The sequence below is a fragment of the Phyllostomus discolor genome, chromosome 6 (assembly GCF_004126475.2).
Source record: "Phyllostomus discolor isolate MPI-MPIP mPhyDis1 chromosome 6, mPhyDis1.pri.v3, whole genome shotgun sequence".
Lineage (NCBI taxonomy): Eukaryota > Metazoa > Chordata > Mammalia > Chiroptera > Phyllostomidae > Phyllostomus > Phyllostomus discolor.
The window spans coordinates 112,566,790-112,687,493 of NC_040908.2; the positions used below are offsets into that span (position 1 = coordinate 112,566,790).

Consider the following 120,704-nt stretch of genomic DNA (forward strand, 5'->3'; position numbering starts at 1 on the left):
TCTATTACCCCTTGTCCTTAGTTAGTTGCCTCACATACAACAACTTCCCTTCAATACTGTATATATATCACCTTAGAAATGTTTTAATACTTTATATATATATATACACATACACATACATATACATAGTATTTATGTATGTAAATACATATTTAAAGTATAGACATAAATATCTTCTTAAAGTGTGTACAGATAATAGCATCCTACAAGTACTTCTCTGCACTTTGTTTTTATTTTGAAAAATTTTCTATATCAGTGCTCATAGATTGCATCATTCTTTTTATTGGTTCTGTAGAATTACATTTTATGTATATATAACAATTTATATAACCATCATCCTATTGATAGATATTTTGGTTATTCTTCATCTTTGCTCTTACAATGCTGCAGTGAATAGTCTCACTTGCATCTGTGTGTGTATATTTCTGTAGCATAAATGAAATGCTAGATCAAAGTTATGGTCATTTTTTATAGATATTGTCAAAAAGATAGTACCAATTTACACGTCCGTGAATAATGTGTGAGAATGTTTTCCCACACCCTAGCCAAAATAATGTAATGTCAACCTTTTTGATCTTTATCAAACTGATAAAAATATCTTCGTTTTATTTGTCAGATCTGTTATTTCAGTCAAGTTGAACATCTTTATCACATGTTTAAAAGTCACTTTTAGATCTTTTTGTTCAGAAAGTTTGCCATAACCTAATTGAATCATAGAAAATTAAAGAAGCTAATAGAAGGGTGGTTAACATAGAATACTCTGTTAGACATTAGAGATGAACAATGAATGAGACATATCTGTGCAATAATAATAGCCATTAAAAGGATTTAGGCAAGAGAAGTTGACTCCATAATCAGAACTGTGTTTTGAGAAACACTGGACAGGGTGGAGAATGGCTTGGAAGTGGCACAACTGGAGGGAGGGAAATAAATTAATTAAGTTATTACAATAATCTGGGAAAGAGACAATTGTATTCTGAACTAAGACATTGACAGAAAAAATGGAGATGATGACACCAATTTAGAAAGCATTTCAGAAGCAGAATCAAAAGAACTTGATGACCCAAATAAATTTCAGATATGAAAGAAAGAAAGAAGTAGTTTAGGCAAGTTAATAGATTAAAAAGAAAGGGAACACATGGTAGATAATTTGGCCTCTAACATTACTAAACATGTGCTAAGAAAAAGTTTTTGTTAGTTATATATACATTTACATATATATGAAAATTGAGCAAAAGAAAACAATACATGCACATTGCATTTATTCAATTTCACAGTAATCTTATTAGGAAAATATTATAATCCACTTAAATATTTTAAAAACAAATTAGAAAAGTAACATATGCAAAATAAAGAACCATTAGGTTGTCCCAATTTATATCAGAATTCAAAGTCAGATGTATCTGTCTGCAAACTAATGTTCTTTGCACTGTTCCAAGTTATCTAGGGTTAAAGAAATGACTTAGGGAAAAAATATTATCTTACATCATGCAAGGAAGCAAACTGCCCACAACATTTGCAAAGTACCAGGAATTATTTCCTGAGCTACTATATTATCAGTTTAGTTAAAATATGACAATTCTCAGAGGAACCCATTATAATTCACGGCTGTCTCCATTCTGAATTGACCAGGGTCACCCTAAAAAAAGCCTCTTCCCTTCCCCCTCTGTCATTTCTCTGCAATGCATTTGGGGGAACATGTCAAATTGTATTAAGATTTGTGACACTGTAAATATAGTCATATTCAAATGTTACACAAAAGGGCCTCCTCCAAATGATACCATCTTCATTAAATATATGGACTGTTAAATTGGATTGGGATTGTGAACACATAATTAACATAACTACTTTGGAAGAGTAATGGGCTGTTGGGAAAAAAACAACCCTTGATTATTTAGAACTGGATCTTATAGAGTATCTGCCAAAACAGACTCTATATCATTGCCTATCTTGGAGAAATCATGTATTTACATTTTACTCAACTCTAATCAACTTGCTAGCTCCCTTCCATATAAGTCATTATTTTATTCTAGTCTTTTCATTGGATAAATGCTTTAACCATTGTAACCAGATAGTGTTTGCTGAGCCTCGCAAGATAACTGATTGCATGGCTGTTTAGACTTTTGTTTCCAAAGCTAATTATGTACTTCATTATACTAAGTCTTTAATGAAGGCAGTTAAAATAAAACACTAAGCCAAACCAAAAATATGAACAGTAATATTTAACAATAAATAAATGAACATTAACCCCCAAGGTATTGAATTATGAAGTAAAGGTAGAGAAATAACATAACTCTTCAGAAAAATAACAACCTAAGTTTCAAGTTTCTCAAATTTGGATAAGGATCAAGAGGGAACTTGGTCTCAGATCAGGTAAAAAAAAAAAGAGAGGGGGGATTATAAACCCCCAAAGGCTATGATCAGCTTTGCAAACATCTAGTAATGTACAAGGAGAGGAAACAGACCAATGGAACAGAAAAGACAAACCCCAGAAACGGTACCACATGAACACCTGATTTATAACAAAGGTGGCACTTCAAAACAGTGGGGAAAAGATAGTGGTGCTGGGTCATTAGATGTTCATATGCTTATAAAAGGAAAGATAATATACAAAACTCAACCTCAGGTAGATTATAGCCCTAAATATGAAAATCAGAACAATGCAACTTCTACAAGATTACATAGGAGAGTAGCTACCAAGAAGTAGATGAAAAGTTCCTAAACAGAGCCCCAAAAAGCACAATACAGGAAAAGACTGAATGGTTGACTACCTTAAAATTAAGAACTTCTATTTATCCAGAGATAGCATTAAGAAAATGAAAACACAAAGCACAAATTGAGAGAAGACATGTTCAATATATGAAGTACTATAATTTATGTCTAGTACACAAGAAAAACACCTACAACTCAATAACAGAAAGATAAACAAGCCAATTTTATAAATGGGCAAAAACTTTCCACAGGCTTCTTCACAAAAGGAGATATTTAATTGGCCAATAAACATTAATATTCAGGAAAATGCTAATTAAAACCACAATGATACACTACAACAGACGCACTGAAATGGTAAATATTAAGAAAGAAAAGGAAGGAAAAGGATGTGGAGCAACAGTACTCATTCGTTGGTTATGAGAATATAAATTGGTTCAACCAAAGAGGAAAACTTTTGTAATAGCTGCGGAAGTAAATTGCATACACAAATGAACTCTGCTCCTAGGAATATGCCTAATGGAATGCATGCACAGGTGCATCAAGAGACATACACAAGCACGTTCCTGTGTATGTCTTCTGTATAAAAAAGTCAGGTTGGTGGTTACTGTTTGATAGGAGGAAGGGGGTGCCAGCAGTGTTCTATTTGTTTTTATTTATTTATTATTTATTTTTACTTTTAAAGTATTTGTTGATATTAGAGAAAGAGGAAGGGAGAGAGAGAGAGAGAAACATTGTTGTGAGAGAGAAACATCGATTGGTTGCCTCCCATAAGTGCCCTGCTCAGGGATTCAACCCACAACCCAGCAGTGTGCCTGACAGGGAATCAGACCACCAGCTTTCGTTGTACAGGGTGATGCGCCAACAAACTGAGCCAGACCGACAAGCGCAGAGTCCTGTTTCTTGATGGTGGTTGTTATATGGGTGTTTGCTTTGTAATAATTTCATTGAGTTAACATTTTGTTTTATGAACTTTCCTGTATATGCATTATATTTCATAGTTTGAAAAATATTTTTTAAAAAACCCTCTCTATAGAGAGAAAGCAAATGTGGCAAAATGTCAACAATTGCTGCAACTAGATGAAGGATATATGGCTAATGTACTGTTATTTCTACTTTTCTGTAAGTTTGAACATTTTTAAAAATTTGGAGGAAAAACCCCCTTTTGATCATTCCCTTACTTTATGACAAAACTTCTTGAAAGTGTCTATGTTTGGAGTCTCCAGCTCCCTTCCTCCAACAATCTCTTGAACATATTCCTACCAGGGTTTTGCTGCCACTACAGCAGGGAAACGGTTCTTCTCAAGGTTACCAATGATCTCCACATTGCAAAATCCTATGATTGTGTCTCAGTTCTCATCTTTATTTAATTTCTGTAGCACTTTATACTGTTGAGATCTCTCCACCTTAAAATATTTTCCAGCTTCCAGGACACTAGTCTGATTTTTCTCTTACTATTTCAGATGTTTCTTGCTATTCTCCTCTCCTGGTGCTCTTAACTTCTCTGACCTCTAAATATCGGAGTGAGTGGTTTAGGAATCTGCCCCTGGAAAGCACAGGGACACTTCAAATCTTTACTTAAATGTAGCTTTTTCAATGAGGCCTTATCTGGCCACTCTTATCTAAAATTGTAACCCGATACTTCTTAGCTCCTTTTAGTTTGTTAAAATAGTCTCCTTAGCACTATCTAAAAATGTTGTTTTAGTTATTTTGATTATTGCCTGTCTTCCCTGATAGAACATAACTTTTAATACCCAGAACCTAGAACAGTGCCTGGCATTCACTAGGCACTCACTCAGTGCTTGTTGAATACTTAATGAATTGCACTTAAAGTAAATTCCATAGTCCAAGCTTACAAAACCCTGCTTAATTTGTCTTCTGCCAGCCTTTCCACTCAGCTACCTGAGCTGAGGTTCCACTAAACCTACCAAGCCCTTCCCCCACTCAGAGGCCTTAGCACTTACTTTTCCCTCTGCTGAGATTTTTCCTGGCTCTTCACATAATTGGCACCTCAGAGCTCAATTTAAATATTTTCTCCTCAGAAGGCTCACTCTGTTTGCCTCCCATCCTACCCAATTACTATTTCATGTATTTCCTTGGTGTTCTCTCTCTCTCTCCCTCCCTCTCTCGCCTTTTATCTATCTACCCTGGTAGGATGTAAATTCCATGAGGCTAGGGGTCTAGTCTGTCTGTGTTTCTCATTGCTATTTCCTCAAGATCCGGCACATAGCTAGTGGTGAAAGTGTCTACTGAGTGAAGAAATGAATAATTAAATAAATTAAAAACAAAACAAAACAAAACAACTTTCCCAGTGTTTAGAGCAGGATTCAAATAGACACAAAGAAGCACTACCATCACTCTCCAGATGAGGACAAAGGACATTTGTCTTTATGTATCAAGAGCCCAAAGTGACATACTCAGCATTCCTTTGGAGTCGACTTTTTTACAAGATCTTCCCTCTGCATAGTCTGACCAGCGCAGAGGGATAAAGAGCCAGTGTGGAAATAGCCCACCTGCACCAAATGGACTGCTTTTGATGTACTAAGCAGAGATGGCCTGAAGTACCTGGTCACGGACAATTAAGGACGACTGACCTTTGCAGTCTGTGCTGGAAACAATGATGGCTGTGTGGGAAGAGGAATTGGGAGAGTGGCTTCCTGGTTGGGGGCAAAGTACACTGTGTGTCCCACCCACTTCTCCATTTTATCGTTATATGTTTGAGAACAGGTTTTACAGCAAAGTAAGCTCGGGTTTAAAGGGAAAATGACTAAAAAGACAAAAAAATGTAACTTGGTATGAAGAAGTTGGAGGGGCAGAGGGCCAAATCATTTTCATGAGAAGGGTCAAGAATGTTCTATAAACAATACCATTGAATCTTCATAATTATTCTTCATGGTAAATATATCATTCCCATTTAAAAGATAAAGAAAAGGTTTTGATATATGAAAGATTTGTTCAAGTGTACACAGATTAAAACTTCAATCCCTCTGATGCCAAAGTTCATACTTTTCCTATCATACTTGGTAGCCTGCCCCACCTTCCTCCAAATGAACAGTCTTGGACCCTCTCAAACTGTGATGCCTGGAATGATCACCAGAGAGCTCCCTGTGCAATGCTACCTTATGATGTATTTCTCTATGTTCTCAGTGACCACCATAGTGCTCTTCAGTAAATGTCTATTGAATAAAAAATAAAAGAATTAACAAAGGAAATACCTTAGACAATATAGCTTCCCTTATGAATTACATGATGAGAATCAAAAACACTTAGACAGCTTCCAAGGATCTTCCTCCCCACTGTAGTTCTCCAGGGAAAGAGAGGCTGCAGTCAGCCTGGTGTTGTGTCCTCTGCCCTGACCTTGGTGATACCCTGGTTGTAAAGCCTGCAGGGTTATCTTCTTGTGGTGTGCAGTAGTTGTTGCCAATAACAATAGTTAGCATATTCATACTCTGTGCTAGGCACTGTGCTGAGCCCTTTTCATGTTTTATTTTATTTAATACTTAAAAGCCTGAGAGATAAATCACAGGTGAGGGAAAGGAGATTTTGGCTTGTCTACAAAAATCAGCTGCCAATTTGTGAGGCAAATACTGTAAGGGCCCTTCTTTTCTCTCTCCTTTCCTCTTTCCAACTCTTCTCTTCTTAAGATGTGAAAATATGCCTATAGAAACTCAGTTGTTTGAGAATAGAAGCATCAGGAAAAGATTTACCTAGTCAAAAGACTCAAGAATACATAAGACATTGCATTTGTCCTGATAAATGTGGTAGGACAGGGCTGCTCTCAAAAATCTATTGTTTTTAGCCCTGGCCAGTGTGGCATAGTTGGTTGGGCATCATCCCACAAACAAAAAGGTCACAGGTTCAATTCAGTCAGAGCACATGCCTGAGTTGTGGATTCAGTCCCCAGTCAGGGTGCTGCAAGAGGCAACTGATTGATATTTCTTTCCCCCTCTTTCTCACTCTCTTTCCTTCTCTCTAGAGGCAATAAAAGAAAAAAAAATATTATCCTCTATAAGAGAATACGTTACATTTAATGTCAAAAGCGCTGGGTTTGAGTCCTCATCCATGACTGACTGGATCTTTGAGAAGCTTCAATTTTCTCACATATGAAGTAGGAATAATACAAATCCTTTCCTGATAGGCTTGTCCTAATGGTCAAATAAGGAATGCTATTTGAATGGAGTGAGTCTGTCTATAAAGGTTGACTATTCTCCTTCTGTTTGTTGAAGAGCTGTGCTCCCCCAGAACTCTCAAAGATCCGGGTCTACCATGCAGTCCCAGCAGAGTGTTCCTTGCCATTAGGGCAGGCAACAGTGAGCTTGTGTCCAGGGTTTCATACAACAGTGCAAGGAAGGTTTCTGAGGCACAGGGTTTGGGGTACAGCTGGAATACTTTACCCAGAAGTAAGAAGCAGGGTGAAGAAGACAGTCTGAACATGATGTATATTTCTCCATTGATTTGTCTTCTTTGATGTGTCTGAACAAAGTTTTAATCTTGTCCCTAGAAATAGCATCATCTTTTGTTACATTAGTCCTAAGTCTCGGTATTTTTAATGCTGTTGTAAGTTGTCTATTTCAGATACTTATAAAAACAATTTGTGGCTGGTGTATAAAAATGCAACTAATTTTTTATATATTAGTCTTATATTTGGTAACTTTCTAAGCCCTTATTAAGTCTAATAATTTATATGTAGTTATTTTTAGATTTTCTTTCTTTTTTCCAATCCTTAATACCTTTTATTTATATATATATTTTTGCTTTCCTGAGCTGGCTATGACCTCCAGGACAATGGTGAATAAAAGAAGTCTCATTCTTGATTTCAAAGAGAAACTTTTCATCATTTAACCATTTAGTATGATATACTTTCAAAAGTTATCATTTATCAACTTAAAAAAGCTTTTGCTTCCTTAAGTATAAGGCTTTTAAATAGATATCATATATCAGTTTACAAAGGTCTGTTCACAATTTGCCAAGAGTTTTGTTTTCATGGGTGCATGCTAAATTTTATAAAAATGTTTTCTGCACCTTTGAAATGACTATGTTTATCCCATCAATCAGTTAAGATACAAATCACATCTTTAATTTTTAAAAACACTAAACCAAACTTACATTCCTGATATGGATACATAGTTATGATAGCTGTTTTAGATTTGTTCACTAGTATTTTATTAAGGTTTTTGTATCCATATTCAGGAGTAAAATCAGCCTAAACATCCCATTTAACTTTGCAAGGTGGGTTCTCTCATCACTCATCAAGGTGGGTTCTCTCCCACAAAGTAGGTTTACCATCTGCATCTTACTCATCACTCCTAAGAAGTTGACTAACTGACCAAGGTCACACAGAGCTAGGTGGTGGCAGTTCCAGGACTGGAAATCAGGTCTGTCTGAACACAAAGCCTGTTTGTCTCCTCTAAGCAACATAGCGTCTGTGAACATTCACCAAGGCTTCAAAACCTACTACTTAGCTCCTGAATGTTTTGGAACCATAAGGTTGAGGGAACATGCATGATAAGGATAATGGCTGCAAGTAGTCTTTGAGGGGCTGTGCTAATGTTCTGATTCACCAAAGTCAAGAAGAAATAATTCACCTTTATCTCATATTTGAGGAGAAAATGTGAAGTCAAGAGCCTAAGTAGCTATTCATGCAATTCTATAAGAATCAGTTTTACCAACAAGCATGAAAGTGAAAGTGAGGAAAACATAGCAATAGTTGCTAGACCAAAAATATGGCGTGAGATCATTCAGAGACCAAGGGTAATCCAAATTATACGAATTTAAAACCTCAAGGTAGAAATACAGCTCCAGCTAAGTACTGTAATGTCCAGAAAATGTGTTAGAATGAAGGAAAACTACTTATTATATACAAGCTAACTTGAGAGATCAAGATGGAAGAAACATTTATTACCAATACAGATAAAAAATATACTCATACTTGTGAATTTTTATAAAACCTAGAGAAATGTGTTGAACTGAGGTATTCCCAATAGTGTCTATGAAAAGTTTGGAAACCAGAGTGTTAATCGAGGATTCCTGACATTTTTTCACACTTTACCCAAAGGACTTTTACAGATAGACGCACATAAACTATCTTATAAAAGTAATCTTTATCTTTCCTAAGTCAATGAAGTTAATTACCCTTTTTATTATACATTATGTGCTAGACACTGTAAATACTCTTATCTTTCTCTTCTCTGGGTTCTTGTCAAACTTTGTTGTATTAGGGTACACTAAGTTCTGTAACAACCCCATGTCTCAATAACTTAATAAGAGTTTAATTCTGCCTCACATCACAATCCAATGCAGGTTGGAGCTGGGGGAGGAAGAGAGAGGCCCTTGCACCCACTAATTCTGCTGGTCCCTCTGAAAGATGACAGATGAGAACAGAGAGAATTTCAAAGGAAAGGTTCATGGGTCAGGCCTGGATGTGGTGTTCAACACTTCTGTCCATATCTCATTGGCCAGACCCCAATTATGTGGCTGCAAGGGAGGTCAGGAAATGTAGTCTTTTTTTGTGCCCAGAAGGAAATGAAAATGTTTTGGTGAACAACTAGTTACCCTCTACCACACTAGTATATTGTGAGGATTAAGTGAATTCCTCGTAAAGAGTTTAGTTCAGCATCTCTGTACACGTTGTGAAGGTTTAATAGTACCACATTAAACTCTTCTTCTCAGTGAGATAGATGCTGGTATTGATCATCCTCATGTCAGAGACGAGAAAGATCCCAGGAGGTTGTTGCCTTCCCAAAACTGAATGGCTAGTAAATTGCAGAGCTGGGATTAAATCTAAGTAGGTCTGACAAGGTCCATTTTCTTAAAAACTAGAATGTCTTTGTTTGAAGCACTCGCCAAATTAGGTTATACCTTTTTAGGGACAGGCCACACTCTCAAAAGTTCAGCTATGCTCAGCTCATCTGATTTCCTGGGATATCATGTTGTACCCTTCTCATTTGCCATTCATAAATGAATTTTGACCAATCATTGCTAAAGATGATTGGTTAAAGAGGAGTGGTTATTCTCACCTTATTGCTGCAGGTTTTGTTCCTCAGACCACTGATCTCCAAAGTGGAGTGTGCTCACTCGAGAGCAGTGATTTTCCATAGGTATGCCACAAGAATTTCTTAAACATGCAATACCTGACTATTTAATCAAGGGCACTGATCTCTTTCCCCTTAGATTGTCAAATAAAAAAATTACAACAGCCAATACAACAATAGCTGTCTAGTGTGAATGAATCAAAATTATACCTATTTTTTGTCAGATCAGCAAAAAAATATATTTTTTGATGTGCTGCAGAATTTTAGTAATTAGCTTATGTGTGCCATGAAATGAAAAACATTGAAAATTGCTGCTCTGGAGGTACTTAAGACAATCCACTAAAGTGTGATAAAAATTCTGTAACTTTAATGTATGTTTGTAATTCATTAAAAAAAATTAACCTCTATTAATATGGATTGAATTTGGCTGCCCACACCGTCCCTATATTTGACGCTCACATGTCACATGATGTATGAATGGAGGCTATTTCACTTTCAGCATTCAGTGATGTGGCAGTTCAAAAAAAGATTTATAAATTTTTTTTAATCTACTTTTCACTAAACTAAATCTCACAAAATGAACAACTGGTTTAAAAAGATTGCTAGAAAAAAACTGTTAATTGAAGGATTAAAAAAAGGCAGAATCTACTATCAGTCACATTATGAGATTAAATACAATGATAATCTAATCCAGGGGTGTCAAACTCATTTTCACCAGGGGCCACATCAGCCTCCAGGTTGCCTTCAAAGGGCCAAATATAATTTTAGGACTGTATAAATGTAACTACTCCATAACTAGGGGCAAGGAACTCAATGCTGCCACTGGGTAGAAACAAGGTTCCAGGCCTGACAAAAGAAGGTGGAGGGCTGGATTTGGCCCATGGGACTTGTGTTTGCCACCTGTGATGTAATCAAATCTGATAAATTGACAAAAAAATCCTAAACAATTGTGTAGCCTATTTGAAACATTAATTTATGTTCACTATTAAAAACAAGTACAGAATCCTAAGTTTATCTTTTGATCTGAGATGAATTAGTTTATTTCAACTTCATTTCCTTTCTTAAAATTCTTGATTTTATCTACATCTCATAATAGGCATCATACACCTGTAATCTATATATATTGAGGATATGTGCCCAAATTAAGTGCACTTAACTTGAGACATAGTAGTTCCCCCTTATGTGCACAGAATATATTCTGAGACTCCCAGTACATGACAGAAACTGAAGATAGTACTGAACCTTACATATACTATGTTGTTTCCCATGCATACATAGTTTAATTTATAAATTAGGCACAGTAAGAGATTAACAACAATAACCAATAATAAAATAGAACAATTATAACAATATACTGTAATAGTTATGTGAATGTGGTCTCTCTCAAAATATCTTATTGTATTGTACTCAACCTTCTTCTTGTGACAATATGTGATGATACAGTGCCTCTGTGATGACTGGAAGTGAGGTGAATGGTGTAGGCATCATGGTCACCTAGAGTTAGGTTATTACAAGGGTTATTTGAACACAAACACTTCGATACTGTGCCAGTAGATCTGTTAACCAAACCTGCTATTAACCTACTAATGGGATGGGTATTATGCAGGCATATCCATACTTTTGGCTTCTCTGGGCCACACTGGAAGAAGAGTTGTCTTGGGCCACACATTAAATACACCAACACTAATGAAAACTGATGAACAAAAAAATGGTTTAGTAAATTTTGATTTCATTTTGGGCCCATTCATAGCCATGCTGGGCCACATGAGGGTCGTGGGCCATGGTTTGGACACCCCTGGATGCAGTATGGACATGCTGGACAAAGGAATGATTCACATTCAGAAGGAATGGAGTGGGAAGGAACAAGATATCATCATAGTACTCAGAATAATGTGCAATGTAAAACTTATGAATTGTTTTTATCTGGAATTTTCCATTTAATATTTTTAGACTATGGTTGACAGCAGGTAGCTGAAGCCTTAGAACATGAAACCACAAATAAGGGAGGGACCACTGTATGGACTCAGACAAAAACCTTTCCACCTCTCTCCAGTCAAGGGTTCTGGCCTATGAACACAGTAGTGACTAGTACCTGATGATCATGCAACGAGAGTTTGTTTCAGGAGAGGGTTGTATGGAGGTGGAAGAAGGTATAGGGGGATAAATGGTAATGCAAAAAAATACAATACAAAATCAGTAAGAAAAAAAGTTAGTTGCCATTATTCACATTAGATTCAGTCCAAAAGCCCAAGGAGGTACAGATAATTCTGAGGTAGAGAGATATTGTTTATATAGTAACCCCCACCATTTTACCTCAGGTAAACAACATAAACTGGTGTCTCTGGAGACAAGTGTTTTGCAACCATAACATTTGCTACAACTACAATACTGGATCTAAAAGGCAGTCATATTCAGAATTCTTCTAACCCCTCTTTCATTGTGACTTGAGGAAACTGAGAAAGATCTCTTTTATCTCTTCTATCAGCAAAAGCTCCTGTCTCATTCCCACATGAAGTCTTACTATCAGCATTTATTCCTGTGAAGGGGACCATCTTGACTACCCACCTCCTGCCTCGAGTTTGCCTTCCCCCCTCTTTGCTCCCAAGCACCTACTACAAACATCAATAACAGCACTTTGAATGTACATAGTTGTTTCTGTGTCTGGCTGCTTGCTGAATAACATGTTCCGGGATGGATAAAGGCTATCTTATTCACAGGCTTTGGAGTTAGTGTTGATTATATGATCTTAGACATGTAACTATGCCTATCTCAATCTAGGGTCTCATCTATAAAGTGGGAATATACTTCATAGGATTTCTGTGAGCCTTAAAAATATTTGGTTCACTGCTCTGGTGCTCCAATGCCAAACCTGCACTCCTTAGCTTGAGCCAATTCTCTGCTAGTGCTTAGGAATGACATTGCAAAATGCTATTCACAGAGATGTCTTCCTCTGAGTCCTTGGATTTAAGTTTGGAGTCTGAAGAATAAAAGTCAATTTCCTGAAAGAACTTAGTGAAAACAAAGAGGATATTATATTTATATATATATATATATATATTTATATACATATGGCTCATTTTAAGTGTTAAACAAAGCAACTGTTTTCTCTACCCCTCCCACCCAACAAAATTATAAATACCTTGAGTGTATATTAAGTGAAAGAATGATGAAGGGTTAATTTATTTTAAGTTCTTATAAAATATGAGTTTTCTTTAAATAATAATGAATAATATTTCAAGAGTGTTTGTTTAATTTTCACAACAACCACATGAAGTAGCTATTACCTTAATCCTTACTTCACACATGAAAAATCTGAGGCCTAAATATTCATCCACAGTTGAATGGGAGCCAAGATTAGAATCTGACTCTCAGGCCCATATTCTTAACCACTATATTTACTGTAGAGAAATACTTATGGTTTAAATACCCAATTTTCAGCCATGCTCAGGGCTAGAACAAAGTTGTGTATAGTTGAATTTAGAGCAAACACTGCCTTGGCCTTCAGCAAACACTTCATGGAACCCATCCTGTTCCCTCACCCGTAAGACTGTCCCCTCTGAAAAACAGTGTGCATAGCAGTGCCAGGAATCAGGTCCTTTGAAGTACACAGCCCATGAAATCAACCTGTCTGGGCTTTGGCCAATCAGCCAGCTCTGAGTCAGCTGGCAGGCAAAAGGGACAGCGGCTCAGATGTAATCAGTTCCTGAACGGGCTCAACCACACCACCTCCACCTTCCTCAGCCTTAATTTTATTCTTTCAACCTAATTTCACAAGAAACTTATTTGCAGGGGAAGGCACCACATCTCAGACATGGCCCAGTAACTTCCCCTTAATCCCTCCCTTACTAACTGCCCCCACCTCAGGGACAAAAACGATTAACAGTAATGCTTGGAAGCCTATTGGAATGGAGTCAAGACTTTGCAGCCAAATCAGCCAGAGCTCAACATCTCCGCTTTTTAATATTGTTAGAAAAAAATTGTCTTAATTCCTTAAATTTCTACTTTCTTCCTTTTTATAAAAATCCTCACCCGAGGATTTGTTCATTGATTTTAGAGAGAGAGAGAAATATTGATTGTTTGCCTCCCACATGGGCCCAGACTGGGGATCAAACCCATAACCTAGGTATTGTGCCCTGACAAGGGATCAAACCCACAAACTTTTGATGTATGGGATGGCACTCCAACTGAGCCACATGGCCAGAGCAAATTTCAATTTTCTCATTGATAAATTAGAGATGGAAATATTGACAGTATTTTACAGGGTTTTTCTAAATATTGAGAAACTTCTGAATAAAACTTTGCTTACAGGAAGAAATCAAATGTTAGCTATAACTATGTAGCCTTGGGTAAGTGTACAATGGAGACACTCTCATTCTCACCCAGAAAGCTTTTGTGTAACTTAAAAAGCCCCTGGCACAGAGTAAATGCTCAAAACATTAATTTGTTTGATCAAAAACTCCCTGGTTTCCAGTTTAATAATAATAATAAACAACTCTAGTTTTTTCCATTACAAGCCTGGTGCATGCAGTCTTGCTGTCATATGTACAAAAGACAACACTTTTAAAAATATATATTTTATTTATTTATTTTTAAAGAGGGGAAGGGAGGGAGAAAGAGAGGGAGAGAAACAGCAATGTGTGGTTGCCTCTCACACACCCTGTACTGGGGACCTGGCCTGCAATGCAGGCATGTCCACTGACTGGGAATCAAACCGGCAACACTTTGGTTCGTAGGCCAGCACTCAATCCACTGAGCCACACCAGCCAGGGCAAAGGAACTACACTCTTGGAGTCTAGTTAAGCATCTTGTTGGACTGTATTAGTTTCTGAGGATTTTGTGTCAAGGTAAAAGTCATTACTTTAACTAGTCTGATCCTCACAACTAACTGTATGGGGTAGTGCTCATATCATAATTGGAATTATTTAGAATACAATTGACCCTTGAACATGGGTCCACTTTATATGTAATTTTTTTAATAAAAAATTTCTTTTACATCCATACAGAGAATCACTGTGTGTGAATGGCTATCTGTGGATATACCTGAATTTTCCACTGCACAGGAGGTTGTTGGCCCTAATCCTGGTATTTCTTTTACATGTCATTCTCCTCTGCTATGAGACAAGGCAGATTTTTTCATCACCCTTCTCTATCCAGATAAAATTTTACTGATAAGGGCACTACCCTAACCGTGTTTTAAGTGGGTATTTATTTCAATGGGGAGGGGTAAAAATAGAAAGCCAGAGACATGTTACTCACATAAGGTAATGCTGGTCCTTTGGCTGTAGCACATATTAATCAACCTAAGAGCAAGTTGAATACAATCTTTGCTCATAAAAAGAAAAATTAACATGACCATTAGTTAATGCTCAGGAGGTATGGTGTAATTTTCCCTCATCTATAAGGACCAAGAAAGGATGGTAGCATGGTAAGTTAATGAAGCTATGCTTCTAGGCTGCCTGGATACCCAGAAATATTTCCTACACAGAGTTCTTAACCTGGGGCTCAAGAAGGGAGTGTAAAAGAGACTAAAAACATTCCAAATGCAGATGTGAAGGTGGTTAGGATGAGACAGAGTTGTTTCTTTTTGTGTGTATGGAGGAGGTGACATCCAAGAAGGGTCCATAGTTTTTCTAAAATTCTTAAGAGGTTCATGGACCCTAAAAACTACTACTCTAAAGTATGAGAAAAATCCCAATCTATTCAACAAACATCCACCAAACTCTGCACACAGGCACTATGCTGTCTGTGCCCTCATAGTGGAGAATAACATGAAAAACAACTATTCTGAATAATTCCAATGATTTATGGTATGAAATAGTTTTTCTCATTTTTGTCATCAAAACAAGCAGGCTCACTCTGGCTGGTGTGTCTCGGTTGGAGCATTGTCCTGTAACCAAAAGGTTGCAGGTTTGAATCCTGGTCAGGGCACATACTTAGGTTTGGGTTCCATCCTCAGTCCAGGCATGTACAGGAGGCAACCAATCAATGTTTCTCTCTCTCCCTTCCTGTCTCTCTAAAGCAATGAAAAAAAAAAATGTCCTTGGGTGAGGGGAAAAAGCAGGCTCTTTTGTGATGCCTCCACCTGTTTACCTCAACCACCTGAAAAAGATAGACACATATAAAGTGCCTAGCACATAGTTAGCCCTCAACCATTAGTTCATTTCTCTTCACTTTATCAATTTAAAGCCATATACATCTTTCCCCTTCTTCCCTTCTTTAGTGCTAGTTTTAATATTCATTGAAAGGAGATCTTGCTGTAGGAATATGTTATCTAGGATGGGAGTAGGAAGCCGTGATGTGATTTCCCCATATCTGTATGTCTATTAAGGATGGCAGCAGTATAAACGTCCTTAAATAATGTAGGTCAAATGCCTTAGAGTAAAAGTTCTGGCACATAGATGGTACTAAATGAATAGTGGCTAATACAAATAAACCAAAAAATTCAAAATTAGAACAACAGGTGCAAACCTGGGGGAAGTGAGAAGTAATACTGGTAAGATTTAACAGGTTTCATAGTCATAACCTGCGAGAACTACAAGGAACAGTGGAGTATATTCAGTCATTCTGTACATGAGAAGGCTCAGTATTACAGAGCTATTCCACTGGAGCCCAGTTCAGATCAGCCTTAACTTTGCCACTTCTGACATCAACTTACATGAAATTTTGAGATCATAATGCTTGCTGAGTTTGGTTATTGTTATACACATATGTGTCTCTCCAGTTAAAATTGGAGAACAGAAACCGAGGACACAGTCATGCATACACACAAAGGGTGTTAGTTGTAGCTAGAGAACACTGAACTGGACTTCGGAATATACTTAATCCAACCTTAGTTTTTTTTTTTAAACATTGTTCTTTTTTTTTAAAGATTGTATTTATTTATTTTTGGAGAGGGAAGGGAGGGAGATAGAGAGAGAGAGAAACATCAATGTGTGGTTGCTGGGGGTTATGGCCTGCAACCCAGGCATGTACCCTGGCTGGGAATCGAACCTGCGACACTTTGGTTCACAGCCTGCACTCAATCCACTGAGCTACGCCAGCTAGGGCTCCAACCTTAGTTTTTATACATGATGAAATTGAGGCCCAGAAAGGGGAAGTGACTTTTCAAGACAAGTTATTGGAAGAGTCAGTATTGGAATCCCAGCTCTGCAGCTTCAAATACAGACAGATCAAATGTTACATGAAGGCCACACCTCTTCAGGGCTCATCTCCTCTTTCTTTGGTGCCCCCTATCTTTAAGAACACAGGGCCCTTAATGCTACTCAAAACACAAAACACACTACTCATATCTATCATTGCATGCACATTGTTCAGAACACATTGTCAGGCCCTAATCTCCAACTCTAGCCACTGACCCCATACTCTTTCTAGTCTAACACACACACTACATACACCACATGCACCCTTTACCTTTTCTGAGTCTTATTTTCAACAGCTTGATCTACAAACTAAGGTGTAGATGACTATCAATGGTGTAATAATTTAGCACCTCCTTGGATATCTATATTTCTAAAGAGGCTTATCAGAAAAGGTACTGTCCCAAGTACTTTTTTGAACAAGTTGTACATGTAACATTCAAACATTACTTTTTGAAAAATATTTTTTACCACAAAAAATTATAAAAGTGACAGCACAAGAAAAATTTTTTGGGGGGTGGGAGGGTATAATGGAACTGTTCTCTATCTTTGTTGTGGTGGTGATTATATAACTGTGCATTTGTTAAAACTCATAGAATCATACATCAAAAGAGTCTTAGTGTATTAAACATTTTAAACAAAAAAAATTTAAAAAGGGGGGAATAAAGCAACTTCAAAGCCCATTAATGCCCCTTAGTTTTCCTACCCAGAGGCAATAGTGGTCCTATAAAAAATTACATTATATTCATGAAAACTTAGTCATGGAGACAGACTTATTGGGGAGATATTTTTGGAAATGATGGTTGTTCATGACCTTAAACTCTCCTACTCTATTAGAATATACGAGACTGTAACTTTTTGGCTTTTCTCACCTTCCCCCCACAAGGCTGTTAGCCTAAAGGCGTGTCTGTAGTTATCTTGGTGTCTCAGAATCTACCTAGTATATCTGACACCTAGTGGATACTCAATGAATATCTGCTGAAGAAACAAAAGTCCTGTTTTAAGCACAGGAAATGTGAACTTAGTGGCCATTTTGCAATGTAGTTAATAGTATACAAACTTAAGTGGGAAATAAAAAGGCAGAAAATAGGGAGAGATTGAGTGTAGACTGATCATGGAAACCTTCAACCTATCCTAATGTTCTATTATAGTCTGCAACAGGAGACCTTTTAATGTCGTCCCTTCACAGAACTATGGCTGCTGATGAAAAACATTACTGGGTGAAAGAAAAATAGACCAGGTGGAGGTAATCTAATAATGCTTTACCTAGTTAGAGAACAACAACAAAAAATATATGTGTGGCCAAAAAGTTCATTTGGTTTCTTCTGTAAGATTTCTAGTAGTGCTTAGTTGTTCTTAACTTCATTTGAAACAATTTTGTTAGACTGTGACAGCTGTCATACCAGCGTGCATTTTTAAAAAATCTTGTCAAAATTGGAGTATTTTTGTGTAGTCATTTAAATATTAAAGATGGAAGAAAATAAGCAAGATTTTTGGCATATTACACTTTATTTCAGGAAAGGTAAAAACACAATGGAAACACAAAGATTTGTGCAGTGTACAAAGGTGCTGTGACTGATGTAATGTCACAGTGGTTTGTGAAGTTTTGTGTTGGAAATTTCTCACTGGATGATACTCCACAGTCACATAGACCAGCTGAAGTTGAGACACAGAATAATCAGTTTTTCTATGTGGGAGATAGATTTTTGTGCAGTCCACACACTTACAATTTGAAAATAATTGTGGGTATACAGCACTGCTTAGTACGTGACCTGTAAAAGGTAGAACCAGTGGCTAATTGATAAACACATATTCGATTGAGTCAAGACAGAGATCCACTGAGTAAACAACATACTCAAAATATCCAAATCAATAAAGTTACTGGTGAAAATGAAAAATGTGTCTTTTATGAAAAAACTAAATGGACTTTTTGACCAAATATATATAAATTGAGGAAGGAAACATCTTTGACAGATCTGTATCATCTTGAAACCTCTTATGTAAAAAATCAGATCCCAGAGGAAAACAGTAATTATTGTCACCTTAGTCATTTTGGAGTAATTTTGCAGGCTTCCTTTAGAAGATAAACTTGTGTTACAGTAATGCCCTTATGGTCATGGCATTAATGGATAATGGCCTAAAGCCCAGTTATCAAGTTATTTTATTCTTACATATCATGGTCTTCTCTGTACTAGGAATCAAATATTCCAATTGAGTTTCCTATCCAAGCCTTGAAGAACTTCATCAAGCAATGTTCTATTTCCTTCACTTTCTGACAGTCTACTTCACTAGCACAAAATCTGTCCTAAGAGTCAAGTTATAAGGAGTGATGTAAGTCAATTACTACTTAAAGGACTAAGCAATAAACTATTAATTTTATAAACCTAACTATTTATCTATTAAACAATTGCTGCATGTCTACTGTGTATATGCCAGGCAGAAGTGTATTACCTATAGGAAGCAATAATCTGGCCTATGAGCCAGTCATTTTGTAACTTTGTGCTACAAGGGAGTTAGACGGTGGAATCAAGTGTTTCCCAGACATCCTAGTTAGCTTTTAGGGTGTGCTGTAAATTTTAAAGGTGGTTTTCTAATTCTCTTCATTGAAACACAATTAGCCACTGGTTCTACCTTTTACAGGTCAAGTACTAAATGATGCTGTATACCCATAATTATTTTCAAAATATGTCATGTGGACTGCACAAAAACTATTTAAAAAATACTGAAAATAAAAATTGTTCTGTAAAGTATGGGACACATTGTCACCATGTTTGTGTTTCTAAGTACCAAATCCCTAGATGACCATTGTGGAAAGGAAGTAACTGCAGGTCAACAATCCTTTACCTGAAACCGTTGAGACCAGATGTGATGCACGGTTCAGAATGTCATCCTTGACATTTAGAATGGCAATAAGGTGCATATACTATGTATTATGAAACATCCCCAGCAGGGTCTAGGTCAGCACACCGGTATCAAACATTTCTACAGTGAAGTGAATGAATGCTCACACGTAGCAACAAAGGCAAAACCTATAAAGTTACGTATCACCACAGATCAAGCCAGGCTGTTCTTGCCAGCTGCCCAATTTCCTCACCTGTAAAATGAAGTTCTATTTCTTTAAGAATGGACCAGCGTTGCTGCTTCTGAATCAGCATTGTAATAATATGTACCTGTATTATGCACTAATTTAGAGACATCAGTCTAATGAACCCCCACATGGATCAAAAAAGCTTGAAAACCACTCTCCACTTGAACATTTTTTTTCCAGTCCAGTGTTTTTGTGTAAGCTGCTTTACAACCTTCTGCTGTGTGAAAACATACCCATTGATACTGATGAGTGGTGGAGGGGGAGAAGGAAGGGGCATTATATCCTTTTAGCTGTAAATTACCAACACAAACTCCAGAAACTTTGAAATGTTTTTCCTGGGAGGACAGACAAGATACTAAATACATTGTGAAGGCAAAACAAACAAAAAACCCCAGAAAAATGCAGCGTTAAATTTCAGCTTATCTGTTTTAAAAAACATGTTTTAAATAGTTCTGGAACATTTGTTTTTAATTGTTGTTCAAGTATGTTTGTTTTACCACATGGTCTGTTTCACGTTTTCTCTTTGAAAAATGTGGGGAAAGGATCGGACTTACAGTCGTCACCAAATGGGAGATATTTAAACCTGTGATATTTACTTGTTTCCCCTGTAATGGGTCCTCAACCCTCTGGGCCAAGGCCTCTTGAGAACCGGTTGCACAGCAGGTTGAGTAGCAGACAAGACAGCGAAGCTTCCCCGGCATTACAGCCTGAACTTCACCTCCTGTCCCCACCCCACTCAGCGCCAAATGGGTCTCTGGTGCCAAGATTGGGGGTAGTGGCTCCTGCGTGGATTTTAAGTAAACAACCTGGGTTGTATTTTTAATTCCCCTACTTGTTAATGGGTGACCTCGAGCACATTTGTGCCTTAATTTAAAAATGGAAGCTGAAAATATACTTAGTAGTTACTAGCTTTCTGTTGCAGAAAAAGTACCTTCATTCACTTATCGAACATCTAAGGAAGGAATTTTACTTTCCAGGGGTGGAGGTAAGTTAATGCTGAAATGTCTGAGCAGTGTCTAGAGAAAGAGGTACCACAGATTTGAGGCTGATTAGGTGAGAATAAACTTGGTGGTGGAGCCACATACTTGCCTAGGCTTTTAAAATACATTAGCTGCAAAACAAAACACACAAATAAATCTTATCTCATGGAGCTTACACACCAGTGGGACCACTTGAGAATATTAGCCTAACTTTTAATTCTACTTAGGACTAAGATACAAACAGCCCCCCTCCAATCAGCAAATAAAGCATTCAATCCCTCCTATAGTATTCCATTTTTCTTGTACCTTGATGAATTTAATGGTCTCAAATTGTGAACCCCTTGTGGAAAAAGCCCATTCATTCACTCTACTGTTATTGAGCTCTCACTATGTTCCATGTATAGTGGATATAGACAAGCTTGGATAATAACCACTTTCAGACAACACCAAAGCAGCCTCTCTCCCTGCTTGCCTCTAACTGAAACAAAAGCAGATAATTTAGTACTTTCTAAAAAGTGCATCCTCACCATGAGAAATATGAGAACTTCCTTAAATCCACTTTATGGTATAATCTGATTTTGAATTGTATGAGGTAAGGCACTGTAAATTTTTCAGTGTGTAGGTCTCTGAAATTTTTTTTAAACCTTGATGACACAACCAGTGTCTCATATAATTTTTTTTTAATGTATTTTTTAAAGATTTTATTTATTTATTTTTAGAGAGAGAAGGGAGGGAGAAAGAGAGAGAGAGAAACATCAATGTGCGGTTGCTGGGGGCCATGGCCTGCAACCCAGGCATGTGCCCTGACTGGGAATTGAACCTGCAATGCTTTGGTTCGCAGCCTGCACTCAATCCACTGAGCTACGCCAGCCAGGGTTGGTCTCTGAAATTCTTAATCAGGCCTTAGGTGAAAAAAAAAATTACATCTCTATTTTCAGTAACTTCTAATGAAATCTGAATGCAGGCAACAGACCACAGTGTTATTGGTAAACGTAGACAACCTGAAATATTTGTTCACCATTAGTATTACATAATTACATCCAGTGCCAGATCTTGTTAATAAAGCATGTTTCTGTATTAAAAACTTAATTTTTGATAATTATTTCAATACTGGCTCCTTGTATAATCCAATATTCTGTATTTTTTTTTTAAAATGACACTAAAAAGGTTGAGTTTAATGGTCTGATGGATCATAATTGCCATGTACCTCTAGAGCTTTGTACTTATTTGGTAATTATTCCATACTTACAGAATGAAATAGATTTAGAATTGGTTGAAACTGCACATACCAAATATTGATACTTGATGTCTGTAATAGAGTACTGTAGGGTTTCTTATTCAAAAATATCTTAAATGCATTTGGATGAAGGTATAAATCATACAACTTTTTCATTTCCCTAAGAAAACTATTACATATCTTCATTATGCAATACTTGCTCACATGGTTAGATTATATTCTTCACTGAATATATGTACACAGAAACATTAAAAGAATTAGCATCCACGTCTTGTAATTTCATCAAGAATAAAAGGTACTGAGCAAAACGGAAAGACTAAATTAGGAACATAAAAAAGGGGTATTACACTTAGAGGTCTGAATTTGGTAAATTATTTAATCTTAGTGTTTTTAAATGAAATTAGGTGGAGGAATCACCTGGTGATGTTATTAAATGGCTATATTCATGAACATATATTTAAGTTCATTTTCACATACTTATCATGCAAATAAGTGTTTTGTCCTTGCATGTATATGCGCACACACCTTAATTACCCAAACCTATAAAAACTGAGAAAGAGGGCAGATTTTTCTGGTTAATAATTAAATATGCACATTTGGACTTAAATCTTAACTTTGGGGTATTTACTGCATTTACCTTTATTGGCATTTTCAAGCCAGAAGCTAAAACTGTAGCAATTTGCTACAAACACAACTAAACAGGACTAGAAAATGTTTTCCATTCCTGAATATTAACTCAAAGTAAAATGTGAAATGTTAAAAAGTTATTACATGAGTTAAAATCTTTCTTGGGAAACTCCAACTGCTGAACCCCATATGGCATGCTCACATGTCCACTTATAGAAATGTACATTGTAGACGACTTTTAACTTCATCGAAGGTGGGGCCTGAAAAGATCTTCTGGTAAAATGTATTTTCCCCCCCTTAAGCTTGCTAGTCTCAACTCTGTGATCAGGATAGAGTAATTTTAATGTAACTGCTGGGTCTACATCACTTTTGGGTTGCTGGCATTTCAATTCTGAAACAAGTAAGAAAATTGATTCTATTTTGGAAGAGAGATATAGAAAGGCAGACAACAGAGAGCTGTTCTCTCAAATTTCATGGCTTGGAATATACAAGTATTACTTTAGAACTGTGTAAAGCATGAAATAACTCTTAACATTTTTCATAATTTAGAAGATTATCTTTTAGGGAACTACAGTGATGCTCAATTGAGATAGGGCCCGTCTTAATCAACTGTCTTTTTCAAGCTACAGAGGTACACAAGCAAAATCTGTTATCACAATTTTTTAACTTCAGCCACCTCAGGCACTACAATAATCTTAATGACACAACTCAGTAATGGGAATTCTACATTCCTTATGGTAAGGGCTGAAAAGAATTGTTATTGCCCTCTATCATAGCAAGTGAAGCTATACTTTGGTAATATAGCTTACAGCTTAGCCATGCAAGTTTCACTTATCATTCAATTCTTTAAAGAGTAAATCTGAGGTAATAATACCTATCCTTGGGGTCCTATGTACTGGGGACCTACTTTCTAACCACACACACTTACACACAAAAGCCGTAGCTAAATGCGTTACATAGATTATTTTGTTTAATCCTCTCCCATACCCTTGAGCCTACAATCACTGAGGTTTAGAATGTTGCTAGATTTCACAGCCCTGACTGGTGTAGCTCAGTGGGTTGGGTGGCATCTTGAAGACAGGGTTCCATACCCCATCAGGTTCCCTGGGGGACTGAGAGAGGCAACTGATGAATGTTTCTTTCCCTCTCTTTCTCCCTCCCTTCTCTCTCTAAAAATAAAAATAAATAAAGTCTTAAAAAGAAAAAGATTTCAAACAAAAACAGTAGGAATCCAGAGGTCACTGATATTACCCTCCAAGACACTACAGTGAGTTTTCACTTACCATCTCTAAAGGGACCTTCCTCCTTCGAAAGATAGATCCCTTACCTGTTTGAATCTGGGGGCTGCTTTAGAAATTTCAAATGCTTGTTCTCTGGAGTCTTGTCTTTATTCTTTAGCAGATATGGTTAAAAGAATGCTACAGGATTTTGAGTGTAAAAAGCCCAAATTTAGTATTTGGGTCAAATTTGGAGCTAAAGATACAGTATCACATATCATGTATCCAAATAATAACATAAAAATTTTTTAAAATTAGGTTTCAGGGAAAGGAGTTACTTAAAAAATTACTTTCAGAAAATTCTAATATCTGTTTGCTTCCACTTAGAGGCTTGTTTACCATAATTTTGTCATACAATTAAGCTCTTATTGGATGTGTCTCTTATTACCTCCTTAGAATTAGATTAGCCCTTACTCTAAAAAATATATAGGTAAGTCAAGATATTTTGGTACATATTCTCGAGGCTAAAATTGATCTTTTCTTCCTTCCCTCCCCAACTACCAAGTATAAATTAATCCCTAGGTAATTTATCTATACATTTTCATAATTAATTTATGGGTTAATTAGTTATAAACCTAAAGTCTTCGCCAAAACTTATTACTAGTGTGACATATTGCTGAGAACACAAATATGGGATATGAAGGACTACTCTACCTTACCCCTGCATAGTCAGTCACCTGTAGTTTTAAAAAATACACAATAGCTGGTTCTAGCCCTGGACAATTTGGCAGGAATGTATGAGCAATAATAATGTATTTTAGAGTTCTATAGATCACAGGTGGCAAACACAAGGTCCGCAGGCCACCTCTTTTCTACCTGGTGGCAGCGCTGAGCTCCTTGCCCTAGTTAAGGAGTAGTTACATTTATAGTCCTAAAATTACATTGGGTCCTTTGAAGGCAACTGTGAGGCTGACGTGCTGACGTGGCTGATGGTGAAAGTGAGTTTGACACCCCTGACCCCTGCTAATAGAAGATCCTGATACTTAACCTTTGTTCTAACAGCAACTGAACTGACTCAATACAATACTCTTTAATGAGTTACCTATAAATATAATAGAAAACAAGGTCCTAATTCTCTTCAGGCAGATGAAAAAAAAGGTTTCTGCATCTACCTAAAGCATTCCTAATTCCACTTTTCAAAGTTTCCCTAACCCAGTGTTTTTGCTGGGACATCGAGGTTATTATTGCAGAAGCTGATATGACCAACTCCTCAAAAATTAATAAAATTTCTAAAATAACAGTATAGATTCCCCCCCCCCTAAAAATTAAGGGTTAAACCATAGAGTCTTTTGTAGATATTAGCTAGATCTGTTTCTTTATTGTTAGATGTCCACTGACTATAAGACTGGAAAAACTTCAAACTACCCAAACACATGACACATTACAGAAATCAGTGCATTACACAGGTCTCACTTCTCAAACATGAGATTTCTGAGAAATCTGTTGGGGTTTCTTCCCCCACAAATATGTCCTCCACAGTAACTCAAATTGAGGAAGTTATTGCTTATATAAAGAAATATCTTATAAAATGAACAAAATTCACTATAATTTTGTACAGGACACAAAAACAGCCTGAATGAAAATAATTTAAGAGCTTGAAAATAAGCCTAAATGTGAACCTCTCTAGTCTATTAAGTTTAAAACACTTCTTTAGTTATATTGAAGATTAGAAAGAAACTAGTAAACATTTTTTCCTTTTCCTATACTTACCACCATTACTTGCAAAGGTATTTTTGAATGACAGAATTATTTGCATGAGTCTTTCCCACTGTTGTATTCATGAATAAATGAGACCAATACATATTACCTTTGTTTTAAAATAAAACAAACCCACTCATCTTGGGACTTGTTCCCAGAAACATGACATATACGATGATTGTTCATAAAACTATTTTTGTAGTTATCTGTGTACATTTAAGAGACTATTCCTACCATGTTTTTAGCATTTGTAATCATTGTGCCTAGCCTTTTTTGGTAAGAGAATTTATCTATCAGCTACAGTTGTATCAACTCCTTACAGGTTGAAGTGCATACCTTACTGACCCAAAGTAACTAATTAATTTTGTTTTCGGAATAAAGTGCAAAAGAGAGGAAGAAAAAGAGCACAAAGTATAGCAGCATTTTTAACCCTTCAGACACACTCAGGAGGAGAGATCTCCCATCTTTCCATAGTGTAGACAGACTCTGAAAAATAAACAAGAGCATTGTTTTAGTAACACAATTGATTTAAAAAAAACCTACAACAGTTCGAGATACTAGACAAAATAAAGACCAGTGATTTTGGTTTGTTATTAGTTTAAAAAAGTTGTTAAAGTAGTTGTAAATATGGAGTATTACAAATTTAAGTAAGCATGGATGTTCATCCATGCTAATGAACATCTCAACTCTGCAGTATTTTAGCGTGTACTCTAGGTTGACCCAAGAACGCGTGCCACTCGGGAACCGATCGCCAAACGTCAATAATATCCCCCTTCAACATTTCCCTCCTTTTGCTGGTAGGTATACTCTTTTAGGTTGCTCCTTATCTTTTCTCAATTGCAGCTGCAAAGCACCGTCAGTCCCAAAGCACTTGTTTACCTTTCCAACATCGATTTCTTTGGACCCTTTTGTAAATCATTCTGTATGAAAAACCAACGAGAGTCATAAACCTTGTAGAGGGATAAGGAAAAATGGAAAATAAATTAAGAAATTAAAAATAAATTTGGCAGGGATCGCCCAAATCAGTGGGTGGAAGCCTTTCCAACCACAGACGCGAAGGTCGCTGTCCGGGGTCCCAGAGTCCGAACAAAGGCACCAACCACCCCGACTGTTCAGTTACCTGATCTAAATAATGCTCAGAGCCGAGAAATCAGCTGACTCCTTCAGTACCTTAATTAGAAAATGGAGCAAGAGGCGTAAGGGAGCCTACGCCACCCTTGCAGGACCGTGAGGACGAGGCCCACTCGACCTGGGCTGCCGCCTCCAGCCAGACCCGCCCTACATCTGTCCCCAAGTGAAGCCTCCCCTCTCCGGTTCCCCGGTTCGGGCCCCTGGATTTTCAGTAGGCTTGTCCGCTACCTCACCGTCCCCAACACACTACCACTCTGCTTGCGCGCTCCCCAAAACCTCAGCCCGGCTCCGCAGAAACGTCCCGGTACTCCTGTCATGGCGGCAGAGTTTCCTTCACTCGCTGGGTCCGCTCTGGATGCGTCCGACCTTGGCGCATTTTGGGCATTGTAGTTCCGGCAATAGCCTCAGGGTCCCAACAGGCCGTCAGAAGACTACAATTCCCAGTATGCAGCGCTCCTGAGCATGGCTATTGGGGCCTTTTGGACAGAGAGATGATGTCATTGCAAAAACCCCACTGCATTCATTGTGCTACGGTCTATCCACCCCCCGCTCCCCCCCCACCGCTGCTGCTGGGCTTGTGATTGCCGCTCGCTCCAGCTGAGCTAAGAGTAGCAGCGGCATCAGGGCAGGGACTCACTCCAGCCCTTGGACTTAAGACATCTTACCATCTTACGTTGCGTGCGTGACTCATTCGCACTCATTTCTGTTTATGCCTGGGGTGGGGAGAAAAATCCCAAACCAGGTGAGTTGAAGTGATTTATTCAAACGGTTATACCAAGTTATTCCTCCCGCTTAATTCTCAAGGCTTTCTTTTGGGAAGATGGTGGGGGAGGGAGGATTGGGGAGGTGCTCGCAAGCGATGCTAAGCGAAAAGCTCTGTGTAATTTGGGTCACTGCAAAGACCAACTCCAGCAACCTTCCCCCGCGAGAGGACAGGTTCCTGCCAATTCTCTAGTCGCAACTCCCCTCAACCTTTTTGAAGCTGAGAGAGGGGGCTGGGCTGGGGAGGATGTTGGAAAGTGCTCTTGGAAAATCAGAAAAAGGCAGAGGTGGGAGACTGCAGTCCTGTCACAAACGGCCCGAGTCTGAGGTTTGGGTATGAAGGGGTGATGCGTGGGGAATGGAGACACTGATTTAATGTGGTCGCACTACTTTAGAACATTTCTGTGTCGCTTGGGCGAGCACACACTATTCGTTTTTAAGATGAGAGTGCTTCTTCTGAGTAGGTTAAGTTTTGTGGAGCTCTAATTTATATGTGTGTCTATATCGTTTACCTCGCCTTTCCTGCTGATTTGAGGTGACAGTGTCCTTTAATGGTGCACTCCGTGCCAGTTAGAAATATTTCACGTATCTCGGAAAGCTTCTCTTAGGCTGCTGGAAGCAGCATTTTTGTTAAATGTTTTCCCGACTGCAGGATTTCAGGATTGTTTGGAAGTGGAGCCGACAGATTTGTGCTTGTGTGAGTGTTTTAAATTACATTGCAATAGGCTCTTTGCCACTGGCAGTGGTATGTACCATAATGAGCTGCCGTTTCCTGAGGCGCAGTCACCAGTTACAAATAACGGTTTGGAGAAGGGATCATTAATGAAACCTGGGTTAATTTAAAGGCATTTGGGGAAAGGGAAAGTTAGAAGCAGTGTTAACCTTCACGTGGCATTACTGAAAGGTACACATGAAAGAGTGGTCCTGGTCAAGGAAACCAAGGAGCATAGTAGTGGTTTTTAGTTTTTCTTTTTAAAGGAACTGACACATTTAACAGGACAGAAAGCATTCTTGACTTGTACGATGTTGACTGTCTTGTAAGTTATTAGGATGATTAGTGCAATAAGTATTTTACTTTGAGATAAACAGCTGGCTGACTCAAGAGCAGATGGGGCAAGTCTTAGCTGAGAGATCTACAACCTTGGAAATGAATGGTCCTGGGGTCAACCACACCCCCCTCTTGCAATGTCAGAAGAAGGAGAAATGCCAGTACTTTAAGCTTAACTCTGAAATGCCAAGCCTTTTTAGAAAAACAAAGACACACACACAAAAGAAAAAAGAATAAAATGCCAAACGTTTTTATAGTCAAGCCAGGCATTGGAGGAAAGTATTTACTGGTTGTCTTCTGCTGCTGAACTGATTTTGTCTGTTTTTAATTCAGACCATTGGATCTCCAAAGTTACAGCTGGGTGATGCTTCTTTTAATGCTTCTTGTTACTGAATGCAAAGGTCAAACCGTTGTATGAGCTTAGTAGTAGAGTGATTTATTGGAATGCAATGAGCAGCTTTTGGATTTGGGGAAAGATGGACTGCCTGGCTTTGCCTCTCTCTCTGTCTGTTGCTTACTATCTGCTTTTTAGGGTGCACTTTACCCTTTTCCCCTGTACCTTCCTTTCTGCACCCTTCTACATCCTTTGAAGTTCTTTCAGTTTCTTTCCCTGTTTCTGTATTTGCAGTTCTCATTTTTTCCTCTGTGTTTCAGAACCTCCCTCTTATCACCAGTATATCACATTTACTTATTTAAGTCTCTTCCCAATCTCTGAATACCCTTCCCACCCCTGCTCTACCCCACCCAGAAACTCCAGGCTATGTGTGTAGACAGGGTGAATATTTATTCCACAGAATTCCACAGGAGGCTTTATCTTTTCTTTTTTTTTGGAGTTGGTGCTTGGTAGCATGAGCAACAATGAGCCTGACTCCTTGGCCTGGTTTGTGGCTCTGGTGACAGACATAACTTGGCCCCAGGCAGCATGAGCAATGAAATGTTGCAGTAGAGCTCGTGCCAACTGTATTGCTACTTGTGTTAAGAACTGACAATTGGTTAGCAAGGTTTTTTAAATGCTTTACATGAAATGTTCTCTTTTTATTTTTTATTTCTATCACTGCTCCAGTAAGTGGTGGGAAGGTGGTCTTTTCCCCTTCTCTTCTCTTTTGGTTGCTGAGGAGCACTATCCAGGTGGCAAAACTGCCTTTTTGGGGGGTAGAGAGAGGGAGACATTTGAATAAAAAATCTTTCTTTCCTGTGGTTTCTTCTCCTTTGTGGGTAAAAGAAATTTGTTATTTTATACCCCCTGTTAAGAAGAAGGGTGCGGTGGTAGTTATATTTGTTAACATCAGTGCTTTTCTAGGCATGGAAAGTCTGTCTGGTGGTTAGACTTTCATGCCCAGAGACAACTAGTGTGACAAGCAGATTCAGAAGCTGTCATCCTAGACCTCCTTATCATCACCTTCTCATTTCTGTATTCCTTTTTCAGGATGCTCCCTCTCCCAGCCATACTTTTTAGCATTTTAGGGAGGAGATGCTACCTCTCTGACCTTAAATAACTATGCAATTCAAGGATGTCTCTGTTTACATATTTGCAAAGGGATAATGATCCTTCCTCTTCGTTTATTTGGCCTCATGTCATAGCCTGCTACACTCTGGCCCCAGCCTGTTATTCTGAGAACAAATATTATTTGAGCAACTACTGTGTTCTAAGGACTATGGGTACATCAGTGAAATGAGAAGCTTCTCTTGCCCTCATGGAGTTTATATTCTAATAGGATAGACAATCGTTGGACAAGTTTTTGCAGTTGTGTTGAATGTTACTGACACAGGCGTTTGTATTACAAGGTGGACTAGGAGTGCCTGACTGTTCCTCTCCCTTTGTCTGGGGAGTCAGGGAAAGTTTCCTGTAGGAGTGACGTTTTAAGAGACTTGAGTGAGTGTAATTACTTTAGAATGTCAATGGGAAGCTCTTGGAGGGGCACAAAGAGGGTTTCTGACAGAGGGAACTACATGTTCAAAGTATAAAGGAAAAGGTGGTGAATATGAGGATTTGAAAGGAGAGCAGTCAGTATGCGGGAGAAGTGACCAGAATGAAAAAGAATGAGGCTAGAGAGGTGGGCAGTGTTCTGAGCCACAGGAAATTTTGGCCTTTATCCTAAGAGATCAGGAATTTAGTAAAGGCCTGTAATTAGTGAGATAAATTACATATGTAGAAAGATATTTAAAACATCACCATGGCTCTTAAATGGAGAAGAGATTGGAGAGAACTGGCCAAACTGAATGTGTGAAGACTAAGTAGTAAGTCATTTTTTTGTTTCTTTGTTTGTTTCTGTAAGGGATGATGGTGACTGGGATCTAGGGTGATGGCAGAGGGCTTGAAGAGAAGGGAAGAGATTAGAAAGACACTATTTGATAAGACTGTTGATTGATTGGATGTGGGGATAGGGAGAAGAGAGAATCAAGATGACTTGAGTTTTGCCTTGAGCTACTGGGGGTGCCACTTATGGAGAATGAGAACACTGGATGGGGACCAGATTTTTGTTGGCTTTTTTCAAGAAGGAGTGACTTGCAGTGACTTTTGGACATCCTGAGTTTGAAGTTCCAGGAAGACATCTAAGACCTTTCTCTCATTCTGTGTGCATGTATAATGCAGCACAGTGAAATAGTAGAGAGCTCTGGTGAGAGCTCATTCTAAGACCAGGTACTACTTATTTATTAGCTGTATGATGTTGGATGTATCATATTTTCCCCCTGACCTTTAATTTCCTCATCTGTAAACTATATCTATTCCACAAATTTATCTTGATCACAAGCTATATCTGTACTGTTCCAGGAAGATAGCATTGAATAAGGTAGTATTTGCTTTGGAAGAATTTTCTCAGGTGAGAGAGAAAGACAAATAATCACATACAGAAAGGTGTTTAGGTCTTGGTAGGAGAACATAGCCCCAAGGGAGGTTTTTAGTCTTTCCTGGGGAAAGGGATAGGATCCACAAAGAGGCTGGTGACCTTTGACCTGAGACTGGAGGCAAGAAAGAACTCTCCAGACTGTCCCCAGGCACCTAATAGAGTACCTTGCATAAATTAGGGACTCTGTGAATATTTGTTGATTGAGTGAACTAATCTAGGTCACTAAAGGCCCATTTGAAAGCTGGAAATATCCACATATTGGAAGAGGGTAATTAGTAATGCAGATGTCAACTGTGAAATGCCTTTAACAAATCAATTAACATGTATTCCTGAGACCTGACACCTTTGAAATGTTTTGTGGATGACTTTTGGGGAAATTAAGAAATATTTCAGGTCTGTTTTCCTTTTGATCTGTACTTCCTTTATTCAGGTTAGTTTCTTAAAAAATAATTTAGTTCCTGAAATCAATGGGTCTTAGCCTTTTGAATTTTATAGATAAGTAAAGTTACAAAAAATAGGATAAAATTGTGGGGGGGGGGCGCGAGCTGATGACAAAATTTTTCTATAGCAAAGATTTTTGAAAATGTTATTGATTGATGAGATATACATATTTGTTGTTCCACTCATGTATGCATTCTAGTATGTGTATACCCCGGATCAAACCTGAACCCTTGGCATATTGGGAGGGCAGTGTAACCAAATGAGCTAACCAGCCAAGTCATAATGATATTATTTAGTAATGGGAAAACTACAGTAAAAAAAAGGAAAAAAAGATATATTTTTTAAATGTCCCCTTTTACTTTTAACCCATAAAGGACATTTAATAACAATAGCTGTAGGAAGAGCATAATTTTAAAATAAAAAATATTTAGCTTTATGAAAAATTCTTTACACTTTCCCATTTTGTTGAATAATAGTTAAAAGATGACAAACATAAAAGTACTTAATATTATAATAATTTATGGGATCATTGCCCTGTGTTCTTGGCTGTGATGAAAATGTGCCCCATCTCCAAATAAGAACATTTCCAAGAATGGAAGAATTTTATATGTACCATAGATATTTTAGTTTCAGTTCCTTCCCCATCAGAATCCAGCCTTTAAAATCTAGATAGGCCTTCTCAAGATTAGTTTAAGGTAGGGGTTCTTAATTTGTCCCTGGAGGATCCATGGAGGGAGACCATGAACCCCTGAGATCATATGTTTATGGGTGTGTGTGAGTTCCCGTGTGCATACACGTCTATCACTATGTGTGTACCCTTGGGCAAGTTACTTAACTTCTTTGAACCTCTATTTCTTTGCAAGATTGTCGCCAGGTTTAAATGAGATAATAAGTTTTGAAAGTCTGGTACTATGCCTAGCATAGATGGTACTCATGGTAGCTGTTCTTAACATTAAATGTATTTATTGTTTTTTTTAAAGATATTATTTATTTATTTTTAGAGAGGGAAGGGAGGGAGAGAGAGAGAGAGAGAAACGTCAGTGTGCGGTTGCTGGGGGCTGTGGCCTGCAAACCAGGCATGTACCCTGACTGGGAATCGAACCTGTGACACTTTGGTTCACAGCCCAAGCTCAATCCACTGAGCTACGCCAGCCAGGGCTATTTATTGTTTTAAATATTTTATTTATTGGCTGATGCTTGTTTAGTGCCCACAGTGGCAAAATGAATAGAAGATAACTTAGTGTAACTAGAAAACCTGATGCAATGGAAAGAACACAACATCACTGATGTAGAGTTCTTGCCAGAAATGCTTAACCTAAATCAAATCATGAGGAAATAATCAGGCAAGTCCAGATTGTGGGACATACTGCAAAACAGCTGGCCTGTGATCTTTGAAAATGCCAATGCCATGAAAGACAAACAAAATGAAATACAACAAAATATATGGGTGACTGATCTGATAAATTAAAGGAGACCAAAGAGTTGTGACAACCAAATGCAACATGCAACCTTTGACTGGATCATGGGCTTAAAAAAAAGAAGCTATAAGCGACATTTTGGAGACAACCGGGGAAATTTTAATGGGAGCAGCTTGTTGGATAATCAGTAACAATGTAAGTTTCTTTGAATGTGATAATGGTACTGTCTGCTTAGCCTGACAGGTTGTCTTTAGGGATGTTACAGCAAAGCTAGAGGACCTCCAGGGCTGCTTCAGAAGGTAGTGATTGTCTTGATCACTGCAAGTATTTAACAGTCTGTGTGCTGGAATACCATTTGTTGAGGATATTGTAAGTGATCTCTGTGTCCTTTCTAAGCAGGATCCTATCTGTTCTATAAGAATGCAAACATGTACAGTGGGTACTCTATCTTTGATGTGACTAGAGGTGCAGGTGGAGCTGCAAATTAGCTGTTTCCAAAGTGAAAAGGAAAGCTCAAGAAGGGGCACATAAATATCTACCTTAAGTTCGTTTTTTTATTCTAGACAAAAGGTTAATCAACGCTTATTACAGATATACATAATGAACTACTTAGGAAAAGTTCCCCTCAACTCTATCCCACAGTGATAATCAACTGTTGAAATTTCGATGTGTATCCCTCTGTCATCCCCCCACATAAAATAATGATATTAATATACAATACATATTACTTTGCTTTCTTTCATTAACTTAATATACTTTGGGAATTTGTTCCACATATTTGCATTTGGCTCTAACTTACCCATTGTAGTGGTTGCTGGGCACTGCTGCAATGAGCAGTTGAATACACATCCTTTTGTGATGAATACTAGGTAGAAATTCTAGGCCAAATGACCTGAACAGTTCCCTTTAAGTGTCCTCTGATTTAAATTCTTACGAACAGTCTTTGACAGTGCCATTTCTACATATCTTTGCCTAGTCTATTAGCCACTTGAGCTAAACTCTCTTGCCAAAGGAAGGAAGTTGCCATGGGTGGACAGAAAGTGGCCACAAATGGAATTTTAGTGTTCCTGCTGTTTTTTGTGATGGTTGTAATAAAGATTGATATGTAAATAACACAGAGACCTCCGGACGTGAGAAGTAAAATACATTATCCCTACATGCAGCATGGCATAATGTTTAAAAGTGAACTGAAAGAATAAAGCCTCCAAGAGTTTTCCCCAGAAAATTCTGCAGGAAATTTTATTTTTGAGTTATGGTTAAGTTCACTAAAATGTGGACACCATGAAAATAAACCTCTTCCGTCTACTTCCTCTTCATCTCAGTCACTTCAACACTAAAAAGGGGAATTTAAGCTTCACTTTTAAAATATCTGAAGCAGGTGGTTGAAGGCCTGACTGCTCACCTTTCTGGATATCAATAGAAGCCAATCCTGGGGTAGATTTTTGACATTATTCTGTAGAAAAGGTATGAGTTTAGGAGTAGCCACCAGTGGCTCTTACTCTGCCCTAGCAGAGACCCTGAGGAAGAGACAGTAAGAATCATGAGCTGTGAATTATTTCCATTCTTTTGTGGCTGAGTGGAGCAAACCCAAATTTGAGTTGTGTGCACACTGGGTAATTCATCTTTTCAAGCTGCAGTTGCTTCATCTATGAAATGGGGATTATTGTGAGGTTCAGATGAGATAACGTGTACAAAAGATTTTGGCAAGTTTATGTGCACGTAAATACGAGCTGTTGTGAAGGGCTGCTGCCTCTGACCGGGCCAGCTCATATTCATCGCTCCTTTAACAGAAGTTGTAGCCCAAGAGACCTCTGTCTCGTGTTGTCTCTTGTTCCTTCTTTTAGCTAATATTGGCGAGCATAAGCTAAATGCAAGGTCCTGTGCTGGGTGTTCTGATAGGGAAGCAAAGCTGGTGCCATCCAGGAGTTTTCCTTCTTCCCCACTTTTATTCTAGGAGACTACTATTTTTTAAAGAGAGTCTTCAATAAAAGATGTTTTACAAGGGTGTATTATGTATGCTGTCTTATTTCCTCAGTCCTAGGCATAGAGTTGAGCTCAATTTTTCCATATAAATGAGGAAACAACTCTTAGTGAGGTTAAGTAACTTTTTTTTTAAGTTACCTAGCTTAAAAAATTTTGCAGATGTAGGCCCTAGGTAGATTTTCTGGAACCAAAACTGGTGCTTCTGCAGCTGCTTCCTGTTCTTGCCTTGCCTTCTGATCAAAATATGAATTTCATAAAGGCAGGACAGCCTGGTGTCCTTTATTTTAATGTGGTTCATTTTACCTACAGGCATAGGGATAGGAGCTTTCTACCCCTATTGAGTTAGCTGAAACCGCAATGAGACCTGTCATAGCATCTTCTGGGTGCCAGATGGTTTATATATTTTATTTATTTTTCCCCCAACTTATTTTGAGAAATTTCAAACATAGAAAAATTGCAAAAATATTACAGTGAACACCCCATACACCCTTCATATAGATTCATTTGCTTTCTTTATCTACACACACACACACACACACACACACTTCTTTTTCTAAACCACTTAAAACTGAGTTGCAGACATCACAACACTTTTATCTCTAAGCACTGGAGCACGTATCTCTTAGGAACAAGGACATTCTCCTGTGTAACCATAATACTTTACATTAAAACAATAATATTTTCAAATTTTCCCAGTTCCAATGTTGTTTATAACCTTTTTTTGAACCCAAGACATTGTCAAGGATTACACAAGGTAGTTGTGTCTCTTTAGTTTCCTCTAACACATCTTTTATGGCATTGCAATTTTATTTTTTAAATCCTCACCTGAGGATATGTTTACTGATTTTATTTTTTAGAGAGAGAAGAAGGGGGAAGAAGGGAAGGGAGGGAGGGAAGGAGGGAATGAGAGAGAATGAGAGAGAGAGGGAGTGTGTTGGAGAGAAACTTCCATGTGAGAGAGAAGCATCAATAGGTTGCCGCCTATACTCACCCTGACCAGAGATCAAACCTGCAACCTAGGCATGGGCCCTGACCAGGGACTGAACCTGCAACCTTTTGGTGTACAGGACCCCAATCCAACCAACTGAGCCATCCGGCCAGAGAGACATTGAAATCTTGAAGATTCCAAGTCTGTTGCCTTGCCGTAGACTAAAAGTTAGATTTGTCTGATTGTTTTCTCACTATTAGTCTCAGGTTAAACATTTGTGGTAAGAATTCCCCATAGGGAATGTTGCATCTTTCCCCTTGCATCACAGTAGGTGACACATAATATAAGTTGTAACATCACTGGTGATGTGAGGTTTGATCATTTGGGTGAGGTGGTATTGCCAGATCTCTGTATTGTAAAGGTACCCTTTTCTATTTGTAATTAATAACACTACTTATGGGGTGATCCTTTGAGATTGTTTAAATATCCAGTTCCTCAATAACCTTCCTCCAATGATAAGGATTATCATCTATTGATAATCTTTGCCTAGGTCAATTGGTATCTATGGAATTGATATTTATGGGTGTTTTTCTGTTTGATTAGCTTTCAGATACCTTCTTCTTCCTTTTTTTGTATCATTTGGCCTCTTTTATCCACCCAATGTATTGTAATCCATTACCAACCTTATGTCTTCATTTTTTCAACCTTATTGCATTTTGATACACAAATTGTCTCAAATTTGGCCACAGGGTATATATTTGTCTAATTTTAACCCTAAAAGCAACCTAAATAAGTAGGTGAGATTTTGTCCACTTTATAAGTGAGGAAATTAAGGCTCAGAAAGTGCAGGTAATCTTCCCAGAGTCACATAGGTAGTAGATGAGACCAGACACAAACCTAGTTCTGACTAACTTTGAAGTTGTTCCTGCTGTTCATCCTGCTTCCTGGCAGTCCAGGAGCAGAAGGTCATCTGATGAAACCTAGTTAAAAGCATTGCATCATTGTTGGTAATAGCAAAGGACTGGAAACAACCTAAGTGTAAATCAGTGGGAAACCAGTTAAATAGGTACATTCACACAAGGGAAAACTATTAAACTACAAACAAGAATTAGGGTATTCTTCAGGTACTGGTATGGAAAGGTCTCCCAAGGATATATTAAGTGAAAGAAGGAAGGTGGTAGAACAGTTCATATTTTGTGAAAGAAATGGGGGCTAAATCCCATATTTCAATCACATCCCTGGAAGGATGTAAAATAACAAAGTGGTCATTGGCATAGGGCAGTAGGAGTGAGTGGTGTGTATGTGTGTAATGAGATTTCTTAACATTTACTATTTTATATAATGCTGACTTTTTAAATAGCTTTATTGAGCCATAATTCACATATCACACAATTCACCCATTTAAAATGTACAATTCAGTGGTTTTTAGTGTGTCCACAGAATTGTGCAATCACCAGGAGACTAACTTAGAACATTTTCATTATCCCCAAAAGAAGCCCTGTGCTCTTTAGTGGTCATTTGTCATCTTCCTCCCCTCAGGGCCCTGGCCCCAGACAGCCACCAATCTTTTCTGCCTTTGTAGATTTGCCTATTCTGGACACTTCATATAAATTAAAGAATTAGCATAATCTTCTCAAGGTTCATTGTGTTGTAGCATAGATTAGTACTCCATTCTTGTTTTATTACCAAATAATATTTTATTGTATGAATATACCACAGTTTATTTATTCATTTATTAAATGATGAACATTTGGGTTTTTTCCACTTTTTGACTGTTATGAATAGTACTGCTATAAACATTTCATACAAGTTATTAAGTGGACATTTGTTTTTATTTAATTTACATCTGTATCTAGGAGTGCAATTGCTGCATCAACTGGAAACTTTATGTTTGAACTTTTGAGGAAATGCCAAATTGTTTTCCAAAGCAGCTGCACTATTTTATATTCCCTCCAGCAATTTTGCCACATCCTTGCCAACACTTGTTATTATCTGCTTCTTTTATTATAACCCTTCTAATGGATATATCACATTGAGTTTTGGACCATATGAATATATTACCAATGTAATATCTGTTCCAAAAATAAAATTAGAAGAAAAAAATAGAAAGAAATGACAGCTCAAAAAGAAGCTTCAGATGGCCAGCTGAAGGGTCAAGGTGTGGTAAGGTTGCCTTAGCCATAGGGTTTTCCTTGTTTGGCCTGGTGTCTTGATACATATACATCTTCCTCTTCGGCTTTTACATACCAGCTGACTTCTTCTCCAGTGTTATCCTAGGTTCATTGCCCAGAGATTTTGGGGCTTTGGTATAGTGTTGACATAAAGATTCTTGTACTTTAGAAGCAGCTCTAGAGACAGAGTGGCTAGTACCATGTTAGTTAAGACCAGGGAAGTACCAGGATTCTGTGGGCCATGATGCCCTCACATTGGTGTCCCCAGTGCACACTGTGAGGGCATTAGACAAGGTTGTTTTAGCCATTGGTGACTAGTCTTGGAGGCATGGGGTGCTTCGGAAGAAACGCAAGTATGGAAGGCTACAGTCTGGAGTTTGAATTTGTGTTCTGGCATTTTTAATCTGTGTGATCTTGGGCAAGTGACAACTTCTCTTAGCCTCGGATTCCTCATCTACCATAGAGGAATCTAACGCATCTCCTCTGAAGCTACTTATTAATCACGAAGGCAGAGAGAGTGACTTTACAGTGGAGATAGGTGGCAGAACCATTTTTACTAAATGATCAAAGTTAATTCCAGTGATAAGACAAATCAACATCTGAAAAGGACATATAACTTGGGCGATATTCCTGCTGAAAATGCATGATCTGAATCTAATCACGAGGAAATATTAGATAAACTCAAATTGAGAAACAAGCTACAAAATAAATGGACCATGTTTTTTAAAAATGTCAATTTCACGAAAGACAAAGACTGAGGAGCAGTTCTAGACTAATGGAGACTAAAGACACATAGAAACTGAATACATCGTGTGATCCTAGATTGGACTGGACCAGAGAAGGTTTTTTTCTTTTGCTATAACGGACATTATTTCATAAATTGGTGAAGTTTGAATAAGGGTTGAGGTTATATTATAGTATATCTATACTAATTTTCTGATTTTGATCATCATAGTGTGAAACTATAAGAGAATGTCCTTATTTTAAAGGAAATTGCAAGTAATGATAATGTAAAATCCATTTACAGAGAGAGAATGATAAAGCAAGTAGGGGAAAATATTATCATTTAGGTAGTCTGGGTGAAGGTTATATATGAATTCCTAGTAATTTTGCTATTTTTTTGGTATGTCTGAAGTTAATTCAGAATGGATAAAAAGGAGTGAGGAGAGAAGCCAATACCTAGAGTGCAGGGTTGTTGTGAGCATTCAAAAGGGCTCTGTGTGTCAAGTCTCAGCTTGGTGCCCTTCACCTGGCGGGTCTCACGGTACATGTGAGCATCCTGGATGGGTAAGGCAGCCAGTAGCTCTTAGCCATTGTGTGGGAGCCAAATTGAAATTGACACATGGCATATGGTGACAGTGTTGTTCTGATCCAAAATTGGAATTGATGGTCTGACAAATAATTTTTTTCTTTATTTATAAATTCATTGAATTACCCAGTCTTACAAAAATATGTATTATATATCAATCTCATTTAGTTATCCATTTAACAGATCATCTTAATGTAGTGTTAAATTTACATGAAGTCAGGGTTGGCCTAGAAAAGTTGGGGGTGGTTCACACGGGGCCATATCTGGGCCAGCATTAGCATTCAGGCAACTTCCACTTACCCTTTCTTTTCCTTCCCCTCTCTCTCCTCCACCACACAACCAAGTTTCTGATTTTGTCTCAGAGAACTGTTTTAATTAGCCATGCCCAATGTTAATTGTTTTGTCAGACAAAAAGAAGCTTTTTCTTCTAATACTTAAAAACTGTACTCTCTAAGAGCTAACTTTGGAAGGAATGTTTCTGGCCTGGAACATTCAGATAGCAACCTCAAAAGGAATTCATGTCCTAGAGGAACTGGCAGTAGGGTGGGGAGTTCAATTTCCTTTCAGACAGATTGAAATAAATATTTCTTTCTGAAATAGTAATAAAGATCTATTTCTTTCTTTCATCTTTTTGCTAAAAGCTTTAAAACATGACTGATTAAACTCAAAATAGATTTAGCCAAGGCACCAAAAAAACTTTTAAGTAATCCTGATTAAAAAAACATATATGAGATATTGGACAGGCTGCTTTGCTAAGTGAGGTGATCCTAAGTATAACATTTAGGTCTATCCCTTTGAAGTGACATTTCCAATTACTAGAGTTGCAACTGTATAGCTCAAGATTCTACATTCAGCCCTGGCTGGTGTGGCTCAGTGGACTGAGCGCCAGCTTGCGAACCAAAGGGTCATAGTTTCGATTCCCAGTCAGGGCACATGCCTGGGTTGTGGGCCAGGTCCCCAGTAGGGGGCACACAAGAGGCAACCACACATTTATGTTTTCCTCCCTCTCGTTCTCCCTCCCTTCCCCTCTGTCTAAAAATAAATAAGTAAAATATTTTTTAAAAAGATTCCACTTTCAGTGATACCAGTCTGGATTCATTGTTACTGTTGTGATAGTGTCTGTTTTGACTATTACTTGCCATAAGTTGTTTGGTCTCAGAATACTGCATGCTTTTTGCTTTTAAGGTTAATCATGGTCATGAAGCTAAATGACATGTTTGTATGCACAATAAATGACTTTTATTATATAACTTTATAATAATAATATTGGAAAACAGTTTTTGAGCTTATGATGCACCAAGCACTGTGCTACTTTACATAAGTTTACATATAGCATTTGATTATGGCAAAACCACATGAGGAGAGCCCCAGAGTCCCAGTCAGTTATAAACCCAGTCCTGCAGCCTCCCGCATCTTCTTTCCTTTCAACATGAGAGATGCTGCTGTGTTCTTTACCAAGGACTTCCTGGCAGGTGGAGTGGCTGTGGCCATCTCCAAGACAGTAGTAGCACCCATTAAGCAGATAAGCAATATAAGGGCATTGTAGACTGTGTGATTCATATCCCCAAGGAGCAGGGAGTCCTGTCCCTCTGGTGTGGTAACCTGGCCAGTGTCATTAGCTACTTCCCCACCCACGCTATCAACTTTGACTTCAAAGGTAAGTACAAGCAGATCTTCCTGGGTGGTATGGACCAGAGGACCCAGTTTTGGTGCTACTTGGCAGAGCCTGGTGTCAGGTGGTGCTGCTGGGGCACCTCATTGTGTTTTGTGTATCCTCTTGATTTTGCCCATCCAGCAGTTGATGTGGGCAAAGTTGAAGCTGAAAGGGAACTCAAAAGCCTCAGTGACTGCTTGGTTAAGATCTACAAATCTGATGGGATACAGGGCCTGTACCAAGGCTTTAATATGTCTGTGCAGGGTATTATCATCTACTGAGCTGCCTGCTTTGGTCTATGACACTGCAAAGGGAATGCTTCCAGTTCCTGCGAATACTCATATCTTCATCAGCTGGATGATTGCACAGTCTGTCACAGTGGTGGCTGGGCTGACTTCTATTTGTTTGACACTGTTTCTTGCTGCGTGATGATCCAGTCAGGCACAGAGGAACTGATATCATGTACAAGGCACACTTGACTGCTGGGGCAAGATTGCGCATGATGAAGGAGGCGAAGCTTTTTTCAAGCATTCATGGTCCAGTGTTCTCAGAGGCATGTGGTGCTTTTGTGCTCGTCTTGTATGATGGAATCAAGAAGTTCATGTAACTTATTTCCTAGTCTTTCCTCGCCCCACCCCCTGTGAACAGACATGTTGTCTATGTAACATACCAGACTGTTGACTGTCTATTTATCAATGGCAACAATTTACTGGTTGAAAATGGGAGGCAATAATATTCGTCTGACCATTTTTTTCTTAAAGCCATTTCCATGATGATGGTGGGACTCAGTTATAATTTTTATTTCAGTTACTCCTGATAAACAAACATTTGAAGAAATAAGAAATATCTGAAATATTAAAAAACAAAACAAAAACCAAAAACCATATGAGGAAGTTAAAGCTCTGAGAGCTTAAGTATCAATAACATGCGTAAGATCCAATGACTAGTAAGAAGCAGATCCAGGATCAGAGATGAAGACTGTCTTACTATAAAGCCTTGCTTTTCTGCTGTGATCCTGACCTTTTTCAAATTTGTGTGGAAATGATTACTTTTTCACTTTGTGTTTGGAGCAGAGTTCTCTGTCTTATTTACTTGATAGGTATTCATTGAGTGTCAGTCACCTGTCAGGCACCTTGAGAACTATTAGAGATGATTGAGACCCAGTCTTTGCCCTTAAGAAGTTCACACTCAAGTTGAGATAAAGCAGATGCACCCCTGTACACCCATGTTCATAGCAACATTATTCACAATAGCCAAAAGGTGTAAGCAACCCAAGTGTCCACCAGCAGATGAATGGATATGCAAAATGTGGTATGTACATACAATGGAATGTTACTCAGTCTTGAAAAGGAAGGAAATTCTGACACATGCTACAATGTGGATGAACCTTGGACACATTATGCTAAGTGAAATAAACCAGACACAAATGGGCAAACATTGTATAATTCCACTTTCGACATGATGATTACATGAGGTACCTAGAGTAGTCAAACTCATAGAAACAGAAAGTAGAATGGTGGTTGCCAGGGGCTGGGGTCAGGGAGAAGCAACTGGGAAGTTGTTGCTTAATGGGTATAGAGTTTCAGTTTTGCTAAATGAGAAAGTTGTGGAGATTGGTTGTATAACAATGTGAATATACTTAATAGTACTGAACTGTACATGTAAAAATGGTTAAGATGGTAAATTTTATATTATATGTATCTTACCACAAATGAAACTACTGTAATTAGTGAAACAGGAAGATCTAATGAAGTTATAGGAATTAGAGATGGCTTCCTAGATAGGGTGGATACAGCTGGGCATTGGGAGATGGGTAAGATTTGGGCAGCAATAAGGAAGGTTGGAAGGGCAACCCAGGTGAAGGGAAAGGTTAGCAAAGTTATTGAGGCTACTTGGTGTTGCTTTAAGATCCATTTCTAGCAAAGAACAAATCTCCAGGTACGTGGTTCTGTAATTATGGGTGTCTCAGCCTTCTTCTATGTGGGCAGAGACTTAAATGCAACATCTAAACCATATTCATGAGGTTGTGTTATGCTGGACAGGGACTCATTCATGATTCATCCAGTAAACATTTATTTAGCACACAGTGCTAAATATGCTAGGCACTTTATATATGTTGGCAGATTTAATACCCCCCAACAACTCTGAAGTTATTAATAGTGCCAATTAACAGATGCAGAAATTGTGACTCAGAGATGAAGTAACTCGCCCAAAGTCCCATGACTGATAAGTAGCAGGAGCAAGACTTGGCCTTGGAGCCCATACTGTGTCCTCCAAGCTACACTGCCTCCCCCTGGGGTGAGTGAGAAATGATCTCTGTCTTTGAACTCACAGTCAAAATGGCATGTGACTGCCACCACTTGTCCTCTTCTTGCTGCTTTTGAGGCTACCTTGGCTGAGTTATCTTACAGCTCTGAGGCTCCTTCCTTATCTGTGAAATGAAGACCCTGTATTAGTCCAGATTATTTCTAATATTTTCCCAGATTAGAAACCCTATCCATCCCTCCTTCCATATATCCATCAATCCATCCATTCAACACTAATTTATTATCTGTTATATACCAGGTACTGTGCTGGTGGGTACGGGTAATTGAGATTTTGCAGAACACTGTTCTTGTCTGAAAGGAAATTATGTCTCCTAGTGAAGGAGACATAAAATAGATGGTTATTGTACAGTCTGGTCATATTGCTGGTAGTGGTGTATACAGAAGACTGGAGCATAGAGGAGGGGTGCCTGACTCTGTCTTGGATAAGACAGTGTGAAGAGGAAATGACTCCAGAAATCAGGAGGATAATAAAGAAGACTACAAGAACCTATCCTTCTTGTTGTCCCAATGGCCATATTTATTAAATTCAATAAAACATTGGTAAAGTCAGAACTCCTTTTTATTTTAAGCCTTGTGGAAAGTGTAGTTGAATTTGATCATTGTTAAGTACAGCTGTGTGCTGAAGATATATAAGGTTTGGATTCTCTTTCAGATTAGAGAAAGATTATGAAGTCAAGAGACCTAGGAGTTTTTTTTTTCCTTCCCTCCCCTCCCCTCTCCCTTCCCCTCTGCTCTTTCCTTCCTTCCTTGGAATTTAGGAAGCATAAAGTAGACTAGTAAGCGACCCAAGGGCCCAGAGTTATTTGATATGTTCAACCAAAGTCACAGATGGTTATATTTCAAAGAGGCAAGTGAAGTAGTCAAGGTATTGGATAAGATACATGATTCTCTCAGAATTACTAAGGACTGGTGGACTAATAATAATTAGAATGACTAACTGTTAGAATTCCAATACTGAAGAATTGAAGTGAGGTTGAGGGGGAAAACTTAGGAGCTGACATTCACTGAGCAGCTACTGTGTATCATGCACTGTGCTGTGCCATTTAGATTCATAATTTTGTTTTATTCTCTCCACAGTCCTGTAAGATAGGTGTTCATATTCTTTACAGCTATAGAAACTGGAGCTTAAAGAGGTTGTGACTTGCTTAAAGTCACAGCTAACTACAGACAGCACAGGTTGTTTAAATCAAAACCTTGCACCTCACACTACCCCACGCTCCTTCAGGATCCTGGATTTTCTATTTCTGGAGAAACTTCCCTGTGGTTTCCCTCTCAGGGCCTCCCTCTCATCCTTGGAGCCCAGGAAGTGACAATAGTCAGGGGAGTCCAGCTCTTCACATTTTCTACTATGCTGAAGGACAGCTCCCTCAGTTTCCTGTGTTTTTCTTCTGAATTGGTGGATCACCAGCTTCCAGGGATAAATGGCTCTTACTAAAATGTTAATTATTTCCCCCTTTTTTGCCTTTCCCAGACAGTATATGAATGTTTGATTTTGACAATTTGTCTATTACAAGTGGTTCATAGAAATCACCGGACACAACGCTGATTGAGATCAGCTAAGTCTACGTAGTTGATACCCTCTCCCTCTCCAACAAAGAGTACCTTCAGCTCATTTGCCCCGGATTCTATCTTTCAAGTCCCAGGAGACTTTGTTGTCTAGTTCTCCGAGGCCTCCAGCTATTCAGCGCTTCTAACCCATGCCTCAGGCTCCCTCCTCCTCCCTCAAGGTCTCCCTGTGGGCATAAGCTATGGTGTCTTATGTAAGGAAATGTTTTCCCAGCTGGATCTGGAGGCAGGCCAGGCATCTATCCCAGGCCCTTTAACCCCCAGAAAGTTCCCACATATGGCTACATGAAACAGAGAAAACTAACCTCCAGCATGGGTTCAAGAATTATGGCACTGGGAAAAAGTCTCATCCAGCCAGGGCATTTCCCGGCCCTGGAACTCCATAGTTTGGGCTACAGTGAAATGGACAGAAGATCTGGGGTTAGGACACTGGACCTCAAGTCTTGGCTGAAGCCACAAATCCTGAGGCCATAAGCACTTGGCCTGTCTGAGCCTGTGTTCTCAGCTGTAAATGAAGGACTGATGACAATCTCATCTTCGTACTGTTCTGAGAGTCAGATAACTCAATGTATAGTGTAAAAGTGATTTATAACAAGCTGGTAGAGTATATCACAGATGTCAATGCTTGTTGTTATAAAACAATTTTGGCTTAATGAGGAACATTTCTAGAAACTGAACAGGGTGCATACTCTGTCATCACCAGCCCTCAGTTACTGGCAAACCTTTTATTGCTCAAGTAGGCATTAATGGCATCATTCTCCTGTTTATTTTTGTAATCTTTTCATTTATAGTCTTCTAAATGCTCCCAGAAGCTTTGTTGATTCTTGAATATTTATCTTTGAAAACTCTGGTCAGGGTTGTACGCTTATACCCAGAGCTATTTACCCAAGATTAATTATTTGAATTCTTGGAGCTTTATGTCAATCCATTTCCCAATAAATCATGGGACAGCAGAGCTGGTTATCTATGATAAATGAGGTTTATCTTGCTTGTTAGGATTCTGTATGGTTGAGGACTCCTGAGGGTATCTGATAGCAGGTAAGCCCTAAGGCTGGGCTATTGCAACTTGGTACATGCTTCTGGGAATGGAATGAGACTGGAGAGAGAGTATCTTACTATTAACTGGTCCATGATTTTAGAGCTGGTGGCCCTTGGGAAGTGAAGAGCCTGTTGTGTATTGTCATCAGTGTGTTGGAATTATTACTGCGTTCTGAGAAATTTTCTAGGTGTTCCCTAAACACTGGGGGATTGTTGCTTACTTCTTTTTTCTTGCCACTTCAACTGTTTAAAGTTTATTCTTCTTGACTGTGTTCCTCAGAAATCTTTCAGTTATAAATGAAAGACCCCCAACTCTAACCAGCTTGGACAAAGGGAATTTATAGGAAGAACACTGGGATATTTCATGTAACCATGGGAAGGATGGGTGCAGATGGAACCAAGACTGCCCTAACCACTCCCACATTTTGGTGCTTAACACAAACCTTATTTCTTACTCGGTTGTGTAGCAGTTGAACATGGTGTTTCCCGATTAGGCCATCCAGGCTCCTTCCATCTTGTGGATCTCTTCTCCTCTAGGTGTCTCAAAGTCCTCTCCTTTTAACCTGCAGGTGGAGAAGGAGATTGAAGAATCTTGTGTGAGAGGTTCTTATGAGCCAGATCTAGAAGTGGCTTATATAATTTCTGTACTCATTCCATCAATTACTACTCAGTCCAAGAACCCACATAATGGTAAATAGGCTGAGAAACATGGTCTGTTTGCAGGAAGTGTAAGAAGTAGGTTTGGTGAGCATATAGCTTGTTTGAGTCACAAAGGGACTCACATGACATCAAGATTCTGTTTCTTGTTTTTGCTTCTCTCCTGCACGTCAGGGAGCATGGCCACGATTGTTCCTGAACTTAAAAAAAAAAAAAAAACTTATTGAGAGAGGAGGGGGAAGAAAGGGAGAGAGGAGAGAGACAGACAGATTTGTTGTTTCACTTATTTACACATTCATTAGTTGATTCTTATTTGTGCACTGACTGGGGATCAACCCTACAACCTGGGTGTTCCTGAACTCTTAATCTCACTGTTGTTAGCAGCAGAGACAACTGGCATACACTTACTGGCTCCAAATAAAAATTCTCAGAGTAAGGATTGGCTTAGTTTTGGTCATGTGACTACTGTTGAACCAGTCAGTGATGGGCAAAAGGGCAGGGTCACTTAGCATAGACTTGGCCACTGAGAGCCCCACTGGTGCTGCTCTTAGAGAGGAGGAATCATTGTGAGACAGCTACTCCACTTGCTAGCCACTGAAAAGGCCTAACCTCTCCTTTTGCTTCTACTCTTGCAGCAAATTCAGTGCAGTTTTATAGTTATCTTTCCAATTCTCCTTACCACAGCTAAATCAAACAATTATATTTCACTGAATCCATGACATCATCATTTGTAAAATGTATGACTATTCTGTGTATCACTGAGAAATAAGGTTCCAAATAAACTACAGTGGTACTTCGGTACTCGCCATTAATTTGTTCCGGAACTCCTGACAAGTGCTGAAACCAAGTACTCAACAAACTTTCCCCATAAGAAATAATGTAATTAGAGATAATTCTTGAAAGTTCCCCCGAACTTTCACATTTTACTGGGGTAATATTAAGTAATGATGTTGTTTTGTAATACAGAACCTTAAGACTAAACAGACATGGATAAAAAGCAATTAATTGCATAAAAATAAAATAAAATTTAACTTCACTTTACCTGTACTGAGAGGTGTTCCTGGCGTAATGGGAGGGTGGTGAGGTGGTGGAGGAGGAGGAGGAGAAGGGTTAATTGTTGCAGGAAGAGTCCTCTTCCAAGACAATTTCAAGCAGTTTCTCAGGTGTTTCTTCTGTTTTCTGTCTCTTGACTTCACTGAATACTGTTGGAGACTCAGGTTTAGGGGATTTCACTAAAAACCTATCAAGAGAAACTTGTTTCTGTCTATGTTTCAAAATGTTTCTAAAGTATGACATTGTTCATTAAACAGGTCCACATTTGGGCTGCTTGTTAGAGCTTTGTCTGGGTGATGTTTTTCCACAAAGTTTTGAACCCATTTACTGTACATTTCTTTTATCAGTGTAGTAGACACTTCCTCCCTTCCCTCCTCCTCATCTGAAGAAACGTCCTCAGCCACTCTCTGTTGCTGCTCCTCAGTGCTGAGCTCTGCTCTGTGTGCTCCTCCACTAACTCTTTCACATCTGTAGCATTGACCTCCAGGCCCATGGACTTGCTCAGAGACACAATATGCTCCACTATTGGGCTACCAGGATCATCCTCAAAGCCTTCAAAGTCCGTTGGAGTTACAGCTTCTGTCCACAATTTCTTACAGGCAGAGTTCATGGTCTTGTAAGAAACTTCACGCCAGGCCTCATCTATGAGAGTAACACAGTGGAGGATATTAAAATGGTCCTTCCAGAACTCTCTGAGTGTCAAATGTGTGTCTGAGGTTACTTCAAAACATCTCTGGAAAAGGAGCTTCATAGAGTTTTTTGAAGTTGAAAATGACCTGCAGGTCCAGGGGCTGGAGCAGAGGAGTTGTGTTAGGGGGCAAGAACTTCACGGTTATGAAACTGAGCTCCCAGTAAGTTGTCCTCTGAGCCTGGAGGGTGAGCAGGAGCATGGTCCATAATTAACAAAGCCCTCAGAGGCAGTTTGTTTCCCTGCAAATATTTTTTCACATTGGGGCCCAAAACTTCATTTATCACTCTGTAAAGAACTGCCTTATCTCTCAAGCTTTAGTAATGGCGCTCTACATCACACTTAACTTGCTTTTTATCACATTCTCTCTCTTTTGAAAACTCACCACTTTTCACTTTGATGCACCAGTTTTAAGTTTTAAATCCCTAGTAGCATTCCCACACAATACAGTTAGCTTGTCCTTCATCTGCTCGTGCCCTGGCAATGCCTTCTCTTGAGTGATGTAGGATCTATTAGGCATTTTCTTCCAGAACAAGCCAGTCTGGTCGCAGTTAAGCATTTGTTGGGGGACAAAAGCCTTAGCCTCTACATAATCCCTAAACTCGTTCGGCAGCTTCTTTGTTGGCACTGGCTGCCTCTCCATGCCTCACCACACTAGGAATGCCAGTTCTTTTTTTAAATTTATCAAACCATCCATGACTGGCTTTAAACACTTCATCACTCTCATCACTCGTTCCAGGCTTGTCTTTTAACAGATCAGCATGTAATTGTCTAACTTGCGTGAAAATTATTGCCTCAGAAATGCTGTCAACTGCTGTTTTTCATTAATTCACATGTAAAGCACTTTTTTCAACTTTTTCCAATGTCTGTGAACGTTGCTTGCTCACTGACTTTACACCTTTAGCAACACTTACTGCTTTAATTGCTTCCTTATTTCTCACTATCGTTGATATGGTTTTACTTAGCATCTAGAACATATAAGAGTGGTACCAGTCACACCTACACCACTCTCATACTTACCTACGATCTCCTTTTTCTTTCTCTCTGTGGGTCTTATTAACTGTTTAGGGTTAGTAGCATCACTCTTAACCGTTTTTCAACCCATGATTAGCACTTAAAATGCACAAAAGTACAGGACAGTAATCAGCAAATATGTGGGAATTCTTCATTGTTCACGAGCTGCTGTGAGACTAACACATTGACCTTTGTTTCATTGTGAGAGGGGGTGCCCTGTGGCGAGCAAGTGACAAGTGATGAAGCATTTTCCTTTGCGGGGCAGTGTTTTGACTCATGCGAGTTCTAGCATATGTGACGAATCCTGAGCAAGCACCCAGTGCTGAAGCATTTTTTTTCCTCATCAAAATGTGACAAGGACAGGGTTTGATGAGTTCTGAAGCTGACGAGTACTGAAGTATGACTATATTACACAATACCAAGATGCCCTCCATTGTAAAATGCATCCTAATTTCCAAGCTGCCAAAATGTAAGAAAAAATGTTTTTAGAATTAATGAAAGATGATATTTCTTACTCCACAACCAAGCTGTGTACTTTCATGTCTCAGTACGACTGCTTTTTTGTTTTTTAGTTCATGCATTAATTAAAAACATATTTATGGCCCTGGCTGATGTAGCTCAGTGGATTGGGCATGGGCTGTGAACCAACGGGTCACCAGTTTGTTTCCCAGTCAGGGCACATGTCTGGGTTGTGGGCCAGGTTCCCAGTAGGGGGCATTGTGAGAGGCAACCACACATGATGTATCTCTTCCTCTCTTTCTCCCTCCCTTCCCCTCTCTCTAAAAATAGACAAATTAAAAAAAACATATTTATAGGTAACAAAGAATAAGAGATTCATTTTCGGCCCTCTAAATGCTTGCCACCTCTCCCTCTTTTCCATCCAGTGTTACATGGTATCTGCTGTGTGCTAGGCAGTCTGTTGGACACTGAGTGCTGAAGAAGGAATAAGATGGTGTCCTTGTCCTCAGGGACTTACAGCCTGGGGTATCAGAAGCAGTGGGGTGTGGGGAGGCAATCACAGAGACAAATGAGTGATAAAGGGTCACAGGTCCTATTATTAAAGTCCTTAGAGGGTACATTGGGCCCCCAAAGTAGAGGGAATGAAGGGAGTGGTCACTTCTGCTTTGAGGCATGAGAATGATGCTATGTTTACCAAGATGAATGTACACTGTTAAAAGAATAAAGAGCAGTCTAGTTTGAGTATTAAAATGCAATTTTCCCACATATACTTGATAATAATAGGTAGGCTAATGTGTTTTTCAACACTTATTTGAGTCTCCTTAAACTTCCTATTAAACTTCACATTCAAAAGGTATATGTGAATCTCTTCTTTGTGTAAATATTAATAGTCCGCAATGCCTTTTATAGCGACAAAGTAAGTGGATAGCATAGCAGTTTTATCTTGTGGTGGAGGCAGTCTGCGTTTCTGTACATTAATTACCTAGACTCCTTCCAGAGATTCTTTTTCACTGAGTGGTGATTTTTTAGGCTCTAGTGGCTGCTCTGGATCACATGCTCCGCAGGAGAAGTACAGGAGCTGCCAAGAAGGGCTGATGCAGGCTCAAGGCCATGCTCAGTCCATGAAGCAGGGATGACAGTGGTAGGATTGGGAGAAAATGTGGGGAGGCCGTGTGGACCAGAGAACAGAGAACAGCCATTGTTGGCTTCCTCCTCGGACAGTTCCAGAATCCAACACTATAACCTGAGTGCAAGATCCTTATCTTTCAAGCAAAGATTATCCTTATCCTTCAGCTAAGATTAAACTCATTTTTTACTCATTTAAAACACATGAAAACAACAATACTCTGGGAAGTAAAGGGAATTTTCTGAGGCTCATACAGAGGTTAGCAGAGGGCCAGCATCTGTCTGTCCTTTCTGGCTTAGGAAAAGCGTACCTAATGAGTCAGGAAGACAAATTCAAACTTTATTCTCTTCCCTGGTTTATGAAGAACCTAGAAGTAACCATTGAGATACACAGGGTTTTTTTTCAACCTTCCAGGTCAGTGTGTCTGGAGTATGGTGCCTAGGGGTGGGGGCAGGGAGCGACTTGTATTAATCCACCCCATTATTGGGCATGGGGGCACCTTCTGGCTTCTGGTCAGTTGAGAGGAGGGAGAGCCCCAAGTAGCTTCATTAGAGGAAAGTAAAGAGGGCAGAATATCTAGGTCAACTTTGCAATTTCTAAGGACCTCTGACAAAGTGTGAGGTTGGGGTGTGCTATACTTGTACTACTGGAGATGCTTGAGGGATGGCAGAAAAGCATCCCTAGCCCCTGTTGGGAGAATGCCTCGTAGGCACACAGAATGGGGAAGAGCAAAGGGAAGGGGGGACAAGAGAGAGAGAGAAACTCATCCTTTGAAATCAGCAAAAGGTATAGCCTTAGGAGTGATTTATGGATGTACAGAGGAGGAACATTAAAAGAGTAATTACTGGCTGTTTATTTTGGAAAAGTATGTGTAGTGAGAGCCAAGGCAGGGAGCTTTGTTTTCTATTTCACCTGCTCCAGCTTCCATTAGTGTTAATAGGACCATATATTCTAGACTTTCCTTGGCTGGCTGCCTGACATAACTGTTTGAACTCCTTGTTTTGGTATTATATATTCTTAACAACAGAGGGAAAAAGAAACAATGTTGTGTGCTATATTATTCCATATGCCTTACTGTAGGTGGGATTTATTCTCTCGGGTCCATGGCTATTAAGATAATCTGTTTGGATGATCTGTGTTTCTGATAGCTATTTCTAGACAGCTTTATAATTTGCCCAAGGGGTTTGTTCAGGTGATGGCTAAATGTCTTTTTTATTTGGTGGAACAAGGTGAGTTTTAATCCTGGTTATCTGAGCTCCAGGCTGATACAGGGGCTGCTGTCATCCAAAGGGCCGGTAGAGCCACGTGTTCGCCTTGTTGTGGGGAGCCGATCCTGGGGGCATTATAGGTGGCCATTCGATACACATGGACCCACTTGGTGGGGGACTTAGTTCTTAGGGTCACAGCTGCAGAGCCCACTTATTCAATAACAAATAACAACTGAGCTCCTGCTGTGCCTGTGTATTGTTTCCGTCTTGGGAATACTCTCTGCAAAGAGCCAGAATCAGACTGTTAAGGAAACTAGCAGTCTGAAGGAACCTTAGTGGTAATCTAATCAAGGGCAGCAAGCTTTTTCTGTAAAGGGCCAGAGAATAAGTGTATTCATTTTAGGGAACCACAAACAGTTTCTGATGCATATTATTCTTTGTTTGCTTTTACGTTTAAAAATGTGAAAATGTGAAACTTGGGGGTAGGGCACAAAGGCTGGATTTGGTCCATGAGCCATAGCTGCATACTTTGCCAACCCCTGATCTAATCCATTCCCCTCATTTTTTTTAATCAAGGGGGAAACTGAGAGCCAGAGGGTGAAATGATTCCCCCCCCCCATTACCTACCCCCCCTCCATGGTCACACAGCTAGTTCTTGACTCTGCTGGATTGGTGACCCTTAGGAAAGGATCCCCAAAGTGCCTAGTCATTTTGCAAATGTATAGTTTTGGTCCTGGGGAGGTATGAATTTTAGTCTGTTTTTAAATCACTAGGTGCCTGTCACATTCTAGGCACTGTGCTTTGGATCGAGGATGCAAAGTCAGTACGACAAAGTCCCAGGCCTCAACCAGCTTAGCTCTAGGTGCAGGCAGATAAGATGGTGGTGTGGAAAGTCGCATATGGAGACAAGTGGTGGGTGCTGTGAGGCACAGGAAGGCACTCCTCCCTCTGTATGTGGGATGCTTCTGTGGGTGAATGAATTGAATGAATGAATCCATTCATTCATTGTACCCCTCCCACTTGTGTTTTGGATGCCACTGCCTGGATTGAAGGAAGGGGACAGGGACCTGGCTTCTTCCCCACTTGCTTTTCTCTTTGGGGACTTATACCTCAGGTATAGCCTAGTATAAATGGGTGGGTTATAAGATTAAAGGAACTAACGTGAAAAAAGATTCAGACCCTCACTAGAGAAAGATGACTGATTTGGCACTTGCTTTGTTGTACTGGTTTATTTAAGCAGGGGCACCAAGACATGTCTGAAATCATGTAATGTCAATCATAGAGCCTTTTTAATATTCTAGAGTTGGAAGGACTTCAGAGATCACTTAACTATATACCTTTTCATTTAACAAATAAAGAACACAAGGCCCACCCTGGCTGGCATAGCTCAGTGGATGGAGTGTGGGCTGTGAATCAAAGTGTCGCAGGTTCAATTCCGAGTCAGGGCACATGCCTGGGTTGCGGGCCATGGCCCCCAGCAACCGCACATTGATGTTTCTCTCTCTCTTTCTTTCTCCCTCCCTTCCCTCTCTAAAAATAAATAAATAAAATCTTAAAAAAAAGAAAAGTAACACTTAAAAAAAAAAAGAACACAAGGCCCAAAGATGTTAAATTTCTGGGTCACACAACTAATTCATAGAATCTTAGTGTTGTGAAGGACCTTAAATGATATCTAGTATAATCATCCAGATAATAATGAATAATAATCACAGCCAATATTTATTGAAAGTTTATTGACATAGTCCTGGCCGGATAGCTCAGTTGGTTAGAGCATTGTCCTGATATACCAAGGTTGCAGGTTCGATTCCAGGTCAGAGCATGTACAAGAATCAACAAATGAATGCATAAATAAGTGAGCCAACAAATCAATGTTTTTCTTTCTTTCTCCCCGCTCTTTCTCTCTAAAATCAATAAATAAAAAAGAAAGTTTATTGACATGTGTAGTACTATATATTACCTCATTTAACTTTGACAGTAAACAAGTATAACAGGTATAATTACCATTCTCATTTTGCAACTGAGGAAACTAAGCTTGAACAGATTAAATAAAATTTGCCCAAAGTCACCTAGCCAATAAGTGGTAGAGCCAGGATTCAAATCCAGGCTGAAATGTTTAACCTGTTCAGAAGACTTTACTCCTGTTTGCCTAAGTGTTTGGACTGTGCTTCTTCATTAGTTTATGAGCTTCTGGGGGCAGGATGCACATCCCCTTCATGTGTGTTTCCCCATTCTTGGATCGACATATAAAATTTTCTCAACAGATGTTTGTCCAATGAGTGAATCAATGAGTCAGTCAATCAAATTGTACTTGAAGCAGTTAACAGTTTTAGTGACAAGTGAATGCGAACTCAGTGACTGAGCTAGACCCATGCCCAGGTCTGTTGATGTCTTATCCTTTCACCAGCTGTATGTGCTAGTATGCAGATGTGAGCCAGAAAAGCCTAGTGCTCTGCAGCTGTCTTTACAGTGTCACTGAACAGTTTCGAGAATGGATGTGCACAGAAGAATTCTCTGAATATTGAAGGTTCCTTGCAGATGTGACAGCCTGGTTGGTTTCTCTGAATCTGATGAAGTTTGTAGAGGCAACTGGAAGATTCTGTCTGCATGTGGTGCCTTCTTCTTCTTTTTTTTTTTGAACAACCATTTAATTTAAAGTTGTATTATAGTTTCATACTATAGTCTGAGGCATCCTGGGGTTTGTGGGCTAAAGAATTGAGGGATTCTATAAAAAGGCACGGGCATACATGGATTTGGCTTTGAGCCAAATAATGCCCAAAACAAATATCTTTGCTGCATTAATTTTTTTAGTTCTGACAGATGAGAACAACCAACTCATTAGATGTATGATACCTTGTGATGTTTTCCTTTCTTGTAAGTTGAATGCTTTTCTTGCCTGACAATGGTAATACATGGGCTTATTTCATTGGAGATTTTTGAAGTCAAAGACATTTTTAACAGATTTATAGAGATTATTCTAAAAATAACCCTCCCTATCTGGATTACCTCTTTTAATATAAAAAGCAGCATGGGCATTGTTTGCCATTTACTGTAAGGAGAGTTTCTCTATGTGGCATAGAAAAGCTGAGGTTCTTGGATTTAAGCTCAAAAAGCTATATCCTTTGAACCTACGCCCCTGGCATGGTTCATATAAGTCAATACACAGCATTAATAATTGCTGCATGTCACTGGGAGGACAATCCAAATTAAATAAAAGAGGCTTTCATTAGGTTGTGAAAAAACAGATTCAGGCTCTAATGGTAAGAACTTGAGAGATTTTCAGGGGGAAGAGATGTAATACAAGATATTCTTCTCATTAGTAGGCATTTGAGAAATCCATTAAAATAGAGAAACACATGAATATTTGTTTTCTAACACAAAATAATTCAAGGACCTGCCCATGTTTTTTTGCCAAAGTTTTTTTCTTTTCAGGTTTCAGCCAAGTGTCACATTTTCCTCCCAATTGTATCAGGGAGAAAAACCTCACTTAGCGGTTCTTGCCGTTAATACCCACTTTTAAGCATTTCTTATCTATTAGTGAATCTTTCTCTTCACTCTCCCAGGGAGTACCCCTGGATTACTCTACCTCCCTCTTCAGCAGCAGTAGTCACTTTCAGTATAAACCGGGAGGACAGCAAAGGACAGAAGTATCTGTATGGTGGCTGCTGTGGTGCCAGATAAATATTCAGTATCACCACGTTCTGGAGATAGGTATGCAGTTATATTTCTGAGTTTTCATTTTCAAAAATTTCAAATGAACAGATTAGTATACAGGATACTCAAAAAGTCTTAGACTTACTAATTATGAACATTTTGCCACATTTGCTTTATCTTTATGTATGCAGATTTATGTTTTATGGAGGAGACATCATGATACTTGATCTCTAAGTATGTCAGCATTTATCTCCTAAGTGTGAGGACAGTCTTCTACATCACCACAACAGCATTATCATGCCCTATAAATTTAACATTGATTCCATAATACACACTCTATATTTAAATCTCATCTTTAATCAGTTACCTTTTGCTGCTTAACAAATCATGCATCCCCTTCCTCCTTAACCCATTCATCTAAATGTCTTTGAGACTTGGTGTTCTTTCCCATAATTCTAATGAAGTTCATTAGCAGATTCCTAGTTAATAAGTTAGGCTTTGTTCTCTTAGATTCTCCTTCCTTTGGAAGGCTTCTCATCTTTCCTTGGAAACTATTTCTTGTAGTCTTCCGTTTATTGTGTACTCTGTCTTCTGCCAACTGCTCTGAACACCCTTCTAACTGTCTGACTTTTCAAAGAAAGAACAGTAGTTACTCTGGCTTCTTTTGGTCTGTATGAGAATGACATTTCTTAGGACCTTCTTTTAAGGACTATGGGGCATTATGTTGGTAATTTATCTGCAGTTTTAAGCTTGTGGTTTGAATGACCAACTTGCATTTAAATTGATGTTCTGCAACTTTACGTTTTTGATGCTATGCCTGGTAGGAACTCAATGTTTGTTGGAATGATTTACTCATTCAATTATTTCCTTATATGTTCATTTTTATTTTTCTTCTTCCTCTTAAAGTGAGCCCTTTAGAATTTGTTGCAGTGCTGGTTTGGTGGTCACAAACTCTTTTAGCTTTTTCTTGTCTGTGAAGCTCTTTGCTCCTTCAATTTTAAATTATAGCCTTGTTGAGTAAAGTAGCCTTGGTTGTAAGTCCTTGCTTTTCATCACTTTGACTTTCATGCCAATCCCTTCTGGCCTGAAATTTTCTGTTGAGAAATCAGATGACAGTCTTATGGGAGCTCCCTTGTAGGTAATTAACTGATTTTCTCTTGTGGCTTTTAAGATTCTCTCCTTGTCTTTAGGCTTTGCCATTTTAATTATGATGTGTATTGGTGTGGGCCTCTCTGGGTCCATCTTGTTTGGGACCCTCTGTGGTTCCTGGACTTGCATGTCTTTTCCTTCACCAGATTAAGGAAGTTTTTGGTCATTATTTCTTCAAATAGGTTCTCAATCCATTGCTCATTCTCTTCTCCTTCTGGTATTGCCATGATGTAAATGTTATGCACCATATTGTCCCAAAGGTCCTTTAAACTCTCCTCTTTGAGAAAAATGTTTGTTTGTTTGTTTGTTTTGCTCTGCTTGGGTATTTTTTCTACCTTGTCTTCCAAATTGCTGATTCAGTCTTCTGCTTCATCTACCCTACTGTGTATTTCTTCTGGTGTATTTTTTTATTTCAGATATTTCATTCTTCATATTTGAGTGGTCCTTTTTTATGGTTTTTATGTCTTTTTTCATGCTGTTGATCATCCTTATATTCATTACTTTAAACTCTACATCTGATAAATTGTTTGCCTCCATTTCATCTAGCTCTTCTTCTGGAGAATTCTCTTGTTTATTCATTTGGCGTCTGTTTCTTTGTCTTCCCACTTTGGCTGCCTCTTTGTGTTTGTTTCTCTGTATTAGGTAGATGTGCAAAGACACTGGTGAAGTCCTATGTCAGATGCCACCTGTGACTGGCCCTGGGTAACCTGTTTGGAGCAATCCACAGCTTGTGGCTCCCTCTGCTCGACCTGGGTGTATACAGACAGAACCAGGCTGCGCACCAAGGCTGGCTCTTACTAGCACCAGGCCCCGGGGAGGTCAGCTGAAATCTCAAAGTTCCTAAAGATCTGCCTCCACCTGCAGGTTTTCTGTTAGGCTTAATCACTGAACATGCCACCAGATGTATTCCACAGCAGCTGGGGTTAAGCTCCACGTGGTGTAAGAGGGATTCTTGCTGGAGGGCTACTGCTTCCTCTCAGGTTGATGTGCTGATGCTCTATGGAGAGGAGTTCTCTGACTGAGAAAGATGGCTTCTGCAGTCTGGGGAATGAGTGAGCACAGGAATCCCAATGGCTGTTCCTTCAGTTCTCTCCCCAGAGCTACCAACACCAGACTCTTCTCATGTGACTCTGGTCTCATCTGCCCTCCCTCTGCTGGAGCCCAGGGTAAGTGACTGAAAACAAAATTTTGTTTATTGGCTCTTTAAGAGACTCTGCATGTCTAGCTATCTTTCCCTGGTTGACAGAAACTCTGCTGCTTTTCATAGCTGTATGTTATTTGGGTTCCTTTACTGGTTCTGGTGTTGTAGGCTGGGGAGCCCAGCTTGGGGTTTAGACACCACAGTTCTCAGGGGGAACCCCCACCCCTGCTGGCTGCTGAAATATCCCTCTGAAACTTTGGCAGCCATTCTTGGGAGCCCAGCTGGCCCTCTTGCACCTCCTCCACACTTCATACTAGTCTTGTTGTGGTGATGTGGTTTCTTTCATAAGTCCTTGGTTATAAGACTCCTCTCCAGCTAGTGTTCAGTTGGTTATTCAGGACGGTTTCTCTATAATTTAGTTGTAATTTCAGCTTGGTCCTGGGAGGAGATTAGCTTCTTCCTACTTTGCCAGCATCCTGGATTATCCTGTCTCATTTATATGTTCAATAAATATTTATTTACTAAATGTCTAGTTAGTGAATTAAATTATTTTTTAAATTTAACAGTAGGTTACATCTTTTTTTCCAAATTATGTATATATGGGTTTCTTTGCCTTTGTCTTTCAACTTTTTGTTGGAATTTATTAGTTTGTCCCCCCACCCCCCAATTTGAGCAATAACTAGCTATATGACTTTTGGCTAAGTTACTTAACCTTTAAAAATGTATTTGCTAATTTTTAATACAGGGATAGTAATAGTGCCTACCTTCTGTTTTTTTTTTGGGGGGGGGTAAGGATTAGATGAAAAAATGCAAATGGATTACATAGTACATGCTAACATATAGTGATGGCTCAGTAAATGTCAGTTATCATTATTCTTATTATAATGTCCAGACATTGGACTTTGGTCCTTACAGCAATTATCCTGAATTAGGCATTATTTTTCCCATATTTTTCAAAGAAAGAAACTAAGACCCAAAGGATTTAAATAACTTGCCAGATATCACAGAGCCAGCCTAGGCTGTCTGATTCCATAGTCTGTGCCTTTACCTACGCCCAAACCTTTCAGCGTCTCATATGACACTTAGACGTGAACTAGGAATCACTTCATATTGACTGAAATAAGCCAATATTGTTTTTATTTGCCTTTTAAAATGTAGGATTTACAAGGAAGTTGTCCCCTGTATTTTTGGAAATGCCAGTTCTGAAAGTCAGATTAGTAATGATTTTATCTTAAATCCATAGAATTTTAAGGTTTAGAAGGATTTTACGTTTAGGAGGATTTGCTTGCCCAATTATTGAATTCTTTAACCATCTAGCCAAGGGGTCATCTGGTTTATCTTTTTACTTTTTTAATCCTCACCCAAGGACATGATTATTGATTTTAGAGAGAAGGGAAGGGAGGGAGGAAGAGAGGGAGAGAAACATCAACATGGGAGTGAGAAACATTGGTCTGTTGCCTCTTGTACATGTCCCAACCTGGAACGAACCTGTAACCTTTCAGTTTACGGGACGATGCTCCAGCCAGGTGAGCCACACTGGCCAGGGCTGGTTTATTCTTTAATGTTTCCAATGACAGGGAAGTCATCAGCACCCCAGGGCAGCTCATTCCACTTTCCACAGCACTGACCGGCAGAGAGCCCTCACATCATCTGAGCTCTTCTCTCTGTCTGCCCTCAGTCCTGGCTCTCGCCCCCTCCCTGCACTCCCTCTTCCACCAGGTAACCAGAATTCTCTCTTTAGGCACAAATCAGATTGTCACTCCCCTAATTAAAATTCTTTTTTGATTTCCCATTGCCCTTAATGACAAAATCGAAACTCTTTTCCATGATCAACAAGCCCTACCTCACTTCAAATATTCTTTCTTCCCTGTTGCTCATTCGGCCTCAGTCCTGGTGGCCTCTGTGTTCTCAGCCATGCCAAGTGTTCTCCTGCTGATGTCTGTCACACTGTTTCTTCTGCCTGAGCTCTTCTTTTCTGAGCTTTGCAAATGGCTGGCTGATTCTCATCTTTTCAGCTCTCAGCTCAGATGCCACTTCCTCCAAGAAGCCTATCCTGATCACTCATCTAAGGCCCTACCTCATCATCCTATATCTCTCTTTCAGACCACCTTGCCTTCTCCCCTCATTGAGAACGTAAGTTCTTTGGTGACTGGCCCTATGCTGTCACGTTGTCAGTCAGGTCCTCTACAGGTGGCACAGTAGCTGTGCACACAAGGTGTTCCATAAATGCCTGAGGAGTAATGAATGGCCTCATCATTGACTGAATATAAGGCTGTGCTGTCATATTAAAAATGGAGTAGAATCAGAGCTTTGCAGCTTTCTCTGTGATTTTGGGCAAATTATGTTACCTCTCTGGGCTCCAGTTTCCTTAACTGTATAATAGCAACCTTATCTACCTCGCAGAATGTTGTGAAGATAATTAAGATATCTGCTGTGAATGTACCTCCACAGTACCTGGCCCATATGAGGTATTCAGCTCACCTCAAAGCCTGGTGCTTAATTCTGAACATGTATAGAACAGTTCTCTGGAGTCTCAGCTTGATTAATGGAACTGTTTACATAGTATGCCTGTGTGTGACTGACCCATCGGTTAGGTGTAAGATGCATGTGACTCCCCTGAGGTAATGTTTGCATGGCTGGGAATACAGTTCCAACCCTGGATATCAGCTGTTGTGCATCTTGGTGTTCAGTCTGATAACACAGGGTGCCAGGTCCAGGGCCTTCACTGGGCCACTGAGCACTGTGTACCGCCCCCCACCCCCCCACAACTAAATACTCAGACCTGACTTTGTTGGGCCCGTGTCTTGTCAAGATGGATTGGGATCCTCTGTCTAGACAGTTGTCTCCCTTGGGAAATCACAGTTGCTCTAAGAGGAGGCACATGGTCTCCTGTTAAGAATACAAAATAGGCCTGTGAGCTCTTTTGCGGGGGGTGGGTGGAGGTTGCTCTGAGGTGTGTGGGCCTGTGGAGCATAGCCTGCAGAAAGGAGCTGTCGGCTTCTACACTCACAAGCATCTCAGGATCATGGTAGTAGCCTTCTCCTTCACATGTGCAGTGCCAACAGAGCTCACAGTCCCTGGGAAGGTGGACGTGTCACTGTCAACTTGCCCAGAGCCAGTGATTCTGTGCCCCCACTGAGGAACGCTCAGAGGAATTACAAGGCAACCGTGGATGCCCTGACTGGTGTGGCTTGGTTGCTTGGGCATAGGCCTGCAAAACGGAAGGCTGCTGACTCAATTCCTGGTCAGGGCATGTATGAGAGGCGGCTGATCAATGTTTCTTTATCACATCAGTGTTTCTTTCCCTCTTTTTCTCCCTCTGTTCCCCTGTCTCTAAAAATAAATAAATGAAATATTTTTTAAAAACAGGTAACCCTGGAACATGGGTTAGCTGCTGGGAAGGGGGACAGAAGTCTCTCTGGAACCTGCTTTCTGGGCATGATGGCCTAGGTGGTTCCCCTCTGTGGGCTGTTAGAGTATTTTAACATGGGGGCTCTGAAATGAGAGACCCAGGGATCAAATCCTGGCAGTGTCATGACCTTGACCAAATTATTTAACATCTGACCTTAGTGTCTTCATTGAAAATGGGGATAGTAATGATTCCTATCCTGTTTGGTTGCTGCCAGGATTAGATGATAGAGTGAATGCAAAAAATCTTAGCTTAGCCCCAGGGCCATAGTCAGTGTTCAGTAAATAGTGATTCTTTTTATTAGGCAGGACAGGTTAGGGTTCCGAGTTTATTTCTGACAAGTGTCACCCACGTTGAACTTTGACTCTTGGTTCACCACTTGCCAGCTGTGAGCCTCAAACAAGGTATCTAACCTCTGAGTCAGTGTTCTTATCTATAACATGCAGTTTATAGTTCCTACCTCAAAGTGAATGCAGAGTGAGTAAGAGCACCTGACACATAATAAGTACTCAAAATATTAATTTTCATTACCTTCAGTTCTTGACTATCTGAAATATGGTCCCTTTAAGCTTGTTAAGATTCCTCACTAGCCTTGTATGCAGCTGTGTTCAGACAGCTTTGGCAGAAAGGCACTTTTTTTTTGTTTGTTTAAATGACTGTTTCATAATCTGTTGGCTCGGATCTGCTGCTGCCACACCCTGGGCCTCCCAGGGCCCCCGGGTTCTATTGCAGTTAGTGTGCTCCTTGCCTCTCACCTAAATGACCCTGGAAAGTGGCTGCTAAGGAAGGCTGCTGAATGCAAAATGGATTTTTCTCTCTGCTCTCTGGGGCAATGCTGGCTCAGGGATTCTTAGCTGTAGGAGGAGGGGCTGGCAGCCTGAACTGCATTTGGACTTAGTGGCCGGGAGTTGTCTGGTTTTCATTAAAATTCTCTGGCTGTCTTTTGGGATTGCTCCATCCTCTGTGACTATGTGTTGGAGTCAGTGTGCTGTTCTCTTAACCTCACACACCCATCAAATCGCAGCAGCCCTAAGGACGAGAGAAAATTGAAGGTGGGAAACAGGCTGGCTAAGGGGTCTTGCTCAGCAACCTTTGTGTAAGGGACCCTCATCTACAATAGCAGAACCTGAATTTTGCCAAATCTTAAATATAGGTGGGGAGACACACGTAGCTGAGCTGGGAATCCTTTTACAGCTCACTCGTGATGGCAGACTTGCTCTTGAGTGCAGACAGAAGTTTCCTGGAAGCCGTCAGAGGGTCCCGGAATGTTACGTTCATCAGTGAAATCAGTCTGGAGTAAATCTTTTTCTGAGGTGCTGCTACCCTCATAGGTCCAAGGGAAACAGGATTGGGTGGCAGTTCTCTGAGGGTGACAGACTGAACTGAGTAAAGAGGATTCAGTTTTTAAATGTTAATTTCTGATAGCTGAAGAAATCTTACGTGCAACTGAACTTTAATCTGAAGACCTAGGTTCAAATTATGACTCTGCTGTTGACATGCTTTGTGACCTTGGGCAGGTTTCTTCCCTGGGTCTCCGCTTCAGTGTGAGGTTGTGAGGATTCAATGAGATAAATTATGTAAAGCTCTTGGCATACCGTATGTTCTCAGTAACTGGTAGCTTTGATATAACTTGCCTAGATTGGACCTGTCACTCCAGCTCACCACGATCTATCCCAATTCTGCTGTCTAGAACATATGTTCTGCATCCCCCCCAGCTTTGTGTCACTTAAGAATTTGAGGCAGATGTGCTCCCTAGGGCAAGTTGAAGCTCCTCTCTGAAAATACACCAACACATCATGATTCCTGCTGAAAGGCTTACAATGTCAGATATTTCATCTCTGGGCAACTTATGAGGAAAAAAAGGATTTTTGACATCATTGTTGATGGAAAGATTATGAGAAAGCCATTGTCATTGATCTTGGATATGATCTTGGAGACACTCTCAACAGAGCATCACCAAGACTCCCAGTTGCCTTCAGAGTCAACTGCATTCCCAGTCTTTTTTCCTTTCACTCTACTCCGCAAGCCCTGCGTTCTAGCCATAGTGCAACTGCTCTCGTAAAATGATTAATATGGGACACATTATACACATTTATAGTTTAAAGAAGAATAATAGAATGAAAATTGTGTATCCGCCATCCAACTCATAAAATGGAATATTATTGGTGCCTTAGAAGCTGCTTCTGTACTCTTGCCTCCAAATCACGTCTCTTTGCTTCCTCACCAAAAGCAATGATTATCTAGACTTTTGTGTTCACCGTTCCCTTACTTTTCTTTATGGTTTAGTCACCCATGTTGGTATTACAAAACTATATGTTGTTTAGTTTTTTTAAAATAAAGATGCAAGTATAAATCTAGTAAGCTTTGTCAGAAAAGGTTGACATTACTACTCTTAGATCTAAAAATAAGCCAAGCTTACCTGGGGTCGTGGTCTGGCTTTAGCTTTCCTGGGAGCTCCGAAAGGTCCGAGTGGGGCAGTCATTGGGCAAGGCCGTGAGTAATCCCTAGGAAATCTGAGGCTCACCACCATTGCGACATCAGACAGGGTGGTACGTGGGCCGGGCACTGGACATCCGGTTGGGTATGGCTACGGAGAGTGGGCTGCTCTGTCTTTTCCACTGTTAGTCTCTCTGTTGCCTATCTTTAGCTTTTACACAGTAGGTCAAAGCAAAACTCATCTGTGGGACAAAGTAAATGCCATCAGCTAACCCAGATGGACAGCACGGCGAAGATAGCAGATACTTCATCAGCACATGGTCAAAGCAAATAGAATCGGAAAAGAATCTGGACCAAATTTATTTATCATAATTTGTCAGGTTAAAAAGAGAGTATGTAGTACTACCTATGGAATATTCCTACCTAAAAGTAGACCTCTAAATCTAATCAAGCCTCTAGAGCTGATTTTGACTTAGTGGAAATACAGGGGAAAGGATGACAAGTTAAATTACATTCTAAGGGCCCTGGCTGGGTAGCTTGGTTAGAGCATTGTCCTGATATGCCAGTGTTGTGGGTTCAATCCCCAGTCAGGGCACATCCAAGAATCAATGAATGTATAAGTAAGTGGAGCAACAAATCTCTCTCTCTTTCTCTCCCTTTCTATCAAATCAACAGATAAATTTAGTGTTGAACAACTGACTTGGCTTCTTCTATAAGAAGTTAATGGCATAAAAAATAATGTGGCTTAAGAATAATAACCAAATGTAATATATAAACTTTGTTTTGATTTGTATAGTCTATGTATTAGTTTGCTATAGCTGCCGTACCAAAATATCACAGACTGGGTTGCTTAAACAACAGAAATGTATTTTCTTATAGCTCTGGAGGCTGGAAGACTAGGGTCAAGGTGCTGTCAAGGTTGTTTTCCTTTGAGGCCTCTCTCCTTGGCCTTCAAATGCTGCCCTCTTCCTGTCTCTGTGCATGGTTGTCCCTGTGTGCACATGCCACCCTGGTGACTCTCTCTCTGTCTTGTGTCCTAATCTCCTCTTACAAGGACACCAGTGGGGTTGGATTCGGGCCCACACTAAAGGCCTCATTTTAATTTAATTACATCTTTAAAGTCCTATCTTCAATTACAGTCACATTCTGAGTACTGAAGGTTCGAGTTTCAACATAAAAATTCTTGTGTGTGTGGAGGGCACACTTTAGCCTGTAACAGTGTCATTGTACAAAGGCATTTTTGAGATGTTGGGGAAATGTTATTATAGACTGATATTACGGGATTCTTATTAACTTTCTAGGTGTGATAGTATTATTGTGGTGTTAGAAAATGGGTAATGTAGAGATGGGTTCTGAAGTACATAAGGGTGAAATGATATGAAGTGGAATTTGTTTTAAAATATGTAAACAAAGTTTTTTAAAAGGACAAAAAAGGATAGATCAAAGTTAACAGGCCAAAATGTTCATAATTATTGAGTCTGGGTGATGGGTGCTGGGGTTCTATTTCTGAGAATGTTGAAAATTGTATAACCCTATGTTTTAAATATTTAGAACAAAGAATGTTTAATAGCAGTGGCATTGTTGGTGACGACCAGCTTCACTGTGTCTCTCTCTGGACTTACCTCCTCTGGTCTGGTTGGCTTCTTCGTGTGGTAGTAATCTTGGGGTCCTCTGTTTCCTGTCTCTACTGGATCCTCTGATTCTCTATAGCACTTGGTGAAGGACATCCTTCAGCTTGTAGAATCCTCTCTTGGCAGTTTCTCAGTAATTTCACATTGTGCTTGCTGTTCTGGACCCTCTCCACCTGACAACCTGCACCCCTCTCTTCTTCAAAGTCTTGTTTATATTGTCATGGCTGTTTCTTGGGAATTTCTCTTATTCAGACATTGGACCTGTGTACTGGTTCTCTAGAATACTAACTTCTCTCTCCTATTTTTCATATCTTTGTCTTTACACTCTAGATATCCTCAACTTTATCTTTTAATCCTTTTATTGAGTCTTTTTTAATTTTTGCTATTAAGTTGTCAATTTTTAAGAGCTCTCCTGTTCTCTTAGTTTCCTTTACTGGTATCTATTTTCACTTCATGGATGCAGTTTTATTTCCTTTTTGTAAGAATATTAATGGTACTTCTTCCCCACCCCCTGCATAATATCTGTTTCCCTCAGGTTGCTTTTTTTGTATTTGCTGTGGTCTGTATCTTTATTAGAGGCTTCCCCAAGATGTCATTCTGAATGTGATCCTTGGCTGTGTTGCTCCTGATTAAGGGTGTAGGGTGGGTTAAAAAAAACAACAAACCTTTCAAGCCCTGGCTGGTGTGGCTCAGTGGATTGAGTGCCAGCCTGTGAACCAAAGGGTCGTTGGTTCGATTCCCAGTCAGGGCACATGGCTGGGTTTCGGGCCAGGCCCCCAGTGGAAGGCAACCACACATTGATGTTTCTTTCCCTCCCTTTCTCTCTCCCTTCCCTTCTTTCTAAAAAATAAGTAAATAAAATCTTAAAAAAAAAAGCTGTCAAGACCTTGACATTATGGTAAGTGAAAAAAGCCACTCACAAAAGACCCCATACTGTATGATTTTATTTATATGAAATGTTCAGAATAGGCAAATCTGTTGAGGCAGAAAATAGATTAGTAGTTTCCTGAGGCAGGAGTGTGGGTGAAGTGCAGAGCGAGTGCTAATGGGTACAGAGTTTTCTTTGGGGGGTGATAAAAATGCTCTAAAATCGATTTTGGTTGTAAAACTCTGTGATATATGAAACACTGCTGAATTGTATACTTGATTAGTTTTTAATTTTTTAGCCTTATAATGATTTTTATTACTCAAAAGCATCATTTTTTTAAATTTAGCTTTCTGACACTGTGCTTGTGCCTTCAATACTTTCCCAACGATTTCCTGCCCCTCAGGAAGGAACATGCTTGCTCCTGTCACGGACACACTCAGCACACGCGCATCCACCACAGGTTCTGCTGATGTGGGTTTTTAAACAACCTCATTAGAACTTTAGGTCTCACAGCACGAACTCTGCAAAGTTGTTCTGGCACAAGCCACATGCAGGTTTTGGTGCTTTCCTGACCTTTTTTGGTATAAAGGTAAACAATTCTATTGCCAGGGGTTTGGGACGGCCCAGTTTTGTTAGAGGCTGCCTTGTAGGACAGCCTCAACAGTATGTCAAATGCTGGGGCATTGTGAATACCTAACGAGTACCTAATGACGCTGTTCTCGGAAGAGTGAATTGTGTACTTCAAAAGAGTGAATTGAGTATGTGACTTTCATCTTAATGAAGTTTAGTATTATATCTTAATCATACCTTTCCTATCATCCCAGTGGTGATGGTTGTACAACTCTGAGCATACTAAACACCATGAAACTGTACACTTTGAAAAGGCGAATTGGTTATGTGAGTTGTATCTTAATAGAGCTGTCAAAAGAAAAGCTGCCAGGGAACTGGATATGGGATGACATCATTAACCGAGCCTCACCGTAGCACAGCTGGGCTGTTCGGGGAGCCCCCGAGGTGACACCTCCAGGTGGCAAAGAGGACTGTAAGACCCCTGGAGGGGTCTTACAGTCCTCTTTGTGGGGCGTGGTCTTCCACCTGCGGTAGAGTCAGGAAGCTGTCTGCCTTTAGCAGACACAGTGCCCTTTGTTTCGTTTCCCTTCAAATGTGCTGGGTCATTCTGGGCAGAGGCACCCTTACTTTTTACTATGGAAAATATCAAAGATGTACAAAAGTAGAGAGGGTAGTACAGTGAACCCCCATGTTCCCAACACCCAGGTTCACAGTGATCACTTCCTGGACACTTGTTTCATCTGTATTCCCCAGCCCCTTCCCCCAGATTATTTTAAAGCAAATACTAGGCATTCCTGTTTTCTGTCCTCCAGAGTCTAAGCCTCTAGAATTCTGGCAGCAGGGGGAGGATATAGGGACTGAACTTCTTTTCAAGCAGCTCGCACTCTTGTCTCCTTTTACTGTAGCATCCTCTGCCCCTGGGGACACGGTACTGCCAGTCCCGGGCAGGGAGGGTGCAGTGGTTTACGTTGGCCCAGGTCTCAGCTTGCCCTGCTTCTGGTTTAGGATTCAGATTTCTTGAGTCTGCGAAGTGAGTCGTCTTTTTCCCTGGACTTGTATGGTTTTGTTATAAAGAAAAAAGCACTCCACTGACTTTCTGTGCCGGAAAGAGTGCCAGGAGCCAGTGCAATTAGACGCAGCTGTTCCGTGTGCCCCAGCTATTCTCAGGAAGAGTGGCTGCGCTTTTCTATTGTGTTTTCAGTCGTGCACTATCCTGCTCTGTTCTGCTCAACCCTCGGGCCCTGTTTATTTATTTGTATATGTTTTGATTTGTCTTCAAAACTCTTTCCCAATCTTCTGAGCACTAAGGGAAATCTCATTATTTTACCACGTCTTCCTTCTGACCTTGAGTCTAGGCAAAGTGAAGGAGGCCCTGCATTTGTGCCTTGCTGGCATTTCGTACTCACCTCTTATAGAACTGTTTGCTTGCACTTTGCGTGCTGTATTGCAGTTTTTTACCTGCTTATTTCCCCTGTGAAGCAGGATCTGTGAGTAGGTCCATGTCTTGTTTTTCTCTGAATTGTGAGCATAATGCCTCACTGCCAGTAAACATTTTTTAACTCACAGACTGGATCGTTGAACACTGTGCTTCCAGGGTGAGGACAGACAGCGGACAATGCCCCTTCTCGCCTTTTACTGGCACCACTGTTTGGTAAATATTAAGGAGCAAAGCATGCCTTGTCTGATGGCTTGTTATTATGCAATGCTGTTCCCTTTGCTTTCAAGTCTGCTGTTTTTCACCCAGTCAGCAGGTTGGAGAGGGAGGGAGGGTGGCTACTGGAGTGTAAACATCCTACCAAAGAAGGAATGGACTTGGTCAGAGATGCGTTGTTTCCCTGCCTTGACGGAAAGGCTTGTGGTGTACAGTCCCCCTCACACTTGAGAAGGAGGGTATTTGTTGTTTTGACAGCTACTTAGTTCTGCACAGTTTTCCAATGCTTTTTTTTTCCCTTTGGGCAAAATGCCAGGAAAATTTTAAAAATCACTGATTACATTGTTAGAAAAATCTGGTGTTAAGGTGGTATCTATAAGAGGTCCTATTGCAAAATATGACTTTGCAAGGGTAACACACTTAACCTGTTTTTTTCTTAAAGTATGTCCTCAAGATGCTATGATGATCCTTCAGTGGGAGGAGAGAATATAGAGAACTAACACTCAAATTTGGAGTGCTGGATTAAACAAAGTTAAATAAGGTTCTTTAAGACTTCTCAGAATCTTGCTGCTGTGCATTGTGGGTCTCCTATAGGGTATGCAGTAGGCAGAATTTCCTAAATTTACTTTTCATCTGAGGAGCAGGTGATTTTAGTTTTGTGTTTTGTGGAGCACACACATCTCTGGAAATAGCCCCCTGGCATAAATTCATCCTTTGAGGTCTAGTTCAATTGCCATATTCTCCAAGGCTTTCCTGTCTTCCACCTAGAGATACAGAACCTTTTCCTTCACTGAATTACATGGCCTTCATTTGTCTGATTGTCTCCCTACATTTTCCCTACTCCCTAGTAGATCATAAATTCCTTACACATGTTATGTCACTTCCACCGCGTCTGGGACATTGCCTTGTACAAAGGTGCTCAAGAAATGTTTGCATTGCTGCCTTCGGTGCCTTAGCTGAGTCATCTGCAGAGTCCAGAGGGCACTGGCAGGGGTGGGAGCCCCAGACAGGTCTGGAGCTTAGGACTCGCTGCTGAGGGATGTGGATGGGGGACAGGGCTCCCAGCAAGGGCACAGTGCTGGCTTGAGAGCCTGGTCCTGAGGACAGAATAGGGAAGCTAAGTCAGGAGGTGCTGAGAATATTAATCAAATGTACTGAAGGCTGGTTGTATGCCAGCCACCATATGGTCAGCTTTGGATACTTAACCTTAATCCCAACTTTTCAAGTAGGTAGTATTCTTCCCATTTCACAGATGAAGAAATGGGGCATCAGGAAGGTGAAGTAGAAGGAAGTACCTGTATGTTCCAGCACTGTGCTGGGACACAAAGATGAATTGTAACTCAGGCCTTTCCCTGAAGGAACCCTAGTTTTATGGAGCAAATAGTCCTGTAAAGAAAGAATTATAAACAGTGGGGTAGCTGCAATGATTAAGCTGCGGTCAGGGTGTCATGGGAGAACTGAACCTGTGTGTGGGGGAAGGTGACAAATCCAGAAAGGCTTCCCAGAGAGTGATGCTGTGCAAGGGGGAGCAAGAGTGCAGGGCTTGAAGGGACTGAAGGTGCATACATACACACAGAAATAGAAACAGACAAGTAAAGGCCTGGAGTGAGAAATATCATGAGGAGTTTATTGTTACATATGAAACGCAAGTTAGGTGAGAAGTGAGGCTGCGGAAGTTGAGATGCTGTTTCAAACATGTTGGAAGTTTTGGACTTGATTTTGAATGCCATAGGAATCCATTGTGGACTTTTCAGCAGAAAAGCAAGCTGTGTGGCACATTTGGGATACATATCCAGGTGGTGGGTAGTAGGTAGTATTATTCCCATTTTCTAGATGGGGGAACTGCGGTTCAGAAAGTGTCGTGCTCAAGATTACCCATCTTGTCAGAGGAGAAACAGAGCCACGATTTCAACTCAGACTCACCTGAATCTTTGCACAAATAAGCAACCTCTCAAAGTAACAATGATCAATGATTGTATTGAATTCCTACTGAAAAGTACTGTACTCTTACTCTGATATTTGAATCAGAGACTAGTTTTCAGGCTTAATATGATCAAGAGCTAGTACCTAGTGCCATAAAAGTTCAGAGGAGGAGAGATCAGAGAGGACTTCATGGGACAGGGAACTACAACAGATAATGGGAAGCCAGGGGGAGAAAGATGCGGCTGGAGGGGTGAGGCTGTGCCATGGTGTGGAAGAGCAGGAGTGATCACAGGGAACGGATGACCAGAGGCACAGCCATGGTCACTAGCTTTTTGAGAGAGCCATGTAAAGAGGAAGGATACAAGAATGATTGTGCTCCTTAATTTCCATCTTCACTTTTGCTGAATATAAACACACAATTGGTGTTTAAAAACTCTTTACTACTTTATTACAGTCAGTGGAGAGTTTACTCCCTATAGTTTCTGCCTTACAATTCACTGGAGTTGATTTTAGCAACCCTATCCTCTCCTCAAACCCACTAGGAACATAAAAGGGCAACAGTGGAGGGTCCTACAGCCAGTAGGGCCAAAGCCAGACATGCAGTAAGCGACGTCTGAGTGCAAGTGCGGTGGCAGAAGTGTGTCAGAGGAACCGGGCGCACAGACACAGAAGAGGGCGTGTGTGTTTGTTTTGGCTCTCACAAGCTCTCTAAATATTCCTTCCATCTGTGTTATGATTCACTTCAGGGACTGTAGTTGTTGTTTTTTGCAAATACTATTGTGTTATACGGGGGGAGGGTAGCAAAAGTAGGTTTGCAATTGTGGGTATGCAAAACACAGTTCATTCTCATATTATTATTAATTATCGTATTATTTTCCACATGAACAACTGTAAACCTACTTTTACTCCACTGTGTGTATATTCTAGTCAACGGTGTGGTAGAAAGAGGACACACCTTCCAGTCAAAACACACCTGGGTTAGTGTCCCAGCTCCTCTGCCTGCCAGTTCTTTTACCTAGGGCACATTATTAACTGTGTTAAGAATAGACTTATATAGATCTTTGATCTTGTCATTATGCCCCCTTGTTACCATCATTAAATTTATCCTCACCCCTGGGTAATTCTCAGCAGCAAATGAGCGTGCTCTAATGTTTCTTATCTGAAAGCAAAATAAAGAATCCCCAAAACCTCTTCTAATTTTATTTATTATTTATTTTTAAACTCTGTGGACATTATATCCTTACCTAACTACTTTCTAGTTTTTTTCCCCTTTCTCAGTAAAACTTAAAAGTTGTCCATAGTTTAGGCTTTGACTACTTCCCCTCACTCCAGTCTCTTCCTGTCATTCTACCAGGATTCTTCGTGTCTGTGTCGATTGATGACCTTCATGTTGCCAAATTTAAGGCCACTGCTCCCTTTTAACCTTACTAATTCTCCCAGCAGTATTTGACACAGTCGATCACGGTTTTCTTGGAAACTACTTTCCTGGGTCTCTTCCCATCTTTCAAGTCTATTCTCTTCAGTCTCTAATGGCCCCCTTGCCTTCTTACTCACTTTCCATAGATAACCTCTTCTAATCCAATGGCTGCAATAACAGTTCATTTGCTAATGACCTTTAAATTTGCATCTTAATCCTCAAACTTTCTCTGGACCACCAGATTCCTGTTCAGATAGATGCCTAAGAGGCAGTGCAAATTCAACATGGCGGAAAGAGAACTCTTGATTTTTCCTCTACGTCAAACTTATTCTTCCCTAAGTCTTCCCAACCTCAGTCAGTGGTGCTACTATTCCTCCAAGTGCTCAAGCCAAAATATCTAGGTGTTACTTTTGATTCTTTTTGTTCTCCATCATTGTCCAGTTCTCCAGCAAGTCCTATCTTCAAAACCATTCCCAAGTTTCTCTCTTTCCCTCCATCTCTACTATGAGCACCCTAGTCCAGGCCACAGCATCTCTCCCCTAGCCAACTTGCAGTAAATTCTTCACCAGTCTCCTGTGTGTTTCCCCATACCAAAATACCCTCCGTTACAAGGACCAGAGAAATCATTTAAGACTGTTCATCGGCTTGTGTCACGTTCTATAAATCCCTCTGGTGGCCTCCCACACACAGGATGACATGCAGACTCCCTGCTCTGGCTGACCAAGCTGGGAGTGACCTGCCCCATGTCAGTCTCTGCCTGTTCTCCTTGACCAAGCACCCAGCCTCGCTGTTCATTTTTTGGTCCCTTGAACATGCCAAGTTCATTCTCACTTTTAGTGCCTTTAGTCTGCAATGTTCTTCTTTCATTTTTATGTGCTAGGCTTTTCCTTATTCAAATATCATCTTAAATATAGCCATCTCAGAGGGCCCAGTCTGCAATAGCTGCCCAGTCAGCCTCTGTCCCTTCCTCCTACCTTAATGCTCTGCTAGCACTTGTCACTATATGATGCTCTTCTGGTTTCTTTATGTATATGCTCATTTCCTCATTCTCTCATTGCTCTGCTTTCTGCCCACCTGGAATGTATGTCTCATGAGGTGGGACTTGGTTTGTTCATCACTCTAGTTCCTGGACCAGTGACTTGCGCATAGTAGATGTTCAGTACAGATGTATGGATGAGCGAATATATTTTTCTCCTCTGCAAAATGGAGAGCTAATTTTGTCTCAGAATTGTTGAGGACTTATTTGATAATGCACGTAAAGTGAATAGTTCTGTGTTTAGCACACTGAGTTTAATAAATGGAAACCGTGCTGTTTTCTAAGTAGCTGGCTCATCACAGACATTGAACATAGACCACTTGTGTTTCTTTCTTATAATCTGCACCCCCTGTGGTCTTTTTTGTTTAAATAACCTGCACTCTGGACAGAGTGAAAGGCACTCTTCCAGTCAGCTATGACTCTCTATTTTCTTTCCCTGAAGAAGAGGTATAAAAAGCATTATCCAGTGAGTAGTCAACATAAGCTAGTTTAGAGCCATTATTAATGTCACCTTGTCCCCTGTGTCCCACCCAGTACACACAGAAATACTGTATTATAACAATGTTTGGCTTTCTCTTGGGAAATTGTAATTTTCTTCCTCTCTTTGGTTATATGGTATTTGCCAATTAATTCTCTGTAGAATCAGGTTCTCTGGAAAGTATTCCCAGACTTTGTGTGTTCTGATCACTTTCTCTTTTGCATTTATTTAACAAATATTTATGTAGGGTCAACTGAGTGCTAGACAATGGGTATGCAGGTAGGAATCATAGCGGCGTCTGTCCTTAAGGTCTAGTGGGGAGAGCAGGATATGTGCACCGGTGAGGGTAGTAAAGTGTCCATGGAGAGCAACTCCTTAGACCACAGTGGAGGCACCAAGGCACAAGTGAGTGGTTCACGTGGAGGGGAAGAGAAGGGCAGAGGTTTCAGAGAGATGTGGTTGCTCACCAGCCAGCTGGAGAGAATGGGCATGTGAGTCAGATTCTGAAGGGATGAAGCTGCCTTGGGTCCACAGGCTGGGAGCCTGGTGTGGCCGTGTGATCCCAGTGGTGGTGCTAACTCTAAGGCCACGGGAAACAAAGCCAGAGAGATGCTCAGGGTCCGAGTCATGGGTGGCGCTGTGTGCCCTGCTCGGAATGTGAACTTTCTCCAGCAGTGACAGTGACAGGAGCAGCACCTAGCATTCATCGGTGCTTCCTCCATGTCAGGTTCTCTTCTTCATGCTGTATTGCATCCATTCCTTTAATCATACAACCACCTTAGGAGTAGGTACTGTTGTTAGCCCTGTTTACAAATAAAGAAGCTTAGGTACCAAGAATAGGGAACTCGCCCAAAGTCACCAGAGGCAAAGGCAGGACTCAGACCCAGGCAGTTTGGCTCCAAAGTTGACCCTCTTCACCTGGGCATGTACTTCCTTTCAGATGGTTGTGTACAGGCAGCAGGGTGCCTCTGAGAAGATTTAAGTGTGGGAATGACAAGGTTACATTAGTTCTTTGGAAAGGTGGTCATGGAGTCACATTGCCTCTTGTATAGGGGTTGGCTTCTAAAGGCATCTAAGACAAAAAGTGCAGAGTTACATTTTCCCTTGAAGTAAGGAGTGCCCGAGTGAGGTGTGCTGTGTTAGCAGTGGTATCCCACGTCTGTCAGCCCAGCACTGCAGCTTTCGTCCAGCCTTGGAACAGAGAGAGGTCAGTCTTTGGTAGACATGCATGTAAGCGATGAATAGTCAGTTTGTATTGAGGGGCCCTGTTGTTTGAAAAGCATAAACGCATCACAGTCTTATGGAAACTGAGCCCCTCAGTGATGACAGCAGACTCAGCTGCCCTTCTCACTTTCGCCAGAGCCCACAGTCACTTAACGGGCAGCAGAGCCCAAGTGTTGCTTAGTGATTTCCCTGTCCCTGTTTCTCTCCAGGGAGGAGTGGCAGGGATGTAAGTTAGGCCCGTGCATGAGGACAGCAGAGGGGAAGAAGGTCTGTGTGCGAGTGGGGAAGTGGGAAGAAGACAGAGAGACAGCAGTCTGCACAGGCAGCTGCTGCCCAGGTGTGAGAGGCTGGTCCCTGTGAAGGTTGGACAGGCGAGTGTGGGCGAGTGAGAGATGAGAAGGAGGTTAAATATTTTGGACCCAGGGACCAGTTGCCTTTGTTCCCTTCAAGCTTTTTCTGATTAGAAAACATAGTTCATCATTGTATCTTTCCATTTTCAAAGCCTGGTAAAATCCCTTCTCATTTCCAGCCACGTGAACTTTTTAGTAACACTGCACTCTCTGTGCTCTCGGCTCGTGGCCACAGAAGTAGGCGTGAGAGCCGTCGGCAGGGGCCAGGAACGCCTGTCGACCTGTCTAGCCTATCACAGTGACTCAAAAAACTGCCGTGATGTTTTTTCTTACAAGTCTTATGTTAAGTCCACTGATTGTTTTAAAAATTAAAATGATTTTGTAATTACTTTACAGAGAGCTTTAACTTAATTACAACGATAAAAACCAAACCAAACCGCCGAATGTATAGGAGAAGGAGACAGGGAAAATCATATCAAAATGCTGGCAGTGATTGTGTTCCTTTTGATAATTTATTTTCCCCTTTTCTGTGTTTTCTAAGTTTTTAAAAGAAATGTGTCTATGGTACATGCAAAATGTCAAAAACTTGTTTAAAAAAGGACAAAGCTTAAAAAATAATAAGCTCCCTATAATCCCATAACCCTAACACAACATATGTTCTTATTTTTGAGATGCCCTCATTCACATACATGCTTATTTTTCATAGCTGCAGTCCTGACAAATGTAGCTTTGTGTATTCTTTTTATTTTACAGCCTATAGTCAACATTATTTCCTATTTCTACATAGTTTTCATAATTGGCATTTCTCATGGCTGCCCTGCATTCCGTGGTGTTGATGTTCCATACTGAACTGTCCCTTGTTGGACATTTGGGTTCTTTCCAGTTCTCTTCAATAAGATGTAATGAGCATTTTTGTTCATTTAGCATTTTGAGATTGTTCAGTTTTTTCCCTAAAGTGAATTCCCAGCAGTGAGCTCAGTGAATGAAAGCTTTGAACACTGTAATGGCTTTGGTTTGTACCAAGTAAGATTATGATTTCTAGAAGAAGCAATTGACTGTGGATGGTCACTAGCTGTGCACGTGTGTATCTGTCTCATGTTTCCCTCAGTATTGAGCCTTTATGATATTTCAACAGTGTATTTCTAAATATTTTGTTCACTGAAGAAAATTTAGAAAAGACAAAAATATATAAAGAAGGGAATAAACTATCCATAATTCTACCACCCAGAGGTAAGCATTTAAAAAGTATATATTCATCCAAGTATACACTTCATAATGTTCCATCATCTCGCGCTCTGAAAGTATAACCTCTTCTCTGTCATTGGATGAATGTTTAGTCCTTTCTCCATTGGGGGGTTTATTTGAAGTAATACTGGAATGCACTTTCTTGTGAAAATTTTTGTGCATGTCTTAGAAACATCCCGTAGGAAAAGCACCCCCAAGCAGAATTGCTGGGTCAAAGAGCATGGCCTCTGTTCAGACTTTTGGTAAAACTGAAAGCTCGCCATTGAGGAAAGTTGTGCCGCGTTATCCTTTACCTCGTGAGAAGTGTAGAGGAGACAGGCTGGGTGCAGCTGACGAAGGCCGGAGCCGGGTGGATGCAGTCGAGACAAGCTGGAGCAGAGGGGGTTTCAAGCAACATTTCTGAAAGAAAATATACAGACCTTGGTGACAGATGGCATGCTGTGCATGGGCAGGGGCAGGCACAGGGGTGCCCAGGGTGTGGGGGGAGACCATGTTGAGAAAGAATTTCTACCTAGTCTTCCACATCGGAAACTTGCCAAGATGCAGATAAGATCATTAGAAAGCACTTGCAAATCTGAGGTGCTGTATAGATGTAAAAGCTTATTGGTAGCAATAGTAACTAGGAAATCCCACCCAACAGGGCTGTTTCAGGGATGAAATGGGATGGTATGTGTAAAGCGCCGAGGCTCTAAGCAAATAGTCATTCTCTTGAGAAGCTGCACAAACTTGGGAGAATTCCTGTATTTTTTCCTCATCCATTGCAGCCCCAGAGCATGTGGACACTTTCTACACTTTTATTTTTCTGCTTCCAGTGAGGAGGGAATCTGTGTGAACCACGGATAAGGGCTCAGGCTGGAGTGACAGTCTTCTGGCAAGGAAGGAGACACCTCTCTGTCCTTGGTAGGTCTTGGGTCTCTCAGACAGAGGGAAGCCTTGAGCCCACTTGTGGGCTGCAGCCCTGACCTCTGGCTGCTTGGCCAGGATGCACTGTGTGCTCAGCCCGGGGAGGAACGTGAGGACGCTGATAAGGAGGCCCTTCCCATCCAGCCAGAAGGGCGGGTGCAGGAAGGCTTCTGCAGAGGACAGATTAGACCCATATTTAGAGAACAACAGGAGGGAATCGGGACAAAAGCACCCCTCCCCGAGCTCTTTGGGTGGCATTGTTTATTGTTGGAGGAGGACAATGGAGGGAGCCTGGCCTGCTTGTGGAGAAGAGGAAACAGCAAGTTGGGTCTGGAAGGGCCTTTTTTTTCCAGATAAGTTCAAAAAACAAGATTGCAGACAGAATCTCTCCATCTTGTAAAGGGATTAATGAGTGGGGAGGGTATTTTTCTTTTCCTCCTGGAAACAGGGTACTAGTATTCCAGGAGCACCCAAGACTCTGTCAGGCACCTGCTCCCAAGTGCTATGTCACAAAACAAATTAGCCTGGGGAGCTCACTGAAGTGGGGGGCGGATGCGGGCCCTCCTTTGTCCTTTCACCTCTGTAGGAAACCACATCTGTGCTCAGTGCAGTGACAGACACCTTCTCACTATTGAAGGTGACTGAGCACTATTACTTCAACAATGTGGTTGAGACATTTGCTTTGGTTAATATGCTGAAATGCTGGTTCAAGGCTCGATGTTCAGTTTCCTTACATGTCTGGTATCCCAAATATAGTGTATATTTCTAGGAAATATGAGAATATAAAAGAGAATATATGAATATACAAAGAATAAAATAGTAAGATATTTTATTGTTTTAGTTTTTGAAAATAATAATTGTGAAGGTCTTTTTTTTTTAATTTAATAATTTTTTTATTGTTGTTGAAAATATTCCCAAGGGCTGCTTTTGAGCTGCCTCTCATCAATGCGTCCATGCCAGCCACCTTGGCGGTTATGCCCTTGGCCTTGCTCAGTAGGGAGTTACCTTCACAGACTTTATTTGTCCTAGGAGCAGCTCTGATTTAGAGTCAGGGGACCTGCGAATGTTCTTCTGGCTGTTGCTGGCATGGTGCATGGCCCGAGGCAACTCACTCGTGATTTCAAATCCATTTCTGTAAAATGGGGAGAAGAAGATAGGCTTCTCCTGCTTCTCCAGGAAGATCCTGTGTTAGAGTGTAGTGAGAGTAATTTCTGAGCAGTAATATAGGGTACATGTGTGCGGGAGTTTTATTTTTATTAGTGATGCAAATAAACTATCTTTTAAAAATGTAATTTAGCAGAGGATGCTGTCATACATTTTAAAAATTTACTTAGAGAGAGGGGAAGGTAGGGAGAGAGGGAGGGAGAGAAACATTGGTGTGAAAGAGAAATATCTGTTGGTTGCCCCTTGCACATACCCAAACTGGCAAGCAGGCTCACAACCCGGGCACGACGGGAATTGAACCCATGACATTTTGTCTTGTAGGATGATGCCTAACCAACCAAGCCACGTTGGCCAGGGCACAAATAAACTATTGTTCTACCCATTGGTTTTGGCTGTCGTATGGTGGATACTTGGTATGAAGAAATGAATCTGCCCTGCAGGAACTTGCTGAAATATGGTTTAATAGAGAAGCTGTGGAACACACACACCATTAATTGGGAAAAGCAACCCAAGTCTGGGTGGGGCACTCCCTCCATGCCATGTGAAAAGGTGCAACAGAGCAGACAAAGAAAAAGACAGAAAGACAGAAACAGAGTATCCAAAACAGATTTTTTTTAAAGGGCCTCTCTCCCTGTATTAAGAAAACAGGCTTGCCTATTGAGTACTACCATAGACTGAATAGACAGGCAGAGTATGACTTGTCAAGAAGTGGAGCTCATCATCTTCCCTAGAAAGAGCTGGGCACTGCAGCGTCCCCAGGGGCAAACACTGTTGTTAGTTTTCTTCTGTATCCTTACAGGGATCCTGCATGCTATATACAGATGATTAGAAACCCCCTTTTCATACTATACATCTCACTCTCTACCTCCCTTCTTTCACTCTGTGTACATTGCAGATGTCTGTAGCAGACTTCATGGTACATTGATGATGTAGAGTTTCCAAAACCTGTACAACCATTTTCCTACTGCTGGACTTTAGGTTGTTTCATATTTGCTGTTGCAAACATTGTTATAATGAATATCCTACTCTACCTGTCTGTACATGGGTATCAGTGTAACTGTAGGATAGACTCCTAGAAATGGAATTGCTGGTCGGACAGTTTGTAGTAGCCTTTTCGCTTTAAATCAGTGTTGCCCTGCATAGAGGTGGTGTTGGATTCCCTCCCACCAGCAGGATGCCGTGCCCCAGTTCCCCACATTCTCTCCAGGACAGGATGGGCTCTGCCAGCCTATGATGAAAACTGGCTTCTTATTAAACATTCATTATAGTTTTCATTATAAATTATAAATTCATTACAATTTGATTTACTTTTATGAGTGAGGCTGATCTTTTGAAAATATAGAAGTGACATTTTTACTTCCTGTCTTGTAAAATATCTACTTGTGTCCTTTGCCCATTTTTTTTCTGTTTAGGTTATTCAATTTTTCTTATTGATTTGTAGGAACTCATTATGTATTTTAAGGAAATTAGTCCTTAGTTACATGTATTTCAGATATTTTAATCAGTTTATTTTTTCTTTTTTTTAAGTATATTTTATTGATTATGCTATTACAGTTGTCCCATTTTTTTCTCTCTTTTATCCCCTCTGCCTAATACCCCAATCCTTCCAGCATTCCCCCACTTAGGTCATGTCCATGGGTCATACATATATATTCTGTGGCTTCTCCATTTCCTATACTATTCTTGACCTCCTCCTCTCTATTCTGTTTTTAGCAATTATGCTTCTTATTCCCTGTACCTTTTCCTCCATTCTCCTCCATCCCCCTCCCACTGGTATCCCTCCATGTGGTCTCTGTTTCTGTGATTCTATTCCTATTTAAATGTGAAAATAAGATCAAAACTATGAATGCTAAAATGGCAACAAACTCACAAGTATCAACAACTGAAGCTAATACAAAAACAAATAGCTTATTTTTTATTGTTTTGCCATATAGAATTTTTAAAAATTTAATTAGTCACATTGGTCATTCTCTTTATTTTATGAACTTGATTTTGAGTACTTCTTAGGTCATCCCCACTGTAAGATTTTGTATGTATCAAGTTTTCTTCTAGAACTGTTATGCTTTTACTTTTTATAATCCAAATCTTTAATTCATCTGGGAGTTACATTAGCATAAATAGTGAGCTAGAGTTCCCATTTGACTTTTCTCCAGAAAGATGTGGACCTTGAAACATGCACTTTTACTCACTAGCTGTGTAATTTTGAACAAATCAATTAACTTCCCAGAACCTCAATTTCCTTATCTGTATAATGGGAATAATAACAATTCCTACCTAATGAGGCTGTTGAAAAAGCTAAATTATATATGGAAAGCTCCTGGCACACATTCCGTGCTCAAATCATGGCCAAAACACTCAGGACCCTGGGACTAGTGTGTTCCACAAAGGGGAGACTTTGCAGGTGGCTGGGATACAGAGGTCACACTGCAACTCACTGTCACGTGATTTAGGGTGAGTCACTTTATCAACTAAACCCTCAGCTTCCTCACCTGCATATTGCGTGATAAGAACCAGTTCATGAGATCATTGGCAGTCTGGATTGCATCACATCTGTGAAAGTATTGTATAACCTGTAATGGACTGTATGAAAAAGCTAGAGATTATGGCCTGGTGAACGTGGGCAGCCATGGCACAGGTGGGTGTTGGGCAGTCCTGGCCAAAGGAGCCTAATTACCTTGCAATGATGTGAAATTAACAGCTGATATAAAGCAAGTGAGCTTGCAGCAGTTGATTATAATAATGTTTAGTAATTGCCTTCTAGTAATTAAGCAATAATGAGCTTCCTGAGACAGAACCTTGTTAGTGCAAAAGATGGATCAAAGGCTTTCAACTCAATGTATACATCTTGAGCACAGCAGTGGGCTATGCACGCCTGAGTGTCCTGTTGAAGAATGCTTCTTGTCCTCAAGGGCAGTAGGGGCAGTAGGGATGCAGAGCACTTCCCCTCCACCAGGCAGGTGCACACGCCTAGATGTACTTGGAGGAAGGCCCACAGTGCTCTGGGTTGTCCTGGAGGGAGAAACTTCTACAGAGCCCTGTATGCCAGTGTGAGCCCAGTTCCCAAAGTGTGGCCCTGCAGCTAAAGAGCCCCACCCAGCTCAGTAATGCCTTCTTCAGTGTCACTTGTTGCCCTCTTTATTCTCTCTGTTTAGTTGTTTTGATTCATCAGGCATATCCTGTTTCTTATGCTCCATGCATCTCCCTCCACAGCTTCTGGGTGGGCCTGATGTTGTGTTCAGGGCGTCTGTCTGTTTCTCCCAGAGTCGCTGACTCAGAGTGTCCCTGGGCAGGGTTGCCAGGGACTGCCAGGAAATATGGGATGCTCAGTTAAATTTGAATTTCAGATAAACAACTAATATTTTTTTAGTGTAAATATGCCCCACACAGTATTTGGGTCATACTTTTATACTAAAAAGTATTCACATGTCCATGTCATATTTGGAACAAACATATTAAAATGTATTTGTTTGCTACCTGAAATTCAAATTTAACTGGGTATCCTCTTTTCCTTTTAACTGGGTGTTCTCCTTCTTTTCCTTCCTCCTTTTCTTCCTTCTTTGCTTCCTTCCTTCCTTCATCTAGCAGCTTTACCTGCATGGCCCTGATTTCAAATGCTGTGAAATAGCAGTTACCACACCAGTTTCTTGGAGCTCTGGTAGCAAGGGATGTTAAAAGGTGTTATATGAGAAAAGGATTCTGAGCTAAAATCATGCTTGCTAAATCCTAGATTAAACAAATTTCATTGTTTTTTTCCTCATTATGGGAATTTTCAGAACCTTTTAAATCTCCGACATTGGGTTGTAGTAGGTAGTGTTTCTGAAGGTATGTTTCTCTCCTCCCGCTCCCCCTTCCTGAGTATTTAGCGTCACAGGAGCACAGGTGGAATGGATGCTGACGGTCTCTATTTGTAGGCCATGAGTTCTGATTTTGGGTTTTGGGAAAATACCACTCTATAGAAAAAAACAACAACTTTGTATAATGTTGTGATTCTATTTTTGCTTTAAAATGTATACATTTACAAAATATATGCATAGATGTGGGTATATATGAATGAAAAAAGGAAGGATGCATACCAAAATGTTAAGTGTCATCCCCAGTAGGGGATGCAGATAGGGAAAGATTATGGTTGATTTTCTTCCTTTTTGTTGGTATGTTCTGTAATCCATAGATGTGACTCTTGTCAGAAGGATTACAATTTTTTTGATTATTTTGTTTTTAAAAGGGTCACTATTCCATGTATTATTTTATTTGCCTCCCAAGTATTCAGCGATGGTGGTTCTAACATTATCCCCACTGTATGGAGGAGGAAACGCACACAGCTCTGTGGCAGACTCAGGTCTCACGGTTTCATCGTCGGGCTACCTCCTCAGTACAAGGTAGAGGCGGCACACGTGGTCCTGGGAAGGGGTTCTGGTGTCTGTCCGCCCAACCCCTTTGGTTCACAGACTAAGGTTGAGACCCCGAGAGGGAAAAGTACCTAGTGGGACACATGGTTTTTGAACAAGGATACGTCCTTGGGCAAGGTCTGGGGATCAGAAGGCAGGACAAGGACCTGGCCTCCTCTTTGCCACAGGCCTTGACTTGATCTGTTGTACTAGACCTTTAAAAGGGCAAGGGGAAGAATGTTGTGATGTACAATGGTGAATACAGTTTCATTTTGTCTTTAAAAAGGTCACTTTGATATATGATCTATGTTGCCAAAATCACATTGATTAGATTTTTTTCTCTTTAAGCATTGCAAAGTGCATGTTTTCCGTATCTTTTCTAAACTGATTTTTTTCCTTTTCTTCATCTGTTTTTCCTTTTTTGAATCTTAGGCATATATCTGTTTGTTTATAGCTAGTGGTCATTATGTTATGTGGGGTTTTACTTGTGTGTCTGAGTAGAGATCCTGTTTATACCCCCTGAGCCTGGTACTTAGTTACACGGAAAAGCGATGACTGGATTGTGGAGGTGGGGTGGAGGGAAGTCTGGGTCTAGCTCCGAAAAGAAGCCTGAGCGTGGAGGGCACAGTGAGGAGACGTGTTGCAGGATGGGGAATCAGTGTGTGGCCCTACCTTTAGCACTGTGGTTCAGAGGGGACTGGGGTTCCATTCAGTCGAGCCCCCAGCCCTCACGACACATACAGCAGTGCTGTCGGCCTTGAGGCCAGGAGCAGGGCATCTTATTTCAGAAGGAGATGGGCTTTGGAGTTTGATGGATCTGGGTTTGAATCCTGATCCTAAGACTGACTAGCTGTGGAATTTGAGGATAATTTCACTGTGCCTCAGTTTCATCTTCCGAAAGCAAGGGGTAATGATAATACTCACACTTTATAGAGTTGTTGTGAGGACTAAGTGAGGGAATACATGTATTCCTGGAAGAAAACCTGGCACATCGTAAGCACTGAATAAGTGTCAGCTATTATAATTATTAACAACAATAGAATATAATGTTCCTAGAAGAGAGCTTGGCCAGTGGCATATCTTGGGATGTGTTTGCCCCCAGACAAGGTGTGACTTTGTTGCTAGTTTCTGGCAGCTATAACTAAACGCTTCTTAATGGGGCTCCCTCCTGGGAAGCTGCCTCATCACATGGTGATCGGGGGCTGAGCCGTTCATTACATTACCTACCAAACAAAAGGGCTTCCTCAGTGGGCAGTTTCCAGAGACTGTTGTGAGATTTTCATTCAGCACTGTGTTTTCTATTAGAAATGAAACAGTAACCACAGCAGGTAACCTGGAGTGTACAGTGCAGCCTTAGCCCCAGATAGCCTGTGTTTTTAAAGAGACTGAACACTTTTTTTAGATGTTTATTTAAAAAAAATTTCAACAGAGCGTTAAAGTGATTTCTTACAGAAAGGAGAAGGGCCTTACTTTTTATTCTGTGGCTCACTCCAGGTGGTAACTGCCCTAGACTTAACTGTGAACATTGACTCTGACCAGATAACTCTTTGCCTTCTGTTCCTGAAGGTTCATAATCTGGGCACTGATACCCTTCTCCTAGGAGCCCTGTTTCTTTGGTCTTTATATTTGGATGCTGTTGTCTGGATTCTCAGCTTGTTTCCTCGGCCTCTGTCAAAGGTGGAGAAGTAAACCTACGGCAGCAGTCTCAGCACAGGGAAAGACTGCGGTCCGGCCCGTGTTCCCTGCGCGTGGGCTTGTGCATGCCGTGAGCTGTGGTCCGCGGGAGGCCTGCAGAACCTCCAGTCTTTCTGCTGTCCTTGTGTGTGTGTGTCTCTGGGTTTTAGTTTCTGTTCACGGTTAATGGCTTGAGTTTTTATTAACATATTATGTCCCTGAGTTTTTATTCAGTTTGACCTTGGTTCTTGTTTAGATTACTACAGTATGCTAGAAAAGAGTTTTGGATTTGAAGCCAGAGAGAGAAGGGAAATCACATTTGTTAAGTGCTTACCCTTCATTGTTTAATTCATCTTCCTTAAGCTCCTGCTGTGAGCCAAGTGTTGTGAAAGGCACTTCAGGGCAGTGGTTCAAGGACATGGGTGCTGGACCCAGGCTGTCTGGGCTGGAGTCCCAGCCCCACAGCTTCAGTGGGACCCAGCAGTAAGTGGGGCCTTAACCACTTTTTATTTACCTTTTCTTCTGCTTGTTAGAATGCTAATAGTGTCCACCTGACAGGATTGTTTGGCGAATGAAATGAATTAATAATGTGGAGTGAGATGACGATGATGATGGGGACAGGTTGGGATCAGGACAGAACCACTTAGTTGCTCTCACACTGCTCACGGTCCTGCGCACTTGTGTGTGTCTAGGGCTGAGGTGCTGAGGCCTGATGTTGGTGTGTGAGGGAGGTGCACGTGATCGAGCACGGTAAAGCACGTGGGTATTACTAAAGGAGAGGGCCAGGGCCTGGCCTGATCACGCAGCGGGGTGCCCTGCCTCCCTCTCAGGGCAAAGAAGCATAGCAGGGAGAGTGATGTTTACGGAGGAATGAAAGTTAGCTGGGGTGGGGGCGGGGAGAGGAGGTTGTGTGCAGAGGAACAGTGTATGTGAAGGCCTGCAGAGGACATCTCGGGGTGTTTACGGAACTGAAGAAATCTAGTGAGGCCAGAGCACGGGACGCTGGCGAGTGGGACGAGAAGGCACTGGCAACAACGAAGGAGAGACCAGGCCAAGGGAGATGTGTTGTGTGGAGGATTTGGGGCAACTAAAATACTGGTTAGCCAGATACCGCTCTTGGGGGTTTTCACTCATTACTTCGAGCATCACAGCTCTGTGATCTAGGTGTTATTAGCCCGTGTGGTTGATGGCGAAGTTCAGACTAAAAAAATTTCCGTTTGCCCAAAGGCACAGACTTAGAGGGCTGTACAGTCAAGATCGGAACCTAGGCTTCTCGAGCTCCACAGCTGGAGTTCTCTCCATGACACTGTACCTTCTGAACCTGAGGTCTGGCTGCTGGCTTTTGGACTTCAGGCTCCTCTCTTAATTTCCTTTCTCTTCAGTTTACTCACTTGTAAATAGATAACATAAATACCAGCCTCATAGACTTGTGAAAATAAATGGAAACACACATAAAGTGCCAAGTATTGCACATTGCCTGACATATAGTGAGTGCAATGACTTCCTATAGACCCAGGCTGCTGACAGAGGAACATTTTCCTTTCCTGGTCCCATGACCTGGGACAGAACCCCGTGAGCTGCCAGCTGCACCTGGCCTGGTTGTCAGCCATCTTTCCAAGGACCTGTTGAACTCCCGGTAGAAATCATCTTTGCACACAGGGGATCCGCAGGTCTTAGTATGGTGGGCTCTCCTTCTGCCCTGCAGCCTGCAGCCGTCTGCCCTTCAGCTGGCTGGTAGGAGTGACCTGAGGCTTCTCTAGCTCTCCCAAGCGTCCTTCCCCTCACGGGCTTGCTGTCATCCCTTTCCTCTTCCTCTAGAGTCCACTGGGCTTGTTCTGCCTACACCTTATGAAATGAGTGCTGTGCAGATTTGAATTGAACATGACTTTGTCATTGTTGTTTAACTTTTTCTCATGTTGCTCTCAAGGATAGATACTGTCTCGTCTCTGTATTTCCTATGGTGATTGGCACAGTACTGTCATAGGTACTACATAGATTACATTGTTTTCACTAGGATAGGGCTTGATGGATACCAAAGTTCTTTTGTATAGTTTTTTTTTTTTATTTTCACAACAGTCCTCTGAAGTAGATAGAGTATATAGCATTCTTTTTAGCACAACTGGAGAAACTAGGGCCTACACCTAAGCAACATAACTACTAGTTAGTTCTTTACCAAAGCCCGTAGGTGTGGAGACAGGTGTTCTGGGCAGCCCTGCAGCAGGAGGTGGCTGGCAATGGGTGGTGGTAGAAGATAAAGATGGCGGTAACTCCCACTGGTGAGACCCTGAGGCCCCACAACTTAAGAGAAACCGAAAGGTTCCTCCCTGGTTTCTTCCCCTTCATTCAGTCTCCCAGTCCCTAGCCCTTCCTCCCAGCGGTGTACACAGCCTGTACATAAACCACCTTGAAGCTGTGGATGGGCTCCCCTTTGCCCTGCTTCCTTGCACCCCCAGCTTGTCTGCACATGGATTTGTAATCTCCTTTTCATGTGAAAACACATCCCACCACATGAGTGACCTGCGACCTGACTACTTGGAAGAATAAAGGTTACCAGGTAAAAGGACATCTCTGTCATTTGCTCTCCATTGTGTGAGGTGACTGGGAAGGAACAAAGTCCATCTGTGACCAAACACCTGTGTTCCTCCCTCGCTGGCAGAGTCACCAGAGGGGAGCATTAAATTGCTCTTCAAATGAGTCAGGCCTGTTGTTCCTGAGGAGACAGGGCTGGCGCAACTTGAGCTCTGTGGGCAAGTCTGACCAGGCCCATCTCACTCTCGCTGTGTTTGTTTGCCTTGCAGCTGTGTAAATGAGTATGGAAGATTATGATTTCCTGTTTAAAATTGTTTTAATTGGCAACGCTGGTGTGGGGAAGACGTGCCTAGTTCGACGATTCACTCAGGTAAGAGGACTCAGAAGTCCAGGATTGGCTTTCTCACTCTGGCCTGCGGGGTTAGGAGAAGCTCATAGGATGACTGGCTGGCCCAGCGCCAGCCTTTTGGCTGCCAATTACCAGCGCAGCCTTTGAAGGGGCAGCAGCTGGGAAACGTAGACTAGAGCTCTTTAAACCACTGCACAGGAGCGAGGCTGCGTGGGTCCCCCCCACACCGCCGTGCCCCTTGTCGCGTCCTTCACTGACTGGGGCAAGTCGTTTTGCTTCCAGGGTGCAATATTACAAATAGATTATTCAATTAGTAAATAGATTATTAGTTAATCATAATCCAAAAATGGAAACAAATGAATCTGGACATCAAATTAAACCTAAATATTAATTTAAAAACATAAATATAAACTAAACCAATGAACTCCCTGCCTACGCCCTCTCCAGTCCTCCCAGAAAACTGAGTGAATCATATTGGGTCAGTACCAAGTATGCTGATGTTTCTAGATCTGTTAAATAGGAATGAAATGAGAACAGCAAAGGACTATTTGAACGAAGTCAAATGTCCTCTCTCTGGGTTGAGTCCTCATCTTATGATCTAGTACAAGTTTCCTGTGGGGCTGCCCTTTTGAGCATTACTGCCAGAGATTATATACTTGTTTTACAGAAATGGTGGGAAATCATTCTGGGATTGGCCTTCTTTTGTACTTTTCCGGAAAAGACATGCATGACATCCTTTCTGGTGTTGTGCAAGTATCTTGCATTTTCATGAAGTGCTGGTTGGGAAAGTTGGAACTAGTTCTTCTGTCTGAGGCATAGGGCGATCTGGTGCCCTGGACAGGACATTGGCTTGAGAGTTAGGACACAGGACCCAGTCCCAGCTCCGGCCCTGGCTCCTCCATGAGCTGGGTGGGCAACCCACCCTGGCTGGGCCTCCCTGATGCACACGGGGTGGTCTCCAAGGCACTGTGCAGCGATGGCAGTCTGGGGTTCTGTGGAAGACTGGAGAGGCAGATTGGGTAAGACGAACAGCTTTAGGACAGAGAGTCAGTCACCTTTGGAAAAGCCTGGGTTTTCCCCACGATGGTGGGCACGGTAGGACTCGTGCTTCTCCTGGGTCGTAGCCTGGTGGAATAGAAGGTAACAAGCGGACACACCTGGGGTCAGTCAAAGCCACCATGGTGTATACTGGGCACTCCGACTGGTTTTACTGCCCCCTAACATTGGCAGCCTTTTCTGCTTTCGGCAGGAGAACAGGACAGGAGAGGTGCAGAGGGATCTTTAGTCCCCTTTTCAAAAATTCCTTTGACTTTGCCTCATTACTGAAAGATCCCTCGGAGATTATTCAGCTCGCTCTCTCATTTTATGGATGAAAAACTCAGGGGGATGAGATAACTCCTCAGTACCTCATGTCATGTTAGCTGCAAGGCTGGCATTAGAACCCAGGTCTCCTGCTTCTCAGCCTGATCATTTTTCTCTTCTGCGGGTTCTAACCTCTGAAACCATAGGACTCTTGCATTTCTTTTTCAAAGCATAAACCTTGTCTTTAGAGGTAAAAATGCATTCATCTTCAAATACTAATTTTTATCAATACACACTCTATCCCTTATTTTTCATTTTTGTCTACTTTTTACCACTCCCGGTCTCTCAACTCCCCCCTCAAAGTTCATATTTCATAGAAAAGATTGTGTTTGTTTTTGTTATTTAGTAGACAGCTAAAATGAATTGGATTCAGCTGTTTTTGAGGCATGAGGAGTTGGGGAACAAAATGATGGAAAAGACACTGGGAAGGATTTGTTTTAATTTTTGGCATTTGTTAGACTGCAAAACAGCTGGAGCTGTAAACTCGAAGCTTGGCAGCCTTGTGTTTGAGCCAAACCAAAATAGAAGAAAATTGATTCAATATTTGTAAGTAAAGTTATGAATGTTTATGTTTACATCTTTTGCAGACATGCAATGGAACATTTTCTGTTGGTTTGAAACTCAGTCTTTTAAGTTTAAACATTAATTAAGAATGCTTTTGTTAAGGAATGGACTTAATTAAAGATGGCCCAATCTTAGCTGCCAGAGCTAATAAAGTCCATTTTACTTTACTTTCTGGAGATCCTGGAATGTAAGTGAAGAGGGAAGAGAAACTAGGTGAAATGTGCTTTCTTCATTGAATTTCTTTCTACCTCCACCTCCCTCCCTAAGCTTAGAGGAAATATTTTGTAATATTACACATGTGATTCTGATGAAGTCTTTCTTGTATAGCTTCCAGTTTGAGGTAAAACTTTAAAAAAACTTTTGTAAATGTTTTTATTATTTATGCTGTTACAGTTGTTCACACTTTTTTCCCTTTCCCCACCTCCACCCAGCCGTACCCTTGCCCCTCCTCAAGTCAGTCCCCACACTGCTGTCCCTGTCTATAGGTCGTGCATGAATGTTCTTTTGTTAATGCCTTCACCATCTTTCATCCCATTTTCCTTACCCCCTCCTTTCTGGAAGTTGTCAGTCTGTTTTATGTATCTAAGCTTCTATTACTATTTTGTTGGTTAGTTTATTGTGTGTGTTAGATTCCACATATAAGTGAGATCGTGTGATAGTTTTCTGTCACTGGATGACTTAATCCATTTAACATAATTTTCTCCAGGTCCATCCATGTTGTTGCAAAATATAAGAGTTTCTTTCTTTCTTTCTTTTTTTTTTTTTTTACTACTGCATAGTATTCTGTTGTGTAAATGTATCACAGCTTAAAAGTTTGACTTAAAGTCAACTACCAGTAGATGAGTGAGGTGAAACTTTTTTTTTGTTTTGAAATGCTTCTATCAGCCTCAAACTCATTGAATTTATGGCCCAGAGAGGGGAACTGGTTTGCTTGAAGTCACACAGAGATCCTGAGACTAATACCTACTGGTTTAGTGCTATTCCTACTGGACTTTCTCCCTGAATGACTGTTTTCCTCAGTTATCTCCCCGGTATCACTGGTCCTGATCTCATGTAATTACATCACCTCAGGGCACAGGGAAATCCAAAAGCTTCATTGCCTCCTTCATTTTCCTCATACTGACTGCTTGTTTGCTCATGTTGGTTGTCCTCCCCCGTGGCTGTTCATGCCCTAGTTTTACTCTTCCTTGATTTTACCCCTTTTAGAGAGCCTACCCATTTTGCGCCCACCCCAGCAATCCTGATCTCATCCCTGTGGCTCCAGGCTTCTCAATCTTATACTTGTATCTGATTTTTCTGTTTCATTTTTTGAAATTGGATCCCCCTGCCCTTTCCAATTTTCTTTCCTCACTCTCTTCTTCTTCCTTATTTGTTACCCTTTCCCTTTCTTTCTTTTTTCTTTCAGAATTTCTCCCTCTTTCTTCTTCCTTCCTCCTTCCCTCAAAACATATACGTACATGCAAAGTTAAATTAAAACAGGGCTCTAAGGACACAAACAAGAGTTCTTTTCTCTACTAGTTAATTTGACCAAAGGAAGGGACTGGGAATGGGTAGTGATGGGGGAAGTAGGAGAATTTCATTTAATTGAAATATTTGCTTAATTGTTATTTTCAATTATTTTTCCTTTAGGGTCTTTTCCCCCCAGGTCAAGGAGCCACAATTGGAGTTGACTTTATGATTAAGACAGTGGAGATTAATGGTGAAAAAGTAAAGGTAAGATGCTAAGTTTTCAATAAGGCTTTTGTTGTGCTGTGTGAGAGAAAGTAGTGTTTTCATAACATTTATCATATCTCTTAATTGAAAACCACACTGAAAATAATATACTCAGCTATGGCAGTTTATTTCCAAACATTCCCTTTATGGGGGCAGGAAGGAGTTATGGATGATGTGTTTATAGATGGGAAGACAGAGAAAGAAGGGCAAAGGCAAGTTTGTACTGACTCCTGTGATGTCAGAGGCGATGTAAAAACAAGCAAGGAATTTCTTGTTGGGATCTCCTGAGCTGGGCCAGGAAGCGGTGCTACCTCCTCTGAATAGCAGCCCCCTGAAAGAAGTGGTGGATTCCTACATTGGTTGTGGGTTACTCAGTCAGATGGGTCATTCGCCATCTCCCATCATACCCCTGTTCCTAGCAAGGGGGAAATACCGCAGGAGGATTCCATGATTTCTTCCTTCCACTTTGTGACCTCTGGATAATTTGGCACTTGTAAGAACTATGTAGTCCTGAGTAGTGCTTATTGAATACCCAATATGTGTCAGTCCCTCTGCTAGGTGCTTTTGCATGAGTTGCCAGGTAAATAGTAAATTATCTTTATTCAGAGAGATTGAGTGACTGATCTGTGGCTTCACAGTTAGGAAGGGAGGTAGGCAGGATCTGAACCAGTTTTGTGGGCTAGTGTACCCCATTGTCTTCCTGGAGTCTCCCCTGCCATGAAAGAAGGGGGACATGAAGGCACAATAAGTTTGTCACCTTGGAGCAAGGAAAGAAAGATGACGGATGGTGAAATGAGACTAAATCACACACAAGGAGGGTAGAGAGACATGTCCCTTAGAATTGGTGAAATCCCACTCTCAGATTTTGCGGACCTCAGGCCGATGGAAAGTAGCCACAACCCTGGTGGAAACTAGCACCAGTGTCCCGGCTAGCTCCCAGCCTAAGCATCCCAAATTGGAGCCCATGGTGTTTACATCCTTCTCCTACATGCACTGCGTTCCGGTCTTCACATGCTTTGGGAAGGGCAGAGAAGTTCCCAGGTGCTCCTGCAGCATTTCAAAGACACACAGAGGAGTGTTTTGGACGAGGTTCCTGAGCAGGGACACCAGCACTCCAGTGGCTCGTCCAGCTGTGACTCCAGAGTGGCTCCTTGCTGTACATGTTACACCCAACACAATAGTGATGGAGAGCTGGGGGCTCCGGAAAACAAAAACAGGGTGTGAAATCCACATAAATGCCAACTGGAAAGCTCACAGAAATACTGCGTTGGTGTGGGGAGAAGGCACTAGGGCGTGGGGGTCGGGGGAGACAGGAGCGGGCACTCCCAGGTGTGGGCAGGAGTAGTCACTTGCGGCTCGCTATCATCCCAGGGGAGTGGAGGTGGTCGCCGTGTGGAGGAGCTGAGTAGAGATGACTACTGTTTCGGGCATTTTATTTGCAAGTGTCTAGGTTTCCCCTTTATGTGCATGTATTTGTGTGTGACACTTCCTCTCACTGGAAGTGTCAGTGCCTGCCGTGTGCCAGGCCCTGGGAGTGAGCAGGGCTGAGTAAGAAAGGGTCCATGCTGTTAAAGAGCAGGCTTACTTTTCTGAAACCTCAGGTTTAGTTACTAGATTTATTCCACTTTCTGTGAACCATGACCTCATTTTTAAGTGCTCAGCTAGAAATCCATCTTTTTATAACATCTGACTCTGTCATGAGACCACAGGCTGCCCAAGAGCAAGGTTGTGTCTCACTCATCTTCGTATTCACAGCGAGGTTCCTGTTGCTATCACCTGTTCAGGCCTCTGGACCTTCATCCATAAAAAGTGAGGGTTGGCTAATCTCCCAAATGAAGTCCGAACCCGTTTGCCTGTGATTCCCTCTGGCCATGTATGTAGAATCAAAGCACAAAATGGCCCTTTTCCACCACATTAATCCAAGGGCCTCATTCAAACTGGACCCATGGGGCACACCTTCTTCAGTCTTTCAGTGGAAGAGGCAGAGCGGCCCAGGCTTTGCTAAGGAAACATGTGCTGTGTTATTGTTGCCCTTGTTCCTGAACATTTACTGGCACCTCCTTCTGGTGATTAAGTGTCTGTTTTGCTAGTAGTTTGCAGGTTTGCTCTGAGCCCCATAGAGACCATAGAAAAGAGACCACCACCGGGCACGTGGCAGGCAGGACCAGAACCCTGGTCCCTGCTGACTTCTCATCCAAGCCCCTCCCTGACAAGCCTCAGTTATTTCTAAGAGGGCTCCCAGGATTGAGGACAGGGAATCAAAATTAGAAAGATTCTTATAGCTATTAAGGCTTATTGCTAAACAGTAAAGGCAAAGCTGAGGAAGAGGCCCTTTTCTTAAGATACTGTGCTGGAGTAGAAAACATAATTAAAACATACATAGAATTTTCTTCTTTCCATTGATATTTTAAGTCTATTATAAATAAATGAGTAATGAGTAAAACTGTAAGCTGTTCTAAAAACCTTTTAACTTGAGGAGTCTCATTATAGCAATAAAAGAGTTCTGGGATTTCTCTCTAATCAGGTATATTTTGTACAGATAGGAAAGTCTTGAAAGTACGCACATGTATTTGCTCATTTGACCATCTATCCATCCACCTACTCATCCATCCTGTCATAGTAGATGCTTTGTTCCAAGCCTGTGTTAGGTAAAACACCTTTGCTCCCTAGTAACTCATTACCATCTATCTCACACATTTTATCTGTAGGAACTTCTTCAGTACCCACTAAATCATTATGCAGAACTAATCCTTCCCCTGTAATTCTGCGGCCTTTGTTACTCAGTTAGCCCTTGTTCAGATGGTCTGCTGCGCACCAGAGACCTTGTTGGGAAGGCAGGGAGTACAAAGTTAAGTAAGAAACAGTCTTCACCCTTAAAGAACTCAGTCTAGCAAGGAGGCACTCTGGTGAACCAATGATTGGAGTAGGTTATCGTGAGGGTGAGACAGCAGAGGTGTGAGGAGTGGTGGAAAAGAGAGAGAGGAGATGAGCGATGTAGCCCCATGCTGGGGACGACAATGGCCAGAAAGCCCATGGCTGTGGTAATGAGCACAGGACTGACTGGCAGGAGACTAACACCAGGAGACGTTTTCTCCTGCTGGTGTCTCGTAAAAGGACATCTCCTGTTTTATATTATGGTTAGTTAATATTGTGTCTATCCTCCTTGTAGCCTGTGAACTCTTTGAGGTCAGGGATTGTGTTTTACATCCCTGTGCTTGGTACAGTGCTCTGCATATATTAATGAGATATAAATGCTGAAAAGGAGCAAATGAATTGCAGAGAGAAGGGTGAGGCTGAGTTGAATGATAAAGGCAATGGAATATGGATATCCTTGAGACTCAACGATAAGGCTAGACATAGGTAGCTTCCTATGAGAAAGCATCTTGCAGGCAATACAGTCACCTTTTAAAGAAAATATTTCAGTGGCTTTAATTCTCAAAGCCATTTTCAAGATGTGCCTGTCCTGAAAACATACTGATTTCTAATGACTGACAGTATTAAATCCCTTCACAAGTGCTTTTAGAGGCTCAATGTGGCATTAAAACAATAGTCTGTTAAAAAACAAAACAAAACTATAGTCTGTTGTTCTAAGGTACTGGAAGAGGGGAACCATACCCCTGCATTTGGGGCACAGCGGAGAAATAACTTTTGTCTGGGCACCTGCATGGTCGCCTGCAGCATCCAGACTCTCGTGTGCACCATCGAAGAGCAGCTGCAACTTCTTGCCATTCATTGGTGGCAGGGACGACCTACCCGCCACTCATCAGTTTCCTCGGCTAAACTGGTGTGAGCAGAGGGTGACCCCAGCTGACTCATCCTGTCTGGATGCTGATGCCCATTTAAATCAATCTCCCGGAGCAAACACAGCACAGCAGCCTGAAATGCATGCCTACTTGCGAGTGAATGAGGCCTGGAGCCCGGGGCCCAGCTTTGTGAGGAACCATTATGTGATGGAGCTCCCTGCTCATGGGGGGCAGGCCTAAACTTGCCTAACCCACTGGACTACTGTAGGGGTTAGTCGGATTGTCAATAAACACCTGAACAGCCTACAATGTGCCAGACACCCTATTTGGTGCAGGGGAAACTGAGTAGAATGGACGCTGACTTTCCCTTCATGAAGCTTTCCGTTGAGTGAGGAAGACAGCCATTAAACAAATGATTACAACTAAATAAGTGATTCAGATGTGTCAGGTGCTAGGAGGGAGAACTTTACAGGGTGGGCCACAGGAGAGGATATGTGGGGGTGGGGTGGGGTGGGGTGGGGAACCTAGCCCAATCTGAGGGAACCTTCTCTGAGGAAATGATGTTCTGCTGATGGGGGCGAATGCATTTCATGATGTGTGAAATTTATGCAATTAGAGGGGAAGATTATTATTGTTGTTATTTCTCAAGGCCTTCAGATTTGTTCTGCACTCAGCAGTCTCTCTGGAGAACAGTTCTCGCCCAGTATCTTCTACTCGGGGCAGGGAAATTCAGGGAGAAGTCAAAGTGTTTTGCCTTTTTCTTTGTAATTAGGACCATCAGTTATCAAGTCATGGAACTGGTAGATGACTTCAGAAAATGTGAACTTTCAGCAGGCTTACGTGTTTGTTAACCTTTTCTTACAAAGAAACCACTGAAGCCTAAAGAGACTAAGTGGCTCACTCAAGGTCACAGAGCAGAAGTGGTAGAAGAAAGTCACTACTTTCGTCTGCCGTGGCATTGTTCCTGTTTTCATGAACAAAGATAGCACCTCAGTATATTCATTTGAATTTTGAACTGGTAAAGGTGGTGAGGTTGGGTTTTCTCCCCCCCGCCCCCCATTGCTGACTGAAATACCCACAGTCACAGAATGACAGCTTGCCCTGTGTCCTGACTGTCATAATACGGCATCGTGGTGACGAGAGCAGACTCGGGGACCATTTTGCCTAGCTGAACTGGCGCTGGGATATGCTTGCTGTGAGATGCTGAGCAACTTAATTAATGTCTCTGTGCCTCATGTGAGAATCGGATACAGTAAAAGTACCCACCTCATAGCTATTGTCAGGATTGAGAGTTTTTACAAGTCAAGTGCTTAGAATAGAGCTCGACACATAATAAATGCTCAAAGGCACAGGCAACAGTGTGGTGTTGGCGGAAGGGAAGAGGGTGGGGGTAGGTGGAGGTGGGCAAAGGGGGGGATGGGATAGAAAGAGACTTTGGGGTGGTGGGCGCACAGTGCCGTGTGCAGATGATGTTTGTTGAGTTGTGCACTTGAAACCTGGATGGTTTTGTGAGAGAGTGTCACCCCAATAAATTCAATAAAAGAAAAAAAAAGAGTAAAGGGGAAACTCTTAAATAATCTGACAAAGGAAAAAAAAACCCCAAAGCAATGCCTGTCCCTAATTAGACACACACAACAGATTTTTAAAAAACTACAAGTGCTTTTTTATTAGGGCAGAAAATAACTATGACATTATTTGGGTGAAGGTGTTTCCACTTCTGAACTAAAGCACTGCTTTCTTTCTTTGCTGCTCCCCAACCTGACCCTTCTCGTGTGCCTTACAGCTTCAGATCTGGGACACCGCAGGTCAAGAGAGGTTTCGGTCCATCACCCAGAGCTATTACCGAAGCGCCAATGCCTTGATCCTCACCTATGACATCACCTGTGAGGAATCCTTCCGCTGCCTTCCCGAGTGGCTGCGGGAAATAGAACAATATGCCAGCAACAAGGTCATCACTGTGCTAGTTGGTAAGTAAGGACTAGTGAGGAGAGAAGTCAATTTGGGGGCATCAGAGAATTTATAATCGCATAAAGCTTGTGCCTTGGCACCTTTCAAGAATATAGTCTACAGCTATATAGTTCAAGCAGTCGACATTCAACTCTGCAATGGAAGAGGAAATGAAATAGGTCCTATCCCACAGTGATGGTTTGGAAGAGTAAAGTAGGAAACATTGCTGATTGAGGTTTCTGTCCACGGAGGCTCCAGGGAAGAAGGCCGACCGCCACCGAGTCTTGTGGCTGCCAAACATTCTTTTAAACCTGATGACGAGATCATGAAGTTGGCGGTCTAGGGGTAAAAGATATCTCTTAAGTTGATAAGGAATTCATCAGTGAAGCAATTGTTTTTTTTTCCTAAAAAATGGACTTAGGCTAAGTTTTTCCCTTCTTACACTTATGCTGACTTGAGAAATTCTAATTTTCAGAAAAAATCTACTAACGGAAATTCTGTAGTTTGTGTCATTTTGTAGGAAGGTAGAACCTGTTTCGTGTGGGGGAAAAGCAGAATACAGCCTGTGATTTTCTGTGGTGACAAATACACCCACTGAGAATGGAATTGCAGTGAGATACCAGATCATTAAAAATCCCTCTAGTGGTGATGGGAAAATGTTAATAATATATGATGTTTGAAATGTTTTCTCCTAAGAAGGAACATTACTTATATTCTAGCAAGACATGATTTGAAAATCTGGGTAGACAGCCTCACAGACCCAGGCCAGGTGGGATTTATCGTAGAAAATGTTGCCAAGTAACATGGTTGGCATCACCTTTGTCAGATTTCACACAAAATGGAGGTAGAAATTTTTTTAAAGATAAAATAAATCATGAATTATTCATGCTGATACTTTCATCTATAATTTAGAACTTTAGAACTCTTACTTAACCTCATTAAAAGTTTTTTTAAGATTTTATTTATTTTCAGAGGGCAGGGAAGGGAGGGATAAAGAGAGGGAGAGAAACATCAGTGTGTGGTTGCCTCCCAGATGGCCCCAACTGGGAACCTGGCCCACAACCCAGGTGTGTGCCCTGACTGGGAATTGAACTGGTGACCTTTTCACTTTGCAGGCCGCTGCCAGTCCCCTGAGTGACACCAGCCAGGGCTTAACCTCATTGATCTTATATCTGTAGTTCCTTTTCCTCGTGCCAAAAATCCCTGTCCCAATGACACCTACATAATTACTCATTTGCCTTATCCCCAAAAAACGTTCATAGGAGCCTCAAAATAACAATGTCAGGACTGCCACTGACAAGATGAGTACTGCAGCAATTCAAGATTTTCTCCCTTCAACTCTTTTCATTCTTGGGTATACAAGTATATGTCTGGGGATGCATATAGCTCAGTTACCGTCCTCCTCAACTCACGTGGAGCCGTTACTCCGTGTGGTTATGCCACTTCATGATAAACAGGTCCATTTGTTTAATTTGCTTCAATTTTAGGAATTGCTTTTAAACTTTAATTTCATATTGTATAATTATAATTAATTATATAATTACATAAAACATTTAGATTCTGAAGTCAAATCTATAAAGTAAGGTATATTTAGAGAGGTCTAGTTTCTATTCCTCCCTATCCCTTAACCTTATTCGTTTAGTGGGTAACCATTATCTTTAGGATTTTGGTTTATTTTCCCATTAAAAAATAAGCAAATAAACTGTGTATATATTTTTAACCTTGTTCTTAGACAGTTGTGAATTATACACACTTCCTTCTACTTTGCTTTATTTACTTAACAATACATCCTAGTGTCTCACTTCCTGGCAGCATATAGAGATATTTTTTATTGCTTTTTGCAGTGGCAGATAACTCCAAATAACAATCAGTGTATGATGGTGTATTTAGCCAGGGACCGACTGATGGACATTTGGGCTGTTTCCAGTTCTGTGCCATTACAGATGGCACTGGTATTTAAAGATAAACGTTCCAGTAATTACACTCCCATTTGCTTGGCTTTACTTGCCCATTGTCTGGTTTGACTACAGATATGGAATTGGATTTTGATGTTTGCAAGCCTACAAAAAGCCAAATGATGATTCCTTCTGTGATTTTACCCCTGTTTAGGCAACAAGATTGATTTGGCTGAAAGGAGAGAGGTCTCCCAGCAGAGAGCTGAAGAATTCTCAGAAGCCCAGGACATGTATTATCTGGAGACCTCAGCCAAGGAATCTGATAACGTGGAGAAACTCTTCCTTGACTTAGCGTGCCGTCTCATCAGTGAAGCCAGGCAGAACACCCTTGTGAACAATGTATCATCTCCTTTACCTGGAGAAGGGAAAAGCATCAGTTATTTGACTTGTTGTAACTTCAACTAAAGGCTGAGGCACGGAGAAGCAAAAGGAATCAGCAGCTGCCCCAATGGGCCACAGATTGCTGGGGAGACCTGGAGGTGACAGTGGCTCCTGTTCTCGGACCTTCTGACTCCTGAGTTTACAAAGCATGGCAGGCCAAGGGCCTGGGCCACAGGCCGGCATTAGCAGAACATATAATGGTTTCATCCTTTTGCAGTCTGGAGTCAGAGCAAGGAAAAGATTGCACTGGGCACTCCATGACCTGCAGAGCATGTTGCTTTTGTTTTTTTAAAAAGCAAGCAAAAGCGCATTCCTGAACACAGTCCGGAGAAACCCCTCCTGCCCGTCAGTGGGTGCATGTGGGGGCTGTTCTTTTTAGGGCTTTTGGGGGCCTTGGTTTTCTTATCCACCAGATAACCAAAACTGGGAAGGCCAAGTACTGTCTCCGTGGTGCGTGTTAATGACCCCATGGAGATTTTGAAAAGTGTTATTTCTCTTGTCCACAGGCACTTTCAAGAACTTTGGGATGTAAAAAAATGAAATGAAACCTTTACCCATGACCAACAGTTAACCATTATTGTTTTAATAATATATACAAGTTCCACAACTCCTTTTGGTGCTAATGATTCTACTATTTCACAGACCAAATGTTTTAGTACATTTATGTCCTTAAATGTATTTCATAGAAATAAAAAAAAATAAGGGAAGTCCATGAATCAGCACTCTTTCTCAAAGTCTCATCATACCTTTTCTAGGGTGGATTTACTGGAAAAGAGAATACTTTCTTTTACGTTCCCCTCTAAATCTTAACCACTGTTTCATCTTTCCTGTCCTTTAAGTAAGTGAAAAAAAAAGAAAAATGAAAAAAATAGTGGTAGATAATATTCTAATATAAAAGATTAGCTCTAAGACATTACAAGTGGGTTTGAGAAAACAGACCGGATCTGACCAAAATACTGTGGATGCCTGGACTGCAGTGGAGAGTTCCAAGCAGAGCACAGCCCTGGGCACAGCCGCGGCTGCTCTCCGGCACTATTGATCTTGGACAGACCAAGGCCTAGGATTTTGTAGGTTTTTAGTATAAGCGAAAATAGCAACAGATGCAAATTCTCACAAACCATTTTTGTATCTTCAATGACAACCTTAGAAAATATCTGCTTCTGGAGGCAGGTTCACTCGTCATTTGTCACCTCTTTTGTGTCGTAGTGTTACCTTCGGACATGCATTCTTTCCTGTTTCTTTTTTCTTTTCCTCTCTTTCTTTCCTGGCCTCTCCCTTCTTTTCCGCTTCCCTCCCTCCCTCTTCCTAACTGCCCCCTTTCCTTATATGCATGTGTTACTGCACATCTCCAGTTTAGATGGAGGTGTATATGCCTTTACTTAGCCAATTTTAAACCAGGACTCAAAAATGGAAGACATGCTGCTGAATATGTGTTATTTCTTCAGTGCCATAATTTGATACCATCCAATTTGTTTACTGATATTAATGCAAATTGGAAAAATAAACCTGAATGCGGTCAATGCTCTCAGATGTTTATGTAGCCTGCTGCTTAGCATAATTGAGGGATGAGTAATGGAATAAGGATATAATATGTAATCCTGCTGTTTCTGTGGATGGAGGCAATCTCAGTCCTGATATGTTGATGTTTGAAAGCTAATTTTAAAGCAGTGAGTCCTGTAGAGATAAGGTATTGATAAAGTATTTCTAGCATTCTCTAGCAGGTTTCAGGGTGAGCCATCTTGCACATGGGGACTATACATCATTCTTTAAGGGACTGATGCTTGTGGCTGGCCCCACTGTTTGTCCTGATCGTATGAGTAAGAGAGAGCCCAGAAGTTGGAGTTGTTTTTCATTTTAGAACCTCTCTCTACAGAAAAGAAAAATCACTTTAATAAACACTAACCAAAAGAATTTACAACTGTTGCCTTTTTTCCCCTCATCTTTCCCACTAAGACAGCAACTACAGGTATTCAGGTTACACAGGAAAACAAGTTGACCAAGTCGGGCAGAAGAACTTCTCTTTTTAAATTGTGAGGAAATGTGCCTAAGTTTAGATTTATTATTTTTTAATTAGGGCAAAAATCCAATTACCCTCGTACATCATGACCCAACTTTGTCTGACAGCAAGTGTGTTGAAAATCAAGTTGCTTTGTGAACTTGAGAATAGGACTTTTGTTAGATTGGACAAATGTATGTAAAATAACAGCTTTTAGAGTCACTCTTGCATTCTGAAATTCTTATTCCCTAAGGCTCACCCTCCTCTATCTATCACTGGCTGCACTTACGAGGGGATTAGAACGCTTTGTCCTTGTCCCCTTCCCTGGTACTCCCTCCAGCCTTTCTGTAACTTAGTCACCCACCACGGCCCCTCAGCAGGACACATGAGAATGTGGGCCTCTCCCCCCCCCCCCCCGTCCCCCCCCCCCCGCCCCTTAGTTGTGTGAATTCCAGATTAGGCTTTATGGACACTTGGTCACTGGTGTAGCTCCAGTTTGAAAACAATCCCTGACAATATTGTAGGGGCTTAATAAGTATAGTCAAATAAATAAATTAGTGCCAAGAGGAATGGTTAAATAGAAATTTCTCAAAAAAACCCAGGCCAGGACCTAAACTTATTTCTTTGGCTACTAGTTCTTGTCATGGCAATATTTGCTAAGATGAGTCTTCTTAAATAAAAATGAATTCTCATTTAATGGTGAATGAAAAAGGAAGTAGCTTTCTCATAATTCAGTTTGGCTTAACCTGAGTCATAAGACTGTCAGACTCCATGTCTACTTGCATTTTTGGTGTGATCTTTCTTCTTTTATTAAAGTTACTAAATATATGACAATGTATCATATTCATGTCATGAATCTGGTTTGGGGAAATCTGTGAAATCATATACCTTGGTGATATTAATGATTTATTATGGCTTTGTGTAGACTGTATCCTCAAAGGATTTTGTGCTTTCTCTTTTACCTGTGCAAGGCTTTTTATTTCTTTATATGCCTTTATTAGACATATTGAATTATGTTAACATTTAATTTTGATTATACAGGGCCAATTACCCTTTCTGTGGATTACTTAAATTAGCCTATTAGCTTTTCCTGGCCTTTCTTTTTCCCCTTTAGTCATTTCAAGTTCTGTCTCATTCCTGAGTAAAGTAGCAAGAAAACTAAAAGTGGAAGTCAAATGGATTGATTTAACAATGTGTCAGTTCCTGATTTCGGATTTGGTAAAAGCCACTGGCAATAAGATATTTGGATTAGGATTATTTATTTTAAGCAATTTAGACTTCTTGGAGGGTAGGGGAAGAATTTAATAGAAAACTGGACTCTTCTGTTCATGAGTGCATGCCCTTGGAGGACAGTGGTGACTTCCAGTGTTCGATCAATGATTTCCCTCATTTGCCCTTTTAGCTATCCCATAGTTCTTCCAGATTTAGCATCAGCTTTCAGATAATGAATCGTTCTGAATAAGTATCAGTTGTAAGTGATTTTGAATTGGTCTTCTAGGATTTGCCCTTTCTTTCATCTAGAATTTTTTTTTTTAACTGCAACTGGTTACTTACTTTCTTCATTCATGGCCCAGACAGACATGTTTAATGCAAGTATAATAATACTTTTAAGATTTAACCAGAACATCAAAAGTAGTAAAAAAAACATGCATATCCCATCTTTCAGACTTAAGCAGGATAGTTCACTAATTTTGGGATAAGAAACGGATGTGTTTGCTTCTTTTCAGATCTCATTTCTGTCACAGGAGCCTACTTGTGTTCGCAAGGAACACTGCTTTCCCTTACAGCCTTCACATTGGGTAGGAAGCACACTGAGTTAAGAACTTGTCATCTCTTCAGACAACTATTAATACCATAATGTTAGACCCAGGGAGATGACACGTCATCTCCTTTCCTAAGTCCATAACACTGGAATGTTGGAAGCCATAGTTTGACATTAAAAACAAATTGAAGCATAAAAAAAGATGGTTAAGGGATTTAAAGTTTAAGACATCTGAATATTTGAAGGATTTGGGGAGATACAACTTGGGGAAGAGAAATGCAATTCGTGTATTAGAGCAAGACTCTGTGGTTCAAAGGGGTGTGATGGGGCCTGTTAAACAGCAGCCAGAGGGTTCACCATGATGGTGCTGCTTCAGCACTGGGCGCTGTCAAGCAGATGTTAGATAAGAACTCAGCAAAGGTGACGTAGAGAGGATCCCAGAAGTGATCAGCCATCGGACCAGATAATCTATTAACTTAAAATTCTATGTTGCAGTGCTTTGCTCCTCATAACACATTCAATTAAATGTGTTGACCTATACAGATAACGGTTTAAAAAAAAAGTCTGCCAAAAGTACACCCTACCCCCCAGGAGGGAGGTTGGTTACACGTTGTTAGGCCAGAGGCTACTTGCCCTTATGCCATGGGCTAAACTCCTTTGTCAGTCCATTTGTTGATGTCCAGTTGAAATCACAAACTTCAGTTAAATTTTTTTTAAAGGTGGTGTTTTACTAGAAGTTACATGAAATCATGAAAATTGTGTATTTGTCACTTGTCAAAACTAGATCAGGCTCAGTTTGGTGGATAACTGGTGTTCTTCAGGATTTCAGGATAGGCCTTTTTAGCAGAGCAGAATCTTCAGTTAAAGATCCCATAATTATACCAACGTGAGGTTGCACAGCTCCCATCAGAGATGGGTGGATAAATGACTGGCATAAAGCAGTCCCCGAGATCTATTTTGGAAAAAAAAATACCATTTGGTTATATGGTTTGATTCACTTGGAAAAAAACCCAAAAACATGATCTGAAAATGATTTTAACAGAAAGGAGGCAAAATTGCTTCATGTAGAAAGTAACAAAATGCAGGTCTTTGAAAATCAGAGAGAACTATAAGCAACATTTGCTAATAAATTCCATGACCCAAATGATTCCACCTGCAAAATAACCTGCATCCTTGCCGGGCTGCAAGGATTTCGTTGGTCTTTATTAAAAAAGTCATTGGTCCTACATCACTAGAAACACTTGAGTTTGGGTGAGACTTCCTTTTATTCCTTTAGCGAAAAGTACAGAGCATGAAAGCTGTCCATCTCTTAGCTGACTTCCTAAAACGCATGAGTCAAAATTTTACTTTCCCGCTGAGTTAAAGAGGAATTTTTGGACATGTTTTATTTTAGTTCCTGATGGAACCCTTAGAGGGCTGTAATTCTGACCAGTAAGGGGGGATGTGGGGAGGCATAGAGAGGGCGGAATATTAGGTGAGGTGCCTGGAGTCCTAGGACTGCTGTGGATTAGTGAACTTTATGCAAAGTACAATCTCTTATGTATCAGTTCCCCCACCTGTAGACTTACAGTGCCTGTGAGGACTGTGAAAATTAGATAAAATTGAAAGCACGGTGCTTAGTAAACAGTAAGCACTCATATATTAGTTCCTTTCTCTTTGATTAAGAGCAGACTTTGGCTGCTCTGATGAAAGTATAGATCCTTAGGACAAAACGAAGAATCCTTTTTGATTTTGAAGAAAAGAGCTCCATTTCTGAAAAGGCCTTTGGGCACTACTGTTACCCAAGACTTCATTTCTGTACATACTTCAGGAAAGGCATCCTCTCTCTCTCTCTCTTCTGATAGGCAATTCCAGGGCTGTAAACTCCTCATTAAGGAAACTTAACCTTATTACTGAAATACCTCATAGTGCAATTTGAACCTTTCTTCTTGACTCTGTTCTTCATGGGAAGAAAACTGGGTTGATCCTATCTTCTTTTCAAGGGGTCATGTTTGCCATTTATTATTGCCCTTTTCCCTCATTTTTAAAAACAACAGCCAGAAAAGCTCGTTAAGGTGGTAATTATTCCTTGAGGGAATGTCAGGATAGGTATTTATAATAAATTCTTAGCTTCTTATTGGTATAATTTAGATCATAATCTTATTGTTGGCTAACTCCTAAATTATGTATTTTTCTTTAACATAATTGATAGCAAAGTGTGCTTCTGAAGAATTATTCTGGTTGTAGAGCCCTACTTTCTTCCTGTTAGTAAAAATGCAGTCATAATTCTAGTTATATCATCTGCTTTTAGAATTTAATTTCATAGATGACATTATTTGATAGATGTAATTACCTATGTTGAAATTTAGCTGGGATTCTTTCCCTGTTTATGTGTGCACTAAATTCTGAAATAACAATTGTAACACCAAATGTCTAATTAAGCAAAAATTCATGTACAGAATAACAAAAGATAAGAATCTGGTCTGTTAGGATAATTTGTAACTAGTTGGTTGAATGCTGCATAGCTTTTGTTTAAGGTTAAGTTTTGCCTGGATTAAATAACAGTAGCAAGACTTGATAAACCCTCTGAAAAACAGCTGCTAAACACACTGCTTTCTCAAATGTAATCTACAGGAATAAATATTCTCTTGCCCTATACAATTGCAGAATGCTAGTGGATCTTTCTTATAAGCTATTTGACAATGAATGCTAATTCATTTAAATAAAATTTTAAACAACCCTCTTATCCCTTTAAGTTGTGTTGGGGCTCTCAAGTCCCTGCTGCAGAACATTTCCAATGACTGAAACACCAGCTTCTAATTTCTACTCCCTGCAGGGTCCGGTCCTCTAGACACACCAGATGGCCGGAGCTCCTTTGACAATATGTAAGGGAGCTACGTAAATGCTAAGTGTGAGTGTGTGAGTAAAATTGCTGTTTTCAGCAGCAACCCCCTTTAAAAAAACCCCAAATGCTCAAAATTTCAGATAATAAAGGGTTAAGAACAGATTTTTTTTTTATAATCTAAAGGGAGAAGTGCCCCATATATATTGCCACATACAGTTTAGTGCATGACTTTTAGCATAGAGATGAAAAATGCAAAATACATCATTCTGGAAAGCTCAGCAGCTAGTAAAAATATTTAAAGAAGCTGTTTTACGAAGATTTAGAGTCCTTGACTCCCCACCCCCCGCCCATTCCCCATCTCTTCTCATTAAAACATAGACTTCAACTTAGTTTTAGCAAACATATTAGTCATCAAATCTTATGAACTCAATTCTTCATATTTGCTGTTGGTTTTAAGCACAGTCTCTCAGTAATATCTGAATACACCAGTGTATAAAATCTAACCATCAGCTTCAATGCAAACATAACACTCGGCTCTAAATGTTAATCTGCAGATATTAACAGTACACTGTACATTGTCTTATGTGATCATGTATTCTTTCTTAATAAAAAGCCTGTTGGAATATAAACCCATAATGACCATTTTGTAGAAAGGTGATTATATGAAAACTTCAATCAGTGTTAAAAAGGAGGGATGAAGCTGCATCTCCCTCTAAATAATTCACATACAATCCACACACCATATAATTCTGTGTACAGCATTTTTTGCTGTAGACATCTTTGTCAGAAAAAAATTTGCTATATAACTGTTCATCAGGCCATTTTGCTATTAAAAAAGATAAAATATAGTAACTTTTGTTTTTTGTTTGGTTTCATTTCTCCATTGACAAATCAATCAACCACTATAAAAAAGATAAAATAACTGGTTGATAGTTTGGTTAGTTTCATTTCTTCATTGACAAATCAACTACCTTAATGTTTTTAAGACAACACATTTAAGCTAATTGTCAGTTTGGTTTCATGTTGCCATTGACAAAATTCTCTGTTATTCCCATTTCAGTATTACATGTAAATCTCAGTTAGCTCTTATAATGGTCTTCACAGTGACAAGTAAAGGCAGTGAAAGTACTTAGAACCATACAGTTCACCCTTTTAAAGTGTACAGGTCAGTGTTATTTAGTATATTTACAGAGTTGTACAACCATTACCACTATCTGTCTCCAGAACCACCATCCCAAAAAGAAACTCCATACTCATTTGCAAGTTACTCTCCCTTCCTCTTCCCCCAGCATCTGACAAGCACTGCTTTACTTTCTGTCTCTACAGAGTTTCCCTGTCCTGGCATTTCACATAAATAGAATTATACAATATGTGGTCTTTTGTGGCTGACTTCTTTCTAAGTTTAGCATAATGTTTTCAAGTTTCATGCTGTAGCATGAATCAATACATTCTTTTTATGACTAAATAATGTTCCACTGTGTGTATGTATATACTACATTATATCTGCCACTTCATCAGGTGATGGGGATTTGGGTTGTTTCCATTTTTCAACCATTACAAATGATGCTGCTGTGAACACTGCTTACAATTTTTCTGTGGACATTGCATACATATATTTTCACATCTCTCTTAAAAGCAATTAGTCTTTCACATCAAGAATGTGTGTTCATTTAAGCAGAACATCTTAAACTCCTATTTAGGTACTTCTATTTAGGCAACTTATAATCTTAAATCAATTGTTCACTTAGGAGACCCCTAAATAACAGCTAACTCCCCAATATGTCTATAAGAATTTTTCTATGAGCCTATTACTTAGCTAGGATAATCAATTTCATGAAGACTGCTTCAGTTGTCATATATGGAGAATTTCTAAAGTCCTTTGCATTGTTTTAAAGGACAGCTACAAATCACGCAGGAGAGAAGTACTCAATCTTCTAGGATTCAATGAAGGAGCACTTTTAATATACAATTTCCTTTACATATCACCTGTCTTTTAAAGTTTGGATTTTTCTTCTTGCAAAAGAGATTGAAAAATAGCCAAACCACCTGACTGTCCATTGTAGCTTAAATGTTTATTATTAAGAATTATAATTCATTTGGCGGCGATCACTGAGCAGATTGGACTCTCCTCTTGTTCGTGCACCTCTCTCGGCTTCCTCAGCAACCATGTCTGATAAACCCGATATGGCTGAGATTGAGAAATTCGATAAGTCAAAATTGAAGAAGACAGAAATGCAAGAGAAAATCCACTGCCTTCCAAAGAAATGATTGAACAGGAGAAGCAAGCAGACGAATCGTAATGAGGCCCGCACCGCCAATATGCACTGTACATTCCACAAGCATTGCCTTCTTATTTTACTTCTTTTAGCTGTTTAACTTTGTAAGCTGCAAAAAGGTTGGATCACTTTAAATGACTGTGCTGCCCCTTTTCACATCAGAACTACTGACAATGAAGGCTGCACCTGCCTCTCCTGTGAACATCTGCCTCTCTAGCTGGTGGGGAAGGAAAAGAACTTGCATGTTGGTGAAGGAAGAAGCTGGGTGGGACAACAGTGAAATCTAGAGTAAAACCAAGCTGGTCCAAGGTGTCCTGCAGGCTGTAAAATGCAGTTTAATCAGAGTGCCATTTTTTTTGTTAAAATGATTTTAATTATTGGAATGCACAATTTTTAAATATGCAAATAAAAAGTTTTAAAACCTGAAAAAAAAAGAATTACAATTCATGCTGGTAGTCAAAATAAAAAGGATGTATTTTTTGTGCAAAGGATGAATGTATCAATAACTATTCGTAACGGATTTTTAAAAATCATGAATGGAAGTTACTCTCCCATGTACTTGTATATAAATAAACATTTCCTGTTGCCCACATTGGGAGGATATGCCATCAAATGATATAAAAAGCAAATGAGCTTTAAGTACACCAGTGTCTTTCAGCATGACATGGAATGTGCTCTGGACTTGGCCATCTGGAGACCCAGGTTTGTGGATTCTCTAACTGGCTAACCTGGATGAGTTGTTTAACATTTTGCACCATGGTTTTCTCCTCTGTAAAGTAAGGGGCTATACTGAATAATCTTTATGGCCTCTGAGAACACTAAGATTACACTGCTATATTCAGAATGTGAAAAGTGTGTATTATTTCTAATGGTGAGAAAGGTGCTTTATCCAATGATATCTTGGAAGTATTAGTACACTAAGAACAAGGAGTCAAATTCTAGTGTCAGTTCTGACACTGAGGAGCTGTGGGACAGTACATATGTTCAATTACACATGATATGGTGGTTCTATATTCTTTACATATATCACTTAAGATATTATCCTTCATAATTAAGAATGAGACTACTTACTCATCACTAGGGAGGTATTCATTCGGCCATTCATTTATTCACCATATACAACAGGGTAGGTGCAGGAATCTGTGTCTAGGTGTCTCCTATTTCCACTGAAGTGGTCATGGATTTTCACTTTTTTTTGAAATTCAACCCCACCCCAATATTTGTCTCTCACCCTCTGCCTTGGGACATACATTTAAAAGACCAATGTCTTATGAAAGGATGCTCAGCATCACTAGCCATCAGAGAGATACAAATTAAAACCACAGTAAGATATCACTTCACACCGGTCAGAACTGCCATTATAAACAAATCAACAAACAACAAGTGCTGGCAAGGATGTGGAGAAATGGGAACCCTAGTGCACTGTTGGTGGGAATCCAGACTGGTGCGGCCACTGTGGAAAACAGTAGGGAACTTCCTTAGAAAACTAAAAATGGATCTGCCTTTTCACCCAGCAATTCCACTGTTGGGATTATACCCTAAGAATCCTGGAACAATTGAAAAGAACCTATGCACCCCAATGTTCATAGCAGCACAATTTACAGTAGCCAAGTGCTGGAAGCAACCTAAGTGCCCATCAGTAAATGAGTGGATCAAAAAACTGTGCTACATTTACACAATGGAATTCTAGGTAGCAGAAAGAAAGAAAGAGCTCCTACCCTTTGCCACAGCATGGATGGAACTGGAGAGCATTATGCAAAGTGAAATAAGCCAGGTGGTGAAAGACAAATACCATATGATCTCACATATAAGTGGAACCTAATGAGCAAAACAAACAAGCAAGCAAAATATAACGAGATACACTGAAATAAAAAACAAACTGACAGTAACCAGATGGGTGGGGAGAGGAAGCTAATGAAGGAAAGAAGGGAAAGGGTTGTCAAGGAACATGTATAAAGGACCCATGGATAAAGCCAAAGTGGGGAAGGATGGAGGGTCGGTGGGAGAGGGTGGGGTGGAGGAAAGTGGTGGCGGGAAATGCAGACAACTGTATTTGAACAACAATAAATAAAAGTAAATAGATAACAGACAAATGTCTCAGGTTAAGAGTACAGTGGGTCATGGAGCACGGCAAATTTAACAGGATGACACAGGGATTAAATCTATGATTTTGGGTTCCCTGGAATTGTGTTTTTTAGTTAACTAATAAGCATAGGCAATCTGTAACCTTAGACGTCATCATATAACATTTATAAAATACTGGGTTTTGCAGAATCATTTACTGGAACTTTGTGTTATTGTCTACAGCTTCTCTGCAGTGTTATGAAACTCTTTTTGCTAGTTTAGCACCTTCGCTAGGAGGATGTTTGCAGAAACTTTTCTGAATTTAGACATGCTGTGGTTTTAAGTGTCCTATTAACACTAATTTGAACGGCATGAACAGTTTTTGTAAGTCAAAACTGATTAGATATTGGCACTCTCTTATGATTCTAATATGACTTAGTAAGTCATAAACATCAAACACTGACTGGAGGAGGAACTCTTACTCTTACATATTTTCATTGTATATTGTTTAGTATTTTTGCCACTAAGGAAATTTGGACAAGTAATTTCACCATGTACGTTTTTTTTCCCACTAGTTACATGGGAGAAACCGCAAACTTGAGTAGAATTTTTAAATGCTTATTTTTGTACAAATTACTACTGATCACTGGAAGTAAAATGTAAATGTGGTTTATTCCCTAATTAGGTAGATGTTTAGATTAGTGTGCTTCTCATTGGGTACTGTAATGCTTCAGACACTCAATTCCTTGGCAAAATGAAAATCGGTGTCTTGAAAAACCTTGATGATGATTCTCATTAATTGACTCAATGACTCCACATCTATTACCCACAAACTATGTCTGATATATGCTGTCTATATACCCTCAGATACATCTGCAGCTAAAAGATGAAAACTGGAGCTATATTTAAACCACACCATGTGCCTGTGCTTTTGGCCAGGTGGCCACCTCTAAATACTTTAAGAACTGAAATATCTATTTCCACTACTAGCAGGAAACCACATAAGACACCCTATCTAAATGTTCACACCTAGAATTTACACAGGCTTCCCAAAGAACTCTTATGTTTTCATATCTAGGTGAAAATAAGCTTAAAAACACAGGCTAGCTTTTCTGACTTTGATCTTAGAGATCAAACCATAAGATCTAACAACTGTATGTGGCCGAATATTCTACAAATTTTATGGATGCTCAGAAGGGGTGAGGGAGCTTGCTGTGACTTCTTTCTAAAAGGGCACTAACCCCATTCAGGAGGGCTTTGTCCTTATGACCTAATCACCTCCCAAAACCATCATATTGGGGATTATGTGGGATCACAAACATTCAGTCAATAGTGCATGGTGACTTAATTAATCAGGCTCATCAGCTACTGAGAGTTATAGGTTTAATATCAGAGTAACCATACACACTTCACTTTGCTATATATGTGTTGGGGACCGCCCTGCCTGGTCTCAGGAAGCTGTAACCCCCCATGACTTAGGCTAAGTGAAAGACCTCTGAACCAGGAGCCACTAAGGAGACAAAACTTATTCCCCTGGCACGAACGCTGCCTGTTCTGTGCCTGGCCTCCTAGGCTTGATCAGTTAGCCAATGACGGGTAAGATTTCCCACGGAGGGAATCGCCTAAGACAGGTATGATCATGTGGAAGCTTCTGGGAAGAGACTTGGGGCTGTGGAAATGTAGGGGTGATTGACATCAATCCCTGCCCCCTCAGCTTTGTCAAAGCCTGAGTCCTTGTTTTTAGATGTGAGAAATCCAAGTCTCCTGGCTGCCTTTGTCTCCTCTGCCCGACTCAGGCCTGCAGAAATAGCAGAGGGGTGCATTTCAGACCAGAGACGGCGGACCCCTGGGGTAATCAGGCCTGAGACATAGAATATGCAAAATTCTGTGAGATCTGCTTGCTGGAGGATGTTATTGAATTAGAATTTAAAGGCACAGACAGCCCTTTGGGTCCCGTAGTCCTTTCAAATGATAAAACTCCAAACTCTGCCCAGAATCCCAGCGGGGGTTCTGTCAGAATCTTTGAAAGTCACCTATTTGTTTTGATCTTTTCTGCCAGACTGTGAATCCACAAACTGTGTCTGTATTCTTAATAAAAACCTGCTTGGGAATGGAAACGGGGTGCTCTCCACTAGAGAGAGTGGCTGTTTCGTCCTTATTTCCCCATAGGACCTGGTTGTCTCTGTGTATGTTTTTCTCGTGTTTTAACAAGTCATCCGCAGCGTACCGCATGGCATTTCCTGACCCCAGTGAATTTAGTCATGTCCATTCGGCTTGTTCAAATGCTTTCAATCAGTCCCTTCATCTGCTACCAGTCAAACTGCAAACCCAGAGACAAGTAATCTGGTTAAGGTCTGCTGAATTACGGCTATTTTATCAAATACCTTATTTACATCTTTAAAGAGTGGAAAAATGCTTTTCCAGCTACTGCTGATTTTGGGGTCTCTTTTTCAGTGATCTTGGATAGTACCTATTGTCATAATATTTTTGGTTGGCTGATTTTGTAATTACAGGTGCTCCTCAACTTACTATAGTGTTACATCTCAATAAACCCATGGTTAGTTGAAAATATGCATTCATAATTAGAAAATGCATTTAATACATGATCTTTTGAACATGATAGTTTAGCCTAGCCTACCTTACACATGCTCAGAGAACTTACATTAGCTTGTATGTGGGAAAAAATCATCTAACAGTGCATTTTGTAGTAAGTGTTAAATATCTCATGTAACTTATTAAATAGTGTCCAGGAAATGCTGGCAACACAGCACACTATGGAGTGTCGGCTGTTCATTCTCAGGACTGTGGCTGACTCAGGAGCTGCAGCTCACTGCCACTGCTCATTCTCACGAGAGGGTATCTTACAGGATATCATTAGCCCAGGAAAAGATCAAAATTCAAAATTCTAAGTATGGTTTCCATGAAATACATGTCACTTTCACACCATCATGAAGTCAAAAAATCCCACATTGAAACATCATAAGTCAAGAGACCATGTGTATTTTGATCACCTAAGCATGTATAATTTCTAAGGTAAAAAGAAAAAGAAACATTTAACTTCCAAACCCAGATGGAAAAAGAAATGACAAAAAAAAACCACTAACAGAAAAAAGAACAAAAGAACATTAAATAGATAGGATAAATAGGAAGTATGAAGTACAACAAACACAAATATATGTATATACACACATTTGCAATTTTTTTTTACTGTTGTTCTGGTACAGTTGTCCCGCCTTTCCCCCATTGCTCTTCCCTGCCCCATCCCCCTTCACTCCCACACTCAGACACCTCCATTGTCCGTGCCCATGAGTCCTCTATGTGTGTTCCCAGAAATATATTTTAACTATTAAATTGTTAGTAGACTGATGTTCCAGTTAGAGGACAAAGACTGTTGAACTGGACAACAAAACAAACTCCAACTTTATGAGGCTTACAAGGAGTACCTCTAAGACATAAAGATACAGAAACACTAAAAAAGAAATGAAAAACAAAAACAATCTCTAGCAAATACTAACCAAAACAAAGCTGATATAGTACAGTGACAACAATTAGATTTTAGGACAAAAAGTATTAACAGTAATGAAATGGGGCTTTCATAATGAAATTTTCAGTCTATTGCAAATTTACAATAAGATTGAATTTGTACCTACTAATAGCCTCCATGTAAAATAAAAATTGACAAAACTAAAATGAGAAACACATACATTCACAATCATAGAGGGAGATTTTTAAAATCCTTCTTTCAGTAATTAATAGAACAGGGGAAGATCAGGACATATATAATTTGAGCAACTTGATTAACATATCTAGTACACACACAAATTTCTTTCCCAATAACTGCAGAATACATGTTCTTTTCAAACACACATGAAACACTTATAAAACTGACTATAGATTGGGCCACTAAACAAGTGTCAACAAATTTCAAAGGACTAAAATATAAAACCCTTTTTAGTTTGAAAATGAAGAAACACATTTGTACAAAAACTTGTATGTAGTAGACCATCCTGTGTGGTGTGGGCCCAGCCCCCAGTGGCAAACATTCACTGCAAAGTAACTTCCTAAAAACCATGTTAAACCTTCCAAGGATGACTGTAACTGGTTCCACCACATTTGCCTTTTCATTTGCAAATATCCCTCTTCTGTGATGTGATCAGCAGCATTGGCTCCTTTGTTTTCTGTAAAAGGTAACCACCTAAGCGAACCTGTGCACAGTAAATGAGGATCATCACGTAATGGGTAGAGAAACTCAATAAAAGCCTGTCATGGCAGAGGCCGCGGCTTTTGCTCCCCTTGAGAGAAAAGCCATGCTCGCCCTTTCCCTCCACTGGACTCGGTAGTCTGTGTGAATGTCTCATTTCATCCATAATGACTTGGACACTGTGGGTCAGTGTCTGCATCACTTGTAAGTCAAAGTAACAACATGGAAATCATCAAATGTTTTGACCTGAATGACAACATAAATGCTAACATACAAGCTTGGTCTCAGGGGGAAGTTTAGATAGCAGACTTCACTTCAAACAGCTCATGGATGGTAACTACAGATGAATGAATGAATTCAAGCAGTGTACATGTAGACGAGACAGTAATAGAACACTAAATTAAGGCACCCTCTTTTTAAAAATAATTCTGCCTTTTATCTCCTTTTCTCTAACTCATTGACATTTATTTTTTTTTAAATTTAAGATTCTATTTATTTTTAGAGAGGGGAATAGAGGGAGAGAGGGAGAAAAACATTGATGTGAGAGAAATGTCGATCAGCTGCCCCTTGCATGCCCCCAACTGAGCACCTGGCCCACAGTCTAGGCATATAGCAACTGGGACTTGCACTGGGTGACTCTTCAGTCTGTGGGACGATGCCCAACCCACTCAGCCACACCAATGTGGACAAGGCACCATCTTTTAAAAAGCAGGGAAATAAGGAGACAGGCAAGGACAAAGGGGGAGATTGCAGTGCCTTTGAGACCTGAGTAAGCAGGGATCCTGCCCCAGACCCCACACTTTAGGGATATTTGTGCTTTAATTTGCCTTCTTCAAGATTTTATAAATCCTCTTCCAGTTCCTAATTCTTAGAAAGGCACCTCAAGCCTGGATTTGATCCCATATGGGACCTGGTTGCCAGAAGTCCCTCTCTTGAGAGTTTCTAAATCTCACCTTGGTGCCTGAAATAGGTGTCTTTTCTCTCCTTGGACTCATGATTGGTGTGGACCAAATGCCCCAGGGAGTTCTGGGTCTTGTGCCCACAGAATTGTCCTGGGTCTGAAGAGTGGAATGTTCTCCCTAGCTGAGCAATATTTCCTTCACATAATAGTATGAAGTTAGGCTGCCAGAAATGTGCTGATGTGCTTTTAGGTGACTATCATATTGGACCCCGGATAAATTCAGGGTTCTGGACTATGAAAGGTCACCAGGGACCCTTGGGATTGTATTGTGTGTGTGGGAGGGCCTGTTAATTGGCTCTCAGTTTTCTTCATTCCATTTATAATGCTGCCTCTGGGCAGCAGACCCCCAGGCATGTTAGGGTGGTGGCTCACAAGCCTGGTGACTGTTCTCTCCAGGATTCAGCTTAAGATGATGATGAAGGAATGGACGTTCCCTGCACAAATAAAACCACTCTTCTTGCTCCACCCATGGGTCTCTTGCTTTCTCCTCCGGAGTGTGGCCAGGAATGCAGTAATTACAGCTTAAAACATTCAGGAGAAGACATAGTGAAATACATGTTCTATGCTTATGCTACAAAAGTCCAAATGGTAAATACAATATGACCAGAAAACAAATTAGTATCTACACTTTACTGCAAACTCTGGGTAAGGCTTTCATTTTTGGTAATTATCAATGAAGTTGTTACCTTTAAGAGTTACTGAAAGCCAGTAATCACAGGCACAGTGAACACAGCACAATGAGTAATGATGTCACTGGCATTAAAGAAGTGGTGTAAGGGAATCGTGGAGACAAGAACTGCATGGTTCAATACAAACAGGTTCTTTTTTTTTTTTTTAATATATTTTATTGATTATGCTATTACAGTTGTCCCATTTCCCCCTTCACTCCCCTCCACCCTGTGCCCCCTCTCCCACCCACCTTCCCCCCTTTAGTCTATGTCCATATGTCATACTTATGAGTTCTTTAGCTTCTACATTTCCCGTACTATTCTTGCCCTCCCCCTATCTATTTTCAACCTACATTCTATGCTACTTATTCTCTATACCTTTTCCCCCTCTCTCCTCCTCCCACCCCTACTGCTAGCCCCCCCTTGTGCCCTCTATTTCTGTGGTTCTGTTCCTATTCTAGTTGTTTACTTAGTTTCTTTTGGTTTTGCTTTAGGTGTGGTTGTTAATAATTGTGAGTTTGCTGTCCTTTTACTATACATGTCTTTTCTTTATCTTCTTTTCTTAGATAAGTCCCTTTAGCATTTCATAAAGTAAGGGCTTGGTGATGATGAACTCCTTTAATTTGACCTTATGTGAAAAGCACTTTATCTTCTCTTCCATTCTAAATGAGAGCTTTGCTGGATAGAGCAATCTGGGATATAGGTCCTTGTCTTTCATGACTTGGAATATTTCTTTCCAGCCCCTTCTTGCCTGTAAGGTATCTTTGGAGAAATCAGCTGACAGTCTGATGGGAACTCCTTTGTAGGTGACTGTCCCCTTATCTCTTGCTGCTTCTAGGATTCTCTCCTTCGTTTTTACCTTGGCTAATGTAATTATGATGTGCCTTGGTGTGTTTCTTCTTGGGTCCAACTTCTTTGGGGCTCTCTGAGCTTCTTGGATTTCTTGGAAGACTGTTCCCTTTGCCAGTTTGGGGAAGTTCTCCTTTATTATTTGTTCAAATAACTTTTCCACTTGTTGGTCTTCCCCTTCTGGTACCCCTATAATTCGGATGTTGGAACGTTTAAAGGTGTCCTCGATGGTCTTAAGCTTTTCTTCGATTTTTTTAATTCTTATTTCATCATGCTCTCCTGCTTGGTTGATTCTATCTTCCTTCTGGTCCACTGTGTTGTTTTGAGACTCAGATTCCTTCCTTTCACAATTGGCTCTTCTCCGTATGTCTTTCTGCATCCCTTTTATGGTAATCTGCATTTTTTCATGTAATTTGGATCCAAAATCCACCAGTTCCGTGAGCTTCCTGATCACCAGTGTTTTGAACTGTGCATCTGATAGATTGGCTATTTCTTGGTCACTCAAAAGGATGAGTCCTGGGGGTCTGATCTGTTCTGCTGGAAACATGTCTTACGTCTTTCCCTGTCTCCCTATTATTTTACTTATTTATTTATTTTTTCTCCAGTCTGGTCGCTCTTGTTACGGTGGGGGGCGGAGCCTTAGGTGTTCACCGGTGCTGGGCGCCCCAGTGGCTAGCTTGTGACGTTATATGTGGGGGCAGGGGCGGGAGCGGGGACAGGAGGGATCAATGGCGACCCTTCCGTTCTCCTGGAGTCAGACACTTCCCTGGGCTTCTGGGCCGTGAGCTCTGCCCTGGTCCCCAGTCGCTGCCCCACTGATTCCCCCAGCAGCTGCTTGCGTACTCAGGGATCACCGCTACACCACTGCGCTCTTGCGTCCCGGATTGCTGTCGCGCCGATTTTGCGCCAAATTTCCCCCGACCTACGTGCGCCTGCGACCCGCGCCAGCCCCGCGCCCGCTCGCTCGGCTCGTAGTCCCCTACCAGTCTGGATGTACGGGTCTACTTCAACTTCTAGGCTGTCCGACTTCCATTTAGATAAATCCTCTGATAGTTCTGATATTATGGCTGCAAATCATTGTTGTAAATTATCGTGGTTCTGTTCTTGGTTGTGCGAGGAGATACGGTGCGTCCACCTATTTCTCCATCTTGCCGGAAGTCCAAACAGGTTCTTAAGAGTGATGGCATTGTGAGTAATAACAGCATTACTCCTCTTACTGCAGTGGGGATATGAAATTAGCCAGGAACTGCACATTTGACAATAAAGAACATGAGACAATTTTCTAGGCTTGAGGAAGAGATGGTGCCTATATACTATAACAAATCTTTACATGCACTGATTGAACGAACATACACCTTTTCTCTATTCATTATTCTAAATCTTCACTGACAAACCACTTTACCTTACATGACCCCATAAACTTTATAGCAGATTTTTAAATTAAATTGTTTACATACACAAGGGCCCTGCAAAAGAAATGTTTGCCCTGTAGGTAGCCCTAATCAAAGCAGAGCAGAAACCAAGGAACCAGGAACCATGAGAATAGTATCCTGAACACAGAGGAAATACAGAAATAAAATAAGGAATGGCAAATTCATTGGATGTGAGTTAGAAAACCACTGACACTACAGCCACCAAAGGTGTGGAAAAGAGAACACATGCAGCAAGTTTAACACAATAGTGAAATGTGTTAAAGTTGACAGGAAATATATTTTTTAAGACACTGGCTATGAACAAGTGTACTAGCAGGGAGGTAGCATGGAGTATTACATGTATTAAAAAGAACACTAAGTATAATGGAATCTAAACCACTGAAAAAATTCTTGACTATATAGTGATAGGAGGAAAAGAAAACTCACTCAACACCACTAGTAGAGAAGTATAACACTGACTCTTTACTATTAAAAAAAAAAAAGACCCATGTGGCTTAGTTGGTTGAAGTGTTGTCCCCATAAACCAGGTTACCGGTTTGATTCCATCAGTGCACATGCCTGGGTTGTGGGTTTGGTCCCCGGTTGGGGAATGTGTGGGAGGCAACTGATTGATGTTTCTCTCTCACATAGATGTTTCTTTTCCTCTCTTTCCCTTCTCCTCTCTTTAAATCAGTGAGTGCATCCCTGGGTGAGAATGGGGTGGGGGGGGGAGTAAAGAACAAACAAACAAATGTACAACACCTGATGGGCAACACCTTATTTACAGGAAACACTGGGGAATAGAGAGACGAGGTACTACAATGAAGTGAATACATAAATCTAAAATGTAGGATATTCTAAAAAACAATGGTCTTTTTCATAAAGTTAGTGTGGCAGAGAGTAAGAGTTCTAGAAAAAAGAGAGAGGAGACATAATCATATACCATGGACAAACCTTAACAAAATCCCAGGTAAACAACATCAACAATTATAAGACAATTAAGGACAAGCAGAAAAATTTGAACATGAGCAGAATATTAGATATTGGAGAATTACTATTCTTTTTCTTTGATGTGACAATGATATTGTAGTTATGTAGTTAAAATCTTTAAGGAAATTTGTGTTGAAATATTTAGGGATGATATCTGCATCTTAAATTCAAATGGATCAGCAAAACCTATATAGATCTATACAGATGCATTAAATACATATACACATACAAAAGGCAAAATGTTAAAAATAACTGAATCTAAGTGGTATGTAGAGATGATATATCATTGCACTCTTTTGCTCTTTTAAGTCTTCTGTGTTTGTAAATTTTCAAAATACAAATTTGGGGAAAGGAAAAGAAACAATAGAGTGAGAAGGTAAAGATGAGTGTAATTGATTAACGGTCAAATACTAGAAAGTTCAGCACTAACTAGGTGTGCATCGTTTTCTGAGATTAGAGGAAAGCAGCTGTGGGTGGGTACAGATATAGACAAGCGGGTAGGTGTGGATGTGGGAAGTTGAGGTAATCCCAGCTGATCTCACTCTTCTCCATGAAGGAAGAGGCAAGAAGAGCTGCAGTAAGTTGATGGTATGAAAATGGAGATTTGGAGTAGCTGCTGTGGGGAATGGCAAAGGGAGCTGAACAGAGATAATTAAGGTTTCACAGCTAAAAATTTAGCTGAGGTGCTTCTAAGCACTTGACTGTCTAGAAACTACTCCTGACTTTTGCTCTTATTACCAATTCAAGCTTATCTTCAATCACAGAACTTACCAGGTACCAATTATTTACTCTACTAGACCACAGGTGGCAAACACAAGGTCGGTGGGCTGAATCCTGCCCTCCACCTTGTTTTATCCGGCCTGGCACCTTGTTTCTACCCAGCAGCAGCACCGAGCTCTCCCTTAACTGTTAAGTAGTTATGTTTATACAATCCTAAAGTTATATTCAGCCCTTCGAAGGCAATCATGAGACTGATGTGGCCCCTGGTGAAAATGAGTTTGACATCCCTGTACTAGACCCTGATTTCTTTTTAAATATATTTTATTGACTATGCTATTACAGTTGTCCCATTTCCCCCCCTTTACTCCCCTCCACCCTACACCCCTCCTCCCACCCCCATTCCCCTCCTTTAGTTAGGTCCATGGGTCATCCTAAGTTCTTTAGCTTCTACATTTCCCACACCATTCCTGCCCTCCCCCTGTCTATTTTCTACCTACTGTTTATGCTCCTTATTCTCTGT

General features: G+C 40.5%; 1 protein-coding gene, 2 long non-coding RNA genes and 3 pseudogenes across 4 annotated transcripts; 3 read left to right on the forward strand and 3 right to left on the reverse strand.

Annotated features, from left to right (window-relative positions):
• Nucleotides 1–14,736: 14,736 nt before the first annotated feature.
• Nucleotides 14,737–18,242, reverse strand: LOC118501245. Its single transcript, XR_004903868.1, has 2 exons — nt 16,794–18,242; nt 14,737–16,568 (listed from the first exon to the last, which is right to left on the reverse strand). It is a non-coding gene; the product is annotated as an uncharacterized LOC118501245 (long non-coding RNA).
• Nucleotides 18,243–25,340: 7,098 nt separating this feature from the next.
• Nucleotides 25,341–27,431, reverse strand: LOC118501246. Its single transcript, XR_004903869.1, has 2 exons — nt 27,148–27,431; nt 25,341–26,703 (listed from the first exon to the last, which is right to left on the reverse strand). It is a non-coding gene; the product is annotated as an uncharacterized LOC118501246 (long non-coding RNA).
• Nucleotides 27,432–27,454: 23 nt separating this feature from the next.
• On the forward strand, nt 27,455–101,435 carry RAB30 (RAB30, member RAS oncogene family). 2 transcript variants are annotated; one of them, XM_028516355.2, is made up of 5 exons: nt 27,455–27,656; nt 87,717–87,817; nt 91,352–91,435; nt 96,962–97,145; nt 99,235–101,435. In XM_028516355.2, the coding sequence occupies exons 2-5, from the start codon at nt 87,725–87,727 to the stop codon at nt 99,483–99,485; spliced, it is 612 nt and encodes a 203-aa protein (XP_028372156.1). In that variant the 5' UTR covers nt 27,455–27,656; nt 87,717–87,724; the 3' UTR covers nt 99,486–101,435. The 2 variants fall into 2 exon arrangements, with proteins under 2 accessions (XP_028372156.1, XP_028372155.1); XM_028516354.2 differs by lacking the exon at nt 27,455–27,656 and adding an exon at nt 87,293–87,472.
• Nucleotides 40,856–42,154, forward strand: LOC114499858 (annotated as a pseudogene).
• Nucleotides 46,899–67,966, reverse strand: LOC118501444 (annotated as a pseudogene).
• A 6,678-nt stretch (nt 101,436–108,113) lies between the features above and the next one.
• LOC114499731 lies at nt 108,114–108,753 on the forward strand (annotated as a pseudogene).
• The last annotated feature ends 11,951 nt before the right edge of the window (nt 108,754–120,704 follow it).

Excerpts from the sequence above, each read along its gene's own strand:
- RAB30 (XM_028516355.2), top strand. The coding sequence starts at position 87,725 with ATGAGTATGGAAGATTATGATTTCCTGTTTAAAATTGTTTTAATTGGC. Across the intron at positions 87,818-91,351 it reads TAGTTCGACGATTCACTCAG|GGTCTTTTCCCCCCAGGTCA; the intron begins GTAAGAGGACTC and ends TTTTTCCTTTAG. Across the intron at positions 97,146-99,234 it reads GGTCATCACTGTGCTAGTTG|GCAACAAGATTGATTTGGCT; the intron begins GTAAGTAAGGAC and ends ACCCCTGTTTAG.